Below are 142092 nucleotides of genomic sequence, written 5' to 3' on the forward strand. Positions count from 1 at the left end.
CGTTACAAGAGGTGACCACCCTCATGCATACTCCTATCACTGTACAAGACTGCCTGATCAACAACAATCTAACAGTGAGTGCCGTCAGCAGCTACCTGATCAAAACACATCAATTTCACAGAATCTATCACACCCAAACATCTTCGCATTCAGATTTTACAAAATAAAAACTGAAATATGATCAAATCATCCAGAAAACGGATTGCTGAAATTAGACAACAATTGAACTACGAGTACTAGCAAACTACTGGACGCCATTAGCAGTCATCAGTCACATGCAAATTGATTTTATCAAGACAGTCAAAGCTAATGGAGGTATCTCAGGGAAGCTGAAATATCAAAGAACTGGAAAGTTGAAAAGACAAAACACTGAAGTGATTAACTTGTGCTAATAAAGTAGGATCCAAGCTATTATCTCTACTGTTCCAGTTTTTTTAACATAATCTACAGTTCCAGTTAAAGATGACCAAATCATGCATATCACCGCAGTAGATCAATTTTGACAACTATGGCAGCAAGGCATCATCGTCGGAAATCTGCAACTTCATGTAAATATCCAAATCAAATTGAGCATTGACAAATGACAGCCAACAGGGAATTAATCAAGAATGCAGAATTGTCGCTCCCTGCAAAAGGATTGTCGCCGGAAGCTTGGGATTCAGCAGCAAAGAGAAGAGAGAGGGAGATGAAAAAGAATCGGATAAAAGAGAAGATAAAGTTGGCCGCAGCAAAGAGAAGAGAGAGGGAGACGAAAGGAATCAGATAAAAGGAAATGCTGGCCAACGTGGGCGTTGGGACCCACCACGTGCAATCAGCTGTGTGCCTTTGCGGACTGCGGGCAGTGGAATTGACCAGGAGTTGGTTTGCGTGCAATAGGGTTGGGCAGAAACACCTTGGTGTCATTTAGCAATTCTCACAGAGATTTCTCAAAATAAATGCTAACCGACTAGCTAGCAAACCTGAAACTTAATTTTAAATTATTAATACTTGTTTCCTAAAACACTAAAACCAGTTTTTTCCCTAAAAATCATTTCAATACTTGTTTTTTTTCAAAATTAATGTTAATTATTGATATCTAAACACACTAGGAGTTGTTTCCACTGCCACGTGATTGCTGATATGGATTTGATCGACCCTGGATTGAACTAACCCCGCAGAACCCTTGCTGCAAGGAAGCAATCTGAGATCTCCGGTTCGGCTATGCATCATATTGAAAACTCAACAATAACCGATGAACACGATGTCTACCAATTCATTCTAATATAACAACCTGATCGATCCAATCCAACAGATGACTATTGATGGAAAGAAATTACCTTAGCTTGCTAACACATTACAACTAATTGATAAAATACCTTAACCTAAAATAGACTCGAAGACCACTGGAAGAGGCAAACCCATGTCTGCATATATATAGTAGGTCTATTCTACAGCTTGAGTATGGAATAAGTTGTTCTGTACCCGAGCCAACCATCGGTGCGCCAGCGTCCGATTTTTTCCGTCATGGTTTTTCCGTCAGTTTGTTCCGCGTGGCCCCCCACCCCTCCAATCGGTTCCTCCGCCACACGTCACGGTCAGTTTCCCCGATGCCGCTCCGCCGCCCAGCTCACAATTCGTCGGTCGTTCTTCCGTCGCCGATACTGGGCCTGGCGCCGCCGGCGAGCCTCTGCGTGCCCCCGCAGTCAATCCAACGCCCTCCCGTTCCTGACGCCGCTCACTCCTCCCGTCGCCGGGTTTCCCGAAGCCGCTTCGCTGCCCAGCTCGCGATCCGTCCGCCGTTCCTCCCGTCGCCGATCCGGGGACTAGCACCGCCGGCCAGCTCCTGCATGTGCCCGCAGTCAAGGCGACGACCTCTCGTTCCCGACGCCGCTCACTCCTCCCATCGCCGTTCTGGGAGACCGATCTGCCGTCGATCCTCCTCCGGCCTACCTTCTGATCAGGTGATTCCTCCACTGGGTCATGGTCCCCTTCTATTTCCCCATCTTTTTCTGGTCGCCTCCATCATCGCGCTCGTGTTCATGCTCCTCTGCATGACGCCCAGGAGGTGCTGCGTCACCATCTACCCGTGCTAGAGAACTGTTGAAGGAGAGAAGGGAAGGCAAGGCAAGGCAGCCTCTATCTGGCTCAGAGGAAGAGCTCCCGAGGCCTCAAGATGCACGCAGGGAGAAGGTTCGTAGCGGGGCAGAGGAAGAGCTCCCGAGGCCTCAAGATGCACGTAGGGAGAAGGTTCGTGGCGGGGCAGAGCAGGCCAGGTATGGATCGGTTCCTGATTTAGAATCCTGCCGCAGTTCATGATCTAATCAGTGTATACATGCATTAGCCGGACGTTCTCTGTAGCCTGAGTTGATGTTATAGCTTTGGGAAAAATGGTAGACACTACCTGAAACTATTATTTGCACTGTTGTTGATATGTTATCATGCCCTGTTCTACTCCTGCTCTCTGTTTCTTGAGGTTTAGAATAGTTAGAACCCAATTAGGCAGTAGAGAGATTCAAAGATCTTCTCTACTTGTTAGGTGGTTCTTCAGTGAATCGAGATTGACTAGTGGCCTCGACGAGGAAAGCACTAAAGAACACAAGGTTAGAAAATACTAAAAGATTTTGCCAAAGATCTTTCAGGCAGATATATTAAAAATTGATCAGCACTTGTAAAAAGACCGTATCCAGCTAGTTGATTTTATGCTGATCATCCAGTCCAGATATTGTCACTGTCCATGTTAGGGGAAGTATCCTGATGCTTTTAGGTGATTCATAATTCTCTTTATTTCCTCCTTTTTAAAGAGTTGAAATGAAATTACCAGTGAAATCTGTATGTCGCAAGAGTTTTTTTTCTTCATTGCATCGATTTGATCACCAACCTTACATCACGCTTGTGAGAATTTTCTCTTTTTTCCCCCTGCTCGTCGGGTCCGTTGGAGCCTTCCGGTGTGTCTGTCCATGATATTGTCCTATCCGGCTATCCCCAAAACATGATCTACCTTTCTTGCAACCTGGAAGGCTTGTCCGTACTCTATCTAGTACAGATGAGTCAGCCACCTTCTCCATTGATGAAAATGTCACATGGGAATTATTATAAACTTTGAAAAAGTGAAATCCAACGGTGAAGATTTTTAAACAGCCAATCTCATTTTCAACCTAATTTGCTAGTATGACTTTCTATTTTCTTTACATGTTTAGAATACAAAATGAATTTTATCCGGAAAACATTTGGTGATACATTCCATTACAGCATTATGTATACACTTTAGTGACGGTTGGGATGGGATTTTATGCTTAAGCCGCAGATATGTCGGATTACCATTCACTGTCATGTTTTGATGATTAGGATCCTTCATGGCTCTTCTGGGATCTGCTCGTGTTCATGCGTTGTATGTCAGCTCTCAATGTCTATTGCACGGAAGCATGCTTCCCTGAATAGCTGTCATTGTTTCCAAGTTAAATCAAATGCCAACCTTGAATGGAATTTAAGAAATGTGGATAATCAAATGCTATATCGGATCAGTTCTATAATTTGCAACCATTGTGTCGTACACAGTGGTATTCTTTCTTGCTGGTCCACTCAAATTTAAATTGTGGCCATTGTGATAGCTCAGTTTCAGCTGGCTGCTCAGTGGGGTGTGATTTTTGTCATGAACTATTGACATCTGCCTGCAGCTCCAAGCCTCCAAGATCGCATTAGAGCAGATTGGTCAGAACCAAAAAGCTTGACTTTTTTTTTTGCATTATGGATGACTTCCAAACAAGCTATCAGATGATGTTGAAGGCTGAAAGATCTCGACAGAAGTGTGGTAGACATCCATTTGCATGCCTGTGATGTAATCCTTTCTAAGCCTTCTAGCATCATATGCTTGTGCCTGATGCAGGTGAAGGCTGGTGAACACATGCTATTCCGTTCCTTCATTTGTATGGCAATCATTGGCTTGATTCTAGATTTAAGATATGTATCTACAATGAGATAACGACATTTGCAAATAAAAGTCTCTAATGCTGAGAATTTTACTCAAGTTGCAAAATCATTCCATGGATTTTGTGATTCAAGTGAATTGATTTTTTTTCTGATTATAGTATGACTGTATGTAGTACAGTACTACAGTGCTATAGTTAACAATTTAGTATGTATTTTTTAACTTATTAAGAACACCATAGGAATTGATCACCTGAATTTTACATAAAATCCATGATGTTGAAGCATTAATGCTAGCTCCTTGGGTCGAGCAACCAGATGTGAACCAAAATTTCTATCTAGATAGGCAACTGTTAACATATTTAACCATAGCTTGTTGTCAGGGAGATTATGGAAAATAACATGGAGTAACACTAACATATTGATGGGGACACGTGTGAGAAAACGACCCACACCATTAGCTTTTTCATTTAGAAAAATAATGTAAAACTGGTATTGAGTTCCCCATTTAGAGACAACCTCTGTCACGTCTCCATAAAAATGCATCTTCCAGCATTTACAAACAAGAAGCAACGATGAGACGGACACGTGCAGGCGTGGAAAAAGAAAACCAGGCGCTAGCCGCTTCGTCCACCATCGTGGGCGTCCCACGCGCAAAAAAATCGGACACAGGAGGGCGCTGGCGCGCTACTGCGGGCGCCGACGGACGGAGCGCGGGTTGGGAACGGTGTGGCTGGGTTGGCTCGGGTACGGAATAACTATTCCATACCCAGGGTAGAGATTAGCTCTGGCTATATATATATATATATATATGGTAATGTGGAGGAAATCCTTGATGTCCTTTTCGAGCTGCCCCATGACAACCTCCCATCCAACCTGAGTGGGGTGCACGTCGTCCCAGAAGAAGTGCTTCTCATGGTGGGAGCAGACGCTACAGAGGGCGCCTCCATCCTCGTCCACAGTAGCCGTTCGGGTCAAAACTGTAGCAGCATGGCTTCAGCTTGTTCTTGATGAATTGCTTTGCCACCTGCGGGACTGCACAAGAAATATATACATATTTACATACTAGCAGGTAACCCCGCGCGTTGCGCAGGGATGGAGCCACGAATTCTTAGCGTGCAAAATCAGATAAAGGCTGAGGAAGAATGATATTCAAAATTCCAAATCAGCATAAGAGAAAAACGAAAGGGCCATAATGGGATAAGGTCAATAATGGGAAATGCTGATAGCCCAAAACAAAGAATCAACTGCAGTTGTAGTGAAGCTGCTGAACTGAAATTACAAAACCTGAATCAAAAGACTTTACAAAATTTAAAGGCAAGAATTGCTTTTCTTCAGTTACATCTTGTACTGAAATTGTGACCCAAGGGGGTCAGTAAAATAGAAAAGTACCTAGATTGGAAGATATAGCGGAGATTGTGCCAAAATGTATGCATTATAGAAAGGTGTAGCTAATCTGTTAAGACATGCATTTCAGCTAAACCCAATCATTCGTGCCAAAATTCTGCAGTATAAAACATACACCTCAAGGTGCATATGAAGCAGCAGTGATGAACATCTATGCAAATATCAATCCATTTGGAGTTATCATCTGTAGTTTTGGTCATCTTCATTTGGTATCAAAGAATGACTGCAACTTCCAATACATAACTGCGAAACAGAAATAAAAGATTGGTTCAGACTAAATTCTAAGTCAGGATTCAGAGTCTAATCCTAACTGCAGTGTCTGTCCGCACGCATCTGCCTGCCTCTGCAGATGCAATACAAACGCTACCAAGATAGCATCTCAATTTGCCTAGGTGGTATATAATTTGTGGTGGGCACATTTTACGCAAAAGAAATATTATAACAAACTATACATGTATAATAGGAAGCAAGGGGGAAAAAGCGAACAAAATACCCTGAATGGTTATGGATGTTGCGAACACAGTACCTTGAATTGTGATGGCTGTGCGAACTGCATCCGAAAATAAAATTCCTGCGTGTTGCATAAATACACCGAGGTCAGATTTTGAGGCAAATCAATTGTAGTTTTGGGGGGGGGGGGGGGGTTGTATATGCAGACAACTTCATTGACAAATTTGTAGTTGACGAAGGAGCTAGCTGATCTCGTGTTCCACCTTGTCTATAACGACGTCTTGTGACACTGGTTCGGATAACAGGTGACCAAGATTGAGATGGTGCTGTTGGCGCTTGCAGTAGCATGGACATACATCATTGTAGAGACCAAAGCAAGCTCACCCGACCATGAGGTCCCTGCGATGTAAAGCTAACTGCACGTGTTCATCGGATCTGCAGGCGGAGGTGTTTGGGGAGGCGAAGGAGAACACGACGGTGATCGTAAGGTGCTTCTATGGCCATGCTAATTCAAAGTACCATAGCAATGTCTGTCAGGAGCAAACAACATAACAAAAGGAAAATAAATAAACAAATGGACACGAAAATGCAGAATTCACCTATGGAAGACTCTGATGTATGGAAGGTTGTTTGTTTCTCATGTGAAAACCTCGAATCCAGTTCATCTTACGGAAATAAAGATAATGAATGAGTTTTGATTACCTCTAAATGAACAAATGAAATCGAGGTCGGAGCAGAGCAGTCGACCACTGGAGGCGGACGGGGAACTGGAGATGGAAGCAGTCGGGGTCGCCGGCTCGGAAGTCGCTGAGAGCCGAGGCGGAGTTGCGGAGAGGCCGGCGACGCTGACTCGCACCGTCGCCTGTCGCGCCAAGGCCGGGACTCGGGAGTCGCGGAGAGCTGAGACGAACTGACAGAGCTGAGGAGTCGCGGAGAGGTGAGGCGGAGTAGCGGAGAGGCCGGCGGCGACGATTCGTGCCGTCGGCTGTCGCGTCGAGCGTGCAGGACATCCTGGTCCGGCGGCGGGATACGCCCCACGCGGCCGCGCCGACCGACCACCGCCGGGGAGAGGAAGAGGCGATGCGTCCTGGCCACCCGGGCTAGGCATCGGTAAGGCCGGTCGCGGAGCGGAGCAGCGGCTGGTGGAGACGGAGAGGCGACGCGCCGATCAGATCCGCCAGCAGGACCGGCCGCCGAGCAGCCGAGAGGCAGGGGAGAGGGTGGCCGGCGGCGCGGACGGGGCGGGCGGGTGAAGGCTGCCGGGGAAGGGGCAGGGTCGTGGGATTGGAGACGGATGGGGGATGGATTGCGACAGGAGAGTATGGATAAGAACAGGAACCATGTATCGCGTCGCTTCGATCCGAACCGAGAGAGTTCCAGATGCCCCCGCCGAGTCGTAAAGCCAAACACCTGGATTGCTCCTGCTGCAGATCGGACGGATGTTACAAACCAGCGACGTGGCCTCACGAGAGAAGAGATATGGTATACAGAAATAGAGAATATGAAATAGAGAATATGGTAGATATGATGCCTACCTACTGCTTGGGTGTTGAAACACAGCAAGTATAAGGATGAAATTTTCATATGACTGCAGCACGTACTGTCCTGGGGATCAGATGGATCGACGATGTTGGTGAAAGCCCGGTGGAGGTCGACGAGGTAGACATTGTCGCTGCTCGAAGCATTCAGCTTCTTCTCGAGGTCGCCGTTGTGGAAAAATGTGGCCAGGTTGCCGCGGCCCATGCATTCGGTGTAGTTGGACGGCCTGGTCTGCCACGACGTGCAGGCCAGTGGGTGCAGGTTGTTGACGAGGACCCTGGTCACGCCCAGCTTCCGCAGTCGCTCCACGCCGGCGGCGATCTCGCCCGTCACGTTCCCGATGAAGTCGAGGATCTCGCTCTCGTCGCTCATGTTGGCGACGCGCGCGTAGTCGTTGCCGAAGATGGCCACCAGCGCGACCGACTCCCGAAGCAGCCATTTCCCGATGTCATCACCGTCGAGCATCTTCTTGAAGGAGTCGATCTGCTTGGTCAGGGTCGGCGCCTTGTGCGGCACCTCGAACACGCCGGCGCCACCCATGGCGAAGTTCACGCCGAACTTGTCGCCATTTGTTCTCTTTCGTGTCCCTGTACGTCTCGGGGGCCATGGTGCGCCCAAGAATCTTTGCTGCAACACGATGATGACGAATCCAATCATACAGATCGATTAATACAATCCAAATGCAAGTGAGATCGATCGATCTTATCAACAATATAATTAATGTAGATTGTATTAATTAATTACCCATGAAATTCCATTGAACAACAATACAATTAATGTAGATTGTATTAATTAATTACCCATAAAATCCGAACGAACGAAGCCGTTGGAGAAGCGCCCGGTTGGATCCTAGAGAAACCCATGAGAGCACCCGTAGGGTTTGTACCACTGGCGAGTAACTTGGCTCAAATCTGCCTTGGGGAAGTTCCCGGTGTCGGCGAAGGAATCTCCAAACACGAATAGCCCATTGTACCAGTGGAAGCTGCCCGAGGTCCGAGCAGACTCGATGTGCGAGGCTGTTGTAAAAACAAATGGCGTTAGGAACAGGAGATGATAAACGATGAAGAAATACTATAGCGTATATGAAAAACGCGGTAGCCATGCATCACCATTAGCAAGACGAGGAGGCAGATCGATGAAAGGAGGATGGCAGGGAGCCTGACGGCCATCGTTGGTGCTGCACGTACGACGAAGCTAATGGTGACGGCGGCGCGTGGGCAGAGATGTGGTGGAGAGGGAGAGCAATGGCGAGCAGCGCGGGCGACGGCGGCGGTGGCGGGAAGGTGGGTGCTGTACGACGCGTGGAGCTCGGGAAAAGACGGCTGCGGGTCTGCGGGGTTAAATAGGGGGTGCCGCACCGAGCGAGTTGTGCGACACCGCCCAGATGACTGACGCGTGGCAGATCATAATGCAAACCTCCGCTCGCTGATCTCGGAGTCGTTGAGCCAGGAGAAACTAAGGAGCCGGCTTGAGTTGAATTGCAATGAGCAACTCAAGCCGCTACAGAACACAATCAAGCCGAGCCACGGGCTAGGGATGATGCACTCTTCCGTTTCGCTGATCGCGGTGACCTTAGGGACCGCCAGCGTCGCGCTCGTCGAGCACTTCCTCCTGCAGATTCAGAGAGCTGTGCTTATGGATCCCAATTTCAATACTACATTTTACTTGCAAAAGATCTCCAAGCACCAAGAAAGGCAATTCCTTGCAAAGTTCTTCACGCAGGAACTAGATTTCAGAGAGCAAAACCACCGGTTCATCAACATCTCCGGCCTCCGGGAAGGTCGAGCCGCTCATCAACGACGCCTTCTTCTTCCTGCCCTTCCTTGGACACCAGCCGGTGACATGATCTTCTACACCCGTGACGGAGTAAGTAGATGAAGTTCGACGGCGATCGCCGTAGACGACAACATGACGAACGCATGAAGAGGGGGCAACTCGATCTGATCGACATGGCCCATCGATATCGAACCGGCTGGAGAGAACAAGCCCTCACGGCTCAACAGTCTGGTGCGGCCTGCGGCTGATCTGCCTGCGGATAGGGATAGGCTCGCCACAAGCATGTGCCTGGTGGGCCAGCGTGCCACGCGTCGATCATCTTGGCAGTGTCGCACAACTCGCGCGGTGCGGCACCGTCGCAGAGAATTCCTTTTCCTGGCCGTAGGCCGGCCACCCGGTCCCGAGGCAGTGGTGAAAGGATCGAGTGCTCTGGCCTATTAGGTGGAGGAGGTGAATTAGACATTAATAAAAACTTTGACCTATGACTCCAACTAGTTTGCACAAAATTTAAACTAAAACATGCTATCTAGATGTGTAACTAGGTTGTTCTAGTGTGAAACCCCTATCCCAAAAGAGTTTAGCAACCTATAGCATTTCCTATCAAGAAAATATTCTATAAAAGTAAAAGCACACAAATTACTAGTATGAAATACGGAAGTTTAATGAGCGGGATAGGAGATAGCAAACTCTTGACGCGGGTGTTTATCCCGTGGTTCGGTTAGCCACAAAGGCACACCTATATCCACGTTGTTGTAGCACTCACTAAGAGTATTGCTACTCGGCCACTAAGTCTCTTCCGTGAACACAATCACGGTCACCTTGGCACCGGGTTCCACTAAGGAGCTTCTCCACAAAGGATGGGGGTTTCCACGTCCCCCGCACAAAGTGTCGTCGCCGCTCCACACCAAGTCGGAGGGTCGATGACGTTGCCGGCGAGCTCCAAAGCTCCAAGGTGCCGGCGCACCAAACTCTTGTTTTGGTTCACTAGAGAACCACAGCACAAAGGCTCAAGGCCTTGCAATCACACTCACTAAGAGCTAACATTTACACAACACTCTCAAAGTGTGCTAAGGGCTAAGGATATGATCTTGATGCTCTTGGATGTCTTGGAGATGTTCTTTGGTGTGTGTGGGATGTTCAGCAACTCCAGCAAGCATAAAATGACTAGGGTGAGGCGTATATATAGGCCACCAAGTCTTGTAGCCATTGCTCCAACGGTCAGCAGAAAATCTGCGTATCATCGGATGAACCGATGCCACTAGCTGGGGTAGCGTAGGTTCATCCGGTTACTCATAACCCGAAGTAGCCGTTGAACTCCTGACAGCTGACACAGTGACCACCGGTTGAACCGATGCTTAGCCGTCGGTTAAACCGGTCACTCACAGCACTCAACTCTTCTGTTGACGTTATTACACCGATGGTATGCACCGATGCTTCACCGGTTCAACCGGTGCTGAAGACTTGGCTCTTGCGCGACTTGCATCGTCTCTGGAACACAGTACGCCCAATGCACCGATGCCCCCTTTTGAACCATCGGTTCATCCGGTGCCTATAAACTGACTTGGCTTCGATTCCCTTCTGTACCAAAATACCATGGCATCGGTTCTTCCGACAACCATCGGATGCATCGATACTCATGCGTCGGTTCTTCCGGTGCTACCGACTGAAGAGCTTTCAGGGCGCTGCCCTGAGACCTGCGAGGGGCGGCTCCCCCCTCGACCCCCGTCCGCTAACCGGGTAGCGGAACACCCGTAGGGGCGGCCCTTCGGCCTAGCTACGCCTATCTTCTCTCTCTTTGTCATCACTTGAACCTAAAAGCCTGAGAATGGTCATCTTAACAATCATATTAGTCCCATTGATTGCGTTGTCATTTGATCACCAAAATTACTCGAAATGACATAAATGGTGCCATGTTCGTTTCAAGTGGACTCATGTACCGGCGTTGCGTTCGCCCGGCACCGCCGCCCGGCGCTCCTACTTCCGCGACGCCGTCTGGGGCTTCTACTTCCACGCCTCGTCCGGCGAGCACCGCCTCCTGTTCTGTTGCGAGATCACCCCGAGCGGGGAGGACGTCTACTTCTGCGTCGTCTCGGTTGGCAGCGCCGCGCCGCCTCGGCGGCTGACTCGTGATACTGATCTCCTGCCCGGGCTCGGCTACGGGTTTCCCGTGCCTTATCGTGGGGCCCTGCATTGGTCGTGTCAGCTCCCGCTAGACGACGAGAACGGCTACGACATACTCCCTCTGTCCCTAAATAAATGTCGCTGTTTATGTGCGTGCTGCGAGTTTAACTCGATTTATAGCAAATTATATTGAGTCTCCAAATAATTTTGTTAAAAAACTAAATTCAAATATTTTTCCAGTGATACTAATTATGTATGATAACTATTAATATTTTTTAATATAAAATTAATCAAAGTTATTTTTCGAGAAGCGCAAACCATACTTAATAGGGACGGAGGGAATATTGGCGTTCGACATGGCTTCCGAGACGTTCCGGCTGATTCCGCAGCCGCCGGGGCTGGATGAGCAGGCAAGGGTAAGCGTGGTGGTGGCGGACCTGTTGGAGTTAGACGGACACCTCTGCGTCGCGGCCATGCAGGATTACGTGACGCTAGATATCTGGGCGCTGCAAGACTACGGGGCGGCCGAGAACCGGACAACCGGTGGATGCTGCGCCACCGTGTGAACGTGCAGCGGCCGCCGTGGTTGGACTTGAAACGCAACTCCGACATAATCTTCCCGATCAAGGCGCTCTCTGTTGGGAGCGGTGCCATCCTCATCGTATTCCCCTGCGCTGATGGCTGGTTGTACTCTCTCAAAGAGAATGGGGTGCACAGGAAGATCGATTTTATGGGTTCGCCTGTGGTCGGATTCAGCGAGAGCCTTGTGCCGCATGCTTTCTTCGACTTGCCACGTACGGTGCCCCGAGGACGTACCACTAAACTTCTCCAATCGGTTGTTTAACGAGATGATGATGGCCAGGGTAGGACCACCTAGATGCTAGCTAAGTAGCTATCGTCCGATGTATCGAGTGTTCATTCAATAAACTTCGAGTTTTCTTGCGTTTCTTCCTTTAATTATGGCCTTGTTTGGTTTGACAAAAAAACTAGCGCGCACATTTCCCGAGAAGAGAATCTCGCATGCATAAAGTGCTAAATGAAATCTATTTACAAATATTTTTAGAAATGGGTGTAACTTTTCGCGACGAATCTAATGACGGTAATTAATCGATGATTAGCTACAGTGATGCTACAGTACCATCCTCTAATCGCGCGGTCAAAGACCTCATTAGATTCTTCAGGGTCACTAGCGCGGGAGTTCTGAAGTTGGTTTTGTAAACTGACTTTGTTTGACACCGTAATTAGTGGTCAAAATTGTTACTATTCCTAGCGCGCTACAATTGTAGCGCGAACCAAACAATGCCATTGTTTTTTGGGAAAATTCGATTCATGCCACCACAACTCCGTGAAATTGGGTTTCACGTTGAAAATCATGCCACTCAATGGCATAGATTTCAACATGAAATCCAACTTCGTGAAATTGTAGTGGCATGGATCCAACTGACCCTTTTTTTTATGGATCCCTTCTTTCATTGTTGTTGCGTTGGACCAGTGCGCGGTATCTTGTCGAGAAATAATATATGCTCATGAGCTCATCTCTCATCAACTATGGACACGACAATGTAGTGCTTGATATTATTTAGAACAGTTGCAGCACATGGAGAGATCTCGGGAATTGAAAGTGAAATCTAAAGTTACAATCGGGGCGGGGGAGGCGGCCGGCAAGCTAGGACACGTCACCTAAAAATCTGGAGCCGTACAATATTGATCGCGCGGCTTAAGACAGCAGTCAGTTTGTTTTGACTCCAACCGGCGACGCATACTGGGTCCCCGGTTGCCGCGTGCCATGCATGCTGCTTTAGTGTCGTCCGGGCGTTGCACCGCTCTGCTGTCGGATTTGAGGGTAAGTTGCTTTTCCCGCTGCTTTTTTTCTCCACATCCCTTTCGTCATCCTCTGCAAGCTTCCGTGCGCCCTTTGCTGCTTGTTCTTCTCTAGCATTTTCGTCATCTGCTAATCGTTGGCGATTTGCTCGTTCCTTTTGCTGTCCTTTTGTTGGGTCTGCGCGATTGATTTTGCTTCTGCTCCTTGTTTCCGCTCCGCTTGCCTATGCTGCTTAGAGACCGGAAGACTCGAGATCACGTTCCCTTAGCGCCAGGCCTGGGCAAAGGTAGCTAGCCTCGCCACGCCTAATGCAGCAGCACGCACGGCAGCACAGGCAGCTCGTGAGCTCATGACCACTTATCCAAAGACCAAAGAGAAGGAAAAACAACTAGCTAGGCATGCTAATGAAAACTATCTAACATTCTAACTAACATGTATAACTAACATGCACAAGGTCCTGGCTAAGAGAACTATGAACTACCTCCTATTTAAATTATCTTTGTCTCTTTAAACTGGATGTTTATGTACATATTTACTCCAACTTTATCAATAATGTTGCAGGTACTATACGATGTGTTCGCTTGGCTGTGGCTGATGGCTGGTGCTGATTTGTTATGAGATAACAGTACTGCCAACTGACTGGTAGCTGGTGGCTGGTGCTGATTTGGTATGAGAGCTGCTGGCTAGTTGGCTGACAAGCCAAGTGAACACTGCGGATATGATTTTCATGTACCAATTTCCTCCAATTTAGATCAACACTCTGCATTTTTAAATTAGTTAAAACTTCCACACCGTGCTAATTGAATATATTTGACAAATTATTTTGATTATGCACTCTAAAACACATCAACAATCCGCGCGCATGAGAGCGCGCCAAACACTAGTTAAATCAACAGTTAAACGATATCCCAACTGCACAGGGATGTGTCCAGTTAAAATGACCACGTATCATGCACACCTTGACCTGCTAACGGGGACCCACCATTTATCCACCCCACCCTAATGCTTATAAAAATCAAATGGCAACCCACCCCAACCCAAAAGTTCAACTAAATAACCCACTCCGTCTCGCTCCATTTCATGCTTAAACTCATGTGGGTATGGCTAGACGATCTACTAAGTAAAATCCTCCAACCCATATTTAACAATATACTAGGCAATTATGTCTGTACATTGCTACAGACAGAGTTGGTATAAGTATCGGATATGTATAGTTATTCATTCGTTAATTTGTAGGGATCTACGTGATCAAGTCGTGAATTGAGAGCTGGTTCAACTCGCATACAGGATGACTAAGAGCCACTCAGGGGCGGGCCGAGGGGGTATTTATGGGTATTCATTGAATACCCATTATTTTTACTAATCAAAGGTAATCTAGAACATACTTGAAAAAAATTAGTGTTAAACCAGTTAAGTTTTTGAAGGTTTTGGTTTTTTGAATACCCACTCTTCCGATTCTGAGCCCACCTCTGGAGCCACTTGTCAATGACACAAAACAAACCAACCTAAAAATTTAGGTGGAAATTTACTTGCTTTAGAAATAGAGATAGATATATAGAGAAATTTAGTGGCTCCACTCTTAGCATGAGGTCCACGTGTAGTCCAGCCACACTTCTTTGCACTGACTAGCTGCCAGTAGTATTAAGTTATCTCTAATAAATTTCAGTCAAATTCGACAAAATGTTATAGTGTGAATGCGAGATTTTATTTCCAAGATCTGACTCTTAACGTGAGGCCCATATGTAGTTCTAGCCATATTGCTTTGCACGGGGGTAGCTACTAGTCATACTGAGTTATCTCCAACAAATTTCAATCAATTTTGATAAAATTTTATAGCGTGCACGTGAGGTTTTATTCACAGGATACGGCTCTAACGTGAGATCCGTGTGTAGGTCTAGCCACACTGCTTTGCATAGAGTAGTTGTCAGTCATACTGAGTTATCTCCAACAAATTTCAACCAATTTCGATTAAATTTTATGGTGTCAATGTGTGATTTTTAATTTTAATGTCCTGCTCTCAACACAGGAGCCACATTTATATATACTCATACTGTTAAGTTGACAAGTATTTGTAAGTCATACTGAGTCACCTCTAATAAATTTCAACCAATTATGCGAATGTGAGATTTTAAATTTTTAGGGTCTAGCTTTTGATTAACGTAGGCACTCCACCAAAAATACACTCATTTCAATTCGAATTTACGTAGAACCCGCTCTGCCCCGTCCTATTACCTAATGCTCCCTTCGTTTCAAATTATAATTCATTTTACTTTTTTACCACAAATTTGACCACTCATCTTATTCAAAAATTTGTGCAAAATATCCCTTCTTTTGTTGTGGCTTGCTTTATTAATAAAAGTTCTACAAGAATAATTTAAATTTGACTATGTTTGAACAATTTTTTTAAATAAGACGAGTGGTCAAATTTAGGGTAAAAGAATCAAACGAATTATAATTTGAATGGAGTGAGTACAACTCATTTTAATCCATCCAAACACACTCCACATCAAAATACACCAAAACCTATTTCAACACACCCCACTAGCAGGCCTATGCACACCACTTTACTAGACTGAAAATTTCATCAAAAGAATTCTATATGTCCGCAAGACAGATACAGCATCATCAATGGCTGGACGATTAACAAGAATGCAAAAGGCGTAAGTGTCAGCTAGCTAGACAGTAACATGATGAAGCATGTCTTGAACTGCATTATCATTTATCAATTATCTGACAAACGTACCCAGAAATGCTGGCATGATACATCGATTGACCAAACAACTGTAGTCTGTAGAAAACGTTTTGTTTCAGAAGTGCGATGAAGCACCAGCCAGTGCTGCACTACCGAACACGTCACCTTGATCATTCATCAGGCACACACAGATCAACAACAGTCATCGAGTGGCAGCAAAGCAAGATCGAACAACAGGCGTGGTCTCAATGGAGATGGAGGCGAGTAGCTAGGTTGATGGACGTTGATGCGTTGTACCCGGACCCAGTGGCGGACATGTTCCGGCGCCCCGACCTGACCAGACCCCGTTGTTGCAGCAGCTGTACTGCAGGTCCCCGTCTCCGTATAGCATATCATCGGCAGCGCGTGGAAACTCCCGTCGTCCAAGAAGTAGACGCCTTCCTGAGATCTGGGGAAATGAGCAACCTCTGACGAAGGATCTGGAGCATGCAGCCGCGCCCGACGAACAGCATCCGGCCATCCGGCGCGGGCAGCTCGGTCCAGCTGCAGAAAGCATGGTCGAGGACGATACCGTCGGCGTCCACTGCCTGCTCCTCCGGCGTCATCCCGAACGCCCTGAACGACGACGTCACCTCTTGATGAGGCTGATCTCGCAAGACCGTCAGAACTCAGAAGCTCGCCGCGGCACTCGCGACGAGGTAGCGAGCGTCGGCGGCGCTATCAGGCCCACCGCAATATCATTCGGGTACTCGATCACTCCGCACTTGCAGTTGTTCCATGGGCCCTTCATTTTGGAATTCTGGCGTGCACGCGGGCAGATCCCCTCGCCGGGTGACGAAATGGAAGGCGGCGTTTGTGGTATATGACGTCCTCGGCATCCAGCCACGACGTGAAGTAGGCCAGCCTGCTCCGGGCGAGCCCACGGACTGAGGTTGATCAGCCCGTGGTAGTAGCTCTGGCCGTAGGGGACGAAAAGCCAGCCCCCAGGGTATGCGCCGAAGAAGGGCAAGCCCGCGAAGTGCGGGACGGCGATGCGGTGGGCGGTCACAGAGGACGCAGAAGAAGGACGCCCTGCGGGTGGCGCCGGGCGGGAGAGCGGCGGCGCTCTGGTACGGGAGGTGGAGACACGAGAGCTGGGGCGAGCTCGGGTCCTGCAGCACGACGTCGCGCAAGGAGCGGCACGCCCTGGCGGCGTGGACGCGGTCGGCGAGGAACGGCAAGCGACGGGCGATCTCGGTGAAGAGGTCGGCGTGGAGATCCGCCCAGCACCGGCGCGCGCCCATGGGCGCCGCGCGGGAGCGGAGGGGTGGTTGCTGGTTTGGAGCGGCGGACCGGGCGGTTGGTGGATGGAGGCGGAAGAGAAAGGAAGACCGGTTCCCTTTGGATTCTTGTAGTCCGGGACGGGGCCGCGGGCCGGGCCGGTTGCCGAAATTTTGATGAGCTGGAAGCCTTGGTTTTTTTTTTGAGTAACCGGTTTGTATTCATAAATATTTCTAATGGTTTACAATCCCAACAAAATGTCACTTTTGAAAGAAGAAAATTGCATTAAGATCTTGCAACTTCTCCTGGTCATCCTCATTGCCGGCGGCCAGAACAGACGCATTGAACTTGACCACCCTCCAGAAGAAAAACTTCAAATGTTTTAAAATGGAGATTTACTCCTTTTATAAGGTGAAATTGGCACCAAGAGCAGCATACCGGCAGCACCAACATGTTTTTTACCTGCTGAACGCACAAGCCTACCAAGACGGCCAGCTACCATCACATCGCGAACAGCAGGGAGCCTGCCGCCTCAAACACCGATATCCCCATTAGGTCGGCGAACAGAACACTCCGAAGGAGAAAGTGTGGGGTAGAAAACCAACCCAGTTTTGCAAGTTGGTAGATATACCTCCTAAGGATTCTTCCGTAGAATTTGGCATCAGTGCCGGTACCAATGAAAATGAGGGAGGGACTGCAGGGGATCTCACTGAGAATTAAAGCACCTATGAGGACTCCAGTTTCGGTGAGAGCACGCTTTATTCTCCATGGATCGTCACGGAAGGAAGCTCCAGATTCTTTAGAACTGCCACCGGATCCACCGCAACTGCCCCCTCCGAAGCAAAAGAGCCCGCAACCATCTAACAAGCATAGCCGGAAACTCTAAACCTAACTTAAGCAAACCTAGACTAATAGCCGAGGGTATGTACACTGGGCATCGAATCCCACGTCTCCCCTCCACCTCCGACGTCGAAACGGCTGCCGGAGTCGAAAAGAAGGATGCATAATCGACATCGAAAATAGAATTGCCCTTCTCTAGCTTTTTTTTAATGTTGTGTGAAGAGAGGCCAAGGGGATATTTAATTTTTTTACCATCATTACAAATGACATCTCTTCAAAAATCATCTTTACGAAAGTTTTTACAGATTTGCCACTGGAGCGAGAAGAGTACGAGACTCGAGAGCGCTCTGGCTATAGCTTGGCTTTCCTTGAGGGCGTGAAGCCCGGCCAGGCCACTTGTTGGTTCGGGCCAGTTCTTGGTCCCGCAAGCAGCCCATTGTCCCGCTGAATAGATCGCGGTCAAGCAGCAATGTTGGCTAAGGCTGTGTTTGGATGTAGGTATTGGAGCTTGGATTTTGGAATTGGCATTGGGAGCAGTGAATGCCGGCTGTTTGGATGTTGTGGAATTCGGAATTGGAAACTGAGCTCAATGCCAACCGGGTATTCATCCCACACTCATCCCCTATCCTCAATCCCGAGCTCGACCCCTCTGTATTCGTTGGCATTCACTTTTCCCCGTCCTCGCTTCTCTCTCACCCTCGCCTCCTCCGCCGACGGGCCGCGCGAGCCACGCCGCCCTCCCCATCCCGTCACAGGCGGGCCGTGCCGCCATCCCCTCCCTCAGCCGGCGGGTTGGCGAGCTGCGCCGTCCTCCCCTCTTTCGCCGACGGGCCGGCGAACCGCGCCGCTCTCCCCCTCCCGTCACAGGCGGGCGGCGCCGCCCTCCCCTCCTTTCGCCGGCGGACCGGCGAACCGCGCCGCTCTCCCCTCCATCTGCCGGCGGGCTGCGCAGGGCTCCCCTACCTCACCCCGCTGGTAGGCTGCGCCACGGTACCCTCACTCCGCCGGCGGGCCTCACTGCGACGTCCCTGTGCTCCTTGGGCGGCGGATCTGGATGACTCCGCGGCGAGGCTCCCCTTCGCCGCCGAGCTGGGGCCCTCCCCTCTATCCATGGGTGCAGGAGGAGCTCCGACTGTGAAGGAGCTCCATGGCCGAGCAGAGCTATGGACGGGAGAGAGAGGATAGATGAGCAAATTCCAAAACAGAATGTAATAGCCATCCAAACATTAGAATTTGAATTGCGGCCCATTTCAATACCATGGGTGAATTGGTATGGAACCCAATTCAATACCAAGCCCTCCAATATCGACATCCAAACGCACCCTAAGTGATGATTGATGAGTCCGCTGCTGTCAAAACACCTAAACACACGAAAGTTATGTAACCCAAATGCAAACCGCCTCTACAAGTTTGCAGCATTCTGCTCGAACAAATCTCATGGCTTACAATAGTACAGTATAATCTACGGAGTATCGACTATGTAAGGAACAAGAGCTAGGAGCCTACTCATCACAAAATTCTCGAAGGTAACATGACAACTTCCAGTTAAGCCCTGTTTAGTTCCCAAAAATTTTCATACAGTACTATCTTCGGACACATGCATGTAACATTAAATTCAGTAAAAAGAAATAACTAATTACACAGTTCAACTGTAAATAATACGATAAATCTTTTAAACCTAATTAATCTATAATTAGATATTGATTGTCAAATAACAATGAAAGTGCTACAGTATACAAATCTAAAAAATGTCACCAACTAAACACCGTCTTACTAGCACTGCTGTACTGGCAGCCTTGCAACGTCAGGAAGGGAATGCACGGATTATCCATCGAAGTGCTAATCTTTTATTTTTGATTCAAATAGAAGTGCTAGTCTTAGGAACGGTGAAAATCTAACCGACCAGATCGCGTAATAACTATGCCATGTGCAATCTATGGACCAAAGCTTGAGCTGTCGAGAAGCATCCACCATCATGGACCACGGGGAGGGGAAGCACCAACCCGAAGCAGCACGAACCGAGGGTGACCGTGAGCGAGACCAAAATTTTGGGAAGAGACCCACCAGCCAGTAGCAGAGCGCCAAGCAAGCGCCGGGCAGCAACGCAGCGCATCCACTCATCGTCCGGGAGTCCCTCCACCACAGCCACTAGCCAGCAAGGCCGCGGCTGCGCTCGCCCCCGCTCCCCTTCCCGCACGCACAAGCGCGACCAGATGGCCGCCGCCCCGTCCTCCTCTGCCGCCGCCTGCTTCCTTTCCTCCCCGTGCCCCCTGCCTCGCCGCCCGCGCCATTTCCCCAGGCACCTCGCGTGCGCCGCGGCCTCCAAGCACGCGCCCGCCGCTTCCTCCTCCCGCTCGCTCGCCCTCCCCTCTCCCGCGCCGTGGCCGCGGCCGCGGCGGCTAGCCGAGCTGGTCCCCGCCGAGGCGGCGGGCCGGCTGCTGTCGTCGGCCGCGGGCTCCCTCATCGTCGCGCTCGCCTCCGCGGCGCTGATCCTCGGCGACGCAGGCGCGGCCTCCGCGTTCGTGGTCGCCACGCCGCGGAAGCTGCAGGCGGACGAGCTCGCCACCGTGCGCCTCTTCCAGGAGAACACGCCCTCCGTCGTCTACATCACCAACCTCGCCGTGAGGCACGCCCACTCACGCTCAGTGGCTTCTGTTTGGTGCGCCGGTGTCCTGAACACCTGATGCGAAGGCTGTGGAGGTAATTTCATCGATGTGCTGCAGGCAGGACGCGTTCACGCTCGACGTGCTCGAGGTGCCGCAGGGGTCCGGGTCGGGGTTTGTCTGGGATAAGAGTGGCCATATCGTCACCAATTTCCATGTCATCCGTGGCGCGTCGGACCTCAGGTTGGTTCACAGGGCTGGATGCTTTTCTACTACGCAGCTTTAGATTTGTTATGCTTAGCCTTAGCTCAAAGCGTGTCAATCCTACTAAATGTAAAGGTTGCTGAAGTTTCATTATAATATGCTCTAGACTTGCAATAATTTGAAATGAATGGAGGGGGGAAAGGGGTTTTAGACTTGCAGTACTGCAAAGTGTTGGCGCAAATACTTATTGACGATAGCCCAGCAAACTGCAACAGGGCCCAGTAATGGTTCATGATCAATTTGGTTCCCTAGAGACCTGGTCAGAGCACGAGCAGTATATCTAAAGATCTACAGTTTAGTGTAGCAGAAGCAACAACACACATGTTCCGTAGCTTCACTACTATCTGGTTGTCAGAAGTTATGGAAAATTATATGCGCCTGCATTTACAGAAATTCTTTGGATATAATGTATTACTCTAGAAGTTCTTCACACTCCACTTTCAGGTAATACTTAATGCTACCCTTGAGCATTTTTGCTGCAAAAGGTTTAATGCTTCAAGCTAAAAATGGATAAACTTCTGATTACTGCTAAACCACTTCCGTGCGTTGATCGGTCATGCTCTGCAGCAGTGCCCAACTGCCCATCACCATGCTAATGTCAAAAACTCAAATCACGGTGATGGGCACAAAACGTCCACGTATGCTTCTGCCTTTTTGAATATTTTCTAGATGATGATCCATAAGGGTGAGGCTATGTTATGCTAGCCTGGTGCACGTGCATGGGCACCAGGGTGAAGCTAGCTTTCGTTAGTAAACTGATTAATATTTACCATATATTATTATTACTTGAGTGGTGTGCCACCTTGATTTTTATGTTGGCTTCGCCACTGGATGTATGGTGGCAAGGTGAAGTTACCACTGATACTTTTTTATACAGGGTCACACTTGCTGATCAGTCAGTGTATGAAGCACAAGTTGTTGGATTTGATCAGGACAAGGACGTTGCTGTTTTGCGTATCAAAGCACCAATGGATAAACTAAGACCTATACCAGTTGGTGTGTCAGCAGACCTACTGGTTGGTCAGAAAGTATATGCCATTGGAAATCCAGTGAGTGTTTAGAACACCTTTCTTTTTGTTGTGTCGCTTGTAATATAATTAGATTATCTGCGCATGACAGTTGATTTGTAGCTTAGAACTAGATGTCTTATCTTAAAGCTACCGTTTAGTGTTCTAACTTTTAATTACACGTGTTTATATTCCTGATATTTTTCTTATTTTGACTTTGCATTCTTGATCCATGCTATAACAATCATAAAAGGCCAAATGTTGCTTCTGTTTCATGAATATGTTATCAGGTTGCATTTAGAGGTAACAGCATATTTGATAGAGTTGCAACAAACAATATATAATGCTAGATAGAGAAGCAACAAACAATAATATGATTAGACAAAACATGTGTATGGCGTATATATTGGCAGACCAAAGTTTAACAAAACTCCTGTATTGAAAGGTATGGTCTTTACTTTGTTAGGAAAATTGGTGAACTTCAATAATTCGAGTGAGTTCTTTTGATTATGAGTACATTTGACTGATTACTTATTTATCCACAGTCTTAATGTTTATTATTTTCTGTGTTCGCAGTTTGGCCTTGACCACACTCTTACAACAGGTGTTATCAGGTAGAACATTGTTCGATAAGCTGATTCATCTTTGGTTGATTCATATGGGAATGCCCTGAGACTCTGTTTTGCTGTTTCTGCTGATTCCCCTAGTGGACTGCGTAGAGAAATTAGTTCAGCTGCCACAGGACGTCCTATACAAGATGTGATACAGACTGATGCTGCTATCAACCCTGGTAACAGTGGTGGTCCACTCCTTGATAGTTCAGGAAACTTGATAGGTGTAAACACTGCTATATACTCACCCTCAGGAGCATCATCTGGTGTTGGTTTTTCCATTCCAGTTGATACAGTATGTACATTTTTTACTCAAGTTTCCAAAAATCTGTTGCCAATAGTAGTTCACTGAAATCAGTTCAGCAGTTCAGATTTTTTTCCCCTGCTCTCTTCCTAACAGCTGAACCCCGTATTTTGACAATAACATAAATGATGCCTATTTTCAGGTTGGAGGCATTGTGGATCAACTTATAAAATTTGGTAAGGTGACAAGACCTATTTTGGGAATAAAATTTGCCCCTGATCAATCTGTAGAGCAGCTTGGATTAAGTGGAGTGCTTGTCTTGGATGCTCCTCCAAATGGACCAGCTGGCAAAGCAGTAAGAAGCTTTTTGTGTTTCCTAGAATTTAGAAAGAACTCAACTTGAAAGCACAGATTTCTTAGACTGGGCATGATGTTAATTATAATTTATACTTCAGTTCTGCTTTTGAGTCATAGGCAGCATTCTTTCAGTTGTTCATGGTCTATACCCAGTTACAACATAGACAATCATCGGATGGGAAAACATTGTAGCTTCCATTGACTTTCCTGTGTGTTTGGTCAGAACGAAGGACAACCTAGAAAATAAAATGGACACGAAGAACTATTTGAAAGAATAAATGCAGTTTGGAAACAAGTGTTTGAAGCATAGTGCTACTGAGTCTAAAAGTTCTACTTCTAATGTTGCTTGCCAGGGTCTTCAATCAACCAAACGAGATGCCTACGGTCGGCTTGTCCTGGGGGATATAATTACCTCTGTGAATGGTGCGAAGGTAACAAATGGAAGCGACTTGTACCGGATATTGGATCAGTGTAAAGTTGGGGAAACGGTAAGCTTTGACCTATGTTTACAAAAAGGACTATGTTACTTTTGAAAATTGCTCAGATACTGAATTTCATGGTATTCAAGGTGACTGTGGAAGTCTTGCGTGGTGACCATAAAGAAAAGATCCCTGTGGTCCTTGAACCAAAGCCTGATGAATCATAGGAGAAACCAGGTTCATCTGTATCATATGCTCAGCTGCTTACTTAGGTGCAGAGATGCAAATTACAAGGCCTTAGCATTTCGCCTACCACGGGATTCATTGTACATAATTCATACTTGTAAATCAAACTATCTCTGGTCTGGTGGAAAAGGTTATCCATGTTGGCCTCAATGCTATAGTGTGTCATGCTTGTTTTTTCTTGGGTCGCTTCAATACAGATGTCCCATAGATCATACTCATATCTGTCTGGTCTGGGGCATGTATATACATCATACAGTTCTTAGATGGCCTACCTTATTAATACTGTGTTCATCAGAGGACCCTCTAGAGAAGGGAACTGCAGCTTGATGAACTTTCTGATATCACAGATCACCTAAGCCTTTTTGACCAAAATACTTTTGCTGGATCACTTGGCGTCGTTGCCGTCCTAGGTGTGACCTGGAACACAGCAGCGATCAATGTGATAGCTATGCTCTGACGTGCCATGGATTGCTAGGGTTACCGCCTTAGATAACTAGAGCTTGTCGTGGAGTTCGAAAATCCACACAGTTGCAGGAAAAGAGAGGACTGAAGGGGACGTCGATGTTTCGTTACACGCGACAATATAATAGCTATCGGAAAAGGTTTTTGGGAACTAGCTAGTGTTATGATCACATTTTCTTGCGACTAAGATGTTGCAATGGAAAGTGCCGGAAATAGCGACTGAAAATGATATGGCCCGATAGTAGCTAGATTAATACGCCAATAATACTAGTAGCGTTTAGCATTCCAATCGATGCCGGCTGCTGTTGATCAATTGCATGGTGCGGCATCGAGTCAAGAGGTTTTTCGATCAGAAAGCGGTCGCGGACACATCCGGGAATAAACAAAATCGTTGACGACGCACCCAGGTCACGCACGCCGCCGCGTCTCTTTCGATCGCGTCCCGGGTCTGTTTCGCATTAACCCCCGGGCTTAAGCTTAGCCCCTCGCCCCCTCGCCACCAGACTAATAACCAGGCCGGCTTCCTAATCACGCCTCCACCCAAACTAATGGCCGAGGTCTCTACCGTGCGGGGGGCACCACGCGCCGTCGTAGGCCGGAAGGAACACGGTTTGGCGCGAGCTAGCTCTGTAATATTTAATCGCTCTCGTCACCGGCTATACGGTTATGTACGGCTTTGGTCTTGTGAAAGGTGAGTGCAAGCTGAAGTGGTACCCCGTACCAGCAGGGCCACCTGACCGCTCCGGCGAAGAAACGTCGGACCTGGCCGTCGGGTGTGCGTGGCAGTACGAGTACGGCACGGCTCGGCTGCTAGGACGGACGTCCTGGGCTCCCTGGCAGCGGTAGCGTAGTTAAGGCGGACATGGATGCATCATGGCACGACCCAGGATTGTTAGCGCCACTAATAATCCGGCCGAGGAGTAAAGCTTGGGAAATGAGCGAGGGGTTGGTGCATCAGGCGACGGAAAACGACGCCACTTTTATTTTCCCTAGCCTTTGTATATGCTCGACACCAACTGAGTTTGCATCGTAGCGTCCTCGGGAGAAAGGTGAACTTCCATCTGAAGGAAGATGCGGTGTTTCCCCTGCTGGCTGGTTCAGATCATCCGATCTGCATGCCGGACTCCATGCGCCAGGCAACGTCAGGACGACGATCAGGTAGGTGCCAGCTTACGCTAAGCACTAGCTAGTAGTGGTGACGGTGAATCCGATGGGTAGAACATCGCCACCAAAATAAAACAAACGTGAACAGACTTACAATAGATCACGCCCCATGATCCAAAATATCTCTGTTCAACAAGAAAGAAAGGAAATCTAGAGCGCTAAATACCTAAAACGGAGTGTGCACATAGCTAACACACTGCACCACTGTCCTGCTGCAAGCTCTGTTACACTGATGATGCGATGATAAAATTCTGATTATACCAACAAACAAACCAGCAAAAGGTTGTGAGAACCGCCCAATTTGATACTATTTTAAACGAACTGCCGGTCATTATCATCCAGATGAGAGTTAACACGTGCTTGCTGGAGAGCGTGCCACATGTTATCCCACATCTAGAGACACGAATAACCGACACGTCATTCATCCAAAATAATATCAAATCCTGTAGTCCTGGTATGTGCTCCAACATACGCCCAGAATCAGCATATGCACATACCGTTTATAATCGAATACATCGCCAATAATCCACAAAGAGCAATTTTACACACTTAATATTACAAGTTCAACATAGGTGGGTTTCAAACTTCACTTACAAGCCTTGGGCTCACGAAAGTCATATTAAACAGAAACATAAAGTTTATTGCATTTACATGCTCTCACGAAGCTCGATTACGATAAAAACTTACTAAAGTAATGACCCCTTGCTCAAGGACATCATTACAGCCACCACGACCGACTCTTCCCCCGCGTTTGGATCAGCGGGGTAGAAGTGGCCGAACACCACTTCTGGCTCACCTGCAACTAGGTTTAGAAAGCAACCTGAGTACAAAAGGTACTCGCAAGACTTACGCGATTAAATAAACAAGGATCATGCAATGGCTCAAGTAAAAGCTTTAAGGTTAAGTAATTATTGCATAAGCACTAGCTCTCTACACTATCACCTATCAGAATTAATTAATCTTGCCCAACCCCAAACACTTTTAGTTGATTAAGAGAGTAATATAATCTATAACTGATCATAGCTGTAACATGAACCATTCCCATCATAAACGAAATTCGACGAGGAGTTCATGGGATAATGAGCTTGCTCATAACCGAGAGCGCGGCAATTCGAATTGATTATAACCTTGCAAGGGTGTACTACTTTACCCACACGACGCGAGGACCATGCGACTCACCCAACCGATCACGCCGGGCAAGGGGGTACTCACGTCAACCGTTCCCAACAAGGCTCATCCATACCATTATATTGCATATGTGGTAGCACGAAAAGGTGCTCAAAACCGACGTCATCCACTCGGTCCTTAATCGATCCAAGCGGACTATGCCCATGTGATTTCATTCTCTAGGCCCTACCATTCCGCTCGAATATCGATACTACCAAACTCTTAACAACCCAACCAAACCAGTGCGATCAAGGATAAATGGTAAATGTGATCCTCCAAACCATTCTTGTCTAGCGAGCAATAGAAGTATTCTAAGCAGGGCTAAGCCTCTAGTCAAGTTAAGTAGTTAACTATCTAACTAGTGCCAAGGAAAGGGATAACAAATCAAGGATGGATTATGCATAAAGATAGGTATAAAAATGCAATACATACATATTATACATATATAGCCCAACAATACCCAAGTGAAATAGCTAAACTAAATCAGATTAGATAGGTGCAAAGAATATGCTTAGCTGCTTGCCTTGGTTAACTTCGGGCTCGACCACGAACGGGATTCCGGGTCAGGCTCCACGGACTCGGTGGGCTCCACGGGTTCGACCTCCGACGGTTCGGTCACAATAATGCATGAATGCGATGCAAGAATTAAGAAATGAACTAAACAACAATAAATTATGAAATAATTTGATAATTCAGAGGACATCACAAAGAACTCAATAAAATTGGTTTTACAGAAAAATCATTTCCCTATAATTAATCATAAATATATTAATTTTCAGCCACTCTAAACAAGGTAAATCAGAAAAGGCATGCAATATTAATTAAACAAATCCAATAAAATTATATTAGATACTAGGCATGAAAACAAAGCTAACAAAACTGGTTTTACTGTTTTATCACTTTCCAGCAAAAAGTTCTATATTAAACCATTTTCAGATAAAGCATAAGAAAACAAGATAAAACTTTGATAAACAGCAATAAAGCATGTGAACAAGTTGCACCACTGAAAACCACACCCCACAAGGAGTCTAACAAAATTTGGTTTGGCATTTTTCAAGCAGTATACAAATAACTAAGCATTAAACTCACTTTTCCAAGATAAAACTATAGATAAATCTATAGCAAGGTAACATGCAAAACAATATTTTTCTTGAGTATATCTCAGCTAAAGGAATCCAACACAATAAGTTTCATAATTTTTGGAGCTATACACGAATTTCTATGGATTTTACAAGATTGCTGCTCCAATACAAAACCCTAAAACGCTAGGTGCACCCCGCAGAGCCGGCCCTGAGACCGACAGGCGGGGCCCATGGGCCAGCGGCCCACCCAGGCCGGGTCAAGGCGAGGCCGGCCTTGACCGCGGCACGGGCGCGGCGCGCGCGCACGCGCGTGCGCGGCGACGGCGAGCGGCGGCGGCGCGAGGCGGTGCGACGAGGCGGGGCCAGAGCGGGGAAGGGGAGGTGCACACGACGATGCGGAGGTGGCGGCGCGATGAGTAGGGGCGGCGGTGGACCGAGGCGAGCGGCGGCGGGCCTGCACGGCGGGGCCCAAGGCCGGGTTAGGGGCGAAATCGGTCGAGGATAGGGAGGACTAGGTGGCGCGCGTGCTAGATCGGGGAGGACCTCACTGGCGGCGACGAATCGCGGCGGCGACGAAGCTCGGGGCGACGGTAATGGAGGAGGGGAATGGGAGCTAGGGTTTAAGGCAGGGAAGCCGGTCGGGCACGGGTGCTAGAGGGGAGGGGGAGCAGGCGGCCGGTGCGGATAAGGACGCGCGGAATGAGGATCGCCGGCACGTGGCGCGAGGATGGCCGGCGGCGGCGACGCATGCGGTGTGGTGCGGCGCGCTCCGTGCAGAACAGAGAGAGGAGGAGAGGGAGAGACTGACGGGTGGGCCCGACGGGGGATTTTTTTTTTATTTCTTTTTTTTCTTGGGCTGTGACAAAGGTACCGATCAATTGCAGAGTGTTGAACGAGTCCCTCACGTTCTCGCCTCCTCCTTCGTTTGTGCTTGGCCGGCGGCTCCGCCAAACGGCCTCGCCACGCATGCACGCGCGCATCTCGCGCACGGCACGCACGACACGCAGCTCCCGCACGGGTCTCGCTCCACGCGTAGCTCGCTCGCTCGGTGCGCTCGCTGCGCAACTGCATACACAGGCGCTGCCTGTTGTAATCTATATATTGTGACTTGAGATCAATACTGAAGATTGTCTTGGCTCTCTCTCTTTCACAGAGCAAATTAGTATACCACACCGACTCAATAACTCTATGTTACTACGTATTCGTGTACGTATGCAGAATTGAAGATAGGAGAATTGAAGATAGGGTAGAACCACACCGGGAGTGCCTACGCCACGTCGTCAGAACGGGTGGTAGCTGCGCCGGAACACGGCGGTGTTGGCGAACAGCCCGACGAGGTCCTGCTTGTACGGCAGGAACGATCTCCGGCGCACTCCATTGCCGGCCCGGCGCCGCCCGCGTAGTAGCTCCAGGCGTGGTCGCCGAGAGCGGCCGTGGCGCCGCCGCCGCCGCTCCTCCCCTTACGGCCGGACCGGCCGGAGGCTGCGCCGGTGGTGTTCAGGAACACGAACTTCTCCTTGCCGTCGCTCTGGCTCCGCCCGACGAGCCGCGGCCGCCAGCGGAGGACCGACCCCGTGGAGCCGCTCTTCTTGCACCGCGCCGGGGACGCCGCCGACCACCCGGGGGACCACGGGCAGTACATCCCCGCCGGGACCGAGTCGAGGTCGTCGTTGTCGTCGTCCGCGGGTGGTTGCTGCGCCGGCGCCTGCTCCCTGTCCACCAGCAGGAGCCGCCCTAGCGGCACCCGCGCGGTGGCCGTCGCCGCCTCCGGATCTGGCGGGGACCTCGGCCGGCCGAAGACCGGGTACAGCGCGCCCAGGTGACCGCCGCCGCCTCCCGCGGCCAGAAGAGGCGGCGGGACGGCGGCGAAGGTGAAGTCGCCATCGTCCATGACCTACCTCGCGGCTCCTGCGTACTGCTCGCGCTCGGCCTCCGTGCCCGGACTCGGGCCACTGCCGCGTCCCATGGTAAGATTATAGTTGTTTATGCAGTCCGCAGACTGTTCGCGAATGATACTAATTAATTCAGAATTAATTAATATTTAGCAGATGGTTACTGTAGCATCACTGTTGCAAATCATGGATTAAGTAGTCTCATTAGATTCGTCTCGCGATTTACAGCCCATCTATACAAAAAGTTTTATAAATAGACTTCATTTAGTACTTCATGCATGTGTCGAAACATTCGATGTGACAATTTTTTGGAACTAAACACAAAAACATAGCCTCAGGCACATGCGCTTGGTGGAAATGTGGAACAGTGCATTGACCTCTGTCCTCTGCACTTGCGCTGCAGTCTAGGGCCCTATGTAGTAGTGCCCTATTTTACCGATGTGCTTCTATTTTAGTAGGGAATTACTGATGTGGTAAATAAAGTATAACACTAGCAGTGAATGACTGACTGGAAGGTTTTCTTGAGGAGGCACTGACTTTTTTTTTTTGAGGGACTGCACCAGTTTTATTATCAAGTAGCACTATAGCTGGTACAAATTCCATATGGAGGATCAATGAACCATACATATCGCCCTACATAATTATATATCGAGTTTCTTGCTATTCTGTGAGCATCGCCATTTGAGTTCCTGCCTTCATGAACAAAATTTGCCTTTGTGAAGCTCGTCATCTCCGCCTTAATCTCCCGGGCAATGTGGCCATACAAGCCCATGCCTGGCCCTGTATGCTACGCACCACATTCACACAATCAGATGCGATCGTAATCCTCTGCATCCCCAGATCTCGTGCAAGAGCAAGCCCCTCCCTGCCGGCCAGTGCTTCTGCATTTTCTGGTGAAGAAACTCCCGTCACCACGAGAGCTGACGCACCTTGGAAGATGCCAGCTTCGTCTCTTGCTACCGCTGCAACGACTGCCATAGATGAGTTCTTAGACAGTGCTGCATCGACGTTGATCTTCATCATTCCTTGTGGTGGCGGGATCCATCTTGGTGCGGGAGGCTGCTCTCCCTTGTGATTCTTCGCCCATGGCTTCTCCATATTCAGTTCAGATAGGAACTTCTCCACAAAATTCAGTTCAGATAGGAACTTCTCCACAAAATTCAGTTCAGATAGGAACTTCTCCACGAAAGAATGAGTCGATAGTGGACTTTGGAACAACTCTTCATGAATAATCTTTCGCCTTGCATACCATATCGCCCACAAAGTTACCACCAGACGCATTAAGTTCTCCTGATGTAAAACTGCTATGGCCTCATGTATCCATCCCCGCGTATCATCCTGCTGGGCTTGTGCAATAAACTCCAGCTCCTCTCCTTGCAAAGCCCAGAAAATAAAAAATAGGGAGACGAGCCAACCGGCCAAAAAACCCCCAGTCTTCCATTGAAACTTCTGTTTTCCCTTCCGCACGGAACAAATGGCACTTCACATCGTGTGATCCGTGCATGGAAAAAAGGCTGCCAATTCAATCACCCTAACAGGCCGTGCACCTCCGCAGCGAAGAACTACCAAACCCAAAGGGCCGGGCCCAAACTAGGCGCCAAACGTGCCGTGCACCCGACAAGCCCGACCTGAAATCTACCCCGCCCCTACAAAAAAAAAATGAAGCATCAAATCAGAGCAGCCACGTGCCGTCGGCGCACCAATCATGCAGCAGCGCCGCACGTTTGACGCGTACTACGTCCGACGAGGACTTGCTCCCCTCCCAGGCTCCCAGTGCGCCGCGCGCGGCTGGCGGCTAGCCCAATGGCGGGCGGGCGGCGGCGGCGCATTCACGGTCACGGGGTCTTCCCCGAGAAGGACACGCGGCCGAAGCCCCAGTGCCCCACCCGGTACATCTCGTCCAGCCACGCCAGCTCCGCCGCCTCGTCCTGGCCCGGCGCCGGCGCCGGCGCGGTCGCCGCGCCGGGGGCGTCCGCCGCCGCCGTCCCGCCCGCGCCGGGCGGAGGAGGCGTCCCCGCCTTGGCGCCCTTGTCGCAGTCGCGCGCCGCTTCTGTTATCGTCGTCGCCGCCGCGGCGGCGGCGACGTCGCGCACCCGCTTCTTGTGCAGCAGGAAGCGGCGGCGCCTCCTGAGGCGGCCGACGCAGCGGCGGCCCACAACGAGCGGCGCCTTGACGAGCGCCAGCCCCAGCAGGCTGACGACCGCGCACGGGCAGCAGCCCAGCGCGACGCAGTCCGCGATCGCCACCGCCGCGCAGGACCGGCACCTCCACCCCGCGCGCCCCGCCGCCGCCGCAGTCGTCGTGGTGGGCGGCTCCTCGTCGAACCACCGCCCGCGCCTCGGGGGCGCCGCCACCGCGCTGTTGCCGCCGCGACACTGCCCCGCCGCCGCCGCGCGCTGCTGCTCCTTCTCCCCCCTGCTCATCGTACAGCAGCAGCAGCAGCAGCAGAAAGGCGCTGAGGCGCACACACGGTGAGCTCGGGAATGGGAACCGAACCAGACCGGACCGGACCGGTGGTAGCCGTAGCCCGCCCCCGGCGAATGATCGCGACACGACACACGGCGAGCGTTTTGTAGGTGGCTTCCGGGTTACGAGCAGCCGCGCGCGCTGCGCGCCCTGCACCGCAGGCCGCTGCTGCAGGCCGGGCCGGTAAACTTCATTTATTACTGCATCGCCTCTCAGTAAAACATACACTCGCAGGCTAGCCAGCCTCTCGAGTCTGAACGCCACGAACAGGAAACAGCAGCCTGTTGAACGCCACGCCATAGCCCACAGCCACAAGCAGGAGGCTTGCACCGCACTTCCTCAGCCCGTACGCCACGTTCGGCCGCAACAGAACAAGCAAAACCGACCAAAGACGCGAGGCTGGGTTTACTCACTCTCCACCTCGTCGCCGGCCGGGCGGTGGCCGTGACAGAGGCTGGCGAGGTGAGGTAGCATGAGCTGGATCACTCTACGCTACAGACTACAGGCCAGAGGGCATACACGGAACGGTGATGGCCGCGGGCGGGGGCGAGGACGGGTAGCTACAGTGCTCGAAAACTGCAAGCTCTGGTGCTTTCGCTCTCACGCCTTTTGCGGTGTGGGGGGCGCAGCGCAGGGAGGGGGGGGGGGGGGTACCCCGTGAGTCGAAGGCCGGCCCGCGCAGGGCGCCATTTCGGGAGGTAAAAGCGGTCGGCATTTTAATCCGTCTACTGTGGGGGCACGTCAGCGCTAGTGCAAGTGGAAACTGTAGCGGCCAACGCATCGTGTCTGATTCGTTGCAGGGGGTGGTGGTGGTTTTCGCTCGCTGTGGTAAGTGGTAACCACTCACATGCGCGCCGTGCCCGTGAGAAAACCGGTATGGGCGTGCGTGTGGCTCGGAGGCAAAGGCGAGACAGGGTTCAGGCTTCCTTCAGAGACTGCGAGTGGCCGTGGCTGAAGGTATGAAGCCTGAAGGCTGGCTGCTCCCACTACTGTGCTGTGTGGTGGCTGGTGCCTTCATGGCTGCGTATTGAGCAGCGGCAGGGTTTCAGATCGAATTCAGACAAGGCTTGCTTTGGGACAGCGAGTACATTGATCAGAAGGCGACAAGTGTAGCTGATGACCATGCAATGGGCAATGGCGTGTCATTACTGGGGGGGCGTATCGACAAGCAAGACGGGTGGCTAGAAAACACGGATGCGGGGGGAGGAGATGGATGGAGGTGCATGTGCAGAACGTGTCGGAATCTTATGGCCATGAGCTCCGCCGCCTGCTACGAGTTGTCAGGTACATGGGCACTGTTCTTCCTGTTCCGGCAGCTAGCACCCACACTGGCCGCGCACTAGCTTGGATTTTGGGCTAGCACCTAGATTGCGAGAGGAGCTTCATACCACCATCAGAGGAGAGGCATCTAGTGTTCCGACTCTCCTGGTTCTGAACAAGGAGATGAGTAGGGAAATGCAGCTTGGACTGTTCGGAACGAAACGTGCTTCATTTTAGCGACGACCACCAGGACCAGCTGCGCACGGCGCATCGCAGGGACGTCTACACGCCGTGGTATCCCGATCCAGTTGACGTGAGACAATATCTACTACTGTAGCATGCATCAGCAGCAGCAGCTGTACAGGACAAGTCCATACTGACCACGTGTTCGACTGGAAAGGCGAAACAGATGCCATGACCAATTTAATCGTGCGAAGTCGTGGACGAAATAAGACCGGACTAAAACCCAAGTTCTTGCAAGAGATCAATGGGCAAATATGTCATCAGCCACGCCCTTGTTAGTTACTAGTAGTTCTTTGTTGGGAAATTAAGGAGATAAGGGTACTAGGGAAGTGCATATACGTACAGCTAGACATGGAATCTAGCTCATTTGTTTGACGACGCACGCAGCATTGGCAAACACCGGAGCAGAATCAGCAGAGAGTTCCGATGCGAATACCTGCTCTCGGGAGCCGCCGCTTCGCTTGCAGGCTGCTTGCAACTTCTCGGTCCATGGCCGTTACTGCCGCCCGTCAGAGAAAAGGGAACCGGACCAAACGCAAACGATCGAGATGCTTCAGCTCTGCGCCAAAGGGGGGGGGGGGAGGGGGGGGGGGGGGGGGGGGGGACGGACGCCAACGAGCAACTGAATTGCAAAAGATATCTTGGTAACGTTGGGATCGGCGCAGATTCGCAGATATTTGAGCCGCGCATCAATCTCGGACTCAGTATGCGACGATGCTCTCTCTTTTTTTTTTTGGCACCGCTGGATATGTGCGATATTGGGCAGCTAGCTTGCATGCCTTTTGCGGAAAGTTTGCACTCGTCTTCTAATCTTCATTTGCAGATAGTAGTAGTATTTATGTAGGTAGCTGAGTGTACTGCTATATATCGTGGATGACTCGCCCCTTGTTTAGTTGCAAAGTTCAAAATTCCAAAAAAAAAATCGGCACCTGCATGGAGAATTAAATCTAGACGAAATAAAAAATATATTGCACAGTTTGCCTGTAAATCGCGAGACGAATCTAATGAACCTAATTAGACCATAATTAGACGCTAAATTGCTATAGTAATGCTATAGTAAACAACATCTAATAATGGATTAATTAGGCTCATTAGATTCGTCTTGCGATTTACAGACGAGTTCTGTAATTTATTTTGTGATTAGTCTATATTTAGTATCTCAAATATAGAAAGATGCTCTTTCAAAAATTTTACACAGACCAACTAAACAAGGTCTCGATCAGATTCGTAGACGGGACAGGAACTTGCCGTGCACGGTGTGCGGTGCGCCCTGGCCGGCAGAAGTTAGATCCATGATCCAGGCTTGGCGCTGTCGATCTGCTATCTTATCTTCCCAGTCAAACTAGGAATACGGAGCAGTAGATCGCTAGATCATGATGTGTGATCCTTTGCTGACAAACATCTGAATATTGCCATCAATTAATGTATCAAGATTATTCAAGACTCAAGCATGGTCATTAAGGTTTGTTGTACCTTTTAATTTCAGCTTGTTGCATGAATGGAAAAAAAAATAACTTTTCTTTATAGCAGCTGATCGATAGGTAGGGGAATAAAATGTTTCCCCCATACGTACGTGGAGTTCAGAATCAAATCATAAGAGCTCCACTTCTCCACTGCTACAATTTTGGACGCCACAAATTAAAGAATCTTCTCCGGATCCCGACTCTAAATTAGAATTGGCACCGGACAGCTATGGATGGAAATGGGTCGGGTCGACCCATTGGGTAGTTGACCCGACCCACAAAAATAGGGACAATGGGTTATAGAGCCGACTCTAAATTTTAAAATGGGTTAATAGGGCCGGTACCTATTGACCCGATGGGTATTATGGGTCGACCCACTTGTCATATTAATAATTTTTTATTTAATTTATTGGTTTTCTTCATTCTTTTGAATAAATACAACTAGTCATAAGTTGTTAGATTCTATATACTTCGAAATATAATGAGGAATATTATACGTTGGAAGTGAAAATGGATAAAATTAAAATCATGGACCGCTAGTAAATATATTTAATTTGATGCATTGCTAACAATCTTAACATATTATTGTGATATATATTAATCTTGAATCTTATCTTTTCTAAAAGTGTTCATAGTATTCATGGTTTATAATTATAGAAAAATATTTGGATCGGCCCATAATACCCAATGGGCCATCAAAGTCATAACATCTAGGAGAAATGGGTCGACCCATGACCCCTGGAATTGGCCTCGAGGCCATGGGGCCGGGTCCAAAGCCAGGGCCGGGTCGGCCCATTCCCATCTTGACGGACAGCCCGCTAACATATACGTATTGTAGCCGGACCGTATCGAAGGAGGTCATGCAGGCAATCTGTGGTTGATATAGTAGGCGACTAGGCGTGCGCTCCCTATTGCAAACGTACCAAGGGTTTACCATGGAGGTGTCAGGCGGCGGCATCCACGCTCTGTGCGAGGACGCCCTCGCCGAGATCCTTGTCCGCCTCCCCTCCGAGTCCGTGCTCCGCTGCCGCGCCGTCTGCAGGAGCTGGCGCTGCGTCGCCGCGGATCCCTCGTTCCTCGCCGCCCACGCCGCCCGCCGCCCACGCGAGATGATCGTCGTCTGCATGGAACACGGAATGACTCGCAGCGCCGCCCATCTCTACCTAGACCTCGAGCCGGCGGCGGGACGGCGGCGTTTCTACCTTTCCCCAGTGCGCCCGCTAGCCGAGGACGGAACCTCGACCGTCTTCTGCCTTCGCGCTACCCTCGACGGCCTTGTTGTACTGCAGGAATCACGCCGTGGCCTGTACATCATCTGCAACCCGATCACGGAGCAGTGGACCAATCTGCCGGTGCTGCCTCGGTGCTCCACCACCTACGCGTGCGGCTTCTACTTCCACACCTTGTCCGGCGAATACCGCCTCATGTGCCATGGCGTAGAAGATGAGGAGGAGGAGGAAGGCGGGGACACCACCAGGTCCAACTACCACTATGTCCTCTCGGCTGGCAGCACGCTGCCTCGGCGACTGAGTCGCGCTCCGTCGTCGGAAGCACCCAGCACCAAGCCGGCGTACGGTATCCCCGTGTCCTATCGGGAGATACTGCATTGGTTCTCTGAGCATCCCCAAGGCACCGAGACCGGCAAGATGCTGGCGTTCGACACGGTTTCCGAGACGTTCCGCCTGATGTCGGGCCCACCAGGGCCGGAGCGGCCGGACCTGGAGTGGATGAGGGATCTGCTGGTGCTCGACGGGGAGCTCAGCGTTGCGACTAAGCTGGATCTGACGCTGGACATCTGGGTACTGCAGGACTACGGGGCGGCGGAGCGGTGGACGCTGCGCCATCGAGTGAGGCTGCCGCCGCCGAGAGATTTTGGGCTCATCGGGGATCTCCCGATGATCTACAGGGCACTCCCTGTTGAGCGCAATGCCATCCTGATCGCGTGCACATCAGCTAGGATGGGCACGTTGTACGATCTCAAAGAGAACAGGGTGTGCCGGCTGATCGACTTTGGGGGTCGCCCTACGTTCGTGGTGTTCAGTGAGAGCCTCGTGCGGCATGCCTTCTTCGACCTGCCACCGTTCCCCGACATCACGCCACCAAAGTTCTCCGAGCCAGATGGAGAAAGTGAAGAATTTGCATAGAAGTTGCCGGTTCATGAAACATTAAGACTATGCACAGGCCACAGGGCGAGAACTAGCAAACAGCTCAAGAACAAGCAGTAATTACAGCTAGGGAGTACGTACAAATGCACTACCGTATTAGGCATCGCATAGCTACATGATGACAACTTGATCCATCGCTATTCAGAATCACGTCGTGGAACTCGGCTGCACCGCGACAGCGGCTGCGCCGTCACCCGCGGCGGCCCGCGTCTCCACCGACGACGTCGTCGGCGGCGCCTCCATCTTGGCAATGCCGCGGCCGCCGCCACGAGGAGGCGGCCCGTGCGCGCCGAGCCCGCCGGCGGCCTCCATGTCGTCGTCGTAGTAGGCGACGCGGTCCCTGCGCGGGCGGGGCCGCAGGTTGTTAGAGTCTAGAAACAACACTGTGTACGGATCGAGCGGGATTTCTTTCTCTTTTCTATGATCTGAGTTCAAGATAAACCTAGAACTACAACAATAGCGTAGAGAAAAGAGATAGAGGAGCGGAGTAGAGGACCTTCAGAGCCTGCAGTAGAGTTAGATCCGGCCATCACGGGTTCGCTGATGCAGATCCGCTCAAAGGCGGCGACGATTGGAGCAGTGTAGTCGATGCCGGAGCGAACGGCGTCGTGGACGATGGCGGCGATGAAAGCGGCGGAGGTGGGGCTTCCCGCTGCTCCAGCACTCCCCCTAGATCGGCTAGGGTTTAGGATGTGGGAAAAGGGTACTGGCGGCGCGACGAACTTCGTTGTGCGTGCCCCGGCCCCTTCACCCCTTTTATTCTAGCGCTGTGCAGCGGGGGCCCACCAACCATTAAGGGTTGGGCGCCCCCGATCAGGGCGCGGATTAGGGGGCCTAATAGGCCGTTGGGTCTATTAGGAAAGAGATCACTCCAACATTCTCCCCCTTGATCTCACTTTGTTCTTTTAACTTTATACCTTTACTTGAAACTTTTTCTTTAATTGTTCCATCACAGATTAATGAATAGAGCATGCTTTATCATCACGGTCCAAGGCCGATAGACTCAACAGCTACCACATACATCACTGTTTTTGAAACAAAATTCTTTATCTTTTGGGCCCTTTTTATTCTCCAGAAATCACAGGCTTTCCCTTAAACCCATGCCGGCTATGTGTTCCATGAACACATTGGGTGGTAAGCCTTTAGTGAGCGGATCCGCAAGCATTTTCTTTGTACTTATATGCTCGAGTGTAATAGAGTGATTCTGGATTTTCTCTTTCACAACATAAAACTTTATGTCAATGTGTTTGGCAGCACCACTTGACTTATTGTTGTGAGCATAAAACACTGCTGGTTCATTGTCGCAGTACATTCTGAGTGGTCTTTGAATGCTGTCTACCACTCTTAAACCGGGTATAAATTTCTTTAACCATTCAACCTGCCCCGAAGCCTCATAACATGCTACAAATTCAGCGTACATCGTCGATGATGCAGTGACGCTTTGTTTGGAGCTTTTCCACGATATAGCTCCTCCTGCGAGTGTGAACACATAACCGGACGTGGACTTTCGGTCATCGATGTCCCCCGCAAAATCTGCATCTGAGTACCCTTCTATCTCTAGGGAGTCGGATTTTCTGTATGTTAGCATGAGGCCTTTTGTGCCTTGCACATAACGTAATGCTTTCTTTACCATAATCCAGTGTGCCTGTCCTGGATTACTTTGATATCTGCCAAGTATCCCGGTAACAAAAGCTAAGTCAGGGCGTGTACAAACTTGAGCATACTGTAGGCTTCCGACAGCTGAAGCATATGGAACCGCTTTCATTTGATCGATCTCATACTGGTTCCTGGGACATTGAAATTTCCCAAATCTATCGCCCTTGACTATTGGAGCAGGTGAAGGCTTGCACATATGCATACTGTATTTCTTTAGAATTTTTTCTAAGTATGCCTTTTGTGACAGTCCTAATACCCCCTTTGTTCTATCTCGGTGAATTTCAATTCCCAAAACAAATGAAGCTTCACCGAGATCTTTCATATCAAAGTTTGAGGACAAGAATTCCTTTGTCTCTAGTAGTAGACCAACATCACTACTAGCAAGTAGAATGTCATCCACATACAAGATCAGGAAAATAAATTTTCCACTTCTGAACTTTGCATAAATGCAATTGTCCTCCTCATTTTCTTTAAACCCAAATTTTCTTATGGTTTCATCAAACTTTAAATACCACTGCCTAGAGGCTTGCTTTAATCCATAAATGGATTTCTTTAAGCGACACCCCATATGTTCTTTTCCTTTCATGACAAAACCTTTTGGTTGTGCCATATAAACATTTTCATACAAATCCCCGTTAAGAAATGCCGTCTTTACATCCATCTGATGTAACTCTAAGTCATAATGTGCCACCAATGCCATTATAATCCTGAAGGAATCCTTACACGAAACCGGAGAAAAGGTTTCGTTATAGTCTATCCATTCTCTTTGCGTAAAGCCTTTTGCCACGAGTCGTGCTTTGAACCTTTCTACATTCCCTTTGGAGTCATGTTTTATCTTGTAAACCCATTTACAGCCTACTGTTTTGGCTCCTTTAGGAATTTCCTCTAAGTCCCAAACACCATTGGAACTCATTGATTTCATCTCATCTTTCATAGCTTCCAGCCATTTGGATGAGTGAATACTTCTCATGGCTTCTTCATATGAAGCGGGATCACCCTCCATATGAACCTCTTCTGTATTATAAACTTCATAGTCGCTAGAAATAGCCGACCTTCTTTCTCTTTGTGACCTTCTAAGGGCCACTGCTTGTGGCACATTTTGTGCCTCAACTTCTGGCATATTTTCCATAGGGGGCTGTAGCACCTCCTCCTCATGTCCAATCGCGGGTTCAGGCGGTTCCTGGATGACAGGTTCCAAACCTTCGCTCACTGTTGGTATGGGTGGAGTTGCGACAGGTGTTGACACCGTAATAACTGGAATAGTTGGCGCAGCAACAACCGAAGAAGGTACTGACGTCACTATTTCAGGAACTTTTGGTGCAGCATCAACAGGTAGTGAGAAAAATGGCTCTTGAATCATAGGAGTAGGCACATACACCCGCTTCTCCTCAAGGTCAATTTCTCTAGGTACCATGCTCCCCCTGATCATTTCACTTTCTAGAAAGACAGCATGTCTCGTTTCTACAAACTTTGTATGTCTGTCTGGGCAGTAGAAACGAAAACCTTTCGACTTTTCAGGATAGCCTATAAAGTGGCAGCTTACAGTTTTGGAATCCAGTTTTCCAATATTTGGATTAAACACTTTAGCCTCAGCTGGGCTCCCCCAGACCCGTAGGTGAGTCAGTGAGGGTTCTCTTCCTGTCCATAGCTCATACGGTGTTTTGGGCACTGATTTGCTTGGCACTCTGTTTAGAATATGGATGGCGGTTTTCAACGCCTCCATCCACAGACTCAATGGCAATGAGGAATAACTCATCATACTGCGCACCATATCCATTAGTGTACAGTTGCGCCTTTCAGCTACTCCATTTTGCTGAGGCTCCCCCGGTGTAGAGTATTGGGCAACTATACCATTTTCCTGTAAAAACCTCGCAAAAGGTCCAGGAACTTGTCCATAAGGGGTATGTCGACCGTAGTACTCCCCTCCACGGTCTGATCTTACTATTTTAATCCTTTTGTCAAGCTGATTTTCTACCTCAGCTTTGAATATTTTAAATTTATCCAATGCTTCAGATCTTTCTTTAATTGGATAAATGTAACCATAGCGGGAGTAATCGTCTGTGAATGTTATGAACGAATCATAGCCATCCACACTTTTCACAGGAAACGGTCCACATATATCAGTGTGAATTATTTCTAACGTTCCTGCACTTCGTTTGGCACCCTTTTTAATTTGCTTTACTAATTTTCCTTTAATGCATTCAACGCATTGTTCAAGGTCAGAGAACTCTAGCTGTGGAAGAATTTCACTTTTCACTAATCTTTCAATTCTCCCCCTCGAAATATGGCCTAAACGACAGTGCCATAATTTCGATGAAGTATCTTGAGTTCTCTTTCTTTTCTTTGTTTCTTTCTCTGACAAGGATTCATTCACATTCACATTACATACAGAATGCACTTTATCACGCATAGATAATAAATAAAGATCATTGTAAAGGACAGCATCACCAATACAATTATTATCAAACCATAGTTCACATTTGCCATTCGCAAAATGACAACCAAAACCATCTGTGTCTAAGCGTGATACACTGATCAAGTTTCTTTGAAGCGAAGGAACAAATAAAACATCTTTTAATACAAGCATGAAACCATTAACTAGCTCGATGGAGACATCGCCAACAGCTTCAACATCTGCTTGTACTCCGTTCGCGACTTTAATTTGTCTTTCGCTTCTTAGCGTAGTCCTTGTCGAACGGAATCCCTGTAAAGAATTTGCAACATGCACAGTTGCACCAGAATCAATCCACCAAGTAGATTTAGAAAACTTTAAATACAGGGATTCATTAACAAATGAAATTATATTCTCACCATTCTTTGCCATTATCATCTTTAAATAAGCGGGACAATCTGCTTTGCGATGCCCCTTGTCAAAACAGTGGAAGCACTCATCTGGAGCTGGAGTGCGCTGTTGCTGACGCTGTTGCTGATACTTCTGTGGCATAGGGGCTTTGTCTTTAGCTTTAGATGAAGAAGCAGCTTGGAAAGGCCTTTTCTTGTTATTATGCACAAAATTGACAGACCCACCATTCTGTTTCTTGAGTCTATCTTCCTCTTGTGCACACATTGCAATTGCCTTTTCCATGTTCCACTTCTCTGGCTGTGAGTTATAGTTTACAACGAACGTTGCAAACTCTTTTGGCAGAGAGGCGAACACCAGGTGCACCATAAACTCTTCTTTGAGATCCAAGTCCATTGGTTTGAGCTTGGAGTTCAAAGCACACATCCCCATGATATGATCTCTTATCGTACCGGCATTGCCATAGTACCTTTTTGTGATCAACTGCTCTATGATCTGTGTAGCATAAGTCTTTGAAGAACCAGTAAACTGATTCTTTATCTTTGCAAGGTACTCAGCAGCTGAATCACATTCTCCAATTGAACCCAAAATGTTAGGATCAATTGTGTTCTTTATAACTGCCACACATTTCTTGTTGGCGTTATTCCACTTTGTCTTTTCGAGATCATAAGCCATCTTTAAGGGAGCATAGTCCCTTTGCTTTTTCTGCCACTCAGCATCAGTGTCAGATTACCCTCTCACTGGAGCCGGTGGCTCAGTGGGCTTTGGAGTGGTGATGATCTCATCCACCTCTCCACAGACGAAAGCAAGATCAACCTTCTTGATCCATTCGCCATAGTTGTCTCCTTTTAAAGTCGGAATGTGACTGATGAATCCCATCAAGTTCATCCCCGCTGAAAATTTCAAAAAATAGTGAGAACATAATAACAATAATTGCATGTAAAATTCCAACGTTGGTCAAAATAGAACATACAACTGTTTATGCAATTAAATCTATATCACCGTTGGGCAGAAATAGAAATAAATGCACAAAAACTATGAAATTACAGTATTGTAATTAACAACGTTGGTCAGAAAATTAACAATACCATAATGCTCAAAAATAATCTTTTAACCATGCTCTTAAACTTTAATTGTCTCGTTGGTTCGAATTAAAGTAAAGAGCAACTGTAATGACTTTTGCAGCGGAAACAAGTAGAAAATTTCTATTTTCAGAAGCAATACTGTGAACTTTTAGCTTTAAACAATATACACGTTGGTGCAAAATTGAATAGAGATCAAATTATAAACAAATTCATGCAAAATACCATTGAAATTGCTTCTGGAAATAGAAAAAAAAAACGACAAAACAGTACACTGATAATTCGGCCCAGCGGCCCGCAGCCTGCTCGGCCGCCTCCTCGCGGGCCCGAGGCCCGACAGCCAACGGCCGGGCCGCCGAATTGGCCCGCCGCGGCTTCCCTCTCGGGCCGATTGTGGCCCATTCGTCGCTCGGCCACCGCCGGCCGTCGGATCAAATCCGACGGTCGTCCGGTCTTTTCGCCTGAACAAAACCGGCGACGCCGGCGTCGTCCCCGCAAACCCTATTCCATTCTTCCCTCTCCCTTCTCTCTCCACGCGACGGCGGCAGTCATGGAGCCAGGGAAAGAAGCGGCGGCGCCGCCGCCGGCCCCCTCGCCGGCGCGCGTGCTCCCCTGTGTGGGAGCACGCCGCCGTCGAGCGGCTTGGCGGTGGTGCCCTTTCGGAGCCCGCGCGTGGAGAAGCTACCCGAGTCCACGAGCGGCGCCTCCGATCTGTGCCGGCGAGCCGGCCTTCTGTTGAGCTCCCGCGCGGTCGGTGACCGGCGGTGGAGCCTGTGGTTAAACCCAGGTAAAGCCCCGCCCCCTTTTTCCTCTTAGGGTTAGGGTTAGGGTTAGGGTTTCGACTTTTCTTTTCTTTTTCGATTTGCATCGATTTGCTTTTTCTGTGTCTTGATTCTTTGATTCGTGACCGAATCTACACTTCCCATCTCGATCTACACTTAGTGTAGGCCTCTGATACCAATGTTAGAGTCTAGAAACAACACTGTGTACGGATCGAGCGGGATTTCTTTCTCTTTTCTATGATCTGAGTTCAAGATAAACCTAGAACTACAACAATAGCGTAGAGAAAAGAGATAGAGGAGCGGAGTAGAGGACCTTCAGAGCCTGCAGTAGAGTTAGATCCGGCCATCACGGGTTCGCTGATGCAGATCCGCTCAAAGGCGGCGACGATTGGAGCAGTGTAGTCGATGCCGGAGCGAACGGCGTCGTGGACGATGGCGGCGATGAAAGCGGCGGAGGTGGGGCTTCCCGCTGCTCCAGCACTCCCCCTAGATCGGCTAGGGTTTAGGATGTGGGAAAAGGGTACTGGCGGCGCGACGAACTTCGTTGTGCGTGCCCCGGCCCCTTCACCCCTTTTATTCTAGCGCTGTGCAGCGGGGGCCCACCAACCATTAAGGGTTGGGCGCCCCCGATCAGGGCGCGGATTAGGGGGCATAATAGGCCGTTGGGTCTATTAGGAAAGAGATCACTCCAACACAGGTGCCTCTTGGTGCAGACCTGCCCCACGAGGCAGGAGATCACCAGCAGCGCCGCGATCACGCCCAGCACCACGAACACCGGCGTGTAGGACCCGCCGCCGCCGGCCGACGCGTCACGCTGCCCCTGCAACGGGCGCGCGCCGGCGGGGAAGAGAGGCGTCGTGGTGGAGGACATGGTCGTCGTCGCTAGCTGCTTCGTTCGGACTCCTCCCCCGTCTCGATCGGCTTCGTCTGGGATCGCGCACGCGTGCTAAGAGCGATTTGGAGGGTACTTCCGTGCTTGTTTCTTGCGGTGCTCGGGCTTAATATGCTTGGAGTGAGCTCAAAGGCTGCGGTTAGTGTGGACGGCGTGGTTTGGATCTTTGCAAGCGTGTCCCTTTTGGCCATGGTAAAGGTGAAGCTAAGCATAAACATAAAGCATACCGCCGTTTGGTGTCAGTTTTACATTTTTTCCCCAGAGGATGTACTGGATGGAATGGATTTTTGTTGCAGTTCAGCAGTACAAAACACAAAAGTTCTCTCTGGATGCTGGTGAGTGGTGACACACTGACAGTTTAGGTTGAATGTTCAGCAGTGGAGAGGCATGTGCCTTAGCCGTTGCATAACTGTGCCAGATGACGTCTTGTCCGTGCAGCGCAATTGGCTGGTGCAGACTAAAGTGATGCCACGTCAGCCGGAACCCGCACAGCTGAAGACTTGACCTGCCCCGATGACCGTCCTTCTCGGCCGTCCATCGCCGAGCAAGCAGTGAGCGAGGCGCTCCCAAGAACCCGCGCGCCATGGCTTCCACCGCCCTCTCCTCCGCCTCCTTCTCCCTGCTGAATGTCCCCACTGCCTCCTCCTCGCTCCCTAAGGCCACAGTCACCTTCGTCGCCCGCGGCCGTGGCGGCCGCTTCGCCGTCGCCTGCACGTCGACGGCCTCGCCCAAGGTGCTCGAGCTCGGGGACGCCATCTCGGGGCTCACCCTCGAGGAGGCGCGGGGCCTCGTGGACCACCTGCAGGAGCGGCTCGGCGTCACCGCCGCCGCGTTCGCCCCCGCGGCCGTGGTCGCGGCGCCCGTGGAGAAGACGGAGTTCGACGTGGTGATCGAGGAGGTGCCCAGCAGCGCGCGCATCGCGACCGTCAAGGTGGTGCGCGCGCTGACGAACCTGGCGCTCAAGGAGGCCAAGGACCTCATCGAGGGCCTGCCCAAGAAGCTCAAGGAGGCCGTGAGCAAGGACGAGGCCGATGACGCCAAGAAGCAGCTCGAGGAGGTCGGCGCCAAGGTGTCCATCGCCTGAGCGGCTGAGCCGATGCGCCGCAAGCACTAGCTTACACTAGGACTCCCTTTTTTCCACAATTTTTTTGTTGCCAATTTCTCACACAATTTTGTTCCCCTTGTTGCTCTAACATTTGTACTGCTGCCGTGTTGTCTCAGTACGACGAGTCGACGACACAATGAGTTTGGCAAGTCACGTACTGAGCATTCAAATTTTAAAAATCTGTAACAAGTGCACAAGAGCACGATCCCGCACTGATGGATGCCCAGGGGCTTGGGCGGCTGGGCGCAAAGACGCCGAACTGTCGCAGGCTCTTGACCCCGACGTGGCCTGCCTTTTGCGCGAGCGTCCACTTGCCGCCGGTTGCCGGAAGCCGGTGAGACCAGAGACGCGAAACCGAAAGCTCCCATGCCCAACTCCACCCTCTATCTCCATCGCTGCCACGTGCGTTTTCCCAGCCCAAGACCACCGATGCTTGCAGCAGTCAGCTCACCGGCGAAAGGCGACGCAACCGGTTCCGGGCTAGCGAGTTTCGTCCACAAACTGCGTGCAGCCACCGGGATAGCTACTCCCGTTAGAATAAATATTATGATGGGTGAGTAGCTGGCTCATATCTACGTGGAGAAGAGAGAAATAAAAAGAGAAAACAGCACAGGCGACTCACGATGCGCCGGCCGCAGCGAGCGAAGACGCGCTCGGCGTGCTCTTATTGGCTGAGAGGCAAAGTTTGCATTGAATAGCTGTGGGTCCCGCCACTACTACGTGCGCCTCGTTGCCGGCAGCAGGCGAGCAGCAACCGAAACCATTATATTTGCTCTTAGGAGATTTACTAGTATGTCGTTTTAGTCTATTCTAAATTAAACTTTATCTTTGACCAAATTATAGAAAATTATACAGATGCATATACGTTATTGAAAATAGCTTTGCTTGTTGGAATGATCCGAATTATAACGTGTGTCTTGTTAGGATGCCTAAAGGGCCACATTTCGGATCCGTCCTATATACATCTTGTAAGCCACACGGAAATAGTCTGATTTTTTGACTTAGGATAAAACTAAAAATGAATAATATTTTGAAACAGAGGGCGTACTTAGTTTGCTTGTTGTACCAGGAACCCGCGCTACATTTCCGTTTCTGGGCTGCGGAAAGGATCAGAAACCGGCCCATAGCTAGGCTTTGGATGCACCGTGCTGCCTTGCGACTAGCACTGGTTGTCACTCTGTGGTACCCTCTCGGTATAAGTTCGACGAGTGGTTTCATCGTGAACCAAATACTCCCAGCTGTCCAAGCATGCAAGCAGAACTTCCTAAATCAAATTTGAGTAGCTCTGGCCATTTCATTACATATAGTTTTTTCTATTTAAAATAACAAATTTTGTATAGAAATTGGCGTTCAAAGTTGCACCATGTAAACCGCATCAGTATCCTAAACAACGTATACGTGTGATCATGGGGAGTTCGCTGCATCACTCGATTCTATCTCTACGAGTAGGGAGTTCATCCAACCTGCAAAGTGCATCCATTTACCTTTAAAAAAAGTGCACACATCAATTGCACTTTCCCATTCAATCCTAGTACACAATCAGAATAGCTTTTAACATTTTTATGTTGAAACATGATGTAAACCAAGAATAGCATATATTCAAGCAGAAAAAAAAGTGAACCTAGAAAATGATGAAGGGAGAAGGGAAGCATTGGCAGTTTAGCAATGAAAATTCCATCTCTATATAAAGGCATGCAACTTATCGTCGTGAGCAAGAGACAAATAAGCACATACACCCAGCATACACGAATAAATTGTATACCCCTACTATACCCTGGCAACAGCCAAAAAGGTAAATGCACACAGCATACACCATACAGGCATATATTGTACACCCCGACTATACCGTGGCAACAGCCAAATAGGCTTGTAGCTTGTTTGGCAGAAAGAGGAGCCCAGCAAGCTCTGAACTTTTTACTAATCCATAAGGAGGATTCTGATAACAAACCCCACCTTTTCCCACGACGTACAATGAATCATATCAGCCGTTGCCATGAAACGACTGCATCGTCGTCCAGAAGTCGTCGATGGCCCAGAAGTTCTCGCCCGACGCGGCCAAGAGCTCCAGAAGGAAGAAGTCCATGTCCATGGCGCCAGCGCCGGCGCCTCCTCCTCCTGGTCCATGGACTCCGTAGCCGAGCTGCTGGTCCACCACGCCAGATATGCTCGGCTGGTGCGTCACAATGCCGTAGTCCTGCGTGACCCCCGTCCGGCTGGAGTGGTTGCTGCTGCCTTGGTCCTCTGTGATCGCCGGAGTGCTCCTGCTATTGCCTGCCATGCCCATGCCACGGCATATGCCGGCCATGGCGATGGCTTCCATGGCACTGCTGCTGCAGTCACTGCTCCGGTGCCTCTTGGGCTGTATCTTGGTCCTCCAGAAGTTCTTGACCTCGTTGTCCGTCCGGCCAGGGAGGTGCTTGGCGATCCTCGACCACCTGCGTTGGAAAATCGGCGCTCGGTTAGGCAGGTAGCAGCTCCGTTGGTGCTAGAGCGCAAGGAAATTAACCGGTGGAACGACGCGGGTCGTCGATGTGTACTTGTTGCCCCATCTGGCCTGCAGCTGGACGATGAGCTCCTGCTCCTCCGCCGTCATGTTGCCGCGCCGCACGTCCGGGTGCAGGTAGTTGAGCCACCGCAGCCGGCACCCGGCAGCTCTTCCCGGTGCGGTTCAGCCCTGCGGCCCAGAACAACAGCACTCGCGTCGCGTCAAGCGGGGGAGAGAGAGAGATCGAGACACGGCGCGCGCCAGTCCAATGCAATGCAACTAACCGGCGGCGCGGGCGAGGTTGTTCCACGCGCCCTCGCCGTGGGCGGCGATGTAGTTGACGAGGACGTGGTCCTCCTCCATCGTCCAGGGGCCCTTGCGCATGGCCGCCGCCGGCTCGGGCGGCACCGGCACCTGCACGACGACGGCGCCGGCGTCCATGGCGGATTGCATGGCTCGGCCTCAGCTCCCTCGGCGCGCGGGCCTGGCCATCCGTCGCCGCGTGATTTTTTTTTATAGTAGCGTGTCGCGCCGCCCCGCCCCGTCGCGACGCGAGCCGCCGCTACGCTGGGATCGGTACGCCTAACTCGAAAGAGGCTCGCGGGGAGGCCTCGGAATGGAGGGTGCGCCCCCTCCCGTTGGTTCTCCAGGCGAAATATCCACTCCCTTCACAGCAACTGTCGAGGCGAAAACAATCTGCGCGAAAGCAAGTGGGCCGGAAAAGCGAGCGTTGGTACTGGCGCTTTTAGCGCCGTCTCGACGTGGGTTTCTTGTGGCAAGTACGACGTAGCAGCGCTTCGGCGGTGCGGCCTTGGGCGACGGCAGCTGCCCTCCCAGCAGCAGCAGGGTTCCAGAAGCTTCCGGATTCCGGCCGCCCTGACAATCTCGACGGCTCGGAGTCTCGGATCGATTCTTCTCTGCAGTAACTGCAGAAGCCCAGTGGCAATGCCACTGCCGTATGGGTCCAATTGAGACTCTACCTTCAGACGCTGGGGCCGATCCACGACACCGGAGCCCCGGGCGGGCGCCGAAAGGAACATCAAGGTGCCGAAACGCAAAAGCTAGAAGACGGTCTCCCGCCCCGGTCGCAGCGCGTTCAGTTTGACCGCGGCCTGATGCCAAACGATTTTTTTTCTAGATAATTTAAAGGTTGGATTCTAATTTTATATAATTTTAAGTTAAAAATATTAAAAATCAAATTGAATTGTGAAGAAAGTATTAAGATTACAGTTCATTACCATCTCTAACCACAAATGGAGTCAGGAGAGCTAAGCTGAGCGATTTGTTGTTGCTGCGCCAGTGCGCCCTACACCGAGACGTCTGCATAAGGGAGGAACAGGTTGTGCTCCGTGCGCGCCGGTATCGACACGTACAAACAGTGGAATCGTAGGTATCTGGCATTACTTGCGCATGCTTTTAGTAAAACCAGCCACTGCACCTTGCAATTAAGGCATAGCTGTTCCACAATTTCATATGCCTGTTGGCAGGAAGGAAAAAGGTAATAAAAATAGAAGCACTAAATCTGTAAAAGTATATACGTAGCGCAGCTGAGAAGATAATTACTAATTTAGCACATATGTGAAGCTCACGCAGTACAATACATGTTACAAGAGGTACATACATTACATACTATATGTATCACTACCCCGCTGTTGCACGACAGAAGGTTCACTTATTTCGATGAAACCACCAATGCAAACACCATCCCCTTCTTGTTTATATACATGTTCTTTCGCTAGCAGAAATGATCATACACGCCGATCGAGCACATGAAGCCCCTCACTGCAAAGTACTCTGCCAGAGCGCTAGTCAGCGAGGTGGCCACGCTCTTGTGGGGTGTTCGTGTTCCTACTCGTCTGCCTTGGCCAGCTTCCCCTTCTTTGCTTCGTAGTCCTTCACGGCGGCTTTGATCGCATCCTCAGCGAGCATGCTGCAGTGGAGCTTCACCGGTGGAAGAGACAGGTGCTTTGCAATATCACTGAACAAAAAAAAAGGAAAGACAAAGATGCATCAATACAGATCCAACAAATCGATACTGTGTAATAGGGAACCAAGACTTGACAGCCAAACTTTCACCCACACTGTGATATGAATTTTGAAGGAAAGAAATCAAACCATTCCGAAAAGAAAAACTGCCAGACGAGGTTAGGGAGTTGCTCCTGACCAGTGACCAGAGAAACTACCACACAAATTCATAGCAGAAATTAACACGCTAGATTACTAGATATATAGTAGAAGATTTTGGCAGCATCATTACAATTGACTGCTACAGGCTTAGTTGATGTAGCATAACAAAGGAGCTAGGGAAAGCAGATCAGCTATTAGATTCGAACCAAACATTAAAGGCAATGCACATGAGGGCAATGTGCGCACATACATATGCAGAGCTGGTAAAATATGCTTAATCCGGTTCATTAATACCACTAAGAAAAAATTGACCATACATTGAGACAAACACACATTTCGGTGCATCAGGCATGTAGCCTTGCCAAACCAAAGTAACCGATATTGGACAATGATTTCCAAGCAGAATCATAACTTACGTGTTCTTGATTGTGACTACTTCCTCCATTTGCTTGCCCTTAACCCACTCAGTAGCTGCAAGTGCACAAATGAATAAGAAACCAATTATAAATTTACATTGGTAAAATTATAAGCCAAAAAAAGGGCAGCCTGGTGCAAGTGGTAGTGCTTGCCGCCTGTGAACCGAGAGGTCACAGGTTCGAGTGGTAGCCTCTACACATTGCACGGTGTGTGGGAAAGACCTCCCGCTAATAACCTCCCCCAGACCCCGCACAGTGCGGGAGCCTACGGCACTGGGTATGTCCTTTTTAAAAAAAAATTATAAGCCAAAAAAGTTAGAAGGAAAAGCATACAGTATGATGAACTTTTTTTAAAAATTATAAGCCAAAAAAGTTAGAAGGAAAAGCATACAGTATGATGAAAATCATGTCAGTGAACCAAATTAGGTGCTTAAGAAACAGCGTGGCAATCTATAGTTGTAAAATCACAACATTATAATTTATAAGCCAATCATCAAAAGTATGAGTCCTTTGTATCGAAGGCAGCACTACATCCGCATAGTGATATGTCCAAAATGTAAAAGGGCATGAAACGGTGCAACGGTCAAGAATAATATATCAGCACACATGGCATGCGTAGCTGGAATAGCTCAGTTGGTTAGAGCGTGTGGCTGTTAACCACAAGGTCGGAGGTTCAAGCCCTCCTTCTAGCGTCAATATTTGTTTTTTTATTATACCACCAGTAAACTAAACAAGCACAAGGATAAGGTTGGTCTTGGGTTCAAAACTTCAAATTCCAAATCTTCTTTAAACAAAATAAGGGTAATCCCTCCTATTTTATATTATTTTGCAGTGTATGATTAAGGCGTCTTTATGCATTATAAGAGACAGCAGCTAGAATAGCATGGTCTTGGCCGGTTCATGATACCAAAATAAAATACAAGATTTGGATAATCCATTTCCTTTTTCCTCAATCCCTTCCAATACTTATGGGCTGTAGGGATTTATAATGTTTCCAAACGAGGCCTAAATACCTAAGCAATCGCCAGAATGGAAATCATTTCTGGATATTTCATAGCTGCAAATTAACCCTGCAATTGTACTTTTGATCGAAAAAAATCCAATTACCTAGAGCAAAGCACTGTACAGATTACACATCTAGTCGAGATTGATTTGTTAAATACTGGATAGGAACTATTGTTTTCCCATCAAGCCAACAGCATGATAGTAGCAAATAGCCTCAGGCCCGGACTTGCACACATCAAAATCAACACAGACCCATCGTAATTTTCCAATTAAATTACCACGATCATTTCCAGTTTCACCTAATTCCCATCACTCCGAACAATATAATCGATCAGACTGTTTTTTCTCTCTCGAATACGCAGAACAAAACCTAACCGTACAGGGATTAACAGTCTACTACTGCAGGACGGGATACTGGGATATGGAGCTGGCTTTGCTCACCGACGGAGGAGGACGCGATGGCGGAGCCGCACCCGAAGGTCTTGAAGCGCGCGTCGACGATCCTGCCGGACCCCTCGTCGACGCGGATCTGCAGCTTCATGACGTCCCCGCACGCCGGCGCGCCGACGATCCCCGTGCCGACGCCCGCGTCGTCCTTGTCGAAGGCCCCCACGTTGCGCGGGTTGTTGTAGTGGTCCACCACCCGCTCGTGGTACCCCCGCCTCGCCGCCCCAGCAGCAGCAGCAGCTGCCACCGCGGGCGCCGCCTCACCGCCTCTGACGCCGGACGCGGCGCCGAGGAGCCTCTTGCCCGCCACGCGCAGCATCACCGCCGATAAGTTTGGAGCGGAGACGAGGCGCTGATTCCCTCTCGAATCTCGATTCCCCTCCTGTTCTCTATGTTCCGTCTGTCTTCGCCTCTCCGGGTCCTTCGTGTCTCAGTCTGCAAATGGCACAAAACCAAACTATATCCACACCAATCTATTTTCATAAGAAAAACTAATATTATCCACACTACTCCAAACCACCACTGCTACAAACCAATTCAACCCAAATATTTCAGCTCATGATGTAATAAACTATTAGCCAAACTATAATTACAACCCAATAAAAACTCGTTTCTCCAAAAAAATTTATAGTGTAGATTTTGCCACACCGTTTTGCACAGAGTAGCTGCTAGTTATACCGAGTCATCTCCAATAAATTTCAGTCAGTTTCGATAAAATTTTATAATGTGAACGCAGGGTTTTATTCCTAGGGTCCGGCTCTTGACGTGGGACCCACGTGTAATTCTAGCCATCCTGTTTTGCACAGAGTAGCTCCTAGTCATATTGAGTCATCTCCAACAAATTTTAGTCAATTTTGATAAAATTTTATAATGTGAACATGATGTTTTATTTCTAGAGTCCGGCTCTTGACGTGGGACCCACGTGGAATTCTAGCCATGCTGTTTTGCATAGAGTAGCTCCTAGTCATACTGAGCCATCTCCAACAAATTTCAGTCAATTTCGATAAAATTTTATAATATGAATGGATGTTTTTATTTATAAGGTCCGGCTCTTACAGACTGACATTTATATATAATCATACTATTTTGCATAAAGAATATATTTCAGCCCACCCCAAACTACTCTAATCCATATTTATATAAAACTCACACCACTCCACCCATTAGCTAATACAATCTATTTGAATCCATTCAAATATAATCCATATCAAAACCTAATCCATTAAACCCATTTCAGGAGGCTTATTCGTGTCGCGCGGTGATCCGGAGGAAGTGACGAAGATACGCTTGTGATGGTTGGGCCTGGAATTATATACTCGTGTCTCGTGGGGCCCACAATGGCGAAGATAATGGGCTCGCAAGGGAACGCGTGTACGAGTACGTGGCGGACCTTTTTTGGGCTGCCGAGAGGTTTACAGCGTGAGGCGGTTCGACTGGCTTAGATGGGCTTTTAATGGGTTCCATTTGAACCCAGTTGCATTCTATTTTTAGTGGCATCCCTTTCTAGGCCATAGTTTTATTGGGCTCTAAAAGAAGGTCGCTTCTATATTGCTCCGTTAGAGCATCTCCAAGAGTTTGCCATATTTTACTTGGCATATCTTATGTTTTGTCAACTTCTAAAAAGATATGCTAAGTAAAAAAGACCTTATCTCCAACAGTTTGGCATAATTCACTTGCCAAATCCAGATCTAACTTACATCAGGAACCCTGAGAGAGAAACAAAATTATATTTATGCCCTTCCACCTTTTGAAAACTTAAATCAGGAACCCTTCTCTGTTATTTATTTTTTTCACCCTCCCACCTGACTAGAAACCACGATGCCAACCGCGTGCCGCGCGCGTATATTTACGCACTGGAGGTTGGTTTTTCCCAAGTTGCCAAAAATTGACAAGTCTTTTGCCAAACTGTTGGAGGAGTATTTTTAACGTTTTTGCCAAAAATCAAAGATGGCAACTCGATTTGCCAAACTGTTGGAGATGCTCTTAGTTTTGCGAAAAGGAAAAACTATAATGAAAGGTTTATAGGGCTATGTGGAAAAAGGTTAATCTCGATCAAAAAAAGGTTAAACACTTAAAGCGTGTACCAAATACGGTGGGTCACATGATCGCATCTTGTAGCTGAGGAATCTAAGTGAGAACTGGTGAGAAGAAAAGGGACAGTCCGCCCGTTCTGAACTTCTGATGGAGTGATGGCTATGTCACCTTCTTTCCTTTATTCGTGTTCTCTGCCCGCTACATTGAAGCCGAATCCATCGGGAGACTCCTTTTTTCTGCCAGAAATTCACGAAAGAAATCAGGTTACCCTCCTCCGCTCTTCCCCCACAGCCATGGCGCCACCTTCTGGTTCGCAACCTGCTCACCTGCAAGGGAATACTGCAGTGGCATCAGGAGTCGTTGCCAGGCACACGGCACTCCAGGCTTGTTTAGTTGCTTCCATAAATTTTTTGAAATGAATTTTTTTACATTTGAAGTATTAAATATAGACTAATTACAAAACTCGTCTGTAACTACGAGACGAATTTATTAAGACTAAGTAATCTATCATTAGCACATGTGTACTGTAGCAATTACGATAGCAATTTAGTGTCTAATCATAGGCCAATTAGACTCATTAGATTCGTCTCGTAATTTATAAGCAAACTATGCAATTTATTTTTTATTTTATTTAGATTTAATATTCCATGCATGTAAGATTCTTTTTTGATGTGATAGTTTTGAAATTTTAAATTTGCAACTAAATAAGGGCCCAGTCCCGTCGTCCACTGTGGTTCAGTCCACTGCTTGCCATGGCGACCTGCCGCCTGCCGGCCTGGCTAAGTGCCAAGCGCAGCTAGTACACGAGTACTGTCCTTGGAGCTCTCCGCACTTAACTTTTGCTGTTTGTTCGTCTTCCACGATGGCCAAACCGCAAAAGAATCCAAGGTTGGTTGTAGGCATCGCGTTTAATTAGAACCAGTCTTTGTATTGCTTCTTTCTGATCAGTTTGGTGTAATGAGATGTTAACGTATCCTATCCCCTCAAAGCTATAGGCGTGAAGGTATCCTATTCCCTGCCGTTTGGCACGTTCGTTGGGTTGGTTGGTTGGTTCGTTGATCCGTCAGGAGAAATAATTGAAAATCATCAGAAAAATATATGGCATGGTCGATGGATAAAGCTAAACATGATTTAAAAAACTGCAGTGACATTACAGCGGTGACAAATGAACAGTCAACTTGGCCTTCCAGAAACAGAACAGTCATATACTCCTCGACACTTCTCCTGCGAGGAATACTAGGGAAAGTCCTGTGCGGCTGTGTATTTAGTCAAATGAGGCCAATTTTAGTGGGAGTGTTATAGAAGTATTATGGATATTAAATTTACTAACATGTACTAATAGTATGAGGAGAGAGAAGAGAGAAATGTCATAAAATGTGAGATGAGTGTCATCACCATGACACTCCACTGGCACAGTTCTCAAGTTTTCAGTCTTTGTAACTGTGTTGATGACACTTCCACTGAGGGCAGTCCCAACCCTCCTAGTCAGCTGGTGTCCATAGAATTAATGAAGGTGCCAACTCAGCAAAAATCTGATATGGCAAGAGAATTAAAGAGGTGAGAGAAGGAAAAACAAGGAAACCGAGTCGCATGCAGAAAACTATCTCGTGAGAAGGAAAAACAAGGAAACCGAGTCGCATGCAGAAAACTATCTCGTCGCTCGCACCAAGACGATGGAAACCAACGAAGAGAGCATTGGAGAGACGCGTCGTTTCTTCACCAGCGATTCCCTCGCCATCCCGATCCCTTGCGCCCACGCCTCCGCTCTGCCGCCATGCCCAGCCTGCGCACGAGGTGCTTGCAATCTGATAAATCCATCCTCCTCCCCAGCTACAATATGATAGATCCAAATCCCACTACTCCCCAGCTACAATCTGATAAATCTATCCTCAATCCATCATCCCCGAGTAAGGAACCGTACGCAAGTAGTGCCCAAGAAGAAAGCGGAGGTCAAGTCCGGCCGCCGGTGGAGCTCCAAGAGCCGGCGGTGCTCCAATCGTCGGTGTTTCTTCCACCGCTAGAGCTCCAGTCTTCCATCCTCCGACCGTCCATAGTGGTGCTCCAGGAGCAGGGATGCTAGCATTGATCCATTGTGGCTAGGAGCGTCTTCTGGTAGCTCAAATTGGTAGGTGCTGCCTTCTCCAAGTTTAGTTGCTTGTACAAACTAGTCTCTTTACTAATTAATCTTGTTATTCATCTACTAGATTAGCTTCTGTTTTGTTCATGTGTCTTCACAATGATGATTGCCAACAAGTGCGTGTGCTGATTCGCTTCTGTTAATTTTTTGGTGCACAGAATGCATGCCACACTTGATCCTTCACTATCTAGTTGACATGCAAAGAGCCATTAAATTTTCTTCTCTATGAAAACTACTGTAGACACTTTGCATTGGGGAGGTAGTGTCTAGTTGAACATTAATTATTCTCTTTCTTCTCTAGACACTACCCATAGACACCATGGGTTGGGACTGCCCTGAAACTGGCTTGAATATTCAGCAATCCAGGGACACGTACTGTATCGCCAACGCGAGGCATGTTGACCTACACTCTTCCTGAAGATTCTGGCTGAAATTTCAATGATTTCAGTTAAATATATAAACTATCTTCATAGTGTACCCTAGTGTCAATTGGGCACTCAACCTGCTGCTCCGGAAGCATGGATTTTGTTCATTTCTTCGAGTTACGTACGTGCTTGCAAGATGAACTTGTGCAGATGTTTAATGGTTTGTCTAATCGGATATGACAAAACCTTTCAAGCTGATGTAGGATGCATGACTTTTTCCGATATCTTCCTGGCTGAATCAGACGGTCCATTCAACGGATTCACGCATCTGCATGGCCAACAAATCGTTTTCCGTCACACGTTGATTTACCGTCCTTGTGTAGAGATTTTGGTGAGACGTCCATTTCGGCGTCGATTCCCACGCAACTTTGCGTTTGCCGATTGGATCCCGTCATCCGGTGGAAAACTAGGTCGCCAAGCGAGCCTACCGATTCACGGTATGATCTACCCGTATGTTTGCAAAAGTATGGTACTATGGTACTGCGTTGCAAATTCTTGCTGCTGACATGTGCGAATTGCTCTGGTCTGAGCCTTGCATCTCAAACTTGTGCAAAAGAAAAGAGACCTTGCTGGTACTAGAGACACGTCTCTAATTCTTTTTATTTATTTATTTGGGCTAGGATTGACACAGAGAAGCTAAGCGCGCAAGTGTTGCAGTCTTGCGACACGCACAAGGGGGGTAGTGAATTGTATATTAACTGAAGATGTCTCTTTCAGATCAGGCCATTTGTTAACAAGAAATTGGGAGGGTGAGGAACAGCTCATGTTACAAGACACAACTTGCATCTCGTGGGAAGTTACTTTATTTCACAGGATGAGGTGCCGTTGCAAGATCGATGAGGGCATTGTCTCCGAGAAGAAGGCCCCAACCTTTTCCCCGCACATGCGTTAGATGCCTCATGCCCGTGGCTCGCCGGGCAGTTCCAGGATCACATACTATAACCGACGGACTTTTTTGCGACAGAAAACTTGCAAATAACGCAATGCAGGCCCGACCCCCCCCCCCCCACCCCCACCCCCGCGCCCCGCTTTGTATAGTATGTCAATACCAGGACTATTTGCTATATAGCAACTATAGGTCTAAATAAGTTCCCATCTTAAATTTGAAGGGTAAAATAAAAAAAAAACCACACTCCAGAAGACCTTGTACTGAGTCTCGTGTTTAGAAGAGGCCCCATATACACTGACAAATGGGTCACACCCTTTAGATTAAAAGAAAAGGGTGACATTTAGAGACCACTGCTCGAGTTGAGATTAAAAAACTAGCTCTAAAAAATAGAGAAATGTATTAATTAAGATGTAGAGGGTCTGATTTGAGGATCATTACTAGAGATGCTCTTAGTTGCATTCACACAGCCAAGCTTGCAGACAAACAACTATTCTTGTTTAGATCAGGATATTTCCATTTGAAATAAGTGTTTCTTATATGAACGGAATTGATATTGAGTTATTTATTTATTTTTGAGAAATTTCCAGTAATAGTCATTTCATTGCTTTGGATCAGCATGTCACGAAATCGCTTCATCAAAGAAAAGAGGATGAGTATACACTGCGGCATTGTAACGTTAGTTGCCACGGGTCCAAAATTTACGTGACAGACCATTTTAACCGCGAGATGGACATTTAATTTTAAGGATGAGCTTGCGTGATTAAGACTGAACATTTTAGCGTGCTCAAAATCGGTTGCGCATATGTCCCGTTAAATTCGAATAGCTGAGACCACCTCAAGACTCAAGGAAAAAGATCGAGACGGTAGATTCGGATCCTGCAAACATTGACGGTCAGGCTTGAACGGAAAATACAGCTCATGTATACTAGTTTTGACTCTGAACTGCCAAGCTAAGACCCCCTTTGATGGCTTGATCGAAAAAGCTAGAAGAGCCTTCCGTGTCCAATCAGGAGCTCATCGGAGCCCGGCGTCCCTTTCAGCTCGTACCATGCATCCATGTTGGGCAAGAAGAAGAAGAAGAAGACGACGGCGGCGGATAAAAGGAGGAAGAAAACGAGCGGAGAGAAGACGCAACCGATTATTTCACGCCGCCGCGGATCCCAGCCGGCGTCATCTGCGACAGCATCATTTGGATCGCTGGTTTTAGGTGGAAGTAGCTGGCTAACTCCACATCCGCCCCAACCGTAAACGGCCGGTGAACTGTCACTTGCTGCTGGCAGTAGAAATACTAGTAGCAGTAGAAATCTTCAATCCTTTTCTGGCGCGGCTCGTGACCTGCGAGCAGTTCCAGATAAGTTGCTGCAACGATGGTAATACCGTCTACAGACTACAGCTGCTCACGCTGAAAACGACCTGTAATTTAATTTGGGGGCCCTCGTCGACCTCCGCTCGTGCCGTGTTTGGGAATTCTCACTGAAAGCGCCTCAAGTCACGGCCTCACGGGTGGGAGAGGAGGCGGCCAGATCTCCTCTTCTAGAATCTGTAGCGCCAGACGTGGAGTTTTTTTTTTTCGTGCGGTGGCCATGGTTTCCTGCCAGGGTCTCTCATTCTCTCTCCTACCCTGCCTGAAACAACCCCCAGAGGCTGAACCGGGCCAAACTTTCTCTGTTTCGAAACTTCCAAATCTGCCGCGAGCGCGACTAATGCCGTGTGACAAATGGCAACTTCGTCCTTTGCCTCCCGCCATCAGAAAACTCGACCGCACCACGCGTCTCTCAAATCTCAAATATCACCACTACTGTACTGTTTAGATATGTTAATAAATATCAGAAAACTCGGCGATCCCCGCGGGGGTCCGTGGCCGTGTGGGACATGACATCCCCCAATCGCCCCGTCGCCGCACCCACACGCGCTGCTATCCCCGTCACCGTTGGCATCGCGCGGTCACTTTGGCGGCAGGCAGGATCGCCAGCAACCCGCCGGGCCGTCCCAGTCCAATCCCGCGGCGACAAGAGAACACAGGTGCGCCGTGGGGCCCCGCCGGGGCGCTCGCGGAACCTGGGTGTGCTGTGTGCAGTGCACCGTGGTCCGTGGCAGCGCGGATGCGCGTAGCCGCGAGCCGAGCTCCCTTTATTTTTCCAGCCTGTCTCTGTGGGAGTGTGGGTGGTGTGGTGGCTCAAGTTGGCAACGGGTACAAACCCGACGGGTAATGGCCATCCATACCCGCACCTGTAAGGGGTAAATTTTACCCGTCGGGTTACCCGTACCCGCACACGGGTAGGAAAATATTTCCATACCCGCACCCGCCGGGTAATTTGTACCCGACGGGTAACCCACACCCGCAAGCATACCCGAGAATTACATAGACATATAGAATAAATCATTGGCTAACAGAAGTAAGGCAGATGGCTCATTGGCTCATTCCAGCAAGCTTAAATTCAACAGTAGCATCACTGCATCAGCATGTAACATGCAGGCATGCAGCAAATAAGTTCCAGGTGCAACCTCCTAACTTCCTAAGCACGTAGTCCATTACAAGTTCACGTGCCACCAGCCCACCACAAAATATTACAAGTTCACATGGTTTCATTGGTCCACCAATAATTAAAGAGAGATCAAACAAGTTACAAGTTCACAAATGCAATTAACAGATAAGGCATCAAAAGGAAGCACGTGCACTTCATCCAATTCTTGCATCATTTGACTTGTTCCTGTGACCAAAAGGGCGCTGTGACCAAAAGGGCGCCATGAGGCCATCTAACAACCACTCCATGTGTCCTCAAATTGTAAGTTCCTACATTAGAATAAACATGTCAACTTAGTTATCTATCATCAGACTTCACAAAGTAGCTGAAAATGAACACATTTCAAGAATGGCAAATCACCTGAAGCCCCTCTTGTATGTCCTGAAGACATGACCAAAAGGTTGCAGGCTGTTTATTTTCTTATCAACTACACAACATAAGTGAACAAATGAGTTGTTTGCGTTACAAAAAGAGCTGCAACTGCAACAATGGATTACTAGGTTAGGGCTGAGGAAGAGCATCACCGGCTGTCGTCTTGTCCGATTCCGGAATTCTCCACCATGGCTCCGACCCGATCCGCGCGCCGCCGGGAGCTGGAGCTGCAGCTGCAGGCGAGGGGCGAGGCCGCGACTTGCTGCACGCCTAGCGCCTTGAGCTTGGCAGTGCCAAAGATTGGGAGGGGAGGGGCCGAGGGGGTGCCGGATCTGGGAGAGGAGAAGGGTGACAGGCTTCAGGCGGAACCGCGGAAGCGGAAGGGCGAGGACGCGAGGTGTCGCGAACTCGCGAGGGCCGAAGGCGCGTCGCGGTCTTGCGGTCGCGGTCGCCTTCGCAGGATGCGGTGCGGCGGCGGCTGGGAAAGAGTGGGGTGAGGGAGGGGAATAGGGTTAGGGTTTTAGAAGGGTTCACCATATATATACTAGTCTGGTTTATTTGGATTGGGCTAAATTTATGGGCCATATTGGGCTAAAATGTGTTAGAGATTGGGCTGGTTTAGTTTCTTATTGCGGGTATTTTTTACCCGCGGGTAGGCGGGTATGGGTAGTATGCATCCGTACCCGTACCCGCTTACCCGATGGGTAAGGAATTTTGTCCAATAACGTACCCATGGGTAGAAAATTTATTCCATACCCACCTTCTTATCGGGTAAAACCCGTCGGGTAATCGGGTTTCGGGTACCTATTGCCATCTTGAGTGGTGTCCGGTGGGTGGATGTGCGCTGTGCTGCTGGCTTCAGTTACCCCAACTCTCGTCTCTTCCCCTCTTTTCCTCTTTCTACAGTAGACAGGGTGAGCAGAGGGCGATTTCCCTTCCGCCGCTGCGTCCGACGGCTCCTTCGCTCCTCCGGCCGCCAGAGGAACCGCTGGATCGACGTGTGGTGTATATACCCTATACTAGTAGCTATATAGGCGGTAGTTTAGGGTCCTGTGTGCCCCCGGCGGCAACGCGGGCGTGGCTCTTTTGTCTCGTCCTCGTCTCCGGCGACGGCGGTGGTGGCTGCGTGGCGGCGACTTCCTCGTCTTCGGCGACGGTCTGACGAGAAGCTCTTCCCTCCATGGCGCAGCCTTGGTGGAGTGCCCTTCTCTGGCCCTTCCTCCACTACGCGACTCGTGCTCCGGGGTCGACGGCGGGGTTGTGAGATTCCTGTTTAGGAGCTCGGGATCTGAAGGAGATGGTGGCGGGTGTCCTCTGCGACGGCGACGGCGGGTCTTCTAGGTCGGTACCACTGCGGGTTCGCTTCTCGTTGGGAAAGGTGTTGCGCAGGACGGCCCTAGTTATGCTTTCTTGGCTCCGGCCGTCGGCTTTCTCGTTGACGGCGGCGGAGCCACTCCCTTGCGGCGTTTCGAGGCGACGGTGCCGATGTTCTTTCAGCATCCTACAAGCGGTCGAGCGGGGTCTGCGACCGCTGGATCTTGCGGCTTCAACATGAGTTGGCCGTCCTCGGCGTTCGTAGCGGGAGATTCCTTCGTTGGCAGCGGCGGCGGCGCGGCGAGACGAATGGAGAAGGCTCGGGAAGAAATGGACTTTGCAAATAGGCCCTTTAGGGAGTTGTTTGTAATTTCTGTTTCCTTTAAGGTCCTTTCTATAATTGGGGCTGTATTGTGTACCTTTTCTTAATGGAAGTAAATCCGTTCGCAAAAAAAGATGTGCGCTGTGCTGCTGACCGGCGGGCACGAGCACGAGGGCCAGGCTGGGGCGCTGGGCACGGAACCGGATGCCCGGGGGCGGCCTCTCTCTCGCTCTCCCTCTACTCGAGAATCCTTTTTCGCTTTCCAGACGCTCTTTTCGGTCGCGTCCCGGTGAGAACGCAGATTTCTGTTCAGCTTCCCGTCCCTGTCCCCCTCTTTTCTGGCGTGTCCGGGCAACTTTGCAGAGCACCGCCTGTACCTTCTTTAGTTTCAGTTCAGGATGGTTGGAGTAGTCGCCTCACAAATGGCAAATAGTATAAAGGGCGATGGCAAATTTGACCATTTTGGTTTGGACCATGATTGCAAACCTGTTATTACAAAACTGCAAAAATACCAATACAACCATCAACTATAGTCAGTTATGTGTAAAGTAAAAAAAACATGACCAGATTTGCAAATAGCCTAACATTAATTGTTACCATGCAATTTTAGCCAATATTTATTTATTTGAAATACAGCATAGACGTAGACTCTCATAAACACGCATGCCCACTCACCCTTATAAAACACACATGTAACCCAATCTCTATGAGCACATTCGAAAAACTGAGCCGGTAGATCCTCGATATTGATTAAGTTACCATAGGTGTCTAGCTGTTGATGGGCACCCATGCTGAGTCTAGAATTCGATTTCGATTTTGACTTATTGTTAAATGACTTCAATTTTTGCTTCTTAATCAGCCATGTGTGAATGAGCTGGTTACTATGTCATGTGGGTTGAGTTTTCCTGCTCTTGATGACATTACCATGTGATTCATCATATTCACCAAATGGGCAAACATGGAATGCACAAGTAGTTTAAGTTGATTTTCTATATTATCTATAGCTTGGAAATTGACACTGTCAGCGTAATAGGAACAGGAGTACCATAACCCCGGACTAATACGCGATTAAGAAAGAGGAGGCCCACCAACTGCGTCAGCCGAGCGCGGCCGTAGACCCTCACTCGGAACGGCCGCCCCACGGAGGTAGGCGCCCACATGGAACGGGCCGGGCCCAGCCCGGCGCGTGAGGCCCGAGAAGGCCTTTTCCTTCCCCTCAAAGACACCCGCCTGGTAAAAAGATCTTTACCAGGCGGGAAATCCCGGAGGTTGCGGCGCCTAGCCGCCAGGCTCGGTGCAGAGCCCGAGGGAGCGCGCGGCTTCCCCGTAAGAACATCATGATTACGAGATGCCGTGCGCTCAGACGATAAGAAGATAGGCGGCAGATAACTTATCCCTGAGATACCGTCCCATCGACTTGAAGATGGACGGTGGCCGGGACCCACCACCGTTTACCGCTCCCCCTCCCGTCGCGGTAAAATTAGGGCAGCCCCGGCCATCTCCCCGAGGTTGACCAGAGTCACCCCGGACCAGGAGGGTCCATGTGGCGACCCCGAAACCACCACGCGGCCGCCTCGCACCACCCCGGATGTTCCCTGGAACACGAGGGCCCGCCGGACGACCCCAGATCTCTCCTGGACGTAGGGGTCCACCCGCCAGTGTCTACGGCCACCCCGGGACGCCCTGAGGTCACCCCGGAGCGCCTCTGACACCGGTGGCCCCCCCAAAGCTTGCTACGGCGGGCCCGACAAACCGCCCGCCCGCCTGACAAAGACAGGGCAGCCAGGAAGACGGCGCCCACCATGCAAAAGGGGCGTTCACACGAGTTAGAGAAGAGTAGAGAAGGCAGTTGTTGCCTATAAATAGAAAGATCTCAGGATATGTAAAAGGACCGCTCTTTCGGGACCTGATTCATACATTCCGTGCTTGGGCTCTCCAACTCGGGATCAGCAAGAACCAATCACAACACACAGGACGTAGGGTATTACGCCTCTGGGCGGCCTGAACCTGTCTAAAAACTACTGTCTCCACCCGCTTCCGTAAGGGAAATCCTTGTGTGGTTTACACCCCTGACCGAATCTCTAAACAGGGGTTTCCTCGAATCTCTGCTAGCGGTAATCACCCACTGTCAGATACATATTCCTTTTTTTATTAACAAAAACTCTATACACGTTTTGACCATTGGGATAATGCCGAGATATATATCATTCTCCTATACTGAAGTTGAAGTTATTTTGTATATAATGGTTGCTAAAAGTATACTCCCTCCATCATGTAAGTTGTTTTAGAAATTTTAGGATATATTAAGGGAGGGAATAAGACACGTGTACCTTTCGAGAACCTTTAGTTTATCGACTGTAATTAAAGTTGCTCATAAATTAAGCAGCAGAGGAACGTATAGAAAAGGTAATTAAGTATGCAGCTGAAAGCTAAGAAAAATTAAATAATTTATTTAATACTTGTCTAAAAGATTTAGATTGTCTTACATTAGAGTCTAATATAAATTTTAAACCCTCCAATATTTATATTTAGGATGGAAGGAGTACAACTTAAACCACACGCCCTCCCCAACAAAGTCTAAACTTGGTAAGATGAAATTCTCTCATCTGGTAACTGAAATCCGGGATTCACACAGGGTGCCCTTGCAAAATTCCAGGAAGAAACCGAGCACAAGAGCCAAAACCCCCTCCTCGCCCACCCCTTCCCATTATTTATCCCCTCTCCCTCTCCGCAACAACCCGTCTCTGCCTCGCCCCCCGCCGCCGCCGCCGGATTCGCTTCCGCCTCCGGCGGCCACGCCCATTTCTCGCACCACTACCTCGCCTCATCCGCCGGCTCCGATCGTCAGCTGCGGCATCATCTCTACCCCACGACCACGCCAGCCACAAGACCAGAACGCCTCCCACAGCGGGAAGAATCCATTCGGCCAGTCCACACGCATCAGGGGCGCCGCGCCCCCATCTTTGACTCGCACTCCGCGTCCGGATCTAGGCCGGTGGAGCGAGGAAAGATGAACGGAGGCACCGCCCCATCGGCGGCCGCCGCGGCGGCGACGCCGCCTCACCGGCGGCTGCCGGACTTCCTCCAGAGCGTGAACCTCAAGTACGTGAAGCTGGGATACCACTACCTCATCACCCACCTGCTCACGCTGATGCTGCTCCCGCTCATGGCCGTGATCCTCCTCGAGGCCGGGCGAACCGACCCCAACGATCTGCGCCAGCTGTGGCTCCACCTCCAGTACAACCTCGTCTCCGTGCTTGTCCTCTCCGCCGTCCTCGTCTTCGGCGCCACCGTCTATGTGCTCACCCGCCCACGACCCCTCTACCTCGTGGACTTCGCCTGCTACAAGCCGCCCGCCCACCTCCAGGTCCGCTTCGACGAGTTCATGCGCCACTCCAAGCTCTGCGGCTTCTCTGAAGACGCGCTCGAGTTCCAGCGCAAGATCCTCGAGCGCTCCGGCCTCAGCGAGGAGACCTACGTCCCGGAGGCCATGCACGCCCTCCCGCCCCAGCCCACAATGGCCAACGCTCGCGCCGAGGCCGAGACCGTCATGTTCGGCGCGCTCGACAACCTCTTCAAGGCCACCGGCGTCAAGCCCAAGGACGTCGGCGTCCTCGTCGTCAACTGCAGCCTCTTCAACCCCACGCCATCCCTGTCCGCCATGATCGTGAACAAGTACAAGCTCCGTGGGAACATCCGGAGCTTCAACCTCGGAGGGATGGGCTGCAGCGCGGGCGTCATCGCCATCGACCTCGCGCGTGACATGCTGCAGGTGCACCGCAACACCTACGCCGTGGTTGTCAGCACGGAGAACATCACCCAGAACTGGTACTTCGGGAACCGCAAATCGATGCTGATCCCCAACTGCCTGTTCCGCGTCGGCGGCGCAGCGGTGCTTCTCTCGAACCGCGGCGCCGACCGCCGCCGCGCCAAGTACAGCCTCAAGCACGTCGTGCGCACGCACAAGGGCGCGGACGACAAGGCGTTCAACTGCGTGTACCAGGAGCAGGACGGCGAGGGCAAGACCGGCGTGTCGCTGTCCAAGGACCTCATGGCCATCGCCGGCGGCGCGCTCAAGACGAACATCACGACGCTGGGCCCGCTCGTGCTGCCCGTGAGCGAGCAGCTCCTCTTCTTCGCGACGCTCGTGGCCAAGAAGCTGTTCAACGCCAAGACCAAGCCCTACATCCCGGACTTCAAGCTGGCGTTCGAGCACTTCTGCATCCACGCCGGCGGGCGCGCCGTGATCGACGAGCTCGAGAAGAACCTGCAGCTGAGCCCGGCAGACGTTGAGGCGTCCCGGATGACGCTTCACCGGTTCGGCAACACGTCGAGCAGCTCCATCTGGTACGAGCTGGCCTACATGGAGGCCAAGAGCCGCGTCCGCCGCGGCCACCGCATCTGGCAGATCGCGTTCGGCAGCGGGTTCAAGTGCAACAGCGCCGTCTGGCACGCTCTGCGGAACGTCAAGCCGTCGCCCAACAGCCCGTGGGACGACTGCATTGACCGCTACCCGGTGGAGCTCGTCGACGGCTTCCCCACACACAAGGCGGCGCAGCAATAGCATCCACACCCATCGACGCTCCTCCAATACAGATATCATAGCTTGTTGGATAGATTCAAATACTCATCTGGCTAGTAGTGTGACACAACACAATGGAGGCTGCTGCTTTTCCAGAGCATGATTGCCATGGAAGAATCTCTAGGCTTACTGCAGGTCTGCTCTGCTCTGTTCTGTTGTAACCATGTGTTCGTCAGCATTGGCTCTTTGGTGTGTACTTCGTGGATCATCCGGTCCGAGAGGGAACATGGGCCCCTGCTGGTAAGTTTGCAGACTTAGTGCTGATGATTGTTGTATGCGCATTTGTCTGTTTAGCAATTGCTGCCGATTGTCATTTACCAGTACTAGGTAGTGGTCCAGACTCCAAAGGAAGGGCCGTTCGTTTCATTTTTACCAAAGGTATGTTGATGGCAAAGGAGTGTCTTGTGTAGTTGTGTGTGTCGGCGGATGGATGGAGTGATATTTATTTTGCTCTTTCTGAACTACATATATCACTGGCTTTGATGAACTGAATGCTTATGTCGCCTCATTTCCCCCCCTTTCATCAATTTGTCTAGTTAAGTTCCTTGTTTAATTCCTTTAGGAAGGCTAATTCCTTTAGGAAGGCTAAGCTATCAGATATTCAGCTAGTCGGTTTGTCTCACTTATGTTCCTACATTCGATCCATCGAAAGCCCCATGATTTGCTGGAAAACACAGGCATATTGCAGCTGCAGTACAGTGGAAGAGAGTTCTTTTTTTATGCATTCTCATTGCTATTGCCCATGGTCTTTTTTTTTGCGGGTTATTGCCCATGGTCTTTGATTTTCTTAAGAACAAATGGTACTATCCTGAATACAATTATGAAAAAAATGTCATTCAAACTGGTGCTCTTCATTAGATTTTGAAAACGCGTGATCCTTTTTTTTTCGGAACGTATGACAAGGATCGTACCTGGTAATTCGTGCTCGACCAACTAGCCTTCCTCTCCGACGATGGAAAATTGGAAATCCCCTTCGCGGTTTCGTGGAGTGTGGGGGTAGGTTTGGAGAAAAGCCATGGGTGGGGCTCGAACCGGAGTGGGCGATGGTCTTCGATGATCCGAAAATCAGGTGCTAGACTAGATCTAGAAGAGCTTGGAATGCCCATGGTCAACCTTCAATTGTGGAAAATCTTTTCAATTTTTTTTCATAATTCAAAAGCACTTCCATGCATTCTGGAAGTTCTGACCATGTTCCTCAACATTTAATGGAACTATCTTGTAGTACCATGATCGGGAGGTCCATGTTGCTTGAGCTATCGTTTTATTTATTTATTATGCTAAGAAAGGGACATAGACGGCATGCTCTTTAGATTATATAATTATGCCCTTTAGTTTTGGACCTCGATATAGCTTACCATTTTATCGAGACACTCCTCTCGTTGGCACAGGTTGGGAACCATGACCTGCGTTCTAATAAGATCTGGACGCTTAATTTGCTTCGCACAGTTCCTAGTTGACACTTAATTTTGTTGTGGCGACTTTGACATCTTTCGATTTGTTCTGCGACAAGATTCGGTATCTTCAACCCTCTGTTTTGGTGGCAAAGGATTACAAGCCTGCATTGTTGGGGGTATTCCCCCAAAATGTTCTTTCAACGGTTGTCAGATCTCGTTGTAAGCAGCGAGTAGTTTTTTCGGTCTTCAAAGCCTTGTGTGGCGTTAGCGTTTGCAGGTGTTTTTTTTCCCTTGCTGCCTTTTCACGGTGTTTTTCAAGCTTCAGTGGACGACGTATAATCGGTTGAAGAAGACGACTAGAGAGCTCTTCGGTGTAATTTTATTTTCATATCTAATTCCGGTGGACGCTTAACAATCAAACGAAGAAGACAACTAGAGAATTATTCGATGTAATTTTATTTTTTATATCGTATTGTGCCAAATTATTCTTCTTTTGTACCACCAATTATTTTCTTTGATATGAATTAGATACGAGACATTTTCTGGTGTCTTTCTATAAAACAATTCCCAGTCGTTTGGGTGCTTTCTTCTCGATGTTTTTTTTCCTCGTTGCTGAGAAACCCGCCCGCCCTTTGGGCGTTGTCTACACGAAGCTCTCTGTGTTTTGCTTCTTTGAAGAGCAGAAAGCGCTCCTGTCCCTCTTGTAATAACGAAAGCGAGCCCTGGAGCCATGTGTATCAAGGCAAGATCTGCATATTTGTTTAATTTTTTAATCATCGACACCAAGAATCTTGGTCCAAGACGGGGTTGGTGTTACTGTACACCATGTTATTTGTGCTGGGCCACATCATAGTGGAGCAGCCTGCCTTCAGTTCCAATGTGTAATCTTGTCTGGCCAAAAGTACAGACAGGCTGTTAATCATGCAGTACCTACTTTATTTTCTTCATCACATCAAATACTCACAAACCAGCCTGTGGCAAGTGAAGCAAACGTCCAACCATAGGGGAGTTGCTAATGCTGCCAGGTGCCAACCGTTGGTTTCTAGGCATTTTCTTTGGAAGGGTGAGTCATTTGCTGGTTATGTAGGACTCTGCCAGACTGCCAGGAGGGAGGAGATTGGGCCTGTACGTGCAGGAAGTTGGAACGGGGGAGAAGATGGAGGTGGCAGATTGTCGTAATCTTTCTAGAATCACCATGGGCAGAATAGTAGTTTCACCATCTAAAATCTGGTGGAAGCTACTCTGCTTCATCTTATAGGATTCTAAAGCCGTCTTAGTGGGAGTGTAATCGACACAGTTACTAACATTGGAAATTTGAGAACTATGCCAGTGGAGTGTCATAGTGATGACACTCCTCTCACATTTCATAATACTCCTTTCTTCTCATACTATTGGTACATATTAACAAATTTAATATACATGACACTTCTATAACCCTCTCACCCTTCCTCTCTTCTCTTCTTCTAATCATAAATGTCGCTCTTCTCTTCTTCTAATAATAAATGTCGCTTTCCAAAGTCAGGGGACCACCATCCTCTCACGCTCTTCCTGTCCTTGCACGTGGTCTTCTATCTCTATCTATCTCCTATGTTGCTCTTTTTTAGCATTAAGCTTGTTTATAAAAATATGAACGCGGCTAATTTACAGCCGGCCATAAATTAGACCGGTTGTACGGCAGCCCGTGTCAGTGGTGTGTGCATGCATTTGAGGGGCAAGAAGAGAAAGAAAAGCGCATGAATGCACATAATTTCAAAATAGAAAAGATCATAGTTTCAACACCGAGCATTGAAATCAAAATCCGATTGCACAAGTGTGTTTGTTTCAATAAAAACTTCAAAACAAGATCTCACACCACTATGTTTTAATGATATAATTTTTTGAGAGAAAATACTTTTTTGCGTATTCTAATTTGCTTCTAATGTTTGCAAAAATTGCTTATGATTTTACATAATATTGCTTTTGCATGCCCGAGTTCTGTTAAGTGGATATTGGTGTTTATATTGTGAAGATAGAATGCTTAGTGTCAATAGTGGATAAGGATAAACAACTTTGTTAGGTAGGTGAATGTTGATCGCATGATCAATAATAGACAACTTAAGCAGATCGATTGAGCATTTTAACTAAGTTACTTTGGCATTTTTATTGTACATAAAGCAATTTATGTGTTTTGAAAAGTATTATCGAAATATATTCAAGTGGGGTCTTGTTTTGAAGATCTCCTCGAAAGAGATACAATTGTGCAATCGGAATTTGTATTTGATGGATGGTTTGAAAACTATAACTTTTTTAGTTTTACAATTACTTGCATGTGCCACTGTCCTGCGGTGGTGAAGGGTCAACTTAGGCTGCCGTAGAATAGCACAAACTTACGGCTATCCGTAATAAAGTCATTACCTAAAAGTATTTTATCTCCTCCGTATACTAACTCTGTTTCGTGAACGGATTATACCATTGTGTTTTACCCAATGAGGCAAACAAAACTAGACCCCACATACATATGTTTTGATGATATTTTGCACTAGTAGCAACTTATGTGTATCGGCTTACTGTGGCAACTTATGTGTATAACCACTTTCATTTGTGTCGATTTATATTTATGTGTGTATGATTGATTTTGTTTGCAGTAACTATATCATGCATGTGCGGTGATTCACGTGTATAATAGATTATGTTTTGTGGTTACTTTTATTTTATATGTGTGAAAATTTTATTTTTAAGATAATTTCCTATATTAAGTTATACAATATTTGTAACTTATGCGTAAATTTAGGTTTAACATTTTTGAATTAGTTGCTACAATATAGGAAAAATTCCTTATGTGCCATTGGCATAAATCTGTATCCTCAATCTTCCGCCTAGAAAACTATATTCCTGTGTATTCCATCGCCCTTAATTTTTAATCTCCAACGTGCCATGATCGTAGTTTCTGTTAGCTCCACTGTTAGAGAATCATCAATATACCAATTTTGCCCATCCGTCCACGCCCCACCCCCACCCGCCCGTTCCAATTTGACGCCGCAAATAGACCCTCCCGGATCGACGCCGCACTTGGCCCCTCCCAAATCGACGCCGCCGCCCTCCAGATCTACGCCGACCCGCGAAAGTCCTCTTCGACACTGCCGATACCCGGTACTCTCCCTCTTGTTCCTCTCCTCGCATGCCTAAACCCTAAGCGCGAGTCCGGCGGCCGGCCAGCCGGCGGACCTACTACCGGGGTCGTCGGGATGAGCTACACCGGCGACTTCAACAACGGCCCACCAAACCTAGCATCGAGGTATGTGCCCCATGTCTCTGTGTATGTATTTCTTGCAATTTTGAGTTAAGTTTGTTCAATTTGCTGAGTGTCAAGAGGAGTCCATGGATCATTTAGTTATGTCCGTACTAGTTCTTCTTGTATGATCTTAGTAGTATATCTTAGTTGTATGATTTGACTTCATGTTAAATCTAGTACAGTATGTGCAATTTCTCATATCTTGATGATGGTAGTTCATATGAAGTACAATTCATGGGTGAGAGAAAGAGCACCGATATACACGAGATGTCCATATGAAGATAGAGGATCCAATCCAGCAGCTACAGAAATGTATCCATAATTCAATTCTCTAGAGATAGAAGCAACAGATAGCAGATCTGATAATGATTACCTTCCAAGTGGGTTTAGTTCATCAGATGAGGATGAGGAAGCAATACAAATTGAAAAAATTTCAAGGACTTCAAGAAGAAGCTGAAGTCTACTGACCTAGAAAGTTAGATGATGCTACATATGCTTGTAATCCTAGTGGCGAACTTGATGGATGCGACCTTTTATATGGTAATTCAACACCATATGCTGATTCTAGTGATGAAGATGAATCATTTGAAGAAGGTACAAGTGAGCAGGTAATTGGGAAAGAAGATAAGTTTTCCAAATTTGATAGGAAGTCTGAGACCCCTACATTTGCTCTAGGAATGAAGTTTAGTGGTAAGAAAGAGTTTAAGGACCCCAAACCTTATCCCTCAAATCGATCAATAGTTGCTTCAAAAAAGGGGTGGTGCTGTCATCACACCACAACCAAAAGTCGCAACCCCCAGCCTGTGCAATGTGACCAAATCAGCTTCATGCTCTAGAGACAAATCCAGAAATCGACAGCAAGATGGATCAAATACGAACCCGGCGTCTCATGCATGTGTAGTACCTCCTTCCAGGATTCAGTTGGCTCCACGAAATCCATCTTGGCGCCTTCTTCCTGCACTTACAGAAGATAGGTGGCTGGTAATCCAGCGGCCCCTCCCCGTACGCAACATGGGACCAAGACCTCCCCTCATCTCCGGCGCCGCGGGTCGACGACGAGCTCAACGGGGAGGAGCTGCCGCTCCACGCTGGCCATCTCCCTCCAAGCTCGCCAGCGCTAGGAGGCTATGTGGGGTGTGTGTGTGTGTGTGAGAGAGAGAGAGACTATCCAACATGGCTGTCCAAAACCAGACTAGTTTGCTCGAGGAGGTTCGATGTCTGGTTTCGGGAGATTAGGGGTGTAATTTAGCTTGTTTTAAACATCAGGGTTGAATTTTAGACTTTCGGCAAAGTTCAGGGGTAGTTTGGACTTAATCCTATCTTTTATTATTTTTTACGTATTCTTGTTTGAATTGTTTGTAGAATTCTCAAGCGATGCAGTAGGCTCTTTTTTTTGTAGGCTTGGTCTCGAATTCATGCGAGGGTTCTAGTGGCAAGGATTTGATTAGAGTTTGTTAACCACTCTTCTTTTTGCGGAATGAATTTAGTCGATGGGCTTTGACAATTGATTTCGTCCAGTTTTTTCTTCAAGGAATATTATGGATCTGATGGGGGTATAAGCCCAGGGTCTCTAGCGGGCCCGCCTTAAAAAATACTAGCCCAACATCCTATTGGACGCATCCGAGCAAAGCCCACGAACTGTACGAATGCACGCCAGCCTTTAACACCTGGCCCCGCCAGAAGCCGACCCCTCAGGGGACACGTGGAGACCTCCCGACCGAGGACCCTTCGGGTCAGCGCCGTACCAAGCGACCCGAATCGTGCGCTCCAAGAACTCCGCCCAGTACAACAGGCATGCCGGTCAAGCCAGCCCCCGTACGACCGCACACGTTACCCATTCCATCCACACGCCACGCCTGCGCAATCCACAGGATCCCCTGACAAGGGCACAATGCAGACTGTGCAGCCAGCACGACGCAACGGATGGGAGATGGGAGAGGACGTCAACGAGCTCCCTCCCGCACGCCGTAATGATGGCTTCTCTTGAACGCAACTCCATTACGCCAGCGACTGCGACAGGGCAGCGCCGCCTGACCAAGGCAGGGTGCCCCTCAACAGGCGTGCCGTCCTTCGGTCAGAAGCCACACAGGGAAGGACGTGCAGTGGTGATACGGACGGAGGAGTCCATACGGACGGATAGGAAAGAAGACGACTGCCGAGCGACCGGCCGAGTGGCAAAGCCACTCCGACTGACAAGAGACGGGACAACAGCTTGACAACCCGTCGACCAAGAAAACCAACCTGACACTAGCCTCTCCACTCCCGATCGACCGGGCAAGGCTCGGCGACTGACGAAGATGAAGGACCCCCGGGTGGAACCAAGACACCTTGATAGAAATATATAAACAGGAGGCCCCACCTTGAAGTATAAAAGGGGAATCCCCCCAAATAGGAGAGGGTTCGACTCTAAGAGATTGAACACACTGCTTGAAGGCTTGTAAGCTCCCCTCTGAACTTTGAGCACCCGGGCTCGAGTAATAGAGCAAGAGAACCACCCCCCCATACTGGACGTAGGGCATTTTCCGGCCCGAACCACTCTAAATTCTCGAGTCATTGTGTGCTAGACCATATCCGATCCAACGCATGACACACTAGCAATCGTGGTAACTCCTCAATTTCCCCGAAATGTCGTTCAATTCTCCTGGTTTGCAGTTCGCTAGATGGTTTTGGGAATTTTGTTAAAAGATGGTACTGTTTTTCATGCCTGAACAGTCTAACTGATTGTGCCAACATTTCTCTCGAGAGGTCAACTAACGAGTCTTTTGCCTTTGTAGCATTACAAAAGTTGATGCTTACATGTGTACCATTTGAGGATCAATGGTGGTTACCCTTGGATGATGAGTGATTGACAACACCGTGTGAATTTAATGTGTCTCTTGGCTCGTGATGTGCAGATGTAGGATATGGTATGGCGCTCGACGACGCGAGGTGAAGGTCAGGCGAAAGATTCATACTGAAGGACCGTGGTGAAGGATGGACGCGAGTAGGCTCGATGGAGCAAAAGGTTCATGCCGAGGGGACCAAGACGGTGAAGGGTGAATGCGAGTAGGCCTGGACCAAGGGACCCGAAGAGGCCGGACGGAGTCATAGGCGGTCCACATGGTGCACGGAAGAGCAAGAGTACATGGTGATGAAGACGGTGTCGGCCAAGTCGGCGAGGACGATGGCGAGTCAAGTAGATGGCCCGTGCGAACGACTCGAAGGCATCAAGGGTCGGCGGGAGGTCGGACACGCGTCGACATAGGCGGTTTGAACGGTTTGGCCTCAAAACCGAGGAGTCAGTCACGTCGTGCGGCGGCGTGCGAGAGGGTTTGGCCTCAAAACCGGAGGAGACATATTTGACCGGTTTTGGCCTCAAAACCGGGGGCAGACATGGCGTGTTCAAGGTCCGGGCGGAGGGCACGTGGCGTCATCGCAAAGCTTGCGTCGAAGCGAAGCGAAGTCGTGAAGGCGACGTGTCTGTACGATGCTCACATAAAAAGATGAACCATTTTGTCCCTGTGTAGGCGTGTATCGTAGTCAATAGCTTAGAGATATTTCAGCCATTTGCCGGAGACCATTATATAGATAGACATGGTTAGTTGGAGGGGTGCTCCTGCCACTCCTGTTTTTCTTTTTCTCTCTATTTTTCTTGTATTTTTCGTTTTATATTTTGTGAAGATTTTGTGGAAATGGAGGCCCTAATCTCCTTTTGTCGTCAAGATTTGGTTCCTTGATTTTAGTTCTTCGCGTTCCCTTTTTTTTCCTGCGATTTTCGGAGCTATTTTCGAGTTATTTTTATTTCTGGAGATTTACTTCGTCTTTTCGCAAATTTCTTTTTGGATCTGTTAGACCGTGAATCAACGGTTCAAGTTTCGTTCGGATCCATGAAGTTTTGAGGAAGTAATTTTGAATCAAATTTTCGGATCTTGTGTGTTCTTCCCCGTTTTCTCCTCTGCTCTTTTGCTCCAGGAACATTCATCGGGGGGAACGGGCAGCGCAGCGTGCGGTGCGCACGCGGGCCAGCAACTCACGCGCGGCGCTCGCGTGGTGTGCAGGCGGCCGGCGGCGGCGTGCGCGGTGCTTGAGCGTGGCCAGAAGCACGCTCGCGGCCGGCGGCGGCTCGCATGCCTGGCGCGTGCAGCCAGGCCACGTGGGCCAGAGCCGGGCAAGCGGCCCACGAGGCTCGGAGTGGCCCGAGAGCGGGCCAGGCGTGGGTTTTTATATTTTTATTTTTTTATTTATCAAATATATATGTTGAATTTTTTTTTTGCAAAAATATCACCCAGCCGCCGGTTCATCCGGCGAAAGGTAGGTACCGCCGGATGAACCGGCAGTAGGCGCTACCGCCGCGCTACAGCCGGCTATAGACCGATACTGCCTATCGCCGTTTCAAACGGCGGTAGGTCCTCCCATATTTTTTAATTATTTTGTATGCTTTCTGGGCTGTAATTATTTGTTTAATTATTTTATAGGCTCTCTGTGCTGTAATTATTTTCTTTATGCTTAGAGATATTTCAAAAAACAATAGAGATAGCAGATGTTATGGAAATACTTTTTTAAAATCTAATACAAATTAGATTTAACTTTAGGAGAATGTAAAAATATATTTTCATAAGATATTATCATGAGCTCCAATTATAATTTCGATGTCCTGTCACCTTGCATCGGATTCTTCTGCACCCCCACTCGTTCACTGTGTGTGGATGTGATGGTACGTCAATTGACAACTTTGCACTTTTCAGGTTGTGTGAACCATGCCTATAGACCAAATACCTCCATATATAAATAGGGACATCACCCCATCTCATACGAAATCACTAGACATCCCCGCACTACCACCATGTCTTCCTCTAGTTCTACCTACATTCCGTGGAATAAGATTAGAGAACCTGTGCCTCAAGGAGTGCAGGGTCCAATGTACTTCTGCGGTTCGTTGTGCAAGCTGATGGAGTCCAAAGTTTTGGGCGATGACTTCGGCAGGAGGTTCTTCATGTGTGACAACTACGAGTACGATCCGCCAAAGCTCTACGGCAAGGACAAACCGAAGGTATCACCTCGCACTATCTAGTTTGCGCCTTCGGAGTACATTAAGTTAAATCTAACTCGGCTTGGAAATAGAGTCCATCACCTCTTTGTGATTTCATACAGTGGCTGGACACTGAGCAATCGACCGAAGCTAAGGAACACGTTGAACGCGAAGCAAGGTGGGCTGCGGAAAGGTGGCAGTGAATGCTGGAAGAGAAAAAAAATGGAGGAGAAGCGCAAGAAAGATAAAGAAGAGATCCAGAAGAGGTACGCAGATGTGGAACGTCGGCAGGCGGAGGAGCGTGAAGCTGATAGGGAGAGGAAGCGAGAGAGGGCCCGCCGTGCGAAGGAGGCGGGGCCCGAGGCTATTAGGAAGGGAAAGTATCCTCGGTGCACTCAGTAGATCACTATCATTTAATGTTCGAATTTCATTTTCCATATGGCATGTTAGGTCTAGATGGAACACGACGTTAGCGTGTTCCATGTACATGCCAGTGCAACTGTTTATATAATTTCAATGTCTAATTAATCTGTATTGTGTACTTTCTACTACAAGTACCCGTTTCATAAAACATGAGCTACAACTAGACTTTTCAGAAGTCTTGGTGTACAAGTAAACTTTTCATACCGACGTGATGACAACTCCATGAGGTTATGTCGGCCACTACACACAATAAAAACAAACAAAACAATCACCCTGCATACATTAAACACAAATAAAGTAGTGGTCCACACAATTGAACGCACATAACACATGACATGGCATGTCAGGACCTGTTGCAAGCTACGGTAATGAGGTCCTAGCATAAAATTAACATGCCTTAGGTAATTCCATCAAACAACATTACATAGACAGGCGGAAGAGGCTGCCGAAAATAAACACGCAACATATTGGCCGGGCAGCTACATTATTTATTCAGATGGAGCAGTACAACATCAATCATTCACGGGCAGTACCCTTATCACGTCCCGTCCTGTCTGCTTTCGCACGTTCGCATTTGTGTACATCTTCATCTACCTTCTTCAACCACTCTATATATTGCTGATCACGACGAGTGATCCACGTGTAAATCCACTCATGGAAATGACACCAATGAGTATGCGTGTCATCACCAGCTTACTGTCGCAAACAAGAAACGATTCAAAATTATAAAAAATAACAAAAATATATTTACAAATTAATCTATACCTGTGATGTTGCACCTCTTTTTTGGAATTCCTCGATATTCTTGCAACACCAATACCTCTGGCCAAAAGTATCGTAATCACGAGATATGTTCGGAACACAACGCATCTGGCAATAGCAATCGGGTGACTGTACACCTTTAGGCCATACCTTGCAATCTGTAATACATCTATTGGGATCGTTAGGAGTGGGTCCTAAATTAGCCTCCATTTCCCGACAGAAAGCTGCCAGGGAGAATGAGGAGCTCATAGCTGTTTGTTTGGACTAACTAAAAATATATGGAACCTGAATTGCAAGTCTGTGCTCTCGGCAACCACATGGTCGTCTTTTATACACGCAGGGCTGCCTGCATCGTCCAAGCACTCTAAACACAGATATGACCTCTCACTGATCCTGACTTCTGCTCTCGCACGCTCCGCACCGCTCACTCCTCCCACTTTAAACAACGACACGACATCTCACTGGTCATGATTTCAGCACTTGCACGGTCCACAGCGCTCACTGGCACCACTTTAAACACCGACACGACCTCTCACTGCTATACGCCAGGACAGTAAAAGCTGTGTCCGTTCACTGCGGCACAGTACTGCACTCGCATGCCAGGACAGGCAAAGCAATCAATGAGCGTCCTTTGAACGTGACCTTATGTCACTTCACTTCATAGTCGAATCCAATGCACGAATAAATGAGCCCGACGCAACTGTGCAGCGGGAAATAACAACTGTATGCATCCTATGTCGGCCACAACGTTCAACACATTCATATTCGAATCCAATGCACGGCACCGGCCTAATCATCATAATGTCACTGCACGGACACATCCCATCGCCCATCATAGTCTACACAGGCCTACATAACATAGTTTGACGGAACAAAGTAATTAACAAGCAACAACCTGTACACTAAATGCGTCCGCGCTTGCCCCCTCTCCTCCTGCCACGTCGCTCTGCAGCCTGGGCCGCCCTAGTGTGGTGCTGCGAGTACGTCAGTGGCTCCAAGTGTCTGGCAACCGTAAAGTCGTCTGCGCCTGCCCTCATGTAGTCCGCCTTGAAAATGGTACGAGTCGTCAATGCAAATACGTAGGAACATAATTACGAAAATATTCAACATTTAAGTACTCACACTGAACTGTAGGAGCCACCTCTTTGTCGGTCCGTGTTCGTGGTTCGCAGGCAAGGGCCGGTACGGCAACGCTAGCTCGTTGCGCTGAACCCCGTCGAACCGAGCCAAAAGGTCGTCGCGCCACGAGAGTCCCACGTCCTCTGCACCCACGGCTCGTCCTGCACACGGCAAGCCTAGAAGCATCGCCACGTCCTGAAGAGTAGGAGTCATCTCACCGACCGGGAGGTGAAACGTGTGCGTCTCCGGACGCCAACGGTCGAGAAGTGCCGCGAGGAGGGACATGTCGAACTGAAACCATGGAGCCCTGTCCCTAGGTCGACGTGCAGGGTCGGCCATATCTCCCTCCACAGGTCGTGCAATCGGGAGAAGACCCGAAGCGCGTAGCTTGTATCGCGAAAATGAAACATCAAGTTAGAACAAATGGTTACGGAAACAATGAAAATATGTGACAAATGTAACCCGTACCTAGGAACCCAGCGACGGTGTATCGGCATCGTCGACATGGGCACACTAGCCCGAAACATCCCTAAGCTTATGCCACGGACCGCAGACATGTACGACGGTGGTGCTTGTCGACGAGAGCATCAAGCAACTCAGGGGTGGCTCCTTCCTCATGCGCCATACCTGCATAATAGGATTTATTAAAAAGAAATTCAGAACATAAATAAGAATATTAAGCGTAATAACATTAAATAATATAATAAATACTAAATAAAATACTAAATGAAGCATAACATAATAAACTAATAAATGATGCACAATAAATTACATATCATATAACTTCAATTTCCAATTAGAGCAACAAAGTTCAACATACGATTGCGACACACATTACAACAAATATTCGTACGCCAAGACGAAATAAGTTTATGACATAGTAGTTCTTAACATTACATAATTTAACATCGGACATGATTCAATAGCGAATCACACAGATGACAATCGTCATCGATCCCACAAGTCCATTGTTGTTCGGACGGCGGCCACGACGACCCGTTGCCTGCGTTGCCGGATTTGGAGCAGCTTCAGATGGGCCTGCTCTATTTGTGCGGCCACCATAACTCAATGCCGTACAATCTTTGTACGTATGACCCGTCTCATGGCACTTCGAACAGAGGCGCACGTCTCGACCAGCCTCTGATCGATCCATGTTATTCCGAATGCGTTTATTTTTGCGTCGGCCCACCCCTTGAAACATTTCCGGATCTGGATCCGGAATGTAAGTTGCATTGTATCCAGGATCAGTTATGAAGTCTCCCAGGATGCGGAACCCATAAATCTCGTGCCTCCAAGTCATCCAAATGGTTTCCTTCATGAAGTAATTTGAGACATACATACGAGGCTGTAGTCCACCAGCTTCAAAACAGGCAGCAATGATATGTGTGCACGACAGATGTTGTAGCTTTGGCTTATGACATGAGCAAATACAAGAATCGGGATGGAGAACACACTCCTGCACATGCTTCTCATGCCGGCCCCCCATTCGGGCTTTCTCCCTACACATCACCTCGTACCGACGTTCCATAGAGCCAACTGGAGTCACCCGGTGTAAACGGGCCTTTTTTAAAAGCTGCCTCCATATACTCCGTAATCTTGTATCCGTAAACTTTGCGATTATCGACCATATCCTTCTGTGCCACAACGTAACGGTCTCTAAAGTATTCGCAAGTGTGATACAAGAAGAACTCGACGATCCCAACAAGTGGCAATGATCTTACACCACGCAGCACCCAATTGTATACCTCGGCTACGTTCGTAGTCATTAAACCGTACCTAGCACCTCCTTCATCAAATAGTAAAGCCCATTTCTCTTTTGGTTCGTGCTCAATCCACTCCGAGAATGTCTTAATTGCCCTTCTCCTTTTGCGCCTGACATTCAGACCATCCAAGCCCACGTCTTCAAGTGAGACCTGGCCGTCCTCCTCTGTATTGACAGGTCTCTTCGCTAGCTCGGCCGTTTATTTTTTTGTCAGCTCATCCAACTTTTTCCATAGGAAGTTGAATTTCCTTTCCTAATTCTGGTTGCATAATCGCTTAAACAGCTTCATAAGGGTTTTGTTCTTGAATTGTCTATGAAAGTTTGCCCCCATATGCCTCATGCACCACCTACTCTTTAGGTCCGGCCAAAATGCAGTCCTACGACGCTCAGTAGAACCATTCTGTATGTCATCAATTGCTTGTAATATACCCTTGTGCCGATCATGAATCAAACACACATTCTCTACATCTTTGACAATCATCTGCTTGACCCTCTGCAAAAACCAATACCAAGTATCCCCTGATTCTTTCTCCACGAAGGCAATTGCCAAAGGCAACAATTGCCTGTTGCCATCAGCTGCAACAGCTGTGAGGATTGCGCCTTTATACCTTTCTGTCAAAAATGTCCCATATATGCAAATGACTGGCCGACAGTGCAGAAACGCCTCAATGCAAGCGCCCAAGGCCAAGAACCACCGTTGGAGTACCTTCTTTCCAGGTTTCTGGGCACATGGATACGTTTTCAAGTCGTAGTAGCTACCAGAATTTCTAAGGCATATCGTGTGCAGCAGTGCCGGGATATTGTGATACGAAGCTTCATACGTCCCCCACCTCATCTCCAGCGCTTTCTGCTTCGCTCTGTAAGCTTTGTTGTAGCTAATTTTATATTTAAACTCCTCCTCAACAGCACAAATAATTGACTTAGGTTCATAACTAGGATTGTCTACGATCAAAGGGTACATGTAGTTAGCTATAAAACCTGCACTGAGGTTCCGATGCTGTGGTTCTAGTTGCTCAAGTAGACATGTGTGCTCCACAACTTTTATGACCTCCCAGAAATCCTGCCACTTGCCCATAGAAGCGTACATCCTAAAAGGGCATTCGCTTCTCACACAACGCACGTCATATGTTCTCGGACTGCTCTTGACAACTTTGAACTGTCTTTGCAAAGAGAGAGTGGACCAACGTTTTACAGCTTCCTTCATATTGTCACTGTTGGCATACACCGAACCGATGCATACCTCATTTTGCCTGTACTTCCAAGGGACCGCTTCACCTTCATTTACACTTAATTTTGAAAAATCATACCTGAACCAGTTGTGTGGGACATGATAATCATCATCATCATCCGAGGAATCATCATTCATTGCATTGTGCTGTTGTTCACCCTCTCTCTGAAACTCTTCAACTATTTCTGGAATGTTTTCCCCTTCATCAGCCTGACTAGTTGCTTGACGAGGTTCGTGTGCAGCATGTCTATCATCTTCTACAATCCCGAGTTCACCACATTATTCATGAGGTTCATGCATCGTCTCGGTATCTTCCGATATTATATCTCCCTGCCTTTCATGATTCCCACCCGCTTCAGTACTAAAACTAATCTTCTCGAATGCTTGAACAAATAACACAAGCGGTGTCACACCCGGTTTTAAGGACAAAACCGAATGCATAACTATATGTATGCCAGGATCAAATTTCATACATATAGTGACATTATAAGTGAATAATCAACAACATCTTCAAAAAGACTTCACCACAACTTTCTCCTTCCGAGCAGCAGTAAGCAAGGGTGAGTACACTTATGGTTTGTACTCAGCAAGGTCACAAGAAATAACCAGAATGTGATTTATATCCATCTTTAAGTTTATTAATCATGTGAGGGTCCAAGCCGCTCTTGACCGTGAGCACGGCTAACCGGTTAGTTTTAACTATGCAGAGGTTGTACACTTTCACCACAATTCGCGTAAAAGTTCCGAAGAACTTTGAACCCAACCACGCATATGTGCTAATCAGGCACAATACCACACTTCCGAGGTGTGATTGCATAGGGACGCTACGAGGCCTTTACAAAGAATCCCTATATGTATGTGTTGGTCCCTGCCGTTGCGGTCCCTCAGAAGACACAGCTTCCTTCATCTGCTCCACAACACAAACTCATAACCACCAAGCAAACAACCCCAACACAACATATAGTTCATCTAATTACTTAGCCAAGACCAGAGCCATATAGTATTGTGGTTGTACGGTTTTCTTGGGTGGTTCTCCATGTTCCAATTAAATCATAGTACTCTTGTAAATAAGCATAGATAGAAAGATGGTTAGGGTCACTTGCCTTTCTCCAACGAAAAGCTACTCTTACTGCTCTTCACTGCTCTTCAGCTTTTGCTCACTTGCAATTCTTGATCTTCAATCTTTGAATGGCGATCCTTCTACTCGAGGCGATCAACGAGCAACCATACAAAATAAAAAAAAGATACATCTAAGAACAATACACCAAAACAAAGAAAGGCTTTAAAAGAATGCACTAAAGGATAGGGCTCGTTGCTATGGTCACGGAGGCGCAAGAAACACGGAAAACGGAGCTAAAACAGCGATTTTATGTGATAAACGATGAGTCAGGAATTTATTAGTCACGATTAACCAAGGGGTTAAGAACTAATGGAAAATATTTGTAAGACACAACAAAGTGTGCTCACATAGGATAACAGGGTGATAAAGCTATCGCACACGTTGCAAGGATCACGTGAGCGCGAGAATAGATGAAAACGGAGTTAAAATGAAGAAGTTATGGCTAAAACAAGGTTCCAAGGACTTATTTGTGAAGAAACAGAGCTTCCATGGGCTAGATCTGAAGAAACCAGGGGTCTAAACATAATTAAACCTAAACTTCAGGGGCTAGCTTGAAAAACTACAGGCTAAGGACAGCGGGTTCTATTTTAGAAAAGCTCAGGGTTTAAAACGTAAAAGAAAGAACCTAAACGTAATTTCTTTTGAACGTGGCTGGACTACGGGTTTATTTTGTGAAAATGGAAGGACTCTTTTGCAAAGAGAACAGGCGATCCGGTATCTAGGGTTTAGGAGCGTCGGATCTGGATCTAACGGCTGGGATCAAACCGGGGATCCGATCTAATCTAAACCGTTGCGCGCGGATCGGACGGCTGGGGTCGCTTGGGGCGAACAGAGCTGCGGCGTGGGCACCGGCGGCGAGCAGACCGCGGTGGGGGCTCGCCGGTGTTTCGCGATAACGCGATTCCGGCTCGGTTCAACGCGGGTTTTGCACGCGGAGGTAGCGCGTGACGCCAGGAATGCGATTGCGGCTTCTACACGGCGGATCGGCGGCTCTGTGGCGAGCGGCGACGGAGCAAATCCGGCAGGCGCGGGCGCGCGCGCAGGAGCGAGAAGGGGAGGGGAAAAAGGGCCGGCGACGAGCTTTACCTTGACGCGAAGCTTCGGAGATGCGGGATTTGGACGGAACGCGATGGCACGGTGGTGGCGCAGAGCTCCAGCTCAACAATGGCGGCGGGTAGGGTTTGAGCGAGCAGAGGCGGTGCTACAAGTCGATGGGGCCAAGGGAGGGGTCTTGGGCGCCTTTATATAGGGCGGAGCAGCCACCTTGGCGTGCGTGCCAAGGTTCGGCAGGTGGCGCGTGCGGCGCTAGGACTCGGTGGTCGAGCCTCGGTCGGACTCGAGCTCGAGACCGGCTCGGGTACGTGCAGGGGTGTGGGTCTAGACCGACGCGCGTGCGGGGATGGAACGCAGAGTACCTAGGCGTGCGGGCCAAGTGGCGAGGGAGGGCCACGGGGCAGCGGCACGGCGCAGCGCTTCCCAGACGCAGAGACGGGGCGTCGGCCGGAGGTAGAAGGCGACCCTGACAGGTGGGGCCCACCTGTCAGCGGGAGCGGCGGAGGAGAGCGCGAGCGGGCTGGCGGAGGGAGCTGGGCCCTGCGCGAGGTGCGAGCTTGGGCTGCTACGTGGGCCACGCGGGAGAGAAGGGAAAAAAAAGAAAAGCTGGGCCGGGCTGAGATTGTTGATCTGAAAACGTTTTCCTTTTTCTTTTCTCAAAACCAAACAAACAAATTCAATTCAAATTCAAACTCAAAGATTTGAATTCAAAATTGAACCACAAACAATAAAACAAATGCAAGGCAGCATGGATGCACAACAACAAAACATTTTCACTAAATTTTATAAAAACAACCCGTCATTATTTATTTTTACTAAATTCTCTGTGGAGAAAATAAATGTTGGGAAATTTTTAAAATTATGAGAAAATTGTTGTTTTATTTTTAATTTTAATCACATCCTGAAATCCAAAAATTTCAGGGTGTTACAAGCGGTAAGCCTCTGCTACTACTTATATTGACATAATTCCTCCAGTTTTGAGTCCCTTCAAGCGGCAATAGTTCCCAAAACACTGGTTCCCTTCGACTGACCACTGCCATGACAGTGATCTCATGTTCATCTCGATTAAGGCCGAAAGCCTTAAATAGCCAATTGGATATTGAAATCCATGTCCTCTCTCTAGCTCTGGGTATTTTTTTTGTGATCGAACTAAACTCTAACAAATCTACCCCTTCAGGACCATATCTAACTTCACCTGACCCATAGAACACTTGAAAATACAAATCATCTGACATGCCTGCCAACATTTACTACAATAATTACTTGTCCTTACAATTTAATCAACGACAGTAAATATTTTTGTTATTTTATAATGTCAAATTCAGACCACAATTTAAATATTAATAATATTTTCTACACAGATGTAGACATACATCGATCCAACCAATTTTTCATATTTCAATTAAACAAGCACTGTATATGACTCAGTTATATTGTATTGATGACCATTCCAATATTGATAGCATTTTTTATCATCAATTATAATTGTAAATCGAGTAATGGGACGTAATTATTTTTTAGGTCTATCCTAATTTGTTCTCTACAATTTCTATAACCGACTTATATTTCTAGATTTTTGTATCTAACATAATATAAATTACTAATATTTCTATGCGACTAATATGTCTATTTCAAGTCATTTATATATATATATATAAACTAATATTCATATTTAAACTAATATTTTTAATTTCATGTACTACAATTTATATCTAAAATAATTATATCCAAACCAATAATATTCATTAAAACTATTTCTACACCCAATACTCTACACATGCATATATTTCCTAGTACTAGGCTACCAACTATTATTCATAAAACTAGATTTTAAAGTGTACCTGAGACAAAACACGCCGGCCCTCGCTTCTTTCTCGCGCAGGGGCGGGCGGGCGACCGAGGCGCGCCCGGCCTGGGCGAGCGGCGCCGCGCAGCGGCGGGCGGGGGACCGCCGGCGCACAGGGGAGCGGGCGACACGGGCGAGCGGAGGAGTGTGGCGGCGCTGGAAGTGCGACCGGAGGCGCTGGCCGGAGCGCGGCCACTTTAAGAGGGGGGTCCTTCTGCCGGTTGGTTCGGCGGTAGCAGCTTACCGCCGGATCATCCGGCGGTAAGGCTAAAAAACCGCCGTTTCAAATGGCGGTAGGTTCCCGGCCCACCACGGCCCACCGACCCGGCCCGTACCGCTGATTGAAACGGCGGTATGAACCTACCGCCGGTCCATCCGGCGGTACCTACCTTCCACCGGATGAACCGGCGGCTAGGTGACATTTTTACAAAAAAAAAAGATTTCGCCATATATTTTTGATAAATCGAAAAAATATAAAAATAAAAAATTTTGGCCTTTGCACCGGGCAAGCAGGCCGCCAGTGGCGTGCGTGGCAGGCTGCCTGGCAGCTGGTTTGGGATACCAGTCAATGTGAAAGTCTCATCTCTTACTGTGGCTCCCCTGATAGCATTCATCTTAATGCAAATAACTGCCTGGCCTGCCTGTTGTGGAGAGGTGATGTGATTGGGTGGTTTGTTATTTATGAGGCTTGCTTGCATCTAGGGTTGAAAACGGTCGCACCGATTTCTACAGTTTACCCGCTTGTTTTCGTATTTTTGGACAAATACGGAATTGGTACGAAAGACACGATGTCAAATTTGAAAACGGGACGAAAACGGTTTGGCTTGTATTCTGATCATTTTTGTATTTCCCGTATTTTATCGGGATATCCTATTTTACTAATTCGCTATATACCGTTTTTACTACTATGTGTGTGTCTATGGCTATGAATTTGTTTAATCTTCTCTGAGTTGCGACTATATGTCACACTACTATGTGTGTGGTTGTAAACCTTGTTTGTTTGTGAGGTTGTGAATTATTATCATAGTTTACAATTACTTGTATTATTATCATTTGTATTGTTTTCATGTACTCATGCTCGGTTTGTTGGATGATTGCGTATCATCAGATCGGTGTGTTTCCATTTTGCTTTCCGTAGACCGTTCGTTTTCGACACATATCCGTTTGGATTGGTTCGTTTTTGATATCCCATAAGTCCGTATTTGTTTCCATGTTCAGCAATTATGTTTTCAATATAATTTTTGTATTAAAATGTAAAAGTGAAAATGGTAACGGGGTTATCCCGACCGTTTATCTTAACAAGGAAAGATGCTGTGAAGAGAGTTCATGCTCATATATGCTGATAACTTCCATGAACTTCAGAAGCACACCCAGCAAAAACATCCATATTCACACCCTTCAGAATTGATCCTGCTCGCCGAGTTGGCTAGCAGAATTTGCAGCAGCTTCTGATATAATAGATGTCTTGAGCAAAATACATGCATATGTTCCTAATGGTATAGTCTTGGGAGATTATGTCATCGAGTGTGGGGATGATGAAGCTGGAGATGAGTATGAAGTCTACCACAGGGTTAGAAGGAACCGGTGGGCATCCTGTATTTTTTGCAAGGCATTCCGTAGATCTCCACGGGGCTGAAGAAGAGCACGAGCAAGGGAAATGAGAGAGGCTCAGCAGCGCGTGGAGGCCGTGCACATGAGCAGGCTCGGTAGCGTGCGGAGATCTAACTATATCCATGCTAGCATTATGAAATTTGCCATGGTTACTTCATCAAATCCATTGCCTGTTTGGCTACTGTTTCTTTTATTTGGCACACTTCACAGCAGGTTGCTAATCTTTAAATCAATATGGATGCTCCTGATGGTTCTGCAATAAAAAATATAAGAGCACCACATAGATGTTATTATTAGTCTCACTGATAGATAGTTTATTGATCGGGATTGATGATTGAGATGCCGAATAAGACTCCTAATGGATAGAACAGGTTTTATCGATGTTAATTTTTTGTTACCATATACTATGATTCCGTGATAGATTTTTCCATTCACATGCAACTTTCATCTGAAATAGATAGAACAAGTGATTGTTACCTTTCAGCAACTTGCGTAAATTTAGTTGTCTAATATTTATATTTAATTGTTAAAACGACAGGGCTCGCAAAGCGCCCCGAATGTTCTAGTATACATATTGTATTGCTTACGAAATCCTTATGATGCTATCCATCAAGTTTACTGGTAGCAACTTATCCTTATCCAGTATAAGAATGGTCAAATAATAAAATGAAAACTAGTAGTTGTGTGTTTACATCACCAAACCTGTCATTAAATTGTGTAATTTGCCTATCAATTTGTTATCGCCATAGGTTAATTTATGGGCCGAAAGCAAGTTGGGTTTAAAGCAGAAGATTAAGAAGGCTTGTAAATCGGCTCCTGCATGAGTATTTGGGCCACATGAGCCATGTATCTTTAGATTTAGTTCAAGATTAGAGATAGAGTCCGATCGGGACAAGATAGGATTAGATTGTTTCCCAAGTCTCCGGACTATAAATATGTACCCTATGTTATTCATGAAATGGAGAACGTCATCACGTCTCGCAAACAGCAACTCTCGGCGCATCGCCACCCCTAATCTTAGGGTTTCATCCAAGTAAGCGCCATGCTGCCCTGATTGCTTCCCACGATCAGGGCAGCATTGTTCTTGCTTTTACCTTGGTATTACTTATACTGAAGCATTTTTGATGGCGAGTAGTACTAGTTATCTTGGTGTTCGTAGCACAGCTTTAGTAGATTTATCATGCTTTTGTTGCTTATTGTCTACGAATATCATGTTGTCTTTACGCGATCATGTCATCATCTTATACTAGTTCTTGTTGCATAGAGTTAGCTGCGTAAAGGCAACACCCTGTTTCTTTCATGTTTAGTAGATCTGATCTGTTATGGTTCGTTCTCATGATTGGGAATTAGCATAATATCTGCTAGGTTAGGCCTTGCAAACGGGTTGAATGATCCGGCGGTGTTTTGAATGTCTTGCTTTGATCTTAATAGGGAATTGATCCGAGAATTAGCTTTTGCTTGTTCTTAGGCCTCTGTTCGGGTTGATGCATGGTTGTTTCATATGTTCGTTAGGCTCAATCACGTGTAGGATGTTCCGATCTAGCAGTGAAGCTTTACCATCGTAGATTAGATTAGCTAGGTTTAATGGAAGCAGTTTCCATAATTACATGCTTTATCCACTGATATCAGATACATAGATCTGATCTGACACCGGGACTCAATCGGCTCTTTAAAGCCGATGCAAGAGTCGTCCCGGGGAGCCGACCTCACGGCTCGGACTTACGTTTCCACGTGTTTGTGTATGCAGGCAAATCGTTGCAAGCACGTTCGCACCCTCCTGATCGGGTATAGGTCAGGTGGCACGCCCGACATTCTCCGGAATCTCCAGGCGCGTGACGGAATTGCGGGCCGTTGACGAGGGAGCAGTGCCTGCCAGCGCCCCGGCGACCTCCCGGCTCTTCGTGTTGCCTGTCGCTGCTCGCCGGTGGGTTTCGACCGACTACACAATTACAATACAAGACCATACATGCTAAAAGATAAAATTAGAATATGAGCGTATGTGCGGCTCTGAAAAGATAGGATATGTTAATAAAAAAAAGATAGGATATGAATAAGTCATCTAGAGAAAAATATCTTTCCAAGAGGTAATACACCCCTCCTCTAATATAACATCCTATGGCCATCCTCATGGCCCAAAACTCGCCCAAAGATGACAAGAGGGAACGGGAGTCTCCATCAGACTTTTGGAAGCCCATGTTCAAGAACTCTAGAGCTATCCTTATCTTGAATGTTCTCCTCCGGGCAACATGATGGGATGAGATGTATTGATGAGGTGGTGATATCATGGCTATGCGCACCCTCATTATTATTGTGCACCGACCACATCATGCAAGGAGCATGGTAATGGTCTAGTCAGAACTCACTGTGTATGTACCAAACTATCCATGTCTATGTTCCACTCATGTACTCCATAGAGCTAGTGGGTTAAACTTTAATTTAGCAGGTAGCTAATTTTTAGCACATGTTTAACCCCCCCCCCCACACACACACACACTATTTGGAAGATTTAGAGCTAATTTTTAGCTGGCTAACTCAATTCAAAGAGACCCTTATGTGTTACTCTCAATCTCTCATAGCTCGTGTGGGGGACTATTAGGGTCACATGTGTGACTAAGAATGGGCCACCATGTGGTCTAAAAAGGAACCACAAGGAAAAAATAATTGTATTTTCAAAACAGTATATCCAAATCAAAATCCGAATGCACCACCACTAGCAGGGGAGGACACCGCCATCATATGGCACCACACGTCCGCACCGTCCATGCTCACGGGATCTGAGGGGGAGTGAGGGGTGGGTTGCGGTGGTGTGGCTGAGTGGGATTGAGGGCCAGCCTGTGGCAGCTTTGGCGTGAGAGTGGGAGACAGAGCGGTGAGGGCTCGAGGGGCTGGGGACGGCGGCTTAAGGTAGGAGGCTGGTAGTGGGAGGGAGCGGTGAGGGGACTAGGGCTAGGGTACTACATGATATTGGGTTGATTAATTTGGTTACCCAACCTCTGAGACCGAAATAACTCTAATTAATTCACTTACTTGAAAACTTGGATCAAAATTATAACAAAAAGTTTCAGTTTCGGTCAGTTCAGGTTTGGTCTCGGTTATTTTAGTTCGGTATGGATCTTGATAACTACTTATCCTATGTGCATATATATAGTTGGAAATGTTTATAATTTTGAAAAGAGGGAATATCTAATAAAACTAACAAGAATTGAAAGGAGGGAACGTATCAGGTGCAAATCAACCTCTTGGTGCCACCGTGCAAACTTCTAATGTGGGTCTTAGGATCAACATCCAAGGGGCATCACTTAACTGTCCGCCTCTAATCACACTTTTGCAAATCCCTCCTCCCCACTTCTCCTCCCCATGCACCTTGGATGTTCATCCTGTGGCACAGATTAGAAGTTTGCACGGTTGCATGAAGAGGTTGGTTTGCACCTGATACGTTGCATGAAAGTAAACTTAAGAGAAAAAATATAAACATGATCTTTTTATGTTTTTAAAGTGATGCCTTACTCATAAGATGCTCAATAAATGGTAATGTCTTGTTTCCTTATACTTTCTAGATCAGTCTAGAATATCAATGAATGCTAACTAGGGATAAATATCTCAAAGATGATTACATACTAGGCAAAAATATCACAAAGATGTTGCAATACTCCCCACATCTTCTATTAATACAAGGCATCATAAAGCTTTTGTGATGGATTAGAAAAAATGGACAAAAAAATCATATGGCCCTACATTATTATGTTGGTAGTTGTGTTACATAGTTGTTTTAATGGAAGTTGCGGATAACTTATACTTAACCCCAATCAACCAAACTAATCATTCTAACTTCAAGCAGAATGAAATGAATAGCAACTTAAATGTAACTAGAATGTCTTATATTACAGGAAGGAGAAACAGTAGTCTTAGTGGTTTATGTCCGAAACATTATGTATCTGTTCTTGGCCCAACAACATCTGATATAATTTTTGATGCTTTGTAGACAACACAAATGACATCTGCAGTTCTGAAATGACATCTGCAGTTCTGCCCGTGATTGGTCGATTACTGACAAGTAATGTGTGAACATGAGAAGCGTATAGATATCAATGTGGCAAGCCATTTCAGTCTCAAATGAGAAAGTAATGTGTAAAATTAGTTCTAGTGCAAAAAATACGCAAGTGATAGTAACTTACGATAATTATATTTAAAATAAATCATTCTCACGCAGTTTTGTATCAGGTAGTAGAGAGACATGGCACACAATGTTGTTTATTGATAAGTAGGTTGGGAAAGCAATTCCTTTTTCTTTGCGATTCATAATAAAGAAATCTTCAAGATTCCTATTTCAGTAAATACTCGTGCAATTCAGCAAGATGATTTACAAGAAAAATGAAAAAGGCAGGATTTATAATTAATTACTCTGTTAAAGTATTATCCCCCCTATGATATATGTCCACGACCCTCACACCTGCTATTGGAAGGACCTCGGATGTCGCCCAGAGGGGGGTGAATAGTCATTTCTAAAAATGCTGCAATTTACAAAACTTAGTCTGGCTGTTAGCACCAAGACCGGTCAGACCAGTCCAACACTTAGAATAGCTAACAAACTGGCCAACTGGTCAGACCAGTTGGTATGACCGGTTAGACCAGTCCTAAGCAGAAAGCACACAAAATCAGAGTTACTTCCCCTCCTCGAGCTCTAGCACAAATCAAATTTGGTGTGTTGCCTCTGCAGATGATTTCAAGTATGTTTTGCAAGTCCTTGCACACAGAAACACAACACCCAAGTAGATCGAAACGGAAGTACAAATAAAACTAGAGCACAAGTGGTGAGGCAAACCACAAAGGAGACACGAGAAATTTGTTTAATCGAAGTTCAGATTCACCAAAGTGAATCCTAGTCTCCATTGAGAAACTCTTTAGGAACGTGAGTCTATTTCAACTCCCTTTCCACCTAGTTGGGTCTTCTTCCAACCCTTTCCTCACTTCACTATCTTATCCTTTCCACCAAGGGGGCAACATCACACCCATATAAACTTGTCGCTGCTCACCATATCGTTGGGTGCTAGTCGGCGACTTGTTATCGCCAGAATTTGACCAGGATTGGTAGGCCAAATGTCAGAAGAAGCCCACGGTAAAGGAGACCACTTAGCCAGGCTTATATCATAAGTTTGGCCAAATACAATGATAATTGGGTACTCAAGGGTCAAGCTGAGATGGGGTCACGGGCCTAATCCATGTTGAAGCCTAGTCTATTCACGAAGCTGGATTGCAGGAAGAGGCTGCACTCGTTGACACCTCCGACGTGCTACATGCGTCCATCGGCCGATCCCAGCCGACGTCTGTGTGGGAGGTCTGCCTCACCCGACCCCGCAGCAGGGGTTCCCGATGCTGCTGGAATCACATCAAGATACGTTCGGAGTCGACGGGGATTGCCGAAACAATAAGATCTGCCACGATTGTTTCAGCTGATATCTGGAAGCTTCATGAAGATCTAGATTGACGGAAGATAGGAGTCCAGATTTAGTTAGTTATTTAGATATTATATTTTGTTTCCTTTTGTTAGTTAGAGTTTGGCTTACGGGTCAAGTCATCTAAACAATAAATATGTACCTATTCATTTAATGAAAAAGAAGAACGTCATCACGTCTCATAACAACAATCCTCGGCGCACCGCCACCCCTAATACTAGGGTTTCATCCAAGTAAGCGCCATGCTGCCCTGATCACTTCTTGAGATTAGGGCAGCATTATTCTTGCTTTTACCTTGGTATTACTCGTACTGAAGCGTTTTTGATGGCGAGTAGTGCTAGTTATCCTGATGTTCGTAGCATGACCTTTAGTAGATTTATCATGCTCTTGTTGTTTATCATCTACGAATATCATGTTATCTCTGCGTGATCATGTATTAATCTTACGCTAATTCTCATTGTATAGAGTTAGTCGCGTAGAGATAACACCCTGCTTCTTTTCTATCTAGTAGATCTAATCTATTAAGGTTTGTTCTTATACTTAAGAATCGGCTTAATATCTGCTAGGTTAGGCCTTGCAAACGGGTTGGACGATCCGTCGACGTATTAGATGCTTTGCCTTGATCTTAATAGGGATTGATCCGGGAATCGGCTTTCGCTTATTCTTAGGCCTCTATTCTGGTTAAGGTTTGGTTATCTATTACGCTCGTTAGGCCTAACTATGTGTAGGATGTTCCAATCTAGCAGTGAAGCTTTTACCATTGTGGATTGGATTAGCTAGATCTAATTGAAGCAGTTTTTGCAGTTATTAGCTAGATCTTAGACCTGAGGGCCAGAATTTTGCATTCTAGATTAACATGATGGGACCCGTACGCCGCCGTGACGAGCAGAGGAAAGAGGCCGATTCTGGCAAACGGCCCCAGGATGAAGATGAGTCGGAGCAGCAACATATTACTAAAGAACAAGTGTGTCACATCCGCAATCAACTCCTAACTTCCAATCGGCTTCTTGAAAAATACGAGTATCAGTACAAGCTACGTCGCCGGTATGAATCGGAAGAGGAGGAGCACGAGCACCGCACGGGGAGAATGCTGGGGAGGTGCCAGACTATACGCGACCACTGGCATTGCCCGTTCTTCAGGTATTGTTGGAATTCCAGCATGAGCCGATTGCCAACTATCGATGATTGCCTGGAGTGCAGGCCTCGGGGACGCCAGTCAGGCGAGACGTCGGTGTTCCAGTGATTGGGGCCCAAAGCGCGTCATGACAACCATGTTGAGCGGCCATCCAGGGATGATCTTGAGCTCGAAGGGGAGGATAAGTATCATCGTCCACGATGGTGTCCTGACGGATTCAGTCGCTTGCAGAAGCGCAGAGTGCAGCGCTTATGCAATCTCGAAGAGGCGGAAGCAAGGTACCTCAACGTATTGAGGAAGGCGCGCCCGAATCTCGCGGGGCAAGTCAGGCGCCCGCAAAGAGTGGCAAGGCACCCTCCAAGGAGGGAGTCAAGCATTTAAAAGCCGATGAGAAACCATCGGCTGATGTGAATATGGTATTTGTGCTCCCATCGGAATTTCGAGCGCCTCATCCGGAGGAGCTGGCCGTCGCGCAGCTGGATCTTGGCCCACAGCCGATCATCTTTGAGAAGCCCAAGGAGAAAATCTACAAGCACCTGAAGGGGTTACATCTTAAGGGTCTCATCGACGGCAAGCCTGTGAACAGGATGTTGGTCGACACCGGCGCCGCAGTTAATTTGATGCAGTATTCATTGCTGCACCAATTGGGTCGTTCTGCTGCTGACCTTATCAAGACCAACGTAATGCTCAATGATTTCAATGGGCAGCCATCGAAGGCAAAGGGCGTCCTCAATGTGGAGTTGACAGTTGGCCGCAAGACCGTCCCAACCTCATTCTTCATCGTCAACAGTAAGAGTACGTACACAGTGCTGCTTGGGAGGGATTGGATTCACGGCAATTGTTGTGTTCCTTCCACAATGCACCAGTGTTTGGTTCAATGGGATGGCGACGAAGTGGAGGTGGTCCGTGCAGATGACTCCAGCGAGGTTTCGCTCGCAGACATGAACGCCTGGGATGCGGAAGGACAAGAGCCGATCTCAGGGATTGCGCTGGAAGACTGTGATCGGATCGAAGCGACAAAAAACGGATTGAGGCTAGTCTTATCCACTGGCCTCACAGAATAAACACATTCTGGCATGCCGATCTGATAGCCAGACCTCGACAGCGGCACGAACGATCGACACCATGCCTCCGAAGCTGCCTGGTTCCATGGCCGACAAGGAAGACAAGGAAGCCTTCGTCCCTAAGAGAAGATCGGGTCCGCCAACGCTGGAGGACCTCACAGGCAAGCACAGGTGGAGGTATGACCAGGTCATGGCAGACCTGGCAGAGTGAGTCCTCAAGAACTACGCATGGACCCGCACTGGGGGGGATCAAAGTTGTCGGCGATCCACAATCGGCTCTTCGCGGAATGGATCTGTTCGTGCCTTCAGAAGAACGCCCCGCCGCGAGCGGCACCACGATGAGGGGCGCACCCGTCATGATGACGGAAGAATCAGGGTGCACTGGGAGTGCCCGTTCTTCCACTTCTGCTAGGACCAAGGTATGGACAGGCTCCCGACCCCCGACGATTGCCCACGGTGTTCTGCTCCCAAAGGGCGGCTGTGGCAGAACCGCCCGAATTAATCCGGCTCAAGTGCGCTAACCATTACCATAAAGGTAATCCCGGCTAACACACACTTCAAATGGAGTAATCCGACAGTCCAGTCAGGTAGAGTCCCGATAAAACAACCTGAGCTGCATTCGAAACTCAAAGCTTACATGCAACTCACACGAAGGTGAGTCTGGAGAGTACAACATTTCACAAATTCTTACATCACAGAGTCTTAACTTAAATATTACAAACTGAGTTTGAAATCTTAAAAAGGTACTTGAAATTCAAATTGAAAGTAGTTCAGAGTTCAACTGCAGCGGAAATAAAGCGAGTTCTAAACGACGATACAAGATGTCATGATGAAGCCCATACATGACATCACTCGGCATTGTCATCGTCGGCCGGAGTCGGATCCCACTCCACCGACCAATCAGGAGGTAAAGTACACGGCCAAGTCAAGCTAGCTATCTGATCTTCAAACATATCACCTGAAAACAAAGTTGAGCCACAAGCAAGGCTGAGTATACTAATACTCAGCAAGGCTGACCCGACTATGAGTATACTTAGCCCACTACCTAGACATACAAGGCTTTTGGCTGGAGGGGTTTGTTTCGCCGAAAGCAACTAAGAGTAAATTCTTAATTTCCGATTTTAGCTTCAAAATTCTAGTTCAACTAATCCTTCTAAGTGAGCATCTATCCAATAGCATACATGGTGGAAAACAATTATTTTTCATCATTCAACCATATTCATCATCATCATCATTGTTCCACTTCTTACTCTATGTGGCAAAAGGGTTAAGCAGTCTCAATAACCGCGAGAAACGGACGATTCGAATCGAGTTTGTTAACCTGGCCAGGCAGACCTAACACACACGCATGGGAACAGAGTCACCCACGCAACAGTTCCCTTCAATTCCCGCTTCACGGAATAGGCCCACCGCCCTCAAGTACAGCAGTACGACGACTCTGTACTCGCCATTAGCTAGATGTGAACGAGTTCAAGACGGTGGGGAGTATGTTCCGGCCTCGGTTCAATCCAGTACTTAAGCTTACCGATTATCATATTCTCGGTATGTGGTTAGTACGTTCAAACGCTTAACCACCACTACCACACACTGCGACCTTAGCCATTTTCACTACCCAGACGGGGCCTCAACCAGTAACATGAATATCGTATCACATCCCCGCCCGTCGACCTTATGGTTTCAACATAAATTAAACAATAAACTCCTAATTTTCTCGCGAGTGACAGGGAATCACTCAACTTCTACCGAACCCTTAAGCATAGCCAACTAGCGACCTACACATACTAGTGTTCAAACATAGGTACCTAGAATCATGCAACTAAGGTTTCAATCAACTCCTGTATACTTAAATGCACAAGTATATAGAAATAATAAGTTGTATAAAGTTAAAAGTAATAGGTCATGCTCCGGGGCTTGCCTTCCTGAGTGTAGCTGGCCTTGGGCTCTTCCGAAACTTGGTTCGGGTCTTTAGTGGCTTCAGTTAGATTCACTTGAGCTTCACGCTGCTCACTCTCGGACTCGGGCACCAGCTCGTACGTACCGTCGGCGAGAGTAGTCGAATCTACACGAGATGCATATGCATGAGTTTACGTGATGATCTCAATTCATGATTTAATTCACTATAAAGTTGTAAACCAACACAACTCCAGTTAAGTTGGGGATTATATTCTCTTTATTGGGCAATCATTTATAGAGTACTATCTAACATGATTTTATTCATAAAAGGACTAGGAGTTTGTTGTCTTTCATTTTCTTGACATGTAGAAATGGTATTTTTCTTAATTAACACTATACTAACCTGTAACGCCATAACTAGGGTCACATATATTTTCTGGTACTGAAATGTTTACGCAAGGTACATATCTGAGTAACATGCCTACTGTGAAATTTTTAGCTAATTTCATTGAGCATATTAATTATTAAAAAGACATTAAACAGCTACTACTAGGAGCAAGATTTATTTATACAGAACAAACCATACAAGTAAAGATGGTACAATTTTTACTGAGGCTTCCTACTCTTATGTGGCATCTACTGTTAATTTTTCAGATTTTATGGAGCAGTAAACAGAGCATGAAAAAATAGAGAAACATATAGCTGTATGTATCAAAACTAATTTCCATAGACTGTTACACTAATTTCTAGAGGCTCAAACTTTACCAGAAGGATTTAGTACTCTAATAGAAGCTCTAAAAAATATGAGATTTGTCTATACAGAGAAACTATTTGTCTTTATTCAGTACATTTCTTCCTACCATAAATTATTTGGATCAGTTTGACTTAACTAAAAATTTCCAAACTTTTTCTGAGGAATACATGAATCACAATAGAGCAACTGTAAAAGTTTCAGCTAATTAATATTAGCAGAACAATTTGTATAAATAAAACTATTTATCCTAGGCATAAAGCAAGGTCTATTAAAATCTATAGCTAGAGTTGTCCTATGGTCATGAAACTTTTACACCGAGCTATGCTATTTTCTACTATACTACTATCCAAAAATCAGAACCAGAAATGCATACAACATGAGATATAAATAAAAGCTACTTATTTTTGTATTTTAAATAGAGCAAAAAATTTTGATAAAATGAAAAAGTGCATGTAACAAAAGTTGTAGATCTAGTCACAAGGATTCCATAACAGTTGAGTTTGCATTTTTCCGATTTTTCTACGAATTTATATCGATTTTACAAGTTCGCTGTTTTTGAAAACAAAAAGAAAAAGAAAACCAGATCTTGCATCTAGGCCCCTGGAAAGATTTGGGCGATTACAAATAGGCCCCTGGCCGGACTTGGAGCAGGGGAGACGTCGGGGTGCCGGATTCCGGCGAGGAAACTCGCCGGCGGCGTGGGGTAGGTGGGGGAAAAGGAAGAGGGCGTCGAGGCGCACCTATGGGTGGTCTCGGGGCTCGCGTGGATGGCCGGACGGGGCTCGCCGGTGGCACAGTGGAGGGGGCGGCGGTGGCTAGCAGCGGCGGCGCTCCGTCGAGAGAAAGGGGGCGAGCTTGAGCCGGTGAGCACCAGTGGAGGGTGGAGATGCCGTTCCCGGGCTCGGCTAGGGCGGAGGGAGGCCGGAGGGTGGGGTTCACCGTGGAGGGGTGGCGGCCAACACACCTAGGTGGTAGTTCGGGGTCGAGGCGGTGCGAGAGTGGGGCTCAGCATGGAGGGCGAGCTCGGCGGCGTTAATGGCAGCAGCTGTGGCTCGCGGGTGCGCGAGTAGGGGCTTGCATTGGCTTTTATAGGCGGCATGGTGTAGGAGGAGGGGATGGGCGCGGCCAGGGAGGCCGGTAGCTCGGGCAGGGCGGGCAGCAGCCTGGGTATGGCCGGAGGCGCACGTGCGTAGCAGTGGCCGCGAGCGCGTGTCGCGGAGCCGGCGTCGTGGTGCGGCATTGAAGCCGGGGCAAAGCGCAGCGAGGAGATCGGGGCTTGGGGTCAATGGTGGCCGCAGCGCGGTGGCAGCAGCGGGCGCAGCGTTGCGGCAGGCGGTGAGCATGCGCGCGTGCGGCAGGGGCAATGATGCCTTGCTCGGCTCTGCTCAGGAACCAGGGAAGGGAACAAAGAGAAGAGGGAGAAAGAGTCAACGAGTTTGACTGAAATTTTCTCAAAATTTTCAATTGAAACTCGAAAAACTTACAACATGAAAGTTGTAGGAAATTGCAAAAGCTACAACTTTCGTTTTTAGCAAAAGTAAATTTGAGACCTGTTTTTGAAGTTATTTTAAAACCACTCAAACTTGAACTATTCATCATTTCATGTTGAAAATTAAAGTTTTGATCAAAACCTTTGATTCATTTTTGCAGACCAGATCAACATGGACATGTGGATGCATTTGGCTACACTTGTATATTTGATTATGAAAGTTTATAGAACTATTCTCCTCTTGCACACATACTCATGTACACATACATATATACACATGCATTTGCTTTAATTATGCTTGATTATGCATGGTGACCTGGTTAAAGACCTTGCTAATTATTTTTAAACAAATGAGGTGTTACAGCGGCATGACAAGCCATCAGTGTTCGAGCGCCTGCACCGCACCTGTTCACCACCTCGCCAGCAAACACCTTCGCCACAATGTCAACGTGCTCCTTCCTCGCCACATCGACGCCCTCTGCTTCACCAGGATCAGCGGCCACCGTCGCCACCACCGAAGCGGGTGCCACCATCAAAGCGTCATCGGCAACAGGCGCATGATCAACATGCCGATGACAGCCAGCGCCGTGACGAATGCCACCTGACAAGGTGGTGCCCAGGAGGACTGTCGAGGCCGCAGAAGCGCAGGGCCAACACCTGCGCAGTCTCAAACAAGCCGAAGAAGACTACCTTCGGCTGCTGGAAAGGTTCAACGAGATCTCAGAAATACCAAGCCTACGGTCAAGGCGCAGTTTGGTCTGGAAGCGCAAGCCGCAGATTGATCCAGCTGCAGGAGCTAAAGATGCGGCATGACATGATGTCCCGTAGGCTTCATGAATTCTACGGGATCATGCCCTGTAGTGGCCGATCTAAGCGATCGCCCCCAGCCAATGTGATGCCATCGGGGCCCAGAAAAGCCGGTGCACCAGCATCGCCTTTAGAAAAAGAAAGTCAAAAGAAATAGTAGCAGAACAAATTAGCTGCATGGCTAACATCCGAGTTCGGACCGATGGGCAGATTAGCCCCAAACACAGCCGATTCCAGCAATCGGCGGCAAAACATCTGAATTCTGCGGTTCATAGTGAAGTAATATCGGCCGATGCAGGCCACCAACCCCTTTTTATTATGTTATATCTCATGTGATTTGCAGCGCTGAGTTGGACGAGGATGAAATATTGCAGTTGGCCACGGCCGATTGGAGAGCCGATCTCCTCCAATACATGAAGGATCCGGCTCGGGGGGCATAAGCGGAGATTTGGTGATGAAATAAGGAGACCCATACAAAAATTTTCGTCCAGTTGAAGAACTACCGCCGGTGCTCCTACAGCTTCTTCGCCATCGGCTACTTCCGCTCCCTCGCCCGACTCTACAGTTTTGGCCATCGACATCGGCTACTTCTGCTCCCATGTAGGCGTGGGAGTGTCTGATACATTAGCTGATCGATCCAGCCAACAGTACTTCTGCATCGTCATCATCATCGGCTATTCCCGTTCCTGCGACACCATCGACATCGGCGAATTCAGCTCCTACGGGGTCAGGGCGTTCATCGCCATCGCCTACTCCTACTCCCACGTGGGCGTGGGAGTGTCTGTTACATCAGCCGATCCAGCAAATCGACATCGGCGAATTCAGCTCTTACGGTCAGGGCATTCGTCGCCTACGGACGGGTCCGCCTCGCCCGACCCCTGCGGACGGGGTCCGTCTTGCCCGACCCTCACGGATAGAGGGTCAGGGCGTTCGTCACATTAGCCGGCTGATTCAGCTTCTGTGCTCCTTCGATGTGATCAACATCAGTTACTTCATCCACGTCGACAAAGCATTTGAAGAGCTCTCTACGATTGCGATGTGCTGATTGGACTTTAGATGTTCGACTTTCTAACAGCCGATAGTTGTGATGAGAATGCATTATGGCAAGTACAGACCAGGCGGGATTTTAACCATCGGCTCGTCAACAGCCAATTTGATTGGTAATATTCAAACCCACCATTGCATCATCATACAGTATATGCGTTTATTACTTGCACTAGCTTCCTTGTATGCTTAGTAGCTTCTACTTGTGTTTCGTGTATATATTTTGTGGTGTGGATGCTGGTGACCATGTGTGGTTAGGCTCATTTGAATATGTTGAATATCTGATACTGAGCATGGCTTTTATTCTTTTGAAAATCTGAAATATGGTCACCGCTTTACTTGGCTACTAGTATGTGTAGGCTGACTTTGCTTTTACTATCTTGTGCATGCCTGGTAGCTATATCCTTTTCTTGGAATCATTTATGCAGCTCGAGTCTCAATGCTTATATCATAATCTTGTGCTAAATTACATTAAAATCTGAATGATGTCCATGCTGTGCTATAATGAAAAGATCCAGGTGGGTTTGTTTTGTCTCACCGATCTAGTTCGAGACTGGTTGCTATTGCACTTTAGCATGAACTTGGATTAGGCTGTGAATGACCAAAACCTTGCTTTAAGCTTCTGATGGTTCAACGGACCTAGGCTTAGCATTGGTTGGTAATAAGTGGCCTGATAAGCAAATAACCCCTGGCACGGAACAAAAGGCTTGTTTGAGTTTCAAATGCAATATATTTTAACCTGCAAGACCTGAGGGCATGAGTAATCAATCTTGTTAAAAGATCCTTGTATCGGAAAGAGCTCACTGGTGTAGGTACTTGCTGGTTCTTGCTGGTTTTTGCTTGTCATGCTTTAATGTACTAGTTGGTTGGGCTAAGTGGTGATGCTTTTTATTTTGAAAATCCTAAAAATTGCTTGCTCATGTTCTAATATAGATATATTCTTTTGAGCTTTTCTATGCGGTGTCTTTATGCTATACCCTCACTGTATATACATGCTATCACTTGTAAATGCTTTGAGACATACCTGGAAGCTCACACTCACTCTTTGCATGACATAGCATATTTTTGTGGGGGGAAGAAATTTTTATCAATGATGATGGTTTGGTTTATGTGGACTGTTTGGCTAACCGAATATGATTCATCAGCTTTTAGCCGATTCACAATGATCTTTGTAGCGTCGGTTCGGCAAGTGATTGTTTTGCAGGAGAGGCCGTGTGTGTTGATGCTGAGAATGATCACATAAGTCACTGTCATCCATAGAATATGAAAACTAGGACCGGTCTGCAACAACATTGAGATTGGTAGAGGAAGGCGTGAGGCCGGTTCAAGCAACCGGTCACAAAGTCAGTTGGCTAATAGCTGATCTATCGGCTCGGGGGGCAAGACCATCAGTGGCATGAGAAGACAATTTGAGGAGATGATGTTTTTATTTGGTTTACGGCTGGCGCTTAGAAGATTCTGTCATATTTGGCCAAACTTGGGGGGCATGTGTTATCACCAGAATTTGACCAGGATTGGTAGGCCAAATGTCAGAAGAAGCCCACGGTAAATGAGTCCACTTAGCTAGGCTTATATCATAAGTTTGGCCAAATACAATGATAATTGGGCACTCAAGGGTCAAGCTAAGATGGGGTCACGGGCCTAATCCATGTTGAAGCCCAGTCTATTCACGAAGCTGGATTGCAGGAAGAGGCTACACTCGTTGACACCTCCGACGTGCTACATGCGGCCATCAGCCGATCCCAGCCGATGTCTGCGTGGGAGGTCTGCCTCGCCCGACCCCGCAGCAGGGTTCCCAATGCTGCTGGAATCACGTCAAGATACGTTCGGAGTCGACGGGGATTGCCAAAACAATAAGATCTGCCACGATTGTTTCGGCTGATATCTGGAAGCTTCATGAAGATCTAGATTGACGGAAGGCAGGAGTCCAGATTTAGTTAGTTATTTAGATATTATATTTTGTTTCCTTTTGTTAGTTAGAGTTTGCATTACAGGTCAAGTCATCTAAACTATAAATATGTACCTATTCATTTAATGAAAAAGAAGAGCGTCATCACGTCTCGCAACAACAATCCTCGGCGCATCGCCACCCCTAATCCTAGGGTTTCATCCAAGTAAGCGCCATGCTGCCCTGATCACTTCTTGCGATCAGGGCAGCATTGTTCTTGCTTTTACCTTGGTATTACTGAAGCGTTTTTGATGGCGAGTAGTGCTAGTTATCCTGATGTTCGTAGTATGACCTTTAGTAGATTTATCATGCTCTTATTGTTTATCATCTACGAATATCATGTTATCTCTGCGTGATCATGTATTAATCTTACGCTAATTCTCGTTGCATAGAGTTAGTCGCGTAGAGATAACACCCTGCTTCTTTTCTATCTAGTAGATCTAATCTATTATGGTTTGTTCTTATACTTAAGAATCAGCATAATATCTGCTAGGTTAGGCCTTGCAAACGGGTTGGATGATCCGGCGACGTATTAGATGCTTTGCCTTGATCTTAATAGGGATTGATCCGGGAATCGGCTTTCGCTTATTCTTAGGCCTCTATTCTGGTTAAGGTTTGGTTATCTATTATGCTCGTTAGGCCTAACTACGTGTAGGATGTTCTGATCTAGAAGTGAAGCTTTTACCATCGTGGATTGGATTAGCTAGATCTAATTGAAGCAGTTTTTGCAGTTATTTGCTTTATCTATTAATATCCGGATATGCAGATCTGATCTGACACCGGGACTCGATCGACTCTTTAAAGCCGATGCAAGAGTCGTCCCGGGGAGCCGACCACGGCTCGGACTAATGTTTACACGTGTTTATGCATGTAGGTATATCGTCAAAAGCACGTTCGCACCTTCCTAATCGGGTATAGGTTAGGCTGCACGCACTGCATCTCTGGAAGCGTCGGCGTGTGCCAGGATCTGGGCCGTTGACCGAGGGACCGGTGCCAGCCAGCGCCCCGGCAGCCTCCCGGCTCTTCGTGTTGCCTGTCGCTACTCGCCGGTGGGTTTTGACTAACAACACGACTCCTAGCCATCTAGGAGGCAAACCTCCAAGAGTAACAAATGATTCATGAGTTGTCTTGACGTATCCAAGAGTGCTCAAGCTAGAGATTGCTCACTAAAGCTCAAAATAGAGCTCTCACAATGCTCACAAAGCTCACACACGCTCAATCTCTCAACCCAACTAAAGGATATGCAATCTAGTTAGCACAACTGACAAAGAAATGCAAGGGAACCAGCAGCCCACGAAAAAGAGGGTCAACGGGTATAAATACCCCACTCAAGAAAACTAGCCATTTGAACTATCAGCACAGACCGGTCTGGCTTGGAAACTAGCTGTTAGCCCTTGGACCGATCAGATTGGTCTAGCCCAGAGAAAACCCAAACCTAAGCCAAAGAACTCCACTTGGTCCACCAAGTCAAGACGTGATAATACAAGTAACTTAAAGTTAGTTCTCAACGGTTTCTCTTAGGATTCTCTCTTAAGTCACCTATGAGCACTTTTGAGTAATGTCAAACAACTAATGTTGCATCTCTCTTGATAGTATGACATACCTATACTCATGATTAAAGGTAAATCACTATTCAACCACTTGAGCTTTGAAACACTTTAACTTTGCCATACTTTGACTTGGTCAAACTTGGGACTTCAACACTGCATCTTCTCTTAAGCAAATCCATACTTGAGCTAGTGACTTAGAGTTTCCATCATGCTTGCAAATCTATCCTTGAAACTTTAAGTCACTCCATTGCATCATCCAAAAAGTATTTGACACATTTCATTGCTTCTCCCGACAAGACTTAGTATGGTAAGCCGTCGCTACACCAAAGCTTACTTTGTCCTTTGCTCTTTCTTCACCACTTACCTTTACCTCATTGAGTTAAGCTTTGCACATCAACAATGAATTCCACTTTTCATTCTCATATCTTCACATCTTTGTCTTGTTTTGTGTGGCGGAACCACCCAAAATAAACTGGGCTGAGTGCAGTAATCATCGTTGCTAGGCAACTATGACCAAAAGACCGCACTACACGACAGTTCCTCGAGTAAAGTCTCGACTAAAGCCACGCTAACCGGAATCGAAACAAACAACAATTCACATGAAGGCGAGCCCAGGGAGTACAACACAGAACATTTCTTACAATTTAGAGATTGCAGCGGAATTTAAATTATTACAAACTAGTTTAGCATAGTAAAGTACTATAGAGTTCTTAACTACTATAGTTCATCAGAGTTTCATTATTCAGCAGAAGATTAAAAATACGACAACTAACCATAAGTAGGATGCCACGATGAAGCCCATACGCGACATCACTCAGCAGGAGGGGTATCAGCACTCGCTAAGGGACCGTCCCACTCAATTGACCAACCCGGAGGCAAGGTACATGGCCAAGTCAAACCGGCAATCATTTTCTCAAAAGCATTACCTAAAAAACTGTGCCACAAGCAAGGCTGAGCAACTAGTACTCAGCAAGGCTTATCCATCACCGGATATACATAGTCCGTTATCTAGACATGCAAGGCTGTGAAAGGTTTTGGGTTTATTTTGTTGAAAAGCAACAAAGAGTAGATCCTTAATTTCAAATTTTAGTCTTCAGATTCTATGTTGATTAACCATTCTAGGTAAGCACTTATCTCTAAACATGCATGGTAGTAAAGCATTAATCATACAACCAAATTAATCATCAACATGTTCCACTTGTTACTCTATGTGGCAGAAATTATTAAGCAGTCTCAAACCGTGAGAGACGGACAATTCGAATCGAGTTTCTTAACCTTACAAGGCAAACCTAACTCACACGCATGGGGAACTACGCCACCCACACGACTTTTCCCCTTTCTTTTCAGTCCGTGGATCCGGGTCACCCCCCTCGACTACAGAGTCTGACCACTCTGCAGCTGCATGGCGTGACCATTCCAGACCTAGTATAAATGAGGGTGAATGATTGTTCCACTCGCCGGTCCAATCAGGTACTTAAGCTTACTGATTACCATATTTCTCGGCATGTGGCTAGTACTGTCAAAATCTTAACGATATGTGCCACACACCGCGACCTTAGCATCTTGTCACTACACAAACGAGGTATCACAAGTACCACAACCCCGTCCGTCATCCTTATATTACTGCAGAATGTAAAAGCATTTCAACTCCTTTGATCTCGCGAGTAGCAGGAAACTACTCGACTTTTACCGGTCCTAATTAGCCAAGCATCTAGTCGAGATAAACCGGGTAAACATTACATCGGAGACTAGGAACATGCATCTAAGGTTAGAAACAATGCCTGGAAACTTAAATGCACAAATAAAATTATTACAACATATAGTGAATAAATAGACGAAATTAATAGGATCAAATGCACCGGAGCTTGCCTTTTTGGGCACTGCTAGCCTTTGGCTCTTCTGGACTTTAGCCCAGGTCTTGATTCAAGTCAGTTAAATTCAAAGAGGCACACTCCGGAGTGGAATCGCTTGCAGGAACCAGATCCTAAACTCCGTCGGATAGATTTACAAACTCTATATGCATGCAGAGGTGGTCTTTGTTATAACATGACACAAATTAATTCTTTCCTTCACTATAAAGTTGTAATCTAACAAAATATGTAGTTTCAGTGATGAACTAGTTTACTTCACTTTACTGGGCAATCGTTTATTGAGTAGTTAATGTATTTACTTTACTTCATAAAAGCAGGTGGGTGGCAGTTTTGAATTTCTAAACTATAAACATAAGGATAATTACAGAAAATATAATAGAAGCTAGAAACATAATTTGGTTCTGAAACTTTTACACATGGCAGAATGGATCCTCTATGATTTACAGTAAAATTTTCAGATATAAACAACAAGGTATCTAATCATGAAAAATCCTTAAGTCAGAGTATGCTAGAATCAAACTAAATTTGCACAGAAAAATGTACATGGATTTTGGGGCTCAAAGTTTTACAGCAATAACTACACATGATATGTTAAATACTATAATGTTTTCATTATTAATCTAAGCATATATCAGGAGATATAAATTCGACAAGTTAAACATGAAGCTAACAAGTTTTATTTCTACAGGGAGTTCTATAAAGTTTTTGTATACCAAACTTTTGCCACAGCTTAGTTTACACCTAAAAATGCTTCAGTACCAATATGGAGCATTATAACCAAAGGTACATTTAATAGTGAATAAATCTAAATGGAAGCATGCATAAATATTCGAGATACCAACTTTTAAGTAAAGCATGCCAAACTTTTTGCATAGAATCTAGATACTCAGATTAAGCATGGGCACAAGTATTATAAGCAGTCATGCATTATTTTGCCTAGAACAAAAATAGTAAATCTATCCATGTTATAGCTTCCATAAAATGTAACTATAGTTCCGCTACACCAATGGATCTCAACTTTGACAGGCATGATATATGACCAAATCGAGGTTCCACAAATATTTTCAGATTTTTCTAAGCATATGAGCTATTTATTACAATAAAAGCCTACTTAACATGGATTAATTCAAATATATAGCTAAACGGATCTAAAAATTTCCAAACTTACGCATCAGTAAGGTTTTAGTACTATGAACTCAGAGTAAAAGTTTCAGGCACAGTACTCAAATATTTTTACCAGAAATATTACATGAACTACACTAGTAGATCTAGGAATATTTATGTTTTCACATAGTTACAGGGATCCACAAATTTTTACCAGGTACTAGAAATAGTATGAGACACCTTTCATCCAACAATCAGCTAAAATTACTCAGTACAACTCCTAGAACAATTATTCTCTATTTAATCTCTGATTTAACCTAGAGATAAAATATCCAGAACCTGTCCATGGCTCTGTTGAAAAATTTGTAGATCTTGTTACAAGTATTCTAAAGCATCTTAGTTTGCATTTTCCATATTTTTCTACAATTTATTAGGCATTTTCAAAGTTCACTGCAAATCTACAATAGATTAAAAAGTTCATGTTTCTTTTTCATTTTAACCCTTGGAAACTTACATGGAGCACCTTAAAACTATTTGGTTCTTTGCAATAGGGTCCCTGACCGACGGGAGCTCGGGATTCCGGCGGAGCTCGTCGCCGGCGGCGAGAGCTAAAGGGCAGAGGAGGATAAAGAGTCCTTGGCGAACCTTTTGGTGGCTGGGGTTGGGCTCGGTGTGATCGGAGGAGGTGGCTCGACGGTGGACCAAGCGCGGCGGAGGAGGAAGCGCGGAGGGGTCCAATAGCTCCACTGGAGCTCGGGGAAGGTCGGAAGATCCTCGACCGGGGCAATGTAGGGGCGGAGGTTGCTCGTCAGTGGCAGGGCAGAGCTCGCCGGCGAGGGAGGAGATGGCGGAGCGGCGGAGGAGGCGTGCGCGCGCGAGGGAAGGCCTTGGGTGGTATTTATAGACTCGGACACTTAAGAGCTAAGCGAGAGGAGCCTGGGGGAGGTCGATTTGGGCCTGGAGACGCTCTCCTAGCGAGGTGGCAGCGCTGGGGGCCTCGGCGACGGCAGGCGGGCGGCTCCTGAGCTTGTCGGGACATGTCCCGCGGGGGAAGAGCCAGGGCAGAGCGGTTTTGGCAAACCCAAGGGCGCTGGGGCCACTTGGCCGGCCGCGCGCGCCGTGGACGGCGTCCACCGGTGGTGTACGGCCGGAGAGAGGGGGAGGGGAAAACACAGCACTGGGGACCTTTCTGTAATTTCTAAAAATTCCAAGGACTGTCTATAAAACAAAATTTTCTATATCTTACTGACTTTAAATGAAAAACTTTTGAATACGAAGTTTGTGTAGTTTTTCAAGATCTACAACTTTTGTTTCGGGCACTTTTTCATTTGAGCTTTTGTTTTTAAACTATTTTTTAATTGCCATTATGCATAAAAGGGCCTTGAAATTAACTCATTTTTAAATGAATTTTTTTGAAACACTACTAGGAACATGTTACTAAAGGTACTACAATCAGCCTACCATTATTTTTGTAACTTTGGCATGATTTGAGTTTAAATAAATGATTTGTACCCTGACATGAGTTATTAAAAATTGTGAGTTTGAATTTAAATTCACCTTTTACCGCTGGATTTAATTTCTTACTCTCACATTTAAGTGGTAATTTAATTTTCTTTGCTAAATTTTGCCTTTTAAACACCTAGGGTGTCACTTTGTAATCATGAACCTTTGATCCTTTTGACAAAGAACTCTTCATAATGCCAAGCCATAATTAGAAACCATCAGCAGTGATCATATGCATGAACACTTGTTTATGTTTTTCTTTAAAATATGCTTAACATTCACCAATGTATCCCCTTTTATTTGATTCCTCACTACATGAGCCAATGACATCACTTCTTTTACAATTAAATTTCTGCTCATGATATCTTCAACAAACGCATTAGCCCTTTAATCATATTGCCATTCAACTCACCAAAAACCATTAGGGGCCAAGATGTACTTACATCTATGCATGCAGCCACCACCACATCTAGAGTATCTGTTTACACCATAGAAAAGTTTGTCTCAATATAAACTTGCATGGAAGACCCTACTGATGGGTGAAATAAAGCAAGCACCATTAGGATAGCTGGTGTCATTCATTGTGTGTCGTTTGTATATTTTGGATGACTCTATGTTACTGATTACATGGATGTAAAACACAAGTATTTGCTGAGGCTTCCATAATTGACTTTCTTGTATCAACTCTAGTATGTCAACATATCACATGTTTATACTTCAAAGAACCGTTTGAAATGGGCTGCTTCCTCTGGTTTCTAATCAAATTCTCCAATACTATCAGCATGGTCTAATTGGCTTCGTCAACGCAAAGACAATGCAAATTAATGTTTCAAGAATATGGATTGACCACCGCTTACACTATGACAATTAGCCTCAACCATAAAATATTCTCAGTAAAAGGCCGACACTGTTGGCAAGGTAAGATAAGGGGAAAGAGGAACAGTCCGAACCACACAGTAAAAATGTTCGTACATTTTCCATACAGGTCCTCAGACTAATCTTTATTTCTACACTAAGAAGGAGAGATTTGATAATGCTATAGTGTTTGCAAAGAAAACCCCCCAGATACTTTTCTGTTTACCCCCTCCCGCAGGTGCTGCAGCCGGGCGTGGATATACATCGCTTCAGGCGATGATTTCGCATATCATCACCTGAACGGGGAGTACGGAAGCGTATTGTGGGCACCGGTAAGTTGGTCTATAATTAGGCCCATTAGTGAGATGAATTAATTCTGCAAATCAATGTTGCGCTACATATGGACAAAGATTCTATTCATGCAAAAAGGACACACATGTGATGTTACCCACATGCATGCAAATTCAGAATTTAAAAAAGCAATAGGTGTTAAATCAAGGATCCAAATTAAATTTTGATTGTACCACAATGTTTCTTAGTACAAGATCTTCAAAATAAGACCACACCTGTCTATATTTTGCATGATATATTAAAAATACATTTTTAATACTAAATAATTAGTTTCATCTACTGGGAAAAAATATTTTAGCAAAACATGAACAAATAATTATTTTTACGAACAAAAAGTAAAACATAATGAATAAGAGTTTTGCTCGGGTGGTTCCTTCCATAAATTCTGCAAATATCTTAAAGCTGCTAAAAAATTGAAAATTTTATTTCGTGTGGGTACCATTTGGGCCTAGCCCTACCCGTGCCCTAAGCAAGCCCAGTCAATGCTCGATCCAGAAACCTAGACCACACGCCGCTGAAAAAACTACTCCATTATTCCCGTGTCTTCAACCTCCAATCTCTTGTTTCTGTCTTCCCCTTCTTGTTGGTCTCCGGCGGATGTCCTCTGCATCCTTCCCCCAACCCACCCCTCACCACAGCTGTTCCCCCTCTCCCTCACGGTTTGGTTCCTCACCATTTTCTTCCTCACCATATTTCTTCCCAAATCATGTTGCATCAAATAACCATGCAGAGTTCAGTAAGGTTCAGGATATTTTGCGGTTGTTAGACATTTAGGCAATTTTAGTGGCAATTTAATCTAGAAAAATATAATCAGCATGTTTATGACATCAGATATATGCATGTATGATCTAAATGTGATTAGCATATAGATAATACTGATTATCATAAAAGAAATATACCCAGCGGCAGAGCCGGATACACTAGTCGACATAGTGCCTGTTGATGTAGTCATCCCACTCTATGCAGTGCAGAAAGGAAGCAGTGCCGATCAACGACGAGATGCCGGGAAGAAAATGATCGTCACCAGCAGGAAGGAGAGGACGAAGCAAGTAGTCGTGCCACTTACGGACACTCCCCAAAAACGTGGTTGTCGGCCTTCACCCGAGCAGGTGAACTCACAGACAGCAGTGTTTCGGAGGCCAACTCTTCCGGTGCTTGTGCGCGCAAGAACTGGAACGGGAACGCAGGAACGCAACACAACAGTGAAGAAGCTCTTGCCTAGCTCTTGGATGTGTATGTGCGAGTCAAATGCAGCAATTACTCAACGTAAAAGCACACCTTGGCACACAACACACCTCCATTTTATAGTCACGTAGGGAGATAAAAATACATTAAACAAAATGTTTCATGCAAGACTTTTCACTGGTGCAACGGAAGCCATTAGCTCTTATGTGCATTAGCATTGCATGCACTTAATGGCTTGCAACGCATACACCAAATGACTCCATGGCTACCAACGCTAATGCATGCATGCAACATGTATCCTCCATTCATAATGCTCTCATTTACACATATCACTATTAGCATTGAAATGACCCTTGGTATTTAACAGATTAATTAGATTTTATTATGCCATGGGCCTAATTAATCTAACAGCGGTATCATATCAAAGAAGTATATAGGCATGTGTGGTGGGACTGATCGCTAGATGCCAGAGAACCAAACATACCATTTTACAATGGGATCCGACCTTGATCCACATGTTGTTGCCAACAAAGCTGCATCTATCCATCCTATAAGGCACGAAGTTTTCTTTGCTGTGTCCACCCAAACATTTGCACCCAACAGTCATAGCCGAAACATCATGTACCAAAAAAATTGTACCCAGGAACTCCCCTACATGAAAATCAAGGGATGTCCATGACTCTCATCGAGCTTCAACGCAATCGAACGGTGGATGTTATATGGATTCGCCGGCTTCAACGCGCCTCCCCCGTCCCACCTCCACCCCGCGCACGCAGCCCTCTCGCGAGCAGGGTTCGAAACCCAGCGGCTCCAAAAATCACGCGCGGCCTCTTTCCCTCCCGCGCGCCTTCCGCAAACTCGGGCTGCGCTCGCCTCCCGCCGGCCGAACCTGCTCTGCGCTGCCGCCCCTAGGGCTGCGCTCGCCGCCCGCCCGCCGGCCGAACCCACCCTGCGCCGCCGGCCCGTCCTGCGGGCTCTGGCCGCCGCCATCAGGATGCAGGGTCCGCGTGCGCCTCACCTCCCGCGAACGCGCCCTGTGCCGTCGCCGCGCCCTGCGGGCTCCGACGCGCCTCACCTCCCGCGAACGCGCCCTGCACCGCGGCCCCGCCCTGCGGGCTTCGGCCGCTGCCGCCGGGACGTGCGCAGGGGGGTGCGGGCGCCGGCCACTGCCGCCGGGACGTGCGCCGGCTACGGGCACGACCTCCGCCGCCGTCACGCCAGCCATCTTTTTTGGGATTTTCGGATGTATTTTTGGGGATTTTTCATTCTTCACGTTGGAGGCCAAATCCCGCGAGATTTGTTTGAGGAAATTGTTGCTAGGACATTTATGGGCAGCTTTGGCTTGATCCTCTCTCAAATCTGTCACGGATTCGGCTTGGATTTGGAGTTTTCCCCAAAACCGAGTTCTTCGTAGGGTTTCGGTTGACTCCAAAATTTGTGATGGATGCTTGAGCTTTTCGTCAGATTCTTCGTGGATCTATTTTTCCTTGGGGCAGTGAATGTATGGCTCAAGTTTTGCTTCGATTCGTTGTGATTTGGGAAAGCAATTTTGATTCAAAGCTTTGCTAGCTCTCATGTTCTTCCCCATGGACAGGGAGAGCCTCACGGAGGCCACGTCGGGGGCATCCGGGCAATCGGCGCGCTCGTCAGCACCATCATGCTCTACCCGCTCGACACGTGCAAGACCAAGCTCCAGGCCGAGCTCCAGACGCACCAGGGCATGCACAAGTACAGGTACGGCGGACCAACCCCTTCCCTGGCCTCTCTTCCTTTCATGGCATATTAGTTTTTCTGAAATTACAAGAGTGCTGCAATGCAATGCTTGCAATCATTTTCAATTTTACAAAACTGCAGGTTCATCAGTACACATTAGATTGATCAGAGAGTAGTCTTTTGCAATCATTTTCAGTTTTGGGGGACCATGGAAAACTCCAGCTCAATCCTACACAAGAGAGATACTTGTTTTAAGCTTCGGCACTATGCTATTGTGAATTTTTGGTTTATAAAAGAAAGTAATGTATTTATATGTCAAAAAACACGGTGTATGTAATAAGAATGTATCACCTCAAGTTGTGTGGGCTGCATTTACTTGTAATGGCCATGTTACTTGTAATACCAAACTGAAAGCTCATTCGGTTGTCATGCCTGGGCTGCAGTTTTTAATTTAACTGGGAGGTGATTTTATACATTAAGTTGATAGGAGCGACCAATTAGTGCCGAAGATGGAACCACATCTCAAATATGCTGATGCCTCTTTCATTACTTTGTGCCAGATTCATGCTTTTGATTGCAAAATTTCATAAGCAGTGTTCTATCCGGTGTTTCCCATCATCTGAATCCCGTGTGTAAACTTTTTTTTCCTTTAGGGTGACGATGAGTTTATCAAGAGACGAGCAGAAACTGAACGGTTGTTTTCTCTATTTCATAACCATGAAATTTGTTTTCCATCTAAATAGATATATTTTGCTTATCCTTGATTTGACATTTTTTCCAGATTCGTTGAAGGTTGACTTCGATACATATGCCTCTCAGATTAGAAAGCCACATGTTTGAGTATTAGCTATGGTCTCCGAAGATTTTCTTACTACTTGCTACCTACCATTACACTGCATTTGCAGGATGGCAATCACGGTTTACATGCATGATAAAGAAGCAATGTTCTACTCTCCTTAAATGTTTGTAGATTGTTTCCATATGCAGAGGCCTCTAAAGGATTTCTAGCATCATTGGGTCGAAAGTGGCTATGTCTTGCTGTTTGTGAGTAGCTAGATCAATGCTGAACAAATCGCCATTGTGCACAATGAAGCGATTTTTTTTGTTGACAATTTAAATGTATGTCTTCAGTGTAGTTTTGTTACTCTGTCAATGCAGCTAGGACTGCACATTGGGGATTTCTTGGATAGCATCAGTGTAATATATATATATATATATATATATATATATATATATTAGATTTGATCTAATGAGATTGTGTAATAATCCTGGTTGCCCTGTGATTTCTCTCTTCGAGAGTAAGCACATGACTCTCTAATTTCGTATGAACGTATGTTAAGGTCCATCTGTGTTGGATTATTATGGACACGCCTACTCAGAAACAGTCGGCGCTTAGCGATATCACCAACATCCAATACAGATATTACCAACATCCAAGACAATGTGCCTTTGGTAATGACCCTGATGGTTGCTGGATAAACAATCCTGGCACACATGGAGGCGGAGGGAGGTCGAGGTGAGCCGGTGACGTGGAGGCGGAGCTCGGGCGGACGGTGGCAATGTCGGCGTTGCGAGCAGGGCCGGCTACGGCTGCATGGCGAGCAGGGCTAGGCGTGCGTGGCTGTGGGAGCAGCAGCGGGAGCACAACGGCGGGGAGGGGGGCGGGCAGCGGCGTGCTTGTGGCGGGGGCAGCGGCCGGCGCGTAGAAAAGACCGCAATGGCGCGCGCGGACACGACCCGGATACTCCGGGTATATGCCCGGAGTATCCGGGTCGACGATCGGATGTCTGAATGTATGTACGGAGTATCCGGAGGTATACGATCGGATATCCGAACGTACGCCCAGAGTATCCGGACGTATACCCGGAGTATCCTGATGTATACCCGGATACTCTGGGTACCTGGTTTCGATCTGAACATTGTGCCCGGGGCGGCGGCACAGCGGCGTTCCGGCCGTTTGACCGGCGGACGCGGCGAAGTAGAGCGAGCATAAGCTTCCTGGGCTCTCCTGGGTTCGATTTTGGGCGTTGGTTGGAGACGAGGATGGCTGGACGTGGGAGTTCACCACTGAGCGGATCTCGGCAGCTATGGCGGACCGGCGGCTGGGGAATCCATATGCAAGTATTTTGGCTGATCATTTCTTTTTGCAGAGATCCGGTGAATTAGTTACAAAGGTTGGTTTCAATGCTGAGAATGAGATAATACACACCCTTGCATTCTTAGCTGCTGCCATGGTTTGGTTACTGGTACTAATAACTCACCTCCCTAGACCATAATCTATGTTAAGTCAATTATGTTTTCCCCTATTTATATCCCATTGACATCTAAATTAAAACACATTCAATGTGTGGAATTGTATAGATGGATTTGCAAGAGAAGAGATTCAAGCTATTTGCTCGGGCTCCTGATCTTATCACAGCCCTGTATGCATTCTTTCTGAGTAGAATTATGTGATGCTGCACTTAAATATATTTATTTTATTAACCCGTAGCGTTAGCATGGGCCAACTTACTAGTTGAAAAAAAAGGCGAAGTTACAGCTAAGCAGAACATGGACGGACTAAGAATTAAACCACTTCATGAATCAAAGCAAAAAAGTGCAGTATATGCAGCAAAAGGAGGCCATAATAAGAGAAGATGTCCATGGAGAGCGAGTAAAATTGAATATTTGTTATGTTAAAATGCAGAATTTGTCTTTTTTGTGATTTTGAACCCTAGTTAATCTGTAGCCTCTTCATGCTGGTTTCATCTATTTAAGCTGTACAGTTTTCGGAACAAGCTGTGACGACTAAGTATATATGTTTTATGACCTTGCAGGCATCAACGGCAACCTGACTATGCAACATGATCAGTTTTGTGTGGATGGCAAAGAAGACTGATCAGGAGAAAAGATACGCCTCTGGAGGGATATTCTTGTATCCAATCATCAACTTAGCGCCAAAGTGCATTTAGTTTTGTAATTTTTAGGTGTTACACTGTGTTAACTTCATGTTAATGGTTGATGTTGCAAGATAGTTGTGTAATCAATCATAAATGATGTCCAATCATCTGAGAAGTATACGATCATAAAACATACAATCTTCTGAGAAATATATGATGTAAACAGTCAATTGACAATGTTGTACAATTTTCCATACTACTGTTGTACAATTTTCATATATGAGCACATAAATATATTAGTGGTGCAGTTCTTCAACTTCAGTAGTGAGCATGTGCCCCCTTCTGGAGTCTGGCTTGAACAGCTATTTTGAGCTTCAGAAGCACCTCTTTTCATTTGCCTTACATAATGTTAAAGACATGAACCTCTGAAACTTGAGAAAGTTGCTCTCCTGCAGCCATCGACAGTCAACTGAATGCCGTCGCCTCGAAGTGCAGCTGCCTTGGACATAAATGGATTGGAGATGAGGCGAGTGCTCCTGCAAAGGACACGGTCGGGGGTGCGGGACAGGTGGCGGCCGTCGTGTCGAGACCGTACTCCTCGCCGTGATGGTCGCAGCGGATGCCTACCGTCGTCACTGCCGACGAAATTGGATCAAGGGTGCGGGTGCACCGGCGCTGGATGCGGTCGACGAAGTGGACGAACAGGCGGCCAGGGTGCCGAAGCCACCTCCCTTGCCGTTGGCTGCGGATACCTGCGTCCACCGCAGTTAAAATTCGATCAAGGGTGGGTGATGATCATGATACCGCCGCCGTCCGTACTTGCACCGGCGCAGGTCCTGTCCAACTGAGACACTGGCGGAGCTACGTCGGGGCCAAAGGGGGCCATGTTCATCAAATTAGCAGTTTAATTATCACGTCTGGCCCTCCCTGATTCAGTGTTCAAGCTCTGTCACTGAACTAAGACGCGGCTGCCGAGGAGATCGGATCAAGGGCGAACCTGCTGGCGGCAGCGCTCGGCGAACAAATGACGAGTGATGACCAGAGTTCAAAAGGGTCCCGATGCCGAATGCTGAGTTTACGATCGCCCGTAACTTTCCTTTCCCAACAGTCGATTTTTTGGACCGCGCTCTCACGTGGCAGGCCCACCACCCACTGCTTTTTCCTCTGATCCCGCAGCACCCCTCCCCACGCTCCTTTTCTCTTCCTACCGCATCCCCCACGCCTCTTTCTCCTTCCTCCGTCCCGCCTCAGATCCACCCGCGTGCCCTTCCTCCATCTCCTTCCTCTGGCACCCCCGGCGGCAGTGGCGGCGGTGGCTGCGGCGGCCGCGAGGTGCGCCCGCGGCACGGCGGCGGCGGCCGCGAGGTCCGCACGCGGCGCGGCGGCGGCCGCGAGATCCGCTCGCGGCGCGGTGGACGGCGGCCGCGGGGGAGCTCCGCCCACAGTGCGGCGGGTCGGAGGCGGCGGCGCCGCCGGCGAGCGGAGGCGAGTCTGGGGTGGCCCCGCCGCCGGTAGTTTTTTTTTCATTTTTTCTTCTTTTCATACAAATTTTTTTTAGCAAAAAAAAGTTACCTGAGTTTTTTTTTTAATTTTTGGATGTACAATTTTTTCCTTCAATTTTCCAATTTATTTCACAAATTTCTCTGTCAAATGTTTTCTCGTAAAACTTTTTTTAAATTTTCATGAAAATTTTTCTTGAAATTTTTTCTACCTCAGTAAATTTTCACTTGAAAATTTTTCTATCTCTTCAAAAAAAATTCTGAATTTTTTTGTCCTCAGAAAATGACAAAAAAGTTAATGAAAATTTTAAAAAAAAGCTGTCTGAATATCAACCGGACCGTACGGTCGACCGTAAAATAGCCAACCCCGTCCCGATGGCATGTGCGGAATTCCAGTTCGACGCGCGATGTGGGCTGAGTAGTGTGGATTGGCATCGACCGGGCTTGCTTCGTGTGCGGACAGGGCCGGATCCAAATAGTACATACCCATCCGGAAAAAAATAAATTTAATTATCTAGGTGCTTTAAGATAAGTGTAAATTTTATGGAAGAGATCACCGGAGCAAAACTCATAAATATTATAATATCACCGAACAATCTAGTGGTTGACGAAGGCAGCATCAGGATGAAGCGAAGCGGCTCATTCAGCTTTGCGCTGACGGCCTGGTACTGGACGGCACCGACGAGCGCGTCGAAGCCGCCGACGTCATCGTCATCCTTCCACCGGCTTCGACGCGACCGGCTGCTGAGTGTCGCCCTGGCTGTTCCCGTGAGAATGTGAGATCATCGTGTCAGGGGCATCGGACACCGTATATATGCATGCTTCCTCTCTACAGCTAGGTATCTATGAGTTCTTCCTTCATATTATTATTTTTTGTTAGCACATCGCTACGAATTATTATTATTATTAATACTACTACAACTACGTGTCCCATGTCATATTATATTATAGGATCGATCTAAACTTAGCTATATTCTAGATTTATAGGATATGTAGCTAGTGAGAATATTTGTTTCACTGGAATATATTATAAAAGTTGTAGAATTTTCTGAAAAAAAACGGTATTAGTCTGTTTTCAATGTTTGCACCATTTTTAAAAGAAATGCAACCAACCGTGCTTACAACTCAGATGTTCAGTACTGTACTGCATAGGAGTAGACTGTAGACTGATCACTGATGGTTCAAACCTTGAGGAGAGAGACGAGCTCCTCAGACCAGTCCCAACGTGACACTACCAGAGTAGTTTCCATAGATGCCAACGGGGCAAGAAACCTCTCATGGAATCTGCTTTACCCAACGCAGAGGTACCTGCACGCGAGCCCAGCACATTTCCCGGTGCAAGCCCTGAACGTTTCCCTCTCACTTCTCAGTTCTCACCTCGTTGCTCACGTAGACATCGTTTCTTAGGCCAGTCCTAGTGCGGGGTTTCATAATGTGTTTTCCGAGAGTGCCACGTCATCTCAGGAGAATGAAACTGGTTAATGAAACTGAGACTCACAGTGCACAGTTTCATTTCACAGTTTCTTAGGCTATCCATGACATTTACTGCTAACATGATGTTGTGATCTAGTGCTCCATACGATTGTGTAGCCACATGTATTTGTTAACTCAAGCATTAGAACACTAGAACAATGATTAAAAAGGACTGATTTTTACAAATATGATATCACAAATCGGAGGTATCTTATTAAAATATAAAATGGATATATGATGTGAAATATGGTCAACCATACCCAGGACGGCATAGATAGTAAAATATATTATATATATGATATCACATACTCAAGATATGTTTAGACGGGCATAGATATGTAAAATATATTACATATATGATATCATAGACTCAAGATATGTTTTGATTAGTCCTCGACCTTTGCCAAATATGCTCAACCAAGTCCTTCTTAAGTTGTTTATGAGTTGAAACATCTCGAATATCAGCATCCTTCTCTAACACTCTTTCAAATGTGATGTAATCGTCTGCCGAGAATTCTGGTGCTTCATCGGTCGTTGTACTTGGAGGCTCATTCAAGTCAAGATTCTCTTCAATGTCCTCTGGTTTTTCATCTTCAACTATCATATTGTGAAGTATGATGCAAACTAGCACAACTTTCTCAAGATGTCTCCACAACATCGTCATCGCCATCAATGTCAATGGAGGCTTTACCGGTGCCTTGCTGAGAAGAGGGTTCTCCTTGTGCCGATGGTGACGGTGATGGAGATATTGGTGCAAAGTTTTGAGTATGTCCAACAAAGTGAAAATTTTCTCCCAATGCAGAAAACTGTGATTGCTGTAACATATTAACATAATCACCCCTAAAATGTACATAAACAATTTGTTCAGATTCAGATTGTAGACAGAAATTTGCAATAGAGATACATTTATAGACTGGTGAACCAAATCATGAAAGGTACAGACGTGACTGTTCTTACTGTCACTGATTTGACTAATCCCAAATTGGCTTCCAATGAACACTTTATTTATCATTTGTTCTGATTTATTTCTGACAAAGGAACCATTGTCGATTTGCTGCCAGAAGCAACTTATCTGAATATTGATAACACACATCCAAATAAAAGTAGCATAATTTGCACACAAGATCTATCTCAGATAAGTTGCTAATCTAGAATATGACAATATAATGATGCTAAAGTCTAAATAATTCAGACTATATCCGTGAGCAATCCCGATTTAAGATAATTCAGACTAAAGTCACTGATTTCTCAGGATACATTTGTCCGTTGCTTTGACAATTCAGTGAGAGGGGCCAAAGGAATACAGTTGACATATTGAAAAGATACTTGAGCAATATATGGAGCATATTCTGATGAAATTCCAGAGAGTTTCATGACAGGCATGGGTGTCAATCAAACAATAACAACTAGCGTGCACTATTGCTGCCTCATATTTCTCGGAAGTATATGTGCTTCCTCTACTTAAATTTGGCTGCTCGATTGGCACATATTTGGATTTGAGAGAATTACATTGCAAGTCGACCCCAAAACTTGCATTTTGTTTCAGGACCGTCTACTGCAAAAATCAAAGAATAGGAGACGTACCAGGAATGTAGTGGTGATTGCAGCGGCATACCAAGACCTGGTGTTGGATAGGGCAGCGGCGCATGTGGATCCACCGGCAAATGCAGTGGCCGCGACGGCGCAGCACCAGCCACCGGCGGATGCGGCGGCATCGGCGGTGGCGCAACACCAAACACCAGCGGATGTGGCCATGGATGCGGCAGCGGCGGCGCAGCACCAGCCACCGGCGGTGGTGGCGGCGGCACAGCACGAGGCACCGGCGCTGGCGGTGCAGCAGGAGCCTTCCTCTTGGTCGCGCCTCGTTTCTTCTTTCGGCTCGACATCTTGCTGCTCTGGGAGCAATCAACAGCAGCAGCAGAAAGGAAAGGGATTCGAAAGAAATAGGCAAAATGAGATGAGCGCGGGAGAGGCGTGCGAGGGCGGGAGAAGGTGCGCGGGCGCGAGAGGGAGCGCGGGGAAGAGGAGGCGCGCACGAGCTCCGCCGCCTCGCCACATCCGCGATCCGCGGAAGAAACGAAGACCCCAAGTGCGGTTTCATCCGGTTTCCAATGACTTGGTAACAGTGCCGCACTCGTTTCATCTGGATGAAACGATGACATTCTCTTTCTTCTTCAATTTCTTGCCACGTCATCCTATTTGCTGATGTGTCACCTTAATCAATGTGCATGAAACACCTATAAAAACTGCCTTGAGACTAACCTTAAACAAGAAACCGTTTCTTTCTCTCACTTCATTATATGCCTCGCCACCTCATCAAAATGCCTACATGGCAGCAACATTAATTGTAGAAAACGATCCTACATCACTGCGTTGGGGCTAGCCTCAGCAAACTAGAGTTCATGTTTAGTTTCCTTCAAAATTCCAAAATTTTATAAGATTTCTCATCACATCGAATCTTTCAACGTATGCATGAAGTATTAAATATAGCTAAACAAAATAACTAATTACACAATTTATCTGTAATTTACGAGACGGATTTTTTGAGCCTAGTTAATCCATGACGGAACAATAATTATCAAATACAAACGAAAGTGCTACAATATTTTTACAGGATCACTTTTATGCAACTAAACAAGGCCAGAGTACATATCGCTTTCCAAGAGATACCTCTCTCAACCCGCCTTAATCTACTACTTACTTCCTCTCTGGATCTATCTCCTCCGCCTCATTAGAAAAAATAAATCCAGACAAATTAAAGGGATCTTGGTCAAGCAACAGGGGCCTGTGCCTGTACGACTGCGCTGCATGCATATGGATGCATGTGTTCCAGGCAATCAAACGAGACGCCAATCTCTAGGCCCAGCCCTGGCCGTGTCGGGGCAGCTTTTTGGAACGGCGATCTCCCCGGCCGAATCGGCTGCGCGGCCCCGCCCCCCCCCCCCCCCAACACCGCCTGCTCCTCCTCTGCTCTGTCTGATCGACTCGGGCCCTGTTTGGTTTATGTGTAGTACTACTAGCACATATTTCCCGAGAAAAGAATCTTTAATGTATGGAGTACTAAACGAAGTTTATTTGCAAAACCTTTTCACGGATGGGTGTAACTTTTCACGACGAATCTAATGATAGTAATTAATCGATGATTGGCTACAGTGATGCTACAGTAACCATCCTCGAATCGTGCGGTCAAAGGCCTCATTAGGTTCGTCTCGCGAAGTAGAACACGGCTGTGGAGTTAGTTTTGTAAATTACCTTTATTTAGCACCCTTAATTATTGGTCAAAATTTTTGTGCTACTTGTGCTAACCTAAACCAAACAGGGCCTCGCTCATGCCGCATGCGTGGCAGTGTGGAACATGCATGCCACGGCGGCACGGCACCTACCTCTACTTGTCGTCAGCCAGCCAGTTGCTTTGGCTCACCGGAGATGCGGGGCGGCACGGAGCACGAGGCACGCAACGCTACAGGAACCCCTCTGCTCTGCTCTGCCGCGCAGGGCCGGACGGATGGATTGCGGGCCGAGCTGGCGGTGGTGTCGGCGCTTTAATTCGGCCGACGGGCTGCGGCAAACGGAATCATGGACTCCATTCCATTCCGCCGGCTTTGGCCTTTGGCTGCTTTCTCCGCGCCCGACCCGACCCGATCCTTTGACCTAACCAGTCGCCCGACAGGAGCAAAGAGACGCGCAACTGGATTCAGTTTCAGTTCCCGATCGATCGATCGATCATTCTGATTCGATTCGATTCGACCCGGGGCTTTTTTGAACGGCTCGATAGCCATCATGGCGTGGCAGTGTGGCCGATGGCCATCGATGGATCCATCGCTTCCATGCAATGCAAGCTCGCAATTATGCCCCCACGTCTTTTTTTTTTCCTCGGGGGTTTATCCGGGTGCATGGAATTGGATGCGAAGCTAATGATGGTTTGCGCTCGCGCTCGCGCCCGCCCCCCTCTTTTTCCTTTTGCTCCTTTCGATTTCTCCTCTTTAGCTCCTCCTCCTCTTTCCCGTTTCTAGCCCCAGGGCGGGGCTCTTTGTTTGGCTCTTCCTTTGTTGTTTTCACCTTGCATTGCCCCGAAGTTCGCAGCCTGCCCCGCTTGATAATGTAGCCCAACGCCGGGACACGCTTTTCATTTTTGCAAAGGAAAGCAGGGACACGGCGTTTGAGGGCGTATCCGTTGCGTTGCGCCACGCCCGCCCCGGCCAAACCAGCGGGAGGATGATGCGTGCTCTCCCGTTCTACTAGGTTCGTTCCCCACCTGACAGGTGACAGCTAAAAAATGCGATTAGAGATACTACTGTATGAGCATTGCAAACAAGCATAAAAAAAGGAAAAGAATTAAAATATGATTAGAGACTGAAGAACGAACCCATCCCCCTTTGATTTGATTTCGTTCCGACGATTAAGCATAGTTATACTCGTGCCACGGGGACGACGGATCTCCAAACGCGCACTGGAGTATATTCAAGGGAATATAGATCGGACTAGCCCTGGAGGAACAGATCGGACTGTGCGCCTCGTGATCGGCGACGTGCGATTCCACTGCTCCTCCGCCCTTCCCTGCTCCAAGTAGGAGGAGTACAACACAACACGCCCCCGCGCCCCCAGGCTTTGCGGCCAGCCTCGCTCTCTCCCTCGCTCCCTCTCTTTTGACCGCCCTGGCTGGCGACGCATGGGAGACTGCTCCCCGTTTCACGTGGCCGGCCTCGCCCCCACTCTTTTGACCGCCCCGGCGAGCTCCCTTGACCGCCCGCCCTGCCCGCCTGCGCGCCGCAGCGGCAGCGCAGGCAGAGATGGAGGAGGCAGGCAGGCGGCAGACACGCAGGCAGACATGCGCGCGGGCACACGCGCCACACCGCACCAGCATCGCATCGCTTCCCGCGCCCCCACCGAATCCAGCCAACCCCGCACCCCGCCACCACACGTCCTCCGTCCTTATAAAACCCCCGCGGCCACATGCCACCAACGCCCACCCATCCACCCGCCTGCCGAGTCGATCGATCCATCCAACCGCCCCCGCTCGAGATCGCAGCCGCTGTGCCAGTGCACACGGGCGCTGTTGCGAGCGCGTCGCAGCCGAGGGGCCCCGGCCGACAATCCCTCGATCACCTCAACGTCCCCTGCCGCTGCCCGCGCGCTACGATCCAATCCTCATCCCGATATATACCACGCCGGCCGCCACCGCGAGCTAGCGGTAGTTGTGGTAGCCTGTAGCTGAGCTGCGTCTACGCAGGATGCTGCAGGAGCTGGCGCCGTGCGCGTGCGGGGGGTTCTACGCCGGGGGCTGCGGCGGCCGGTGCGCGGGCGCCGCCGCCTCGGCCTTCTCGATGCTGTTCCCCGCGGGGGCGGATCAGTGCTACTACTACAAGGAGGAGGACGACGGGCCGCCCTACGGCGGCGGGCCGGTCGACTGCACGCTGTCGCTCGGCACGCCGTCCACGCGCCGGGCGGAGGCGGGCGCGGGCGGCCACGCGCGCGCAGCAGGCGGCGGCGGCGCCCCCTGCAAGGACTCGTCCGGCCGCGGCTCGCCGGCGCGGCGGTGCGCCAACTGCGACACTACGTCGACGCCGCTCTGGCGGAACGGGCCTCGGGGACCCAAGGTGCGTGCGTCATTCACACAGCCACATTTCGCGCGTGGCGCCGCCTGGTGCTGCCACGCCATGCATGCGCGTCGCGAGTTGATCTCTCACCGAGTTCCTTTTGCCTTGCCCTCGCAGTCCCTGTGCAACGCCTGCGGGATCCGGTACAAGAAGGAAGAGCGGCGCGCCGCGGCGGCCGTCGCGCCGGCGCCTGAGCCGCAGGAGTACGCGTGCGGCGGCTACGCGCGGCAGCACCAGCACCAGCAGCCGCCGCAGCCGCAGTGGGGATGCTACGGCGCGGCCGCGGCCAAGTCGGCGTCATTCGGGATGTACGGCGGCGACGTCGTCGACGCCGCGGCGGACGGGCCCTGCCTGTCGTGGATGCTCAACGTGATGCCCTCCTCGCCGGCGTTCGCCGTCCGGGAGAGGCCCACCCTGTTCCAGTACTACTAGCGCTAGGCTACTGACGACAGTAGTAGTAGTAACCTTTTGTATCACCAGCTTAATCAGTTTAGCGATGAGATCACCACAACTACAAAGCTGCATTGTACTGCTAGTGCTAGACGACCAACATGTAGGTTTGGAAGTGAAGCCCGCGTGCCAAACTACCCCTTCTCTAGATTTCGTCTGCGACTTAACTAACAGTACTTTTCACTGTTCGGTAATCATCAGCATTTGATCCCAAAAGGTGAGTTGATACAGACGACGACAGAGATGTTTGCACACCTTTACGCAGTGTCAGGTCACTCCAATGATCAATCATCACCTGCATCACTGCATACATTTCGGGACCCACGAAAGGATCCTCCTTTTGATTCAGTCTACTGTTTTCTACTTGAGTTGCTTCCTGTTTAAAATGACCCAGCCTTGTCAGAGCAAGGCATACACTGTCAGTTAGCAGAAGTACCGACGGGACTAGACTGAATAAAATGTCAAAGGCAGGCTATAAGAAATGTGCTTGAGAATTTAGATTGATAAGGAACAAAATACACCAAACTGCTAGTGTCCACACTGTATTTACCAATCTCTGCCTTTTATTTTGCTGTTGATCGTACAATGTTGAGGGGGGAGGCAATTAAAAGTCACTGCACAAGCATTTACATGTCTATTATGGGAAATGCTAAACAAGATTGTGTAAAATCTCATGTACAAAACATTGTATGAACAGAAAGAATGCGTGGCCTTTATCCAGTGATTCGAGTTGGAAAAGAATAGCAAGGAACACTGCATACATTGACGAATGCCGGACCTCAACGGAACGACCATTGTATCTCCTCAAGGGTTCTTCCCTTTGTCTCTGGCACCCAAATGATGACGAACACAAGAGTGAAAGCACTCACAATCATGTAGGCAGCAAATGTACCTGTACAATTTGGGAACAAAGATAACCTGTGTAAGCTTTGATACAACATATATGATTCTACTCTACATAAGAGAAGCACAAATGTATATGGACCTCCAGCACTCCAGCTGAGCAGCAAATTTGCTGTCATTGTTATTCCAAAGGATGTCAACCAGTTGGCCAGTGTTGCGAAGCTTCCTGCAAGACTCTTGATGCTAACAGGGAGAATCTGACAAAACGCAAAGTTTGAAATAAGCCTTACAGATTGCTTACGGCATTTGGCTGAGAGCACTTGCTCCAGAATCACATTGTGAATAGTACTCTTAAGCCAAAACCAAAATCTGGGGAAGAGGCAGCTTATGTGCTATATTAGCTATGCGATAAGGTACTGTACCTCAGACATTATGATCCATGGAATGGCACCCATGCCAAAGGAGAAGGCAATGATATAAGCCTGAATGGGGTATCTGTGTTAAAATTTATGGCAAATATTCCACATTCAGAAATAAATTTTCAGAAGAAATGTAATTGACAGACATACCACTAGACCAACCAAGGACACCATACTTAAGATGTTGTACAAGTCAGAGTCATGTGAAACATTATCCTGAAACGAATAAACCATGATAAGAAAGAAGAATATCCAGTGCATTGACATGAGAGACCCTGCAATAATACTGCAGTAGTACAAAGAGTACAGAAGAACTGTTATATTCACATCAGAATGTTAGCTGAAACTGAAAGGTTCCTGAACATACCTTGATGAAAAATACAACAGCAACTGCAAGAAGGCTTAGAGTCATCCCAGCAGCAGAAATCTGTAATTTGAAGTGGCATTAAACTAAGCCACGGAAAGCTTACAAACTAATAATGGCTTTAGAGGAAGCAGAAGTTACAATAAGGAGGATTCGTCGGCCAGCTCTGTCCAAGAACGTGGTTGTAACACCAGTGGCAAGAACCTGATGGAGTGCTGTTAGAAGCTTAATATAAGATACAGAGAGACTAAATCAGGTCTGCCTAGTTATTAGTTACATGCCTGAATAGCTCCAAGTGCAAATGTGTCCAGGTCACTGTTCTTGAGCCCTGAAGAACTTTGATTGTTAAATTTGAATATAAATGATAAAATTGACTACACCTGCACTGTTGTATACAAAGACAGAGGAGACACAATGCTTTGTAATAAACAATGAAATGACATCATTCATTAAGAATTCAAGGTACCATGTTACAACTTACAAGGAGATTCATTTATTAGCTTTCTTGAAAATGATAGTGTTAGGAACAGTAAGGCTACTTTTTCCCATTTCATTGTTTTGATATTTGTAGTCACTACACTATTCGTACATCTGGGGAAAAAAATATTGCCAATCAGAATATCAGATATTCATGTTGGTTATCTAGCAAACACTTCCCAGTTATTGGCAAGGTATTCAAAATTTATTATGCTCAACCAGTAATGAAAAAAAAAACAAGCGAGGGAATAAGTGCACAGCTTACCTGCAGCCTTGAAGATGCTGCTTGCATAAAACAGGATACCGTTTACTCCACTTAGTTGTTGCAACACAAGAAGGCCAATTCCTAGCTGCGAGAAGTTGTAGCTTTGTCACAAACTGACAATTATGAAATGTGATTAATAATTTGGTACGAAATAAGCCACTGAAGTTAAGTTACCATTAGGGGTGTGCGGTATTTCTTTTGGTTCAATTCTTGAAAACGGATTGTAGTCCTTTTATTTGCTGATGTTACTGCTCTCTGCATAATCGGGATCAAAGCTAAAAGTTAGTCGATTGATTCCAGAAGAATGAAGTACACATGTGCCCAGTGTTAATAACATAATAATACCCTAAGTGAAGTTCACATAAATTGTGGTTAGTCCGTCTAGAAGAATGAAAGAAAATGCTTGCCTTTATATCATTAACTTCTGCAGTGATGTCAGCATCGAATCCCCTCAGAACTTGTAGAGAAGTCTCGCAATCATCCATCATATTCATCTTTGCCTAGAAATGTAAGGGGAAAAATGTGCATCGGAAAATTCAGTTTGGCGCAATGATTTAGAGTTGATTATCCAACTTGTACATGTATATACCAGCCATCTTGGAGATTCTGGAATGAAGAATAGGCCAGGTATCAACACTATGCAAGGCAGGGTTCCTACAAGCATGGCATCAAACACTTTAGGATAAAAATTATCTGCAGTAGAATCTAAAATAAAAATATTTGCCTACTATTTATTCAATATCTATTTGCTCAAATCTATTAAGTTGCATACACCAAACAGTTCAACCCAAAAGCCTAAAGTGATGGGAAAGGTGGGAAATTCACTTATACTTCAACAAAATCATTTGCGCAGTTGATCATGCTGCTGAAATGTCAGAGTTGAAGCGCACACTAACGGCAACAACTTTATAACAACAGCAGCGTTACCCATGGATCAGGGTTCAGCAATATTACCTATTACTGCAAGAAGTCTCCAAGGAACAAACATGCCGAGCAAATAGGCAAACATGATGCCAAGGGTTACAGACAACTGTAGAATGAACAATATGCACAATGAGGTCGGCATAAACAAGCCAAAGTGTTTTCCTCAAAAAAGATAAGATGTTTGTGAGTATGAGTAAACCTGGTTCACAGAGCCAAGAGCTCCTCTCATATTCTGAGGAGATATCTCTGCTATGTATACTGGTACCTGGTGTCATGAAATTCACAGATCAAAAATAGCTGTTTTAACCAGTCCCTGCTTCCATGTTCTTTTTCAAATGAAACTAACTTTATAGGGATGGACCACTTCATCTCAAAAATGTTGACATCTCAGTTGATCTTCTTTACTTTTTTTTTCCCCGTTTTACATTTGGACAGCTTAAACACCACGCGTACTAAAACTCTTAAGGCATGAATCTACAATGCAATAATCGTGCATGGAGTATACTAACCACATAGGAAATGATACCAACACCAAATCCTTCAAGCAATCGTCCCATATACAGAAACGAAGAGTCCTGTGGAGCAGACATCAACAGCCATCAAGCCTGTGTTGCTATCTGTCAAGCAATATGTGGAGATAAACTAAGAAAACACTTGGTACCATACTTTTGCAAAGGAGATTGCAAGCCAACCAATGACATTCGGAATCGCTGCAATCATCAATGACTGCAAAACAGTTAGAAAGCCCATTAGTGTAGAAGAGTACAGCTTCAGCACAAAAAAATCTCTTCAATTGATGACAACAGCTTAAGTGAAATTAACTGATGATCTTGCCAAACATTGAAGAAAAAGACAGGATTTGGTAATGATAATATGATATACATTGGCCACAACTTTTCTTTCCAACCGCATGATTGATAAAATGATCATATCAATGGCAAAGGTATAACGAATTTATGAGCATAAAAATTAAGGTCATCACCCCATTTAACAAAGCGTAGAAGAAATTCTGAAGAGAAATACAATCTACTTTTATTTTCAGCCTGTAAGTACTCCACACAGATATCAAAAAAAGAGAAAATGGTGTCATTAACGGTAAGCATCAAGTAAATGAAGAAAAGGAGCGAATTTCTCACCCCTTTACGGCCAACGTACTCAGCCATCTGCCCGCTGGCGATGGCCCCGACCATGGCGCCGACATTGGACAGCGAACCGAACACAGAGAACTGCGGGGCACGGTCAATTATTTCAGACAAGAAGAAACTTGAAAGCGAGAAGAGGTAATAAAATGGAAGCAAACGTAGAAGTTACTGGCAGTCAGGACGCGCCTCAGAGATGGAGAGGTTGAGGTCCCGGATGATGCCGTCCTGCGTCGGGGAGGAGTAGCCGCCGGTGAAGCCGAACTGGATGGGGCCGAGCGCGACGATGAGCGTGCAGAGCAAGGCGGAGACGTGGGACTCGCGCAGGACGGCCATGGAGGAGGTGCCGGCGTTGAGGCTGGACTGGCGCGACCCCATCCCCATCCGGTACCAGCTCCCGCTGTTGGGCAGCAGCGGCTTCTGCAGCGCGCCGTCGTGATCGCTGCCGCTCTCGTAGCCGCCGCCGCCTGCCCTGTTGCTCGCCATGGCGCCGCGCTCGCCGGATTCACGATCACCGGCCCAGCCGCCGCGAGATTGGATTTATTTCCTCTACTGCTGGGATGCGACTTGCGAGGAGGACGACGTGAATGTCAGGAGACCCCCGTCGCTCCGTGGAACGGGGGGAGTGGTTGTCGACTTGCCGTCCCGGGACGCTGGGCGGTGTGGTGGTCCCACCGGTCAGAGACTCAGACGCGCGGTGCTTGGCTGAGCTGGACAGGAGGGCCACTACACCTTTTTCGTCCTGGAACTGCCAGCTCATCCTCCACGCATGCAGTCGTTGCAGACAAAGGCATGTTGATATACTGGTCTGATCCCGAGCTGCAACGCAGGTGATGGATAAGCGCCATGTTTGGATGAATGCATCAAAATTTTTTCACAAAAAGACGAATGCATGCATGAAGTACTAAACGAAGTTTATTTGCAAAATCTTTTTAGAAATGGGTGTAACTTTTCGAGACGAATCTAATGAGCCAAGTTTCATTATAATTGGCTACAGTGATGCTACAGTAACCGCACTCGATCATCTTCTAATCGTGCGGTCAAAGACCTCATTAGCTAGAGCAACGGCTACAGTACCATAGTTGTGGAGGTAATTTTATAATTAGACTTTATTTAATACCCCTAATTAATGGTCAAAGCATCATTTCTCTCTCATCAAAACTTTTACACACCTAAACCAAACATGGAACGTGTTGAGAGGGGGTAGAGACTAGAGACCCCTCCACGTTGGATAGACAGCGACATACACAAGAAAACGGTTTCCTTTTTCCTGCAAACGATTGCACGTCCTGCTTGTCAGCGGGAAAAGTCTGACTGACAGATGTGGCCGGCTCGAAACCACACCAGATATGGCGAAGTCCTTGTTTGCAAGCAGGTGCAGGCAGGGTTTGAAATTTCGGCGAAATTTAATTCGGCGAAATTTTTCGTTTCCGCTCGATGCCGGGAAAAAATATTTCGGTATTTTCGGAAAATTTCGTTTTGAAGATTCAAAATTCAAAAAAATTCGGCCGAAATTCACCGAAATTCGCCGAAATTCACCGGAATTCCGGAACGGAATTCCGTTTCCACCGATCACCGGGATTTCACCGGAAAACGAAATGGTTAACCTGGGTGCAGGTCGCACGTTCGTCGTGCCAGCCCATGCTGATGGCAGCTGGCGAGCTGCCACAGCCACGCCAGCTTCTCGTAAGGTAGAATAAATAACAATTTCGTGCTTCTCGTGGAGTTTAGAGTCACGTGTGGTTGTTCGCATGCTGGAAAGGCCAAGGAACATGTCGCCTGTGCAGATCATGCCACCCAGATTTTATGCTCCCAAAGCTTGATGATTGGGATGCACTGATCGCCGGAGATCTCTCCGTTTGGTAGCAACGGCCCCACACGGCTCGCGCGGCCGCGCCGCGCTCCTCCCCCGACGCGGGCACCCCCGCCGGCGCCGGCCTCAAGCGTAGCAGGCGCCCTATCTCCAGATTCTCCACGACCTCGCCGCCGGGGAGATAACAGACGGTGGAGTCGAACGAGGCCGCGCTCCTCGCCGAGCTGACCAGCAACCACGATCACGGCCGCCGGCCACTTGTTCATAAAACAGGGTTCGAATGGGCTTCCACGCGGCCTACTGTTTGTTGGGCTTTATATTATTTTTTTCGGTTTTTCAAAAATATATGTTGATTTTTTTTTGCAAATTTGCCACCGAGACGCCGGCGGAAGGAAAGTTAGATGGGCCGTGGGCCTACACACTTACCGCTGAATCATCCGACGGTATCTACCTTCTGCCGAATGAACTGGCGGAAGGCGCTACCGCCGAGCTACAGCCGGCTATAGCCGCGCTGTAGCTGCACTGTTAAGATTTCGCCGTTTGAAACGGCGATAGGTCCTCTGCCATTTTTTTCTAATTTTTTTGGTCCCTATCCTCTAATTATTTTAATTACGCTTAGATATATTTCAAAAAGATAGTAGAGCAAGCAGAGCTTATAAAAAAACTTTTTGTAAACTACTACAAATTAGATTTAACTCTAGGAGAATATGAAAATATATTTTCATGAGATATTTTAATGAGCTCCAATTACGATTTCGATGTCCGAACATCTTAACAGGCAGATTGTCGAATCCTATGGGACGGACGGTCCGTCGGTGCAACTAAAAATTGTTTAGAAACTGTATTGGTTATGGTGACCGATTGTGCAGGTAGTTGACCGAATTTATTGCATTTTTCAGAGTACTAGTATGATAATTTCTCATTGCCGGATGATATACGGTTTTATTACAAACGGAAAACAACCTCCAGAACATAAGGAGTACACATATAAAGGATGCAGTAAAAAGCAATACAAAGGAAGTCAGAAGAGACTTCCGAAACAAACACGCAACATATTGATCGGGAAGGAACATAACTTATTCGGATAGCAGGCTTGATCCGAATTAAACGGACCAGTACAACATCCCTCATTCACGGCCAGCATCATTTCCACGTCCCGCTCGTTCTGCTTTCTCGCACTCGCACTTGCGTACATCATCGTCCACCTTCTTCAACCACGCCATATATTGCTGATCACGACGAGTGATCCACGTCTCAATCCACTCATGGAAATGACACCAATGAGTTTGCGTGTTATCGACATCGCTCTTTCATAAATAAGAAATGAAACAAATTACTTAGAAAAATAGAAACAAACACTTGAAAAACATGTTCAAGAAAAAAAATATCTATACCCGTGTTTTTTGGACTTCCTCGATATTCTTACAAGACCAATACCTCTAGCCAAAAGTCTCGTACTCACGAGATATGTTGGGAACAAAACGCATCTGGCGATAGCAATAGAGTGGCTCTACACCTTTCGGCCACACCTTGCAATCTGTAATACATCTATTTGGATCGTTAGGAGTGCCTCCTAACGACGCCTCCATTTCCCGACGCAAAGCTGCCCTAGATGATGAGCCCATAACGGTTTATTCGGGCTAACCGAAAATATGTGCAAGTTAAATTGCCTGAACTCTCGACGACCACATCATTGGCTTTTATAGACATCGGAGTGCCTGCATGGTCCTTTGAAACAGCGACGGAGTCACGTCCTCCTGAACATTATTGTGTTGAAGCACGACGGATTCAATAATTTAGGATGGTGAGTGACGTTTCATGTCAACAGTTCCACGTCCACATCATTCTGTTCAAGCACGCCAGAGTCTATCATTTAGATTCTTTGGACCGTGCACGACAGGGTGAAAAATATTAGTGCGCTCCACACTGCTGCCCTCACACTTTAAGCACAGACATGACCACTCACTGCTGCACTCGCACGCCAGACAAAGCATGACCATAGTCTTAGAATGCAGGACTGCCTCCACTAAATGGTCACGAGATGATAAGACTATTTCCGTGTCGTTTGAAACAGCGTAGGACAGATAGGGCCAGCAATTAGCGTCCTTTGAACGTCACATTATGTCACTTCACTTCATAGTCGAATCCAATGCACGATTTAATGAGGCCGACCGAACCACGTGAACCTCCACTGGCTTACCATAGTCACAGTTACGGAAAAGAATAGGTGCAGGTACCACGTGAGCCTCCACTGCCTTAACATACCATATTTCTTTTGTATTATAGACTGTGTAGGCGTAATTTGAACTATGAATGTACTACAATTAGTACGACAAATTAGGCACGAGCCATAAATTCCTGGATTTCATTAAGATAACGATTACAAAGCAACGGGTCATTGCATCTGTACTACTACGGCAAATAACGCATGAGACCTTTGCTCTGAACATGGAACTTAAAGAACGAACTGCAGTGGCACGTGCAACACGATAACCGTGTTTTCATCTAAACCTAACGTGCCTTAGGGAATTTAAATTGCCAGGATTACATGGTCGTGCTTTACTGAGTGCACCGGGGATATTTTTCCTTCCTAATAGCTTCGGGCCCTGCTTTCTTTGCACGGCGGACCCTCTCTCGCTTCTTCTCCCTGTCAGCTTCACGTTCCTCCGCCTCCTGACGTTCCACTTCTGCAATCCTCTTCCGGATATCTTCCTACTCTTTCTTGCGCTTCTCCTCCATCTGTTCCTCATGCAGCATTTGTTGCCACCTTTCCACAGCCCATCTTGCTTCGCTCTCAACGTGATCCTTTGCCTCCTGAGATTGCTCGGTGTCTAATCACTGCACGAAATCACATAGAGGCGGTGTAGTCTTTCCCCAAATCATGTTAGTACTCAGTAACTGGTCGAGAATTGCGAAGCTCTAGTAGTATATTTTAGTACCTTAGCTCGTAGTTGTCGCACATGGAGAACCTCATCCCGAAGTCGTCCCCCAAAACTGTGGACTCCTTGGGTACACTTGCTGTCAGCTTACTCCATGGAATATAGATGGATCCTGAGGACGACATTTTGTTGAGCTGTGTGGTGCTTCTGATGTGCAGTTCTATGGTTTCATGGTCTGCCTGGTGGCCTTATTTATGGACCTCTTTTCACAGTCCATGGGCTATATCCATGCACGTCCAGAAAATAATGCAGCGAGTTATCATGACACTAGTTGCCGTGCGAGTTCCACACTACAGTGCACACTATACCTGTAGTGTGCTACTCATCCTAATGGGGTGGCAATGTCCTATCCCATGTGTCATAGCCTCTCACAGACTTAATAGGTGTACTGGCAGTGCACCGGTCTATTCGTGATCAATACACTGCATAGTTGAAAGATGTGACCTTTGTCTTGGACGTGTCCCATCCGTCGGAAATGGTTGGGTCCAAACATTGAATGAATAACTCGTACACTGAAAGATTCTCCGGCATTCAAACAACATTACTCATATAAAAACAATACAGAAGCGTACATAATTGTACCATGAGCTCTGTGATGTGCCGCATGTCTACCTCTACGATACTTCAAGCGGCATACACACACCACAGCACGTCTACAAATATAATAAAAGTTACATCTAATAATGCGGCCACCTAACATATTGTGTGGCACCTTCGCCATAGTAACCTCCCATTTTTTCTGGCGGTGGTGGTGGCGGTGGCGGCGACGGTGGCGAATCCCCCTCCTTCTTGTGACAAAGACAGTTGCAGTATGGATCGCTGCAGATTGTCTCCTGTGAAATGGCAACATTATTGTTGTCATCATCTTCTGTGCCGTTGTCACCGATATTCATTTCTAGATCGAAGATACGATTCTGCAGGTACTCAAGATATTCCTGATGTGGATGAATAGGCGCTGGATTGACCCACCTAACGAACCCGCACCCATCCGTATCTGCAGAAGACTGAAATATGTACTTGGGGTAAAGAATATGAACGGAGTGTGATACATGTAACAAATGAAGATTAGTTAGATGTACCCATGCTCGCGGACATTTGAAGAAACGACAGCCTTCATCCTCTCCCTCGGTCATCATCTGCACTACATAATCCTCACCATGCATACATTTTGGTCAATCCTCTTTGCGGTTATCGTATCCTCTCAGAGGTTTTGTGGTACTGAAGTCACTTTTGCTCTCTACTGGAAACTCATACACTGGTTCTGGATAAATTTCAGGACCAACAGAACCCTCCCACACAATTGGTGGTCCCTTTCGTACCCCCTTTCCTCTCCCAGCACCGAAACTCTTTCTACTTGACGACCCCCCGGACATTACTACTCAAGTGAGGTGGTCCTACGGAAGCGAGTATCAAAGCATCCGCCACTGGGGATATATATAGGCGGTCATGACACTGCGGCCTCAGCTTAACGGGTACCTGTCATAGTGCTAGTGCACCCAGCATAATAGTCCTAGTGCCAGTGCACCGACACATCCCATCGCGGAAAACACTGCACTGCCCAACTCGTGCTAATGGCACGTCACCAACACCCCGCATTGCCAAAACCATTGCACTTGGCTAGTCGTCATAATGGTACGTCACCGTCACATCCCATCGCCCAATGCACCGATTATAGGGTTTTCATAATACAAACAGATCTAAGGGCATCTACACAGCACGCATATCATAGTCTGAACCGATGTATATAACATAGTCTGACAGAAAAAAGTAAATCAAAAGCTACAACATGTACACTAGATGCGTCCGTGCTTGCCCCCTCTCCTCCTGCCACGTCGCTCTGCAGCCTGGGCCACCCTAGTGTGGTGCTGCGAGTACGTCAGTGGCTCCGGCGGGATGGTCTTGCGAGTGGACCAACGACCTCAGGAACAGGTGTCTGCTCCCCCTGAGTGTAGTCCTGCGTCGCGGGTGGGGCGCCCTCCAGCTGTGAAGGGCCGACGACCTCCTGCGTCGGTGTAGCAGAGAAGAACGTGTTCACCCACTCCGTCTGCGCGAGGTCGTCCACGTGCTGAATCTCCTCATTGTCGTCTGTCCCTCCCACCTGCCGGTACTCTGATTCACAAACCTCCATCCATCAATGTTCAATTAAGTATGTACATGTTATCACAAATTAACAACTCATCTTAGACGTACCTAAATCGTGTATTGGACGATAACGGGAGGAAGATCCGGCACCGTACGGATCTATCGGCGGAAACGACGACGAGCCGGGCACTACACGAATAAGAAGTACAAGTTGATGAATAAAGTATAAGTACAAATCGTGTATTGTAAGTGACACGAGGTTAGAGTATGGTTTACCTGCCGAGTACAAATGTGCTGGCTGCGGCACGTACGTGGGCCGAGCTGCTGAAGCCGACGGTGTCGCCACCGTGACGGGTGGCGGTGGTAGTGGACCTGACTGTGCCGCGGGTGCAGACCGTCGTGACGATGGACCGGCCCTAGGCACCGGCCCCGAAGTGCGAGGTGGGAGCAAGGTATCGTCCTCACGACAACTCACGGCTCGCCGAAACCACCCGCACATGTCGATGATCTTCTGCAGCGTGCTCTTGTGCTACGAGGGCGTCATGTCATGGTACTGGCCCATGCTCGACGAAGCCTCGGACTCAGTCGCTCGTATGACATCGTACTGAAGCGAGAAAGTAGTAACATCATATGCAATCTGTTTTGTAGAATGCAAAATCAATTAGAGAAACGTACCGCTATGGCGAAGTTCTGGTCTCGAAGTAAGGGGTACATCTCGGACACCGCTGCGGCCTCGATTCGAGCCTCTGGCAGAACGTGCACGACACGTGTGCGCGTCCTCGGCAGGTACCACCGTAGGTAGTCCGCGAACGCCTCGTCGCTGTGCGGCTGATCCTCGAAAACGACGTCGTCGAGGGCCGCGGCCCAGGAGTCGACGTAAGGACGGACCTTGTCGGCCCACAGCGAGCCTGGTGGCTGCCCCTGACGTGTCCACCTACAATGCAAAGATTGAGCGAATCAACACTAAATGGTACCTTATAAAAAAGGATGAATTGTTAGCAGAACTATATATTCCATATCTGTGGACGTGGGGCTCCACTGAGTGCACAATCGGGACCGGGGTCTGCTGGTAGACACCGAACTGTCTCATGACCTGGTTGACATGGTACTCCTCGACGTGGATGTCGTAAAGGATCGGCTTCCTCATCATCCAGTACTCATGGTCTCGCAGGCATAAGGAAGAAGACCGCTCGGTGCCCGGGCGTAAATGTCGGCTGCAGTGTACGGAGTCCACCTCACGTCTGTGTCCACAAGAGCATCGAACTGTCCCACGAAGTCATGGTACGACTTCCTCGTCTGCACGCCGACCCAAGAAGACTGCATAATGAAAAAAATGTTAACCGCTAAATCGTACATTTCTGAAGGCATGTAACAATAAGTAAAATAAATGATATAACGTACCCTCCTGAGGCATCACAACGAACCCATCGTAGGTCTGTCGACGTCATCGTGGTCTGGGGACAGCTGGGTGTACGGCTCGAAGTCCATCTCTGGCCTACCGACAGGGAAGCACTCGTACGACCAGAGCTATAACAGTAGGGGACACCCAACAAAGATGGGCTCCTCTGCTGAGACCTTCGTCACGCCCATGCAAAGGCCCCTATAAGTCGCAGCCAAAATGGTAGAAGCCCAGCTGAACTGTGGGACCTCGTGAAGTGGAGCATCAGCTATTGACCTCGCTAAAGGAATGAGCTGTTTAGGGCACGAGTCACCCTGGGAGCTGCAAAACAAGACCAAGCCGAACAACCACAGTAAGTAGGCCTCCAAGTGCTTGGCAACCGTAGCGTCGTCTGCGTCAGCCCTCATATAGTCCGCCTGCAAAATGGAGCGAGTCGTCAATGGTACGAGTCGTCAATGCCCTCATGTACGACCATAAATACGGAAGGATTCAACATTTAGGTACTCACACTGAACTGTAGGAGCCACCTCTTTGTCGGTCCGTGGTTCGAAGAGAAGGGCCGGTACGGCAACGCTAGGTCATTGCGCTGAACCCCGGCGAACCGAGCCAAAAGGTCGTCGCGCCATGAGAGTGCCACGTCCTCTGCATCCACAGCTCGTCCAGCACACGGCAACCCTAGAAGCATTGCCACATCCTGAAGAGTAGGGGTCATCGCACAGACCGGGAGGTGAAACGTGTGCGTCTCCGGACGCCAACGGTCGAGAAGTGTCACGAGAAGGGACATGTCGAACTGAAACCGTGGAGCCCTGTTCCTAGGTCGACATGCAGGGTCTGCCATATCTCCCTCCACAAGTCGCGCAATCGGGAGAAGACCCAAAGAGCGTAGCCTGCAGCGCGAAAATGAAACATGAAGTTAGAACAAATGGTTATCAAAACAATGAAAATATGTGACAAACGTAACCCGTACCTAGGAACCCAGCGGCGGTGTATCGGCATCGTCAACATGGGCACACGTGCCCGAAACGTCCCCAAGCTTATCCCACGGACCGCAAACATGTACGATCAGTGGCGCTTGTCGACGAGAGCATCAAGCAACTCAGGGGTGGCTCCTTCCTCGTGCGCCATACCTGCATAATAGGATTTATTAGAAAATATTTCAGAACATAAGTAATAATATTAATCATAATAATATTAAATAATACAATAAATACTAAATGAAATACTAAATGAAGTGTAACGTAATAAACTAATAAATAATGCACAACAAATTACATAACATATAACTTCAATTTCTAATTACAGCAACAAAGTTCAACATAAGATTGCGCCACACATTATAACAAATAATCGTACGTTAAGACGAAATCAGTTCATCACGTAGTAGTTCTTAACATTACATAATTTAACATAGGACATGATTCGATAGCGAATGACACACATGAAAATCGTCGTCGATCACACAAGGCCATCGTTGTTGACACGACGGGCACGACGACCCGTTGGCTGCGTTGCCAGATTTGGAGCAGGTTCTAATGGGCCCGCTCCATCTGTGCGGCCACCATAAGTCAATGCCGTGCAATTCTTGTACGTATGACCCGTCTCATGGCACTTGGAGCAGAAGCGCACGTCTGGACTAGCCTCCGATCGATCCATGTTATTCCGAATGCGTTTCTTCTTGCGTCGCCCCACCCCTTGAAATATTTTTGGATCTGGGTCTGGAATGTAACTTGCATTGTGTCCAGGATCAGCTATGAAGTCTCCCAGGATACATAACCCATAAATCTCGTGCCTCCAAGTCATCCAAATGATTTCCTTCATGAAGTAATTTGAGACATACATACGAGCTGTAGTCCCCCAGCTTCAAAACATGCTGCAATGACATGTGTGCACGATAGGTGTAGCAGCTTTGGCTTATGACATGAGCAAATACAAGCATCGGTACGGAGAACACACTCCTGCACATGCTTCTCACGCCGGGCCCCCATGCGGGCTTTGTCCCTACACATCACCTCGTATCGACGTTCCATACTGCCAACTGGAGTGACCTGGTGTAAATGGGCCTTTTTAAAAGCCGCCTCCATGTACTCGGTAATCTTGTATCCGTAAACTTTCCGATTATCAGCCATATCCTTCCCTGCCATAGTGTACTGGTCTCCAAAGTACTCGCAAGTGCGATACAAGAAGAACTCGACGATCCCAACAAGTGGCAGTGATCTGACACCACGCAGCACCCAATTGTACACCTCGGCTAGGTTTGTAGTCATTATACCGTACCTAGCGCCTCCTTCAACAAATAGTAAAGCCCATTTCTCCATGGGCTCATGCTCAATCCACTCCGAGAATGTCTTAATTGCCCTTCTCCTTTTGCGCCTGACATTCGGACCGTCCAAGCCCACGTCTTCAAGTGAGACCTGGTCATCCTCCTCTATATTGACAGGTCTTTTCGAAAGCTCCGTTGTTTGCCTCTTTGTCAGCTCATCCAATTTTTTTCCACAGCAAGTTGAATTTTCTTTCCTGATTCTGGCTGCATAACCGCTTGAACATCTTCATAAGGGTTTTGTTCTTGAATTGGCTATGAAAGTTTGCCCCCATATGCCTCATGCACCACCTACTCTTTAGGTCCGGCCATAGTGCAGGCCTACGATGCTCAGTACTACCATTCTGTATGTCATCAATTACTTGTAAGATACTCTTGTGCTGGTCATGAATCAAACACACGTTCTCTACATCTTTCACAATCATCTGCTTCACCCTCTGGAGAAACCAATACCAACTATCCCCTGATTCTTTCTCCACGAAGGCAATCGCCAAAGGCAACAATTGCCTGTTACCATCAGCTACAACACCTGTGAGGATTGTGCCTTTATACTTTCCTGTCAAAAATGTCTCATCTATGCAAATGACAGGCCGGCAGTGTGGAAACGCCTCAATGCAAGCCCCCAAGGCCAAGAACGACCGTTGCAGTACCTGCTTTCCAGGCTTCTGGGCACATGGATACGTTTTCAAGTCGTAGTAGCTTCCAGGATTTCTAAGACATATGGTCTGCAGCAGTGCCGGCATATTATGATACGAAGCTTCATACATCCCCTACCTCATCTCTAGTGCTTTCTGCTTCGATCTGTAAGCTTTGTTGTAGCTAATTTTATATTTGAACTCCTCCTCAACAGCACAAATAATTGACTTCGGTTCATAACTAGGATTGTCCACGATCAAAGGGTACATGTAGTTAGCTATGAAACCGGCATTGAGGTTGCGGTGCTGTGGTTCTAATTGCTCAAGCAGGCATGTGTGCTCCACAACTTTCATGACCTCCCAAAAATCCTGCCACTTTCCCTTAGAAGCGTACACCCTGAAAGAGCATTCGCTTCGCACACAACGCACGTCATATGCTCTCGGACTGCTCTTGACAACTTTGAACTGTCTTTGCAAAGATAGGGTGGACACCGTTTTATAGCTTCCTTCATATTATTACTGTTGGCATACAACGAACCGATGCATACCTCATTTTTCTTGTACTCCCAAGAGACCGCTTCACCTTTATTTACACTTAATTTTGAAAAATCATACCTAGACCAGTTCTGTGGGACATGATAATCATCATCATCATCATCATCATCATCATCATCACCATCATCATCATCATCATCATACGAGGAGTCATCATTCATTGCATGGTTCTGTTGTTCATCCTCCCTCTGAAACTCTTCAACTATCTCGGGAATGTGTTCCCCCTCATCAGCCTCACCAGTTGCTTGACGAGGTTCGTGTGAAGCATTAGTACCATCTTCAACAATCTCGAGTTCAGCACCTTCTTCATGAGGTTCATGCATCGCCTCCGGATCTTCCGATACTATATTTCCCTGGCCTCCATGTTCTCCACCCGCTTCACTACTAAACCTAACCTTTTCGAAAGCTTGAACAAACAATGCAAGCGGTAATCCTCGGCTAGTACTTATATTAACATAGTTCCTCCAGTTTTGCGTCCCTTCAAGCGGCAATAGATCCTAAAATACTAGTTCCCTTCGACTGACCACTGCCATGACAGAGATCTCATGTTCATCTCGATTAAACCCGAAAGCTTTAAATAGACAATTGGATATTGAAATCCAAGTCCTTTCTCTTGCTCTGGGTAATTTTTTTTGTGATTGAGCTAAACTCTGTCAAATCTACCCCTTCAGGACCATATCTAACTTCTCCTGACCCATAGAACACTTGAAAATACAAATCATCTGACATGCCTGCCAACATTTACGACAGTAATTACTCGTACTTAAAATTTAATCAACGCCAGTAAATCTTTCTGTCATTTTGTAATGCCAAATTTTGACCGGAGTCTACATATTAAAAATATTTCCTACCCAGATGTGAACATACAAAAATCTATTCAAACAATTTTTCATATTTCAATTAAACAAGTAATATATGTGATGCAGTTATATTATATTGCTGACCATTCGAATCTAATATTGTTAGCATATCTTAGCATCAATTATAATTTCAAATCATATAGTGATGTGTAATTAATTTTTTGGTCTACCAGGGTTTTCTAAAATTTCTATAACCGACAAATATGCCTTGTATTTATATCTAAAATAATATAATCTACTAATATTTTTATGAAACTAATATTTGTATGTAAACTAAAATTCGTATTTAAACTAATATTTCTAATATTTATATGTAAACTTAAATTCGTATTTAAACTAATATTTCTAATATTTGTATATAAACTAAAACTTGTATTTAAATTAATATTTCTAATTCACTCACCTTAAACCAATACTTCTAATTCAACTTACTAATATTTGTATCTAACCTAAAATTCGTATGAAACTAATATTTCTAATTCAATTCACCTGAAACGGCAGAGGCCCTCGCTCCGAAACTCGCGC

At 47.4% G+C, this 142092-nt stretch overlaps 10 protein-coding genes, 2 long non-coding RNA genes, 1 other non-coding gene and 3 pseudogenes across 14 annotated transcripts; 9 read left to right on the forward strand and 7 right to left on the reverse strand.

The window, feature by feature from the left end:
* Nucleotides 1-1480: 1480 nt before the first annotated feature.
* On the forward strand, nt 1481-4003 carry LOC120664594. The gene is made up of 2 exons (XR_005670965.1): nt 1481-1940; nt 2042-4003. It is a non-coding gene; the product is annotated as an uncharacterized LOC120664594 (long non-coding RNA).
* A 314-nt stretch (nt 4004-4317) lies between these two features.
* On the reverse strand, nt 4318-7237 carry LOC120664593. Of its 2 annotated transcripts, none has more exons than XM_039943872.1 (3): nt 6463-7237; nt 5837-5881; nt 4318-4938 (listed from the first exon to the last, which is right to left on the reverse strand). In XM_039943872.1, the coding sequence occupies exons 1-3, from the start codon at nt 6866-6868 to the stop codon at nt 4835-4837; spliced, it is 555 nt and encodes a 184-aa protein (XP_039799806.1). In that variant the 5' UTR covers nt 6869-7237; the 3' UTR covers nt 4318-4834. The 2 variants fall into 2 exon arrangements, with proteins under 2 accessions (XP_039799806.1, XP_039799807.1); XM_039943873.1 differs by lacking the exon at nt 4318-4938 and adding an exon at nt 5091-5553 and having other exon boundaries at nt 6463-7213.
* LOC120667594 (GDSL esterase/lipase At3g09930-like) lies at nt 7203-7839 on the reverse strand. Its single transcript, XM_039947639.1, has 2 exons — nt 7362-7839; nt 7203-7222 (listed from the first exon to the last, which is right to left on the reverse strand). The coding sequence occupies exons 1-2, from the start codon at nt 7837-7839 to the stop codon at nt 7203-7205; spliced, it is 498 nt and encodes a 165-aa protein (XP_039803573.1).
* A 12077-nt stretch (nt 7840-19916) lies between these two features.
* LOC120664595 (protease Do-like 1, chloroplastic) lies at nt 19917-23900 on the forward strand. Its single transcript, XM_039943874.1, has 8 exons — nt 19917-20436; nt 20534-20656; nt 21555-21726; nt 22261-22298; nt 22392-22590; nt 22742-22894; nt 23250-23384; nt 23465-23900. Exons 1-8 carry the CDS (start codon nt 20024-20026, stop codon nt 23540-23542), a joined length of 1311 nt encoding a protein of 436 aa, XP_039799808.1. The 5' UTR covers nt 19917-20023; the 3' UTR covers nt 23543-23900.
* Nucleotides 23901-28524: 4624 nt separating this feature from the next.
* Nucleotides 28525-29761, reverse strand: LOC120664597 (annotated as a pseudogene).
* Nucleotides 29762-30761: 1000 nt separating this feature from the next.
* Nucleotides 30762-31842, reverse strand: LOC120664598. The gene has a single exon (XM_039943875.1). The coding sequence runs from the start codon at nt 31749-31751 to the stop codon at nt 31164-31166; it is 588 nt and encodes a 195-aa protein (XP_039799809.1). The 5' UTR covers nt 31752-31842; the 3' UTR covers nt 30762-31163.
* Nucleotides 31843-35695: 3853 nt separating this feature from the next.
* Nucleotides 35696-36904, forward strand: LOC120667595 (F-box protein CPR1-like). The gene has a single exon (XM_039947640.1). The coding sequence runs from the start codon at nt 35696-35698 to the stop codon at nt 36902-36904; it is 1209 nt and encodes a 402-aa protein (XP_039803574.1).
* Nucleotides 36905-44720: 7816 nt separating this feature from the next.
* Nucleotides 44721-45221, forward strand: LOC120664599 (50S ribosomal protein L12, chloroplastic-like). Its single transcript, XM_039943877.1, has one exon. The coding sequence runs from the start codon at nt 44721-44723 to the stop codon at nt 45219-45221; it is 501 nt and encodes a 166-aa protein (XP_039799811.1).
* Nucleotides 45222-47223: 2002 nt separating this feature from the next.
* LOC120667596 lies at nt 47224-48129 on the reverse strand (annotated as a pseudogene).
* Nucleotides 48130-49266: 1137 nt separating this feature from the next.
* LOC120664600 (iron-sulfur cluster assembly protein 1-like) lies at nt 49267-52165 on the reverse strand. Its single transcript, XM_039943878.1, has 3 exons — nt 51717-52165; nt 50271-50325; nt 49267-49705 (listed from the first exon to the last, which is right to left on the reverse strand). The coding sequence occupies exons 1-3, from the start codon at nt 52039-52041 to the stop codon at nt 49576-49578; spliced, it is 510 nt and encodes a 169-aa protein (XP_039799812.1). The 5' UTR covers nt 52042-52165; the 3' UTR covers nt 49267-49575.
* Nucleotides 50889-50962, forward strand: TRNAN-GUU. Its single transcript has one exon. It is a non-coding gene; the product is annotated as a tRNA-Asn (tRNA).
* A 3190-nt stretch (nt 52166-55355) lies between the features above and the next one.
* LOC120664601 lies at nt 55356-56516 on the forward strand. Its single transcript, XR_005670966.1, has 2 exons — nt 55356-55881; nt 56052-56516. It is a non-coding gene; the product is annotated as an uncharacterized LOC120664601 (long non-coding RNA).
* A 7930-nt stretch (nt 56517-64446) lies between these two features.
* LOC120664602 (3-ketoacyl-CoA synthase 4-like) lies at nt 64447-66843 on the forward strand. Its single transcript, XM_039943879.1, has 2 exons — nt 64447-66562; nt 66644-66843. Exon 1 carries the CDS (start codon nt 64751-64753, stop codon nt 66302-66304), a length of 1554 nt encoding a protein of 517 aa, XP_039799813.1. The 5' UTR covers nt 64447-64750; the 3' UTR covers nt 66305-66562; nt 66644-66843.
* A 4097-nt stretch (nt 66844-70940) lies between these two features.
* On the forward strand, nt 70941-100559 carry LOC120667597 (annotated as a pseudogene).
* Nucleotides 100560-123444: 22885 nt separating this feature from the next.
* LOC120664605 (GATA transcription factor 15-like) lies at nt 123445-124730 on the forward strand. Its single transcript, XM_039943881.1, has 2 exons — nt 123445-124086; nt 124204-124730. Exons 1-2 carry the CDS (start codon nt 123721-123723, stop codon nt 124516-124518), a joined length of 681 nt encoding a protein of 226 aa, XP_039799815.1. The 5' UTR covers nt 123445-123720; the 3' UTR covers nt 124519-124730.
* A 322-nt stretch (nt 124731-125052) lies between these two features.
* Nucleotides 125053-129672, reverse strand: LOC120664604 (sugar transporter ERD6-like 4). Its single transcript, XM_039943880.1, has 17 exons — nt 129157-129672; nt 128965-129054; nt 128495-128554; nt 128338-128403; nt 128028-128093; nt 127859-127934; nt 127494-127558; nt 127312-127404; nt 127079-127159; nt 126905-126989; nt 126444-126490; nt 126304-126366; nt 126166-126225; nt 125949-126014; nt 125802-125861; nt 125522-125636; nt 125053-125428 (listed from the first exon to the last, which is right to left on the reverse strand). Exons 1-17 carry the CDS (start codon nt 129451-129453, stop codon nt 125316-125318), a joined length of 1503 nt encoding a protein of 500 aa, XP_039799814.1. The 5' UTR covers nt 129454-129672; the 3' UTR covers nt 125053-125315.
* Between the last annotated feature and the right edge of the window lie 12420 nt (nt 129673-142092).

The sequence above is a fragment of the Panicum virgatum genome, chromosome 3N, assembly GCF_016808335.1.
Source record: "Panicum virgatum strain AP13 chromosome 3N, P.virgatum_v5, whole genome shotgun sequence".
NCBI classification, from domain to species: Eukaryota; Viridiplantae; Streptophyta; class Magnoliopsida; order Poales; family Poaceae; genus Panicum; species Panicum virgatum.

What these genes read in the sequence shown, in the direction of transcription:
- LOC120667594 (XM_039947639.1), bottom strand. Translation starts at nt 7,839, where the DNA reads ATGGGTGGCGCCGGCGTGTTCGAGGTGCCGCACAAGGCGCCGACCCTG. An exon ending in TCCATCTGATCCCCAGGACA is followed by an intron (nt 7,223 to 7,361) that starts GTACGTGCTGCA and finishes TTCTCTCGTGAG; the next exon opens with GCCACGTCGCTGGTTTGTAA.
- LOC120664595 (XM_039943874.1), top strand. Translation starts at nt 20,024, where the DNA reads ATGGCCGCCGCCCCGTCCTCCTCTGCCGCCGCCTGCTTCCTTTCCTCC. An exon ending in TATATGCCATTGGAAATCCA is followed by an intron (nt 21,727 to 22,260) that starts GTGAGTGTTTAG and finishes CTGTGTTCGCAG; the next exon opens with TTTGGCCTTGACCACACTCT. An exon ending in ATGGACCAGCTGGCAAAGCA is followed by an intron (nt 22,895 to 23,249) that starts GTAAGAAGCTTT and finishes GTTGCTTGCCAG; the next exon opens with GGTCTTCAATCAACCAAACG.
- LOC120664599 (XM_039943877.1), top strand. Translation starts at nt 44,721, where the DNA reads ATGGCTTCCACCGCCCTCTCCTCCGCCTCCTTCTCCCTGCTGAATGTC.
- LOC120664600 (XM_039943878.1), bottom strand. Translation starts at nt 52,041, where the DNA reads ATGCTGCGCGTGGCGGGCAAGAGGCTCCTCGGCGCCGCGTCCGGCGTC. An exon ending in CATCGCGTCCTCCTCCGTCG is followed by an intron (nt 50,326 to 51,716) that starts GTGAGCAAAGCC and finishes GTGCACTTGCAG; the next exon opens with CTACTGAGTGGGTTAAGGGC. An exon ending in GTAGTCACAATCAAGAACAC is followed by an intron (nt 49,706 to 50,270) that starts GTAAGTTATGAT and finishes TTTTTTGTTCAG; the next exon opens with TGATATTGCAAAGCACCTGT.
- LOC120664593 (XM_039943872.1), bottom strand. Translation starts at nt 6,868, where the DNA reads ATGCCTAGCCCGGGTGGCCAGGACGCATCGCCTCTTCCTCTCCCCGGC. An exon ending in TTTCATTTGTTCATTTAGAG is followed by an intron (nt 5,882 to 6,462) that starts GTAATCAAAACT and finishes TGCAACACGCAG; the next exon opens with GAATTTTATTTTCGGATGCA. An exon ending in CACAGCCATCACAATTCAAG is followed by an intron (nt 4,939 to 5,836) that starts GTACTGTGTTCG and finishes TTTCTTGTGCAG; the next exon opens with TCCCGCAGGTGGCAAAGCAA.
- LOC120667595 (XM_039947640.1), top strand. Translation starts at nt 35,696, where the DNA reads ATGGAGGTGTCAGGCGGCGGCATCCACGCTCTGTGCGAGGACGCCCTC.
- LOC120664604 (XM_039943880.1), bottom strand. Translation starts at nt 129,453, where the DNA reads ATGGCGAGCAACAGGGCAGGCGGCGGCGGCTACGAGAGCGGCAGCGAT. An exon ending in CTCTTGGCTCTGTGAACCAG is followed by an intron (nt 127,935 to 128,027) that starts GTTTACTCATAC and finishes TTCATTCTACAG; the next exon opens with TTGTCTGTAACCCTTGGCAT. An exon ending in CAGAAGTTAATGATATAAAG is followed by an intron (nt 127,160 to 127,311) that starts GCAAGCATTTTC and finishes CCGATTATGCAG; the next exon opens with AGAGCAGTAACATCAGCAAA.
- LOC120664605 (XM_039943881.1), top strand. Translation starts at nt 123,721, where the DNA reads ATGCTGCAGGAGCTGGCGCCGTGCGCGTGCGGGGGGTTCTACGCCGGG. An exon ending in ACGGGCCTCGGGGACCCAAG is followed by an intron (nt 124,087 to 124,203) that starts GTGCGTGCGTCA and finishes TTGCCCTCGCAG; the next exon opens with TCCCTGTGCAACGCCTGCGG.
- LOC120664598 (XM_039943875.1), bottom strand. Translation starts at nt 31,751, where the DNA reads ATGAGCAGGGGGGAGAAGGAGCAGCAGCGCGCGGCGGCGGCGGGGCAG.
- LOC120664602 (XM_039943879.1), top strand. Translation starts at nt 64,751, where the DNA reads ATGAACGGAGGCACCGCCCCATCGGCGGCCGCCGCGGCGGCGACGCCG.